The 121,896-nt window shown below is 35.3% G+C and overlaps 2 protein-coding genes across 3 annotated transcripts; one reads left to right on the top strand and one right to left on the bottom strand.

Annotated features, from left to right (window-relative positions):
* Positions 1-5,526: 5,526 nt before the first annotated feature.
* On the bottom strand, positions 5,527-119,140 carry LOC118276822 (irregular chiasm C-roughest protein). Of its 2 annotated transcripts, none has more exons than XM_035595389.2 (22): positions 118,909-119,140; positions 76,687-77,113; positions 74,100-74,250; positions 71,965-72,045; positions 53,602-53,753; positions 53,181-53,272; positions 52,625-52,733; positions 39,194-39,278; positions 38,010-38,098; positions 34,873-34,975; positions 28,715-28,848; positions 28,117-28,240; positions 26,511-26,656; positions 24,859-25,012; positions 23,339-23,574; positions 22,782-22,964; positions 19,902-20,091; positions 12,531-12,629; positions 11,792-11,878; positions 10,888-10,985; positions 9,304-9,397; positions 5,527-8,136 (listed from the first exon to the last, which is right to left on the bottom strand). In XM_035595389.2, the coding sequence occupies exons 2-22, from the start codon at positions 77,035-77,037 to the stop codon at positions 8,099-8,101; spliced, it is 2,796 nt and encodes a 931-aa protein (XP_035451282.2). In that variant the 5' UTR covers positions 77,038-77,113; positions 118,909-119,140; the 3' UTR covers positions 5,527-8,098. The 2 variants fall into 2 exon arrangements, with proteins under 2 accessions (XP_035451282.2, XP_035451281.2); XM_035595388.2 differs by having other exon boundaries at positions 11,780-11,878.
* LOC118276823 (uncharacterized) lies at positions 15,877-18,942 on the top strand. The gene is made up of 5 exons (XM_035595390.2): positions 15,877-15,995; positions 16,539-16,695; positions 17,131-17,264; positions 17,861-18,016; positions 18,670-18,942. The coding sequence occupies exons 1-5, from the start codon at positions 15,941-15,943 to the stop codon at positions 18,804-18,806; spliced, it is 639 nt and encodes a 212-aa protein (XP_035451283.2). The 5' UTR covers positions 15,877-15,940; the 3' UTR covers positions 18,807-18,942.
* Positions 119,141-121,896: the final 2,756 nt, after the last annotated feature.

Raw genomic sequence — 121,896 nt, forward strand, 5'->3', positions numbered from 1 at the left:
ATGAAAAAGGCTCCTTAGAACACGATGGAGTAACATCAATCAAACTGACTCCATATTGAATTCATTTGCAAACAAAACATTCGTTTCTTGACCTATTAATATTAAAAAGGATTCTACGCCATATATCAAAGTTTCAAACATTTTTTTTATCCTCCCACTACAAAGCACATCCGAATGACAGGAAGTGGTAGCAAACACAGCATTTCCGTATTCGGAATTGTGTTGTTAGCATCCGTTTCCGGTTGATAGTGTTGCCAGTTGCAAAACGGAATTCATAACCTAAATCTATGTTTTAGTTAGTTTTGTTGCACTGTTTTGTATATTATATTATTTTAATGGTAATTTTTGGCTGTAATTCAAGAGACTAGGAAGTGCATTTGAGTGTCGTATTGTATTTTGTGTGTAAGTTAGTATTTTATTAAATTAATGGCTTTGGTTGCAGTTTCGTGAGCGTTAATTTATATTAAGTGCAATTTATTATATACAATTTGAAATTGCTTCAACATAAACAGATTTTCAAAAAAAAGAACATTGCCTGGGCGGAGGATCCTTCTTTTCTAAGAGGTAACTTTACTCTAAAAACTCTCAATACATCCAACATTAGGATTAGGCATAGTGACAAAATGTAGTAAAACGGGGTGAACAGGGATCGAGAGGTGAATAGGGACAGAAGAGGGGTGAATAAGTATAGGGAAATTCTTCATACTATTTATTCACCCCCCTTCTGTCCCTATTCACCTCTCGATCCCTATTCACCCCGTTTTACTGTACTCTACCTGCACCATCTTTAGTGATACGCACACATTGATTTCAAGTGTAGGAGAGCCATGCTTCGGCACGAATGGGCCAGCTCGACCGGAGTGATACCACACCTAACGGAAAAACCGACGTGAAAATACGCTTGCGTTGTGTTTCGTTGTGTGAGTGAGGTCATCGGACGCCCAATTCTTCCCGACCCCTTCCCAAAAAGCCGGCGACACACCACATTTCAGATGTCCATGGGCGGCGGCGATTGCTTACCATCAGGTGATCATCCATCATTTCGTGACATCAATTTGTGCCAGTGTGAGCAATAAAACTAAAAAATAAATATTTAAACCATTTAACCCCATAGCATAAATCTCAGAACTATTCAGTATAACATTTATGGCAGCATACAATGGCGGTCATAATCCGAACCACATTGTTGCTTTATACGACATATTAAACGAATACGCCTATTTTAAAGCAGTACTTCGAAATGTCGGGGGAAAAGACAATTGTGGGATCAAATTTCTATTCTGCTGTAAAATATTGTATGAGTTGTATTTGGTTTAGTGGAATTTTGGTGTTTTTTATTCGAACTGTGTGATAATGCAGGTAGAGTACATTTTGTCACTATGACTTTAATACCCGAATACTCAAACGCTACTCAATTTTAAGACGCTCTCAAATGTAGTTCTGTCACTATCAATTCTTTATAAAATGACAGAGATAGCACGATATTTCAGTACAACTTAAAATTGTGTAGCGTTTGAGTATTCGGGCGTAAGTCTTATGTCCCCTAGATGGGGCGTCCACAGTGGTCCTCTATCTCGATCGGTCTTAGGCTTCCCGCTTCACTTGCTCCACGTCATTCTGATGCCCGCCGCTTCTGCTATCACTGTACGCCGTCAGGTTTGCCGAGAACGGCCACGCTTCCTTTTACCTTAGGGATTTGCTCGTTCTTCTCCATAGGAATCTACACTTTGGAACGAGCAAATAGCTTCACTAGAGGACTGACCGACAGACAGACGTTATTAATATTATTATATTTGCTTTGACGTTCAAAAGTGCCTTCCTGGTCTATTTGAAATAAATGATTTTGACTTTGACTTTGACTTTGATTTCAGTCTAAGGCATGCTTAGGAATGGTCGCGACCCTTTCGAAGCGTCTTGCCTATCCATCCATTTTGTCACTATGCCTAATCCTAATATTCGATGTTCGAGGTACATCGTAGGGATATCTTATGTATCTACTGAGATTAAAAAGATATAACATTATATTGTCATGTTAAGTATATTCAACAAAAGTATGAGATGATCATTTATAAGCAAAAACTAAGTTTCACTGTCTACCTAATATCATCTTCATTTACAACCCCGATTATACCATGAATATTTTCGGGATTTACCCCCTAACTTCCCCTGAATACGTGCACATATAGCCCTCCGCTCTCTCAGGGAACTTCCAACTCATTGGGCTCGGTTATTAGACAAATATCTATAACAGTAATTACTGTAAGTCAGAGACCCAAAAGTTTTCGAACTGGTAATTGGTTTGTGAAGGTCAAATGTTTCAATCCACGGTCCACAATTAAACTCCTGTTCAAGTTTAGTTCCCTTAATAATAGATGGATATTTTCTTTTTGCAAGTACTTATTGGAAGTCGTTGGGAGTTGGAATTGATTGTGGATTGTCGTTATAAGTGTTCCGATTAGAAAACATAGCTGTAGAACAGAGTTTAAAATGATTCTTCAATTTTTGGCCACCTTTAAAAAAGGCGGAGGTTTGCGGATTCTCAATCCGATCGTTACTTTGATTTTTAACGATATTTTTTTTTATTAGATACATTTTATGTACAGAATACATTGATGGACTTAATTTAGATAATTCAAGTGTATCAAAGAAATTGTAATACATACAATTATAAAAAAAATTGAAAATATTTTCAATTTTTCTTATTTAACCTTTAAGTACCGACGTGGGGCCTGTGAGGCCGTGGCGGATAGACAAGTTGTTAGTTTTACCCCTTCCTAGTGCAGGAGAGACCCGTGCTCATCAGTAGCTGCGAGTTTAGTTGCACCGACGTCGTCAAGTGTGGTAGAAGTACCGCCAAAAACTGTTTTGGTAAGTTATGTCGATTTAAAATAACGACGCGGCCTCTCAGGCCCAACGTCGGTACTAACGTTAGTTTTTTGTTTAAGCTATGATCAAAATATAGTGCTTAATTTCAGAAATCAAACTGCTAATAAGAATAATGGATGTACCAGTACCTGGGACATCGAGGGGTAAAAATAGTTTACCTATAGATATACAACACTATTCCAAAAGACATCGTTTTCATATAAATTCAAATAAATAGAATACTCGGTTCAGATATGCCAGATTTAGTTCAATATGAGGCGAACATACTTTTCTATTTCGATTTTTGAGATTTTTTTCGTTTAGGTGATGCATGTGCATCTTGTTCACCTAAACGAAATAAAAAATCCACATATCAATGTTACTCATGCAAGAAACATGTTTGTTTACAGTGCGCCAAACAAGTGCGTCCTGATTGTTTGACATTTTTTTTATTTCTGGAATACCAAATACTTTTTGTTTTTTTTTTATGTATCTAATAACCCATAAATTTAAGAAAAATATTATTTACGGTCCCTAAGAATTCATATATTGTTGTTTTAGATTTTTTTTGTAGGCGTGTAATTTTTTAGTTAAAAATGGCACCAAAGATTGAAAGTGTTATAATTTCAAAGTTTATTAAAAATGATTACTAAAAATGACATTTCTTTTATTTGTAAATCCCAAATTAACAGTTTGACCTATAATTTGATGTATTGTTATACATATTTTTTACAAAACTCAGTGTTATTTATGCGGTCTCTCAGGCCCTACGTCGGTACTAGTGTGACAAAAAAACAACGTCGGTAGTTAAAGGTTAAGAGTAACGATGCAGTTTCCTTGCTCGTTCTTCTCCTTTCGAAGCTAAGCTTTTGAACAAGCACTGAGTTTAACTAACGGATAGACTGACAGACAGACAGAGACAGAGATCTAAACAACAACAAATAAAGAAACAAAATAATATTTTTTATTTCTTGTTGTTTAGATATTTCAGAAGTACCTATTTATGGTTTAATTGAAATAAATGATTTGACTTTAAATTGTGTTTAGTTGAAACACTATCCAAATAGAATCTAGTATATCTACTAGTCTGTTCTCATTAAAATTACCAGCCCAACTTAACATTACAATTACTACCAAAATTAATTAATTACTCTCCATCTCTCAGACTGAAAATATGTAGGCTTACAAGAGACAAAGGCTGTATTGTGTAGATAATCCTATTTTCATAACTATTGCCTGAAGCACACGGAGTCTAGATTGAACGTAAACATGTACCAGATTGCCTGAGGCTCAACTCGCATGCTCTGCTGGTTTGACAAATTAGGTCAGCCCGTCTTTTGGTTTCAGTATTTATTGCTTATTTAGTTATTGTTTCGGAAACATGAAGGAAATGTTGATTGTAACTTCAAGGGAGTAAGAGAATTTGTGTTTTTGCTTTTATTTTGAACTAGTTTCTGCCAGCGGGTTTTTCCGCGTTTCCGTGAGATAAAAAATATCTTATCACCGAAGTCGGCTCATACTGTCTCAATACCAAACTTATCTAAATATGTGTAGTTTTATCGTGATTGACGATTAAAGTTTGTTTGAATATTTGTCATATTCAAACAAACTTTCATAATTAAACTTAATATTTTCATAGATTTTAAATAATGAGTCACATTTCACATTTTGAAAATTTTTATGAGTTCAAATGACACGGACGGATATTTTAGTTAGATAATTATCGTTAAATAGAAATTCGTTTAGCCAATTACCTGTTCGATTTTTTTTTTTTTAAATATGATGCCTTGAAATATTGCTGAGATGCTGTGCTAAAACTAAAATAAATTGTCCTGTATTTATTTCAAAAACAGTCAATATTATTCGTAAATATCAAAGTATTTATTAAAAATCTACTTACCAAATTGCATCTGATCCACTTCATAATCCAACCCTTTCTAACCAAAACACCTAGTACGAAACTCCTTAAAAATATCTACAACCAACATAGGCATCCCTAAACATTATTCCTTGCCCCTATTCTTTAACACAAAAGGCGTAAGAGGCACTTTACCCCAAGAAAGTGAACAAGCGCCCCGTTCACGTGGCTCCCATTGTTTCCCACTCTTAGATCTCCCCCTTTATAGATAAGGGCTTGGCTGCGAACTTCAGATCGTCTTTGATAGTCCAGGTATCGAGATTTTTATTTTATATTTTTAAATCTTTGTTGTTTTAGGGGTTGGAGTGTTGAGTGTAGGGGTGGTGATGACCTGGTTTTAGTTTGTTATTTTATTTATATTTTTATGGGTTGTTTGTGTGTAGTATATTGGTACTTATTGGTTGTAGCAATCAAAGTCAGAGTCAAAATTATAAAATTAATTATGTTATCGGCTTACTCATGTAACTGTTTGACGAGGAACTCGAATAGTTTCAAGCCATGCTAGACGCTCATATTCATGAGCAGCATTCGGCGATTCTTTATACTTGAATTTATTTATTTATTTATTTATCTTTGTTCTAGTTTAAAATTATAGTAAATGTGCATATTTACTTGTTAGTTAAGTTTTTATTTTAAGTAAGTAAGTTTTTATTTTATTCATTTTATCTGTGTCATTGCTAAAAAAACCTGTAAAGAGGTTAGCATACGAAAACAAAAATGTAACATGAATAAAAAGACGTGTATTTATTCAAAACTTTTATTTGCCCCATTTTTCATTCAGTTATCGACTCCAAAAACATTTTGATTAATACTAACAGTACAAATATTTCTAAATTATATAAGTACGTCAATTTCAGTAATCTAGGAAACGCCTTTGGACTATTAATAATGATTGAACCTACCTATAGAATAATAGAAACAAAACGTGCAAAAAATAAAATGACAATTATTTTTATTTTTATTACAAAACATAAAAATTTGACTGAATAAAGTGATAAAATTAACATACAAATGACACACAATGATAAGAATGCAAATGATTAACAAAATTTAAAAATGTTAACACATTAGTGGACAGTACTTTTTCACAGGATACATCTACTGAGTTACTACTACTTTTTTTATAGAGCACGCCAGTAAACGAGCTGACGTATCACCTGATGGTAAACAATTGCCGCTGCCTATAGACACTTGAAACACCAGAGGCGTTACAAGTGTGTTGCTGGCCTTTTGGGGTTAGGAATTTAAGAGTTGTTGGGAAATCGGGGATTTTTGGGCCTCCGGTAACCTCACTCACACAACGCAAGCGTTGTTTCACGTCGGTTTTCGGTGAGGCAAAGGTGGTTTCACTCCGCTCGAGCCGGCCCATTCGTGCCGAAGCATAGCTCTCCCACACTTAACGTCATTCGTTACTGCCCACGAACGTATTAATGTCGTATAAATAATTAAAATATGTAATTATAATTAGGTAGTATTTACATAGCCACTAACTCAAATTCTACACTAAAATTAATTTTTCAGTCTCAGTCAGAAAATTTTCTGATGATATTTTATTTACATAAAGCTATAATATACTTAATTTTATTTAACACAATATTTTTATCTGAAAAACACAGTTTTAGGCCCATAAATAAATTGAATTAAAATCGATACTTCGAGGTGGAAAAATTTAAAACTAAAACCTTATTTGCCGTATTCAGATACATTTAATGATTACTTAAACTATTCCTTAGTAACGATTTTGTTTCGAAAACTATTCCGAAAGCTAAGGACTGGGTTAAGTAACAATTAAATGACTCTAAGTACGGCGGTAAGACTTATTTTACAAATTAAACATTTAATACAATTTAAAATTAAACTTACATTTAATCAGTTTTTACTTAAAAAAGATCTCTATTTTCCAAGAACACGCCCTAGATTTTATCCTAACATTTTTATTTATTAAAAAAATTGTAATAGTAAATTTAAATTTCTAAGTAATTACAACGTAACTCAAACTTAGAACAAATAACTTAGAGATACTTAACTTAAAATATTTTTCTTTTCTTTGACATAAAACACTTAAAGCTTTTTAATTTTAGGCTCGTTTGTCAAAATTTTGACGTAATTAAAGTCGTGAGAAGTATACTTAATAACGAGACAGTTTTTTGCATCAAAGTTTTTTTTTAATTATCTTTGCACTAACGCTTAGTAAAACGATTTTTTTCTTCTTAATTAGTACGTGGTCTTATTAGTTTTTTTTTGTCTCAATTATTTGATTCTGTCTAGATATAATAACTTATTAGAAGAATTGAAGGCTTAATTTGTTGATGAAGCGCAAGAAGTATGTAAGATTCGTTGTAATTGATATTCTATTGTCTGCTTGCATGGGAGACATGAGTGAGGTTATGTATTATGTATGTATGTATGTATGCAAGGGAACCGTGTGCTGGTCACTCTGCGTCGATTTTTGGTATTGACGTTATGAAATAATATATCATAGGACATACGACTTAAAGTTCAAATTTAATTGACAATTTAAATGCTGGGTTGGAGCGGTGCAAGTTATGTCTTTTATATTAAATGTTGAAACTAAATATTACAAATAAATGTATAACAAAACTTCAAATATCTACTTTTTTTCATGTATTATGAACGTGGGAATATTTTTAAGTGGGAATATGTTCTTTAGCAATTCCAGTATCTTAAATATATTATTGTTTGATTCAGCAATTAATTTGATATATTATGTTTTTAACATTAGTGCAATTATAATTAAAAATGAACGACTTGCATCGCGTCTACGACACGGTAAAATATTTTATCTTTAAGATTACAATTAACCTTACAAAGAGTTTTTAGTTACATGGTAACTTAGAGTTGTATTTTTAATTTAGAAGAATAACATCTATAATTTTTTTATAATAACTATCGTGAGACATACTAAATGAACAAAAATCACACTTCACAAAAGGATTCTTTATCATGATGAAGTAAACAATACAATAATGGAGAAAAGTCTCGAAACTAGTTTGATTTTCGTCTTTCGTTATGTCGTGATTTTTTATTTTTGAATGAATAGTTTTTTTTTTTATTTCTAGTTGAGATCTTACTAAAATCAATCTATTCATTTAGTAATAAAAAACAGAACAACTCATTATATCATCTGCGTTATTACTATATTACGACGAAATTTAATTGCTTCACGTTTGGCTTCATCCCTAAATCAATTTGGAAATACAACTCTAAATTACCATGTCCCTTCCTCGTTTCAATTTAAAATCTTTTTAACATTTAAAAACATTTGATGTATTTTACCTAACTACTGATCATTAATTAAACATGCGTCCCCGATGTCAGCTGGGACCCATTACCTGGAAATGGAAAGCAATATTTATAAAATGCAATGTTATATTAATAAAATTACCAGACTGCCTCGTTGGTCGATTGATGGCTAGTGCGACTGCCCAGGTCGAGCAAAGTATTACAGGACTTTTTTCGGTTCTTCGATAATTTCTCAGTAGTAACACGGAGTCAGGAAATACGCACAATATATGGCAATAGGCTCACCCCCCATGTTTTTATCTACTGGCTTACAGGAGTTGCAGCGGTATGGGATGTTGTGGCAGGCTTGTCCAAAAAAAGGCTCACCCCCTATTACATGGGACTTATAACACAAATGGTGAAAACTGGGTGTACATTGTATAGCGTCATTGTGTGCCGTAATGTGCACCTCAGCCTACCCCTTCGGGAATAAAAAGGGGTGACATTAATAAAATTGAAAGCAATATTAATAAAATGCACCGGCAATCATCGTTTATTTTATCTCGCATAACCCTTAGGGGATAGGAGAAATAAATTCTGGCTTATGATGATTGTGATTGAAAAATAAATTTAAATTATCGTCATCTGTGTGTGATGAATGTAATTCGTTGAGGGGTTAAACTGAGGCAGGGATTAAAATATTAAATTTAATGATACACCCGTGCATAGGGCGCGTCGCGTCCCGCGCGTGCCTTAAAGAGTCATCAGACCACCACAGATGGGGCCCAGTACGGCTGATGCCTGATCCGAAGTTGCGGACAACATAACGGGTTTACTGAGGCTCCGTCTCGAAAAACAAGATAAGGAACGGAGTAGTTTAAGAGTCTAAAACTCCCTATAGCCTCGTCTAAGAAGAAAGAAATCATTGATTTATTTTCCCCCCTTAAAAAAAGACTCGATTTTCGATTTTGGAAAATTAGTTACGGATAAAATCCTACCGGAGAAACGAACCCAAAAGCTGTACGTCTCATTACTCAACCAGTGTAAACACTGTAATGATTTTAATTCTTCTAAAGGTTTCTGAGCATTTTATTTCAACAATTTTAAAATGTGACACCTACTTGTCACCAGTTACCATTTCCTGGTAAAAGATGAACTTAATGATGTAAAGGAATGTTAGAATTTGTACTTTATTTATATACAGTTAAGATACAAATTCCATCACCATTCCAACAATGATAAGGTTGAAAATCCTCCATCGTAATGCTACGACTTACCTTTGGTAGTGATCTGATTGGACTGCAAGTTTCCTTGACTGGACGGCGGAAGTATATACAAAGCTCCTGAAGACTGCGAAGATGATTTAGGCACCTGAACAAAATTGAAACTTGTATAGTCTAGATAAGGTTTAGTTTTGAATACTTATACATAGCACAGAAGGAAATGAAGAACTTTGTGATATTGGACTCATAAAATAATGGACTTGAAATTAACATACTCGTAAGTATGGTAAGTTTTTATCCTTCGATTTGATAATGGGCTACACATTTAGTCTATTTTAATACAGTAGTTTTGTACCTACTTTAATACAGTTTGCTTTAAGTTTAAAGTAATCAAAACGAGAGCGCATTCGGCGCTCTGATTGGTTGGTTTATTCGAGCCGGCCAATCAGAACGCCAAACGCGCTTTCATTTCGATTACTGTAAACGTAGAACAAACTCATACTAATGGTACTGATTACAATGAAACTCACTCCAAACAAACTGAAAGACAGAGCTTACCTATATTAATTGATTCTAAAGTCTATAATAAATATATCACAAATTAAAAAAATATTCTGCATTTTAGACCCTTCAAATACAAACTCGACACAACAAAAAATCATGACTCACATAGCAAAATGAACCTTAAACACAATAAGATATTATTCCCTAATTAAGTCGGGTAACCATAACACACATTAGACCTTTGGGTGTAATACGAAAAGTTAGTGAACACTAAACGATAGCCAACCTTTACTAAATAATATATTCCATAGTTTGCTAACGACTTTTGAAGCTTAAAGTTCAAAGTTACATCTAGTGGCCAAAGCGAATATTAAGTTACGAATTTGTGATAAAATTTTAAAGAGGTATGTTACTGAAATGTGTCTAGCATAGCTGTATGATATTATTATAGGAGTAGGTGTTTCATATTTTCTGTGCGAAAGGAACAAGTTTTTTGTTAGGGACAATTTTCGGGAAGTTTTTTCTGTTTTATAATGAAGTCCGCTTATTTATTAAGAATTAAATTATTGCTAATCTAAGTAATAAAAATTAAGTGACCATTGAGTTATCAAAAATTTATATAATATTTTGTAAATTATTAACATGAAGTTTCGATTAGACTAAGTAATTGCTTAAATGGTATTATGGGCGGAATAAAAAAAGCAAATAGAAGTGTGTGTGTGTGTGTGAGAGAGAGAAAGGTCAGATAACATAAAAAAAGAAAATCTTTGCCCGAGGAAGGTATAAAGTCTAAATAACTTAATCAAGGAGGAAGAAAAATTAAGGAAATGCGATTTTGAGGCATTTGTAATATAAAACTGAATAGAGATTTAAAACAAAGAAGCTAAACTTACTAAGTGATTGGCCAAATGGTGTTATGGGCAGAATAAAAAAGAGAAATAGAAGTGAGAGAGGGAGATAGAGAGAGAAGTCACAAAGCTTTGAAAAAGATGGTATCTTTTGCCTGAGGAACAAATACATAAAGCCTAAATAACTCAATCAACGAAGTATATCAAATAAAAAATCAATAGCGACATTTAAGACATTTGTGACATAAAACAAAGAAAGATTTTAAAACAAAGAAGCAGAACTTACTTGAGGCTGTGCACCACTGTTGGTTGATGACGATGACGCCATCGGACTGGTGACGGGCCTCGAAGACGATGATGATGAAGGCGAAGTTACTGATGGCACTGTTGAAGAAACAAAACGATGTAGTTGGTGTTTCTAAGTAACTATTTTATTTAACAATGTGATGTATCTTTATTTAGATTCAGTTACTTAATTACAGGAAAAAATATACAGCTTACTATAACTTAAAACTAAAATAAACATGAATAACAAAAATAAAATAAAAATATTTTAAAACTGGAATCTGTTAATGTTTGTGTGGCGACACATTGACAAGTGACAGATGACAGAAGTCGCACATAGACTATCGACGAGCAAATCAATGGATGACGTCACAAGTATCCTGCATCGCACATATTAAGTTTACATGCGAATTAACACGGATAGAAAATCCCAACGAACAACTGTTGGGCAGAAAGCCCGCCAGGCTGATCACCTCGCCTGGTCGGAGGATCCTCCTTTTCTTAGGGAACTTTACTCGCTGTTTCCCTTTCGTGGGTGACTAAACAAAAGACAATGATATTAAAATATCTAATTATTTGCTAAAACTTTACACGCATAACGACATGTGATGAGAGTGTGGATGTGAGACTGCAGTGAGTCACTGAACTTTTTAAAATGCTGTATCCAACCCGCTTATCAAGTGACGACATTGGGAAAACCCCTTTTATTTGAAGGAAATTCATAGAAGGAGGGCAGGGAGGTCTCAGCCCTGCAGAGGGACGATCATGGCTGAAATCTAAATCATAGTTCAGCATTGGACAGTTGCCAACTATTCATTAAAGTTTTATAAAACTTACCAACAAGTAGATCAACCACATCTTAAAAATAAAAGAATAAAAAAAGCAATAATTACCATATAAATTACCTGGTGGATGACTGGCATTCCTGACGGTGTAGTAGGGAGGGGGTGCGGGCTTCCCAACCGGGTTGGTGCTCATTTGTTGAACGTATGCTGCGGACAAACGTTCTCATTAGCTTGGAAAGAACAACTGTATCTCTAACAGTTGGAAGCAATATTATTTATCGATAGTCGCAAAAAGTTTAGTAAAAATGTACGTCGTTGCTAGCTATTATCGACAAATACTATTGCTTCCAACTCATGGTAGAGGTACTGAGTATAGATAACATGAAAGAAAGTTTACAAAGGCAGTCAATTTTGAACTCTGGAAAAAGAAGTTAGAATTACTTATACATTGTTGTCACAGATACTTTTGGCCCGATCTTAATCGATCGCAGACTTTAAAAAGATATTATAACGGTTTTAATAAATAATTTTGTTTAAATCTTTTCTAAACTATCAGTGGGCGGGTAAATTATCTGTCTCCGTAGTACGAATTTGCTTTACGTTAAAAGTAATCGAAACGAGAGCGCGTATGTTCGGCGCTCCGATTGGCCGGACCGAATAAACCAACCAAACAGAACGCCGGGTTACACGTAAAGCAAACTCATACTAAGGGTAAAATACGTGTGATTAATAAATAATAGTTATTTTTACTTTTTAGATATCGATCTTTTTTAAACGCGAATAAAACCAAATCCACTTGACACATAATTATATAAAACTAATTTTATTCAAAAGAGAATAGAGTTTAAAATCCACTTACCCACAGGAGCACCACCTCTCAGATATGGATTCCCGTAAGTAGCAGCATATCTTACGTCTTCTCCTGTCAGAACAACTCCTGGACCAGACATTGGAATCACTGTGAAAGAAATGCCTGGTTAGTATTTGTTGTTAGAGCTGTAGGATTTTTTGTTTAAAAGGTATAATCATCCTATGACTTCTACCGAAAAAATGGGATTAACATTTAAAATTGTTAATAAATGTGACATAATATATGTTATTGTCTTACTCACGTACCTGTTTGACGAGGATCTCGACTAGTTTCAAGCCATGCTAGAGGCTCATATTCATGAGCAGCATTCCGCGACAGACGACGCGGCGATTATCGCGCTGCTACTCTATCTCCGAATATGAGCCTTTAGCATGGCTTGAAACTAGTAGTTGAATCAAGCAGTTACCTGAGTAAGCCGATAACATAGTAATTAATGTAGTATGTCTCACGAAAGTTATAATAAAATTACATTTAACAATTGTTTATCCCAATTAGTACTCTATTATAAAATACATAGAATTTTAAATTATAAATAATTTTATCAACATACATAATATACACTTATTTAGACGTCATTGTCATCGAGTATTTTGTTTTTAAATTAGTTATTATTTTCTCAGCAATTAATCAGTATGTATTGTTTTATTAAAATTATTTAGTTTTTGTAGACATTGTTTCTATTCTTCAAACAGACATTTAGAAATGGGTAAGAATGTTGGTCTGTCCGTTTATTAAATATTTTTAGGGATTTCCTGATGTAATCTATAGGTAGTCTTGACTATCTTGTAAAAAGCAATACGTGAAATAGGATTGACAAACGTAACTATTTTAAAGGAGGTAAAAATCGACAAATCTAGGCTTCTATCCACAGTCTGCTTGCAAAGGATCGTGTGATACTTTGGCCATATTGCTCGCAGAGCACACACACACAACGTCACGCCTTTTTATCCCCAAAGGGGTAGGCAGAGGTGCACATTACGGCATGTAATGCCGCTATACAATGTACACCCACTTTTCACCATTTGTGTTATAAGTCCCATGTAATAGGGGGCGAACCTTATCACTATCACCCATATCCTGGACACAATTCCAGACTCCGTGTTACTACCGAGAAATTTTCGAAAATCCGAAAAAAGCCCAGTAATACTTTGCCCGACCCGGGAATCGAACCCGAGACCCCTTGTTCGGCAGTTGCACTTGCGACCATTCGACCAACGAGCCTCGTAGAAATGAGGTTATAAACGACCAGAAAATGATACATTAAAATGTGGACTAGTGGCAACGTTTTTGTAGTATGATAGTATATATAGTTTTTCTAGCGGTCTCATATGAGACCGCTAGATGGAAAATAGAGAGAGTTGTGGTTTGTAACGTCACGCGCTCCCGCGTGAAGTGTCAGGGCGCGTTCACATATAACGTCCGTTTTAACAGGATCCGTTTTAACGAATCCGTCGCTACTGGAGATAGTATTCACACAGCATTTAGAGGATCCTTTTTAACGGATCCGTTGCTACTGGAGGTGATGCAGGGCGAGTTCACATAGAACGTCTATTTTTACAGGATCCGTTACACCCCGTGCCAAGCCTGGCGCAGTTCGATCCGATAAACCGATCAGTATACTGGATCCGCTATACTGTATTATGTGTGTACTGGCTCATACAACTACATACGCTAATAACACATACGTTTTAACGGACCCGTAAAACTGATTGCTGTTATTTTGTCGAATCGGTATTTTTTACTGGATACGGAATACTGTATTATGTGTGTTGTTCGGAAACGTCTGAACGAACATAAAACCTTACGTTTAAATACTTTTTGTTTGCTGGCTGGCGACGGAAAAAGTGACGGCATCAAAGGGAAGATCGCGACTCGCCACTTTCGCCCGAGCAGCTGTACTAGCATCACATGTACGCATCGCGCGCATGCGCGCATAAAAATTATTCTTTTGTTTTCTCTTCCTCATATTTTTCTCATATATTTTTATAATCCGTTGTATAAATATACCAGTACCTATTATACAGCCCAAGTATTTCTTTTCTTAACATGTGTACTGGCTCATACAACTACATACGCTAATAACACACACGTTTAAACGGACCTGTAAAACGGACGTTATATGTGAACGCGCCCTCACGCATTATTTTAAAGGGAAATCCAGTTATGACATTGTCTCTTTGTATATTATATTACCTTCGTGACTTTACCAGTGTTTAGTAAAAAACCTACAATATTAATGTATTAAGTTTTTATTTTAGTTTATTAATCCTTTGTGTATAGAGTCATACGTAGGTAACATTATTACGTAATATCTTCGTAATATAAATAACATTAAAAACGTATGCAAATATGATCATCAGATTTAAGTTGAGATTAAAGTTTCTTAAATGATTTCTTCGTTCCTTGGTTAGTAAAAGGAGTTGGATGAACAGTTTCTATTCCAGAAGTGAGAATGGGTATCTACCCAGTCAATGTATTTTATTCTTACTGAATTCTATAGACCAGATAAGAACTTAGGTTAGAATTTCCTGGAATGAAACTAATTAGATTGGACGAGAACTGTTGTGTATACTGATAATTATATTTTAGACCATGATTATCGAGCTATGTATAATAATATGGCTAGCTACCACACACAGGAGCTATATACTACAATAATAATAATATTTTCAATATATTAAAAAATCTAGTTATATTTCGTAAATATCCAAATACTTTATTTCAGATAAACATTTATATCTGTTAGTAGTTGTAAAAAGCTTAATGTTAGAATTAATTTAAATTTAATTAAGTATATAATGTCTTTGACGTCACAGAAATATATGTATATTTGATAGCTGTGTGTAGTTACTCAAAAGTTTGTATTAAAAAGATGCTTTTCTATCCCTTATATAATAATATAATACCCGGAGATGCAGATTACCTAGCGGGTTTACCAGAGCTCCGGCTCGAAAAGCAGGAGAAGGAACGGGGTGGTTTTTAGTCAGTATGAGTCTGACACTCTCTCTTGCCTCGCCCAAGGCGGGAGAAGTCATTGGATAATTTTCCTCACTCAAAAAAAAAAAGCGGGTTACCGGGGCTCCGACTCGAAGAGTAGAGACGGAGTGGTCTTTAGACAGTAAAGGTCTAACACTCCCTTTCGCCTCGGCCAAGGCGGGGAAGGCGGTCATTGGATAATTTTACCCCTCAAAAAATCCTTACTATAATATGTATATTATAGCTAGTTCTATCAAGTTACTCGTTTACACTTTTTCTTCTCTATTTTTTATTAATTTCATACAACTTTATTCGTTATTGTTTTATTAAAAATATTAAAATTAATTTACATTTGACGTAATTTCATAGTATAAATTCGACTGCAGGATAATATTACATTATTCATACGTTTGTCCATCAAGATGTTCACTGCACTGTGTTTTGTTGTTTCTTTGTGTTGTGTTAGCTCTGTTCTATGTGAGTATTTTTCAGGCAGTTAGTTACGTTTTCTTAAATATTTGTTATTAGTTTGTTCTTATGATTTTTGAAGTGATATATAGCAGTGTCGAGGTTACTTTCTATGATAGGGTTAGTAGACAGACAGGGTATGAGAATTAAAAAACATATTAGACAGTCAGTTAGATAGTAAAAAAAAAATTAGACAAGTATATTTTATTTGTCATAATTATAAAGTTACCATACTTAGATAAAATGGAGTTAAGTTTAGGACTTAGAGGAGTTGCTACCTCACGATACCCTAAAAAATGTGGTAAATCGTGACGGCACTCGAATATTATGTTTCATCTTTTTAGTTGATAAATTTTACATATTTCAATTATAAATTTACTCAAAATTATGGTCTTCAATCCATAGTTTACTACTCGATTTCGTGTATAATTTAAAAGCTGTAGACGCCAATTTCGCAATAATTTTCCAAAAACTGGGAAAATCGATTACCTCCACACACGAATACGGTTTGAAAATTAATTATAAATTAATAATTTTCTCTTTCTATTCCAGGTGGAGATGCACCATTTCAAAAAGCCGTTGAGGATGCAGTGAAATCTTCTGACGTTATACATGTGGACGTAGTAAAGGCCAATCTGCCTAATTTCTCCTACCAAGCTAATGATATGAATTATATGGGACTTAAAGACTGCGCCATTAGTAATATGAAGTAAGTGAATATAATAATTTGATTGCCTACCAGAGATGTGCTATGCTACGGTGCGATGGATGCGTTTGCCTTCCACCAATCATATTCATTGGTACACATAGCTTAGCACTGGCGGAAACTATGAATTGGACAAACTGGGACTTGAGTGATAGGATACTTTTTATACCATGGGAATGCGGGCAAACCCACTGGCTGAAGCTAGTATTACAATAACTCTATTCACTCCTACACTATTCCAAAAATAAGGAAAAGCTTATTCCTGTTTCCATCAGGTATCGTTCCAAGATCAGTATTGTTAAAGAGCTCATTTCCAAAACGCCTAATTTCATTATTTCCAACCCAGGAACTAAACCTAACTACATACTTTTTACTAGGCATTTGTGTGTGAACCAACGTTCATAATACAACAATTTGTATTAATTAATTATTTTACAGAGTTGAAAAAGACAAATCAAAGTTCCAGTTCGACTTGGTATGTCCTAAGATTATTATAACTGGACATTACGAAGCGAAGGGAAGCTTGTTGGATCAAATGGTCAATGGGAACGGCAAAATGAAGATTACTGTTGGTAAGTTTTGTATAGTACCTACACAATAAGCGTGAGATTTAACTGAGGAAGAGTCATAATGCTTTGGCACAATGGGTCGGCTCGACCGGAGTGATACCACGGACTCACAGAAACGCGAATTTATGCGCAAATGTTTCGTGAGGTTACCGTGTCTCAATTCTGACCAATCACCCCAAACCCTGAATCCCCTAAAAATCCACAAATTCCTAACACCCAAAAGGTCGGCAATACACTTGTAAAACCTTAATGTTTTGGGTATCCATATGCAGTGCCGATTGCTTAGTATCAGTTGCTCTGTCTGCCCGTTTACCAACTTATCCCATAAAAAACGCCATGTCTTTTAATTCTCGATAAAGTGCGTAAATGTTACACAATCTAACACTCACATTTCCTCAGTTATGTTAAGAGTCTCTTGTAATAAGAAAAACTAAACTGGCAACAATTCGCCCTAACCAAATTCCCAAAATGCGAAATAACACCACTGACGCATTCCCCAATCCACGTATCGAATTCAAGAACCCATACTCGACAGTTATGCAGTGACCACTCAACCAATAGAGTAGTCATAGCAATTGATAACTGATTATTTGTTTCAGATGGTTATTTATACACAGTGATTTGTAATTATGAAGAAAAAAATGATGAAAATAATAAACCTTACATACACATCAAAGATTTCGAAGTAAAGAAGGAATCTAAAGGCTCCATAGTCTTTGGGTTAGCAAATTTGGCAGATGGGGATGCAGAAAAATGTAAGTTATTAAATTATCTACTAATTAGGAAAGTCATGTCTTAATGTACCACCAATAATCTGGAAATACCAATAGGTGTTTCCCAATGCTCCCAATAGCAGTGAATGTCATGTGGCTGATAAGATACTTAATGATAATGAAAATTGCCATTTTTATAACCATCAAGAGCCTATAAGTGGCCACCGCTGACCTCATACTTTAAACCAAAGATCTCTTCTCGCAAGGAAAAGGTTGGAGTATCAAACACCATGTTTGCTCAATGCCGGTTGGCAATTTTAAAGTTCAGATTGCCTCATAATGTTTTCCTTCACCTTCAGTGGTGTCTAAATAATCTTGGAAAGTACATGTAACTCGAAAATAGTCATTTTGGTTTTGAATTCTCACGCAGGAGAAGCGAGCGTTTTATACCGCCGGGACACAATTTTATAGTAATAGTTATAATTGACTTGTAAAAGGTACAAATTTGATCCCATCTGGCATATCATTTACTATATACATCAGTCCCAATTTTAAACCCCTTGATGAGAGAACAAAGAGAATTTGAAATATAAAACCCCGTAAAAAATAAAGTAAATAAATTGTAACTTTTTTAGACCTTTATAATGTTGGCCATATTGAAACCACATAACTTATAAGATGTTTTCTGTTTTCAGCTGAAGCTCTTTTCAAATATTTCAATGCGAATTGGAAAAAAATGGAAGAGGTCGTTCGCAACCCAGCCCTTGACGCAGTTTTTGCAGTTTTCGTCGAAAACCTGAACAAGAACTTGAAAGCTATGCCCGTTGATTGATACTTAAGAAATTAATGGTTTATAATAAGTATAGTATATTATTAAATAAGCATGATTATTTATTTATTATTATGAAAATCTTGATTGACAATGAAAAACCATAAAAGATGATTTGATTAAACTGCTTTAATTTTTCTTTACCGCCTCTATTTTTTTAAGTCAATATCCCTAAAACCTCCTAAGTCTAAAATTAGTAAGATGAAACCCGCACTAAAATCAGTTCATCCAAACGCGACATAATTGCGCAGAAACATACTTACATAATTACGTGCGCGATAACCTCTTTTTTTTTGAAGTCAGTTAAAAATGAAGGTTGTTAAAATATAATTATTTGATATCCAGCACCATTTATGTAATGTAAGATTTTCGAATCAAACTACAATCTAACAAGAAACTTGTTCTTCCGAAAATAGCACCTTTAGGCAGACAAACAAACTGTTCAACTTCCATTAGTTATTATTGTAACCTTTAAACTAAACGCTTTATATACATAACTGGAAGTAAATATGACCTACATATAATTAAACCATGTATAACATAATTATATTACACAGAAAGTACATACAGGCAGACAATGGAACGCCGATTGCTAAGAATCTTTTTTTTTTTTTTTTTGAAGGGGGAATATCATCCAATGACTTTTCTCGCCTTGGGCGAGGCGAGAGGGAGTGTCAGACTCTTACTGACTAAAAACCACCCCGTTCCTTCTCCTGCTTTTCGAGCCGGAGCCCCGGTAAACCCGCTAGGTAGTCCGCAGCTCCGGATTGCTAAGAATCTTACATACCTCTTTCACTTAATCAACAGACATCAACAAAGATAGGAACAGGTAGTGCTTATTAGCTTAAACTTTGAACAGAGAACAGAGAAAAGAAACGGAGACTTCCTTAGTACTATTTTTTGTCGGACATCTGCTTAAATAATGTATAGAAGAAATACGATACATAAATATTTGTTACAACAATATTCACTGCGTTTTTAGCTTGTTTAATAATGTTTGTTATTTATTAAGCGTGTGTGTGACGTGAACAATAGGTTTTGTCATTCTCGAAATTAGATCTTAAAATAAAATACATAGAGTCCATTTCATCAACTTACCATCAGGTCCAACGATGCCTCCAAGTCGGCCACAGCTCTGCTGCCGGTGTAAGGAACCACAGTGACTAGGGTATGTAGACCCATCAGTGCTTCTTGAGAGAGACCCTGATAGGGAATCTGATGGTACTGGTGGGGCGTAGTCTCGGGAGTAGTCCACGTATGGCACATAGCCGTTGCTTTGGCCGTGATGCTGTCGACAAAAATTGGAGATTAAAACTGGATTCAGTGTTTTTGGATGAATTACGTGACATTTAAGTGTGAGAGAGCCAGGATTCTCACGAATGGGCTGGCTCGACTGGAGTGATACCACGGCCTCACAGCAAACCGACAACGGTTCCGAAAACGTCACTGACATCACGTTTGCTTTGTGTTTAGTTATATATTTAGGGAACTTACTGGAGGCCCAATCACCCCTATCCCAGTCCCCAATTCTTCAACAACTCTTAAATTCCTATCCCACAAAAGACCGGCAAGGCACTTTTAACGCCTCTGGTGTTTCGGGTGTCGGCGGCGATCGCTTATTATCAGGTTATCCGTCTGCTCGTTCACCCGTTCAAACCATCAAAAAAGGACTGTTATTGTATAGTCTGAGTAATACTAGCTTAAACAATTTCAAATACAAAACCTAAATTCGGAAACGATTTTGACTATCACTTAATTTCATTTAACTTTTTATTACATATAATAAAAAATAAAATCAACGAACCCATCAGAATCTGACTTGATGCCCAAGAAAAAAAAGCAGCAAGCATAAGAAAAAATACAATTTGTATCTTAAATCAACGCTACAAAAGTACTCTTTGACTTGCAAACATTTCCCATCGTCGTTCATAATTTTTAATTTACTTCTTAAATTACAAAAACGAAAGTTATTATTAGATTTCAGTAAGCTAAAACAAGGTACCTTTGAACCTTTTTATCCTTGCAGAGTTGTGAGCGAGTTCGTTATAAAATAAAATATAAAGTCTCGTATAGACTGCCTCCTCGGTCAACTGGATGCAAGTGCGACTGCTGGGCAAGAGGTCTCGGGTTCGATGTTAGGGTCGGGCAAAGTATTACTGGGCTTTTTTCGGTTTTTCAAAAATTTCTTAGTAGTAACTCAGAGCCTGGAATTGTACCCCGTATATGGCAACAGGCTTACCCCCTATTACATGGGACTTATAACACAAATGGTGAAAAGTGGATGTACATTGTATAGCGGCATTATTTGCCGTAATATGCACCTCTGCCTACCCCTTCGGGGATAAAAAGCGTAACGATACGATACGTACAGACAAAGTGAAAAATGAGAACGAAATATCTGGAAGAATTTGACATCATGTATGTACTAGTGCATACTCGACTACCGATAAAACTATACACAACTAGTTTATCATGACCTCGCTTTGTTTTATCTTTTCGCATATTAGAGGGTCAGTTTATACTGGATATGTTCAGCTTGATGTCTTCTAGGCTTCTCGAATTATTTTCTCATAAATCGCTATTGTTATGCTTTACTAACTGAAATTCTATCCATGTATAAAATAACACTTTCACGAGAAACTGTAGGTTGCGTTTTTACTTGGAAAGCTTATTTAAAGCTTATTAGCTTGGTCTAATAAATTTCACAGTAAAGTGTGTTTTCAGAATTATATTAAAAACAAATGACATGATTTTTGCGCGGGAGGGGAAAGCGAGCGCGCGTCGGCGGCGCGGTGGCGGGCTTCGCGCGACTCGTATATACAGTGTAACGGTGCGGCGTCGGCGCGGCGACGGCGCGGAGACGGCATCGTGTGCACGAGCGCTAAAGCTGACGTGAGCTTGTTTCAGGCATTAAGTATTATTCGGTTGTTGAGAATTGGTATGTTTTCAATAAATCACATCACACTAATAATATATGATAAATGTGAAAGTATGTTTGTTTGGATGTTTATCCGTCAATCACGGTGAAACTACTGAACGTTTTTAATGAAATTTGGTATACAGAGTATGAGCTGACTTCGGTGATACGATACATCTTATCCTACGGGTGATGCCGCTGGCATAAGCTAATTGTCTGATAAAATAAGTATGGTGATAGTGTCCGTAATTACATAAACTGCATGTTTGCCAAACCAAATTCCATCACTCAACATTTCTTCAAAGACAGATACACAAAGTAATCAACTCAAGAATTAAATCTGGAAACTTCTCCTCAACCTACAAACTGCATCAACCATACCGAAACAAACTTCAAGCATAAAATGAAATTTAAAAATCCATCCAACACGATCTTCATCCCAAGAGTTTGCAGTCTAAATATTTAATTTCTAATTCCACACACCTTGCTCCGGTACATTCTAACAATAAATCTACTTCTTACTGCTGGCCTTCCAAACACATTGAGGTCGGTACCAAGTTTTAACCAGATTTGGCTAAATAAAGTAGGTATAGTAAACAGTATTTTGCTGCTCTTTAGGTATATGCTTTTAGATTCATGAAGAGCCATGCTTCAGCACGAATGGGCCGGCTTGACTGGAGTGATACCACGGCCTTACGGAAAACCGACGCTAAACAACGCTTACGTTGTATTTCGACGTGTGAGTGAAATATCAATCTCCGATTCCAAAACAAATCTTGTAACGCCTCTATTCCCTCTGTTTCGGGTATCCTTGGTCGGCGGCGATTGCTTACCATCAGGTGATCGGACCGTTCGTTTACCGGCTTATACCATAAAAAAATTGATTTGTCCGCCACGCCATATAAATTTTGGATGCAATCGCTTAATTCAAGCTATGATCAGAAATTTGGAAACTAGAAAATCTATCCAAGGTTTTATTCCTGGATAGATGTACTGGTTTGATCATTATGATTGAATAAATTACTATTCATCTTTTTGTGTTTCACATTATCATAACTTACCTTGAAATTCAAATTGTTGATAGGCTGGTTGAAGTCCCCACTGTATCTTTGGTATTGCTTCATCAGCTCGTTGTCGTACCCTGAGTCTGGAACTGGCACTGGACCAGCAAGAGGTAGACCCAGGTTGGACTTGAGGTGAAGAGTTGGATGGAGATCGGTTTCGGAACCCCCGTTTGAGTTGTCCTGTTTTGGATGAAATCAAAATTTCACTAGTTAGTAATACTAGAGACAGAGTTTGTGAAATGGTTTGACTCGTAATTTAAATATAACAAATAGTGAGTGAGGTTACCGGAGGCCCAATTCCCACCTTTCCAATCGCCGATTCCCCAACAACCCTTAAATTCCTGACCCCCAAAAGGCTGGCAACGCACTTGTAACCCTTCTAGTGTTTTAAGTGTCCATCGATCACTTACCATCAGGTGATATATCTGCAATTCTGCACGTTTACTGATTGAAACTAATAGAGCTTATCTCCATTAGTTTACATGAGTAGACCGTGATTTTTAGTCCAAACAAATACAGTATATTTCTCGAATAAAGTACAACATTATACTCACCAAATCACAGCTTCCTTCGACCTGCCTCAATTCCAACTTCAGATCGCTGATATTGGAACTTCTATCACAATCTTTGAACTGGTCGACGCAAGTCTTCCCCAGATCTGTTATATCTGGTTTCTTGACATCAGTCTTCTTTGTCTTTTTGTGGCATAGCATTATGATCAGCATGATTATCAACACGAAGACTATGAAGGCTGATCCTCCAGCTATTATGAAGATCATTGGGAATGTTTCTGAAAAAAAAAGAATTATTTTGGCACTTGGTCTTTGATGTAATTTTTAAAGGTGGATGTAGTACAGGCAATATTGGCAATACAAGCAAAGATTTTAATTCATAATTAACAAAAATGAGAATCACATCTACGGTCACTGGCTGCAATTGTAATTATTTTATATCTATAAGTGTAGGAGAGCCAAGCTTCGGTAGGAATGGGCCAGGTCGACCGGAGTGATACCACGGCCTCACAGAAAACCGACGTGAAACAACGCTTGCATTCGTTGTGTGAGTAAGGTTATGGGAGGGCCAATTAGAGGCCCCCCATTCCCAATCCCCAATTCCTCAACAACCCTTAAATTCCGAACACAGGCAACGCACTTTTAACGCCTCTGGTATTTCGGGTGTTCATGGGCGACGGCAATTGCTTACTATCAGGTGATCCATCTGTTCATTTACCGGCTTATACCATAAAAAATTTAAATATGAAGATCTTTGAAAAAAAAGCTTAATAATATTGCAAATCGGATCCAAGATGTCGTCCTCATCTCTGTCTCTTTCAACCATTACACTTAAGTGTGTATAATCGAGCTCTAAAAACCCAAGTTAAAATTTCTAAAGAGAATATTTTACAACATTAAAACAGAAAAATGTTCTTTGCAGGAAATTTTAAAATGTCTTTAAACCAGACTGCATCGTGAAATTTTAATAATCTCCTCTAGAAATAATTCCTAGTAATATTTTCTGGAGTAAAAATTAACGCGTTTCTGCTATGAAACAAAGATTATTCATTAAAATATGTATTAGCATACTTAAGTTTCATAATACTTCTTTGTTTAATTTAAATCAAACTTACCGTTTTGCAAGATCGTAAATTAACATACAAAGTAAAAAAAAAATCTAAGTAAGAAATCCCAAATCGTAGACACAACAGGACTACTATCACACTTTCACACCATAAATGTGAAAGTTTGTTCGTATGGACGTTTGTCCATCAATCAAGTTGAAATTACAGAACGGATTTTGATGAGATTTAGTATACAAACAGGGTATGAGGTGACTTAGGTGATAGAATACTTTTTATCCCGCAAGAATGCGAGCGAAGCTGCTGGCAGAAGCTATGTGACTATTGATGAAACAGTATATTTCTAGAGTACCCATATTTACCTAACAAATGAATATATGTTTTACATTTAGTTATCAAATAATAAAATTATGACAATCGTTGAAGTCTCCTATAAACTGTTGACATTGGATAACAAAATATTGTAACAAAGTAAAGATAGAACTCCTTAATACTCACTGGCTGGTACCAAGTTGATCTCAATGCTGTCCATGCCATAAATATTGACCACAGTACAGTTGTAGGGTCCAAAATGTTTCAATTCACTTCTTCGTATAATAAGGGTTGATTTCGTCAACCTATCCGTTAGACTTTCTTCCAAAAATGCGTATTCCTGAAAGAAAAGAATTAATCAACATATATGTACATAGTATTGCGTTCCTTGTGACTGATAGAACAACACTATCATCATCATCATCATCAGCCAAAAGAAGTCCACTGTTATGTGTGTGTCCAACATATAAGGCGTCAAATTCTGTGTTTTCCATGAGAACAAATCCATTAGAGGATTTTCCAATCCGCAACTGCGGACTGCCTAGCGAGTTACTGGGGCTCCGGCTCAAAAAGTAGGAGTTGGAACAGGGTGGTTTTTAATCAGTAAAAGTCTGATACTCCCGTTCGCCTCACTCAAGGCGGAAGAAGTCATTAAATCCTATGATCCTGGGGGAAAATCCCCCCATAGGAAATAGCGAGGGTTTTATAAAATCAGCAAACACTAAAAGGGCGATAATTGTATGTATGTATGTATGTAAAGCGTTACAGACAAAATTATACTACATACTACTACAACATAGAACAATAAAAAAACTACATAAAGAACAGGAAAACTTTGAAAAAACTAAAAAAGTTTAAAGTCGTGTTACGATAACGGAAGAAACATATTCATTTTGTATCTTGAAGACAGACTTTTTTTATAAAAGTTCTGTTTTCCGAATACATTTTAGTGGTAAAACTAAAGAATTGTTTTTATCTTCACAGTTTGAAAGTGCATTTTTTCTTAGTTTTCGTTTTTGAAAAATCTTTGTCTAACTTCTCTTCGGAAGTCGCCTATTTAAATAAGAAATGGATTCTTTGCTTGTTTTCTCGGCATTTTGCGAAATGTGCACTTAAATGCAAGTTTATGGCTCTTTTATTGTTGAGAGCTTGAGTTGAAAGATGCGGATGGGGTGGGTTGTTAAAGTGTTATGTAAAACTAGATGTAAATTAAGACCATTACATAATGTTAGGATATGGGGTTAGTGAGCTTAAGACTTTTTTGGCTTTGCCCAAATTCATCCAAGAAAGTTTTAAGTGTGGGAGAGCCATGCGTCATCACGAATGGGCCTGCTCGACCGGAGTGATACCACGGCCTCACCGAAAACCGACGTGAAACTACGCTTGCGTTGTGTTTCGTTGTATGAGTGAGGTTACCAGAGGCCCAATTCCCTTTCGCAATCCCTGATTCCCCAACAAACCTTAAATTTTTAACCCCGAAAGGGCCAGAAACGCACTATTAACGCCTCTGGTGTTTTAAGTGTCCATGGGCGGCGGCGATTGCTTACCATCTGGCGATAGGTCAGTTCGTTTTAAAAAAAGAAAAAGTTAACTTAAAATAACTGAAATTAACCTTCAAATAGCAAGATGACAGGAGAGGACATGACAGGATGACGAGCCTTCAAAGGGTTTATGAGAGAAATACGATGTTACGAAATGCTATCCTTCACTCTCAATACAAATTGCAAACATGTGTAAAGTATTCATACAATAACACTCTTGAAACAATACATTTAAAAGCAAAATAAGCAATATGTCCACACATTACCAGCTCTATAACATTCAAAAAGAAACCTTACCTGGTTTTCATAAGAGTTGATTTCGGTGCCCTCAAAAGTCCACACAATATAGTCGGGCTTGGGGACGGCGAACGAGACACATTCTATTCTCACACTGTCCCCTTCGACTCCATATTGTGTTTGATTTGACATTATCTTCGGAGGTCCTATAAAAACAACGACATTAAAGGAACCCATAAAATTTTTCGACATTTTTCCTTAACGCTTTGGAAGTGCCGAAATATTTTTGGTCGGGTGTGACGAAATTGGGTTTGCAATGACCTTTTTTTAAAATGGCAAATGTTATACACGTACATGTGAGTATACCTGTGCAAAAACAGGGATCGCTTGAAGCTATTTAAGCATTAGTGTGTTTAAGTGTGGGAGAGCCATGCGTAGGCACGAATGGGCCGGCTCGATCGGAGTGATAAAACCGACGTGAAACAACGCTTGCGTTGTGTTTCGTTGTGTGAGTGAGGTTACCAGAGACCCAATTACCACCCTTCCCAATCTTTTCAAGCCCCGATTTTCCAATAACCCTTCAATTTCTAAACCCCAAAATGCCAATAACACACATATGTATAACGCTTTTGGTGTTTCGGATGTCCATGGGCGGCGGCGATTGCTTACCATCAAAAGATCCCTCTGCTCGTTTACCGACTTATACAATAAAACACATTAGTAGGTATTAGGTACCAGAAATGCACACAATTACATCAGTTGAAATTTCTATCCACTCAATTTATCTTCTCATGGTAATAACAATCATTAAATTCCAATACCAATAATAATATACCACAGTCTGACACAAAGTCAACAGTAATTTAAACGCTAAGACCTTTCAACGCACTATAGAATTTGCATAAAACAAAAGTTGGTTGCAAAACTGAGTTGCCTATATGGGCGTAAAGTTTTGGTCTTGCCAAGTTACGAACTGCTAACTTGGCTAGTTCGCAAAGATGTTCAAATTGAAATGACCTCAGAAACGACGCAGCACTTGCTCCGTTCGTATGGGTCGACTTGCCTCGCCAGAGTTTGGAATCTACATCTTATAAGGCTTTTGTATATTTTAGAAGTTGTATGCTAGTTTTTAGTTCGAAATTGGATGTGTATTTTTTGCGATAAATATTATATAATATGTAGATTTGTGGAATGTTTTCTACTATGTTGCTGGTCATAAAACTAAACAGAAGATGTTTAGATTATAATTTTGAAGTGACAGTAAAAAATGGAATTAACAATGTAATCAGACAGAAGAAGTTTACAGTTCAGACTAGCGCTTTCTTCGGTATTGTGGTATTAAAAAACGTAACAGTAGAAAATATCGAAGGCTTCATACTATACGAACATGTCAAAATCAAAGTCAAAATCATTTATTGAAGGCACTTTCGAACGTAAAACAAAGAATAAATTAAACGTGTCAGTCTGTCGGTCAGTCCTCTAGTGAAGCCATTACTCATTTCAAAAGTGTAGATTCCTATGTAGAAGAGCGAGCAAGAAACTCCTTAGCTTACTCTTTTTCCATCAGGTTCACAATACTATCGTCATCACTCTAATCTTCATCTGAGAAGATAATAGAGGTAAATCCATGAAATTGTATCTCTAATTGTTAGAAATAACTTTTTACCTTTGATATACACCATGACAGGAGCTTGCACATCTTGGCGGTTTTCTATGCTTGCTTTACACCAGTACTGGCCAGCTGAATGTGGCGTCACTGTGATCGTCAGGTTTGGAGATTTTCCCACTCTCTGTCATAACAAAACATAGGTTATATAATTATACTAATCACACTATACCTAAATGGGAAAATTTGTTTGTTTGGATGTTTGCCCGTCAATCACGTTGAAACTACTCAACGGATTTTGATGAATTTTGGTATTAGACAGGGTAGAAGCTGACTTGGGCTATAAGATATTTTTAATCCATGGAAACGCAGGCGCTTTAGCAGAAGCTAGTTTATAAAATTTTAAATTGACAGCAACGCAGAATACTCACTCACTATCATCACGAGTGACAAAATTACTTTTTCCTGTATCGGCTATGTGAGCTAGTAATATCTATCAGTAGCTATTTTCAAGTATTTTTGTTTCCCAGTGTTTGTAATCTTACTATCTTACAAATATGTTATTATAAATGTGAAAATTTGTATCTGAAATAACACAAATAATACTTTTTATCCCACGGGAATGTAGGTGAAGCCACTGGCAGAAGCTAGAACTTACAATAAATCTCTCGTTCTCGTATCTCAGCCATTGGATCTTCGGAGGTGGATGACCATCAACGATGCAGGACATGGTGGCTGCAGATCCAGTCTCACCCTCCACGTTTTGAGGTTTCACTTTGATAGTTGGTCCGTCTGTAACAAATATTTTTTTTATTGTATCTGAATAAAATCTTTTTTAAGTTTTACGTTTTACAAATAAATAAATGACTGCATTGGCGCAGTGGATTGCCCGCACGGAGCAACTCTTTTATGTGATCCACGAATTGTTGTTTCAGGCCTGGGTGTGATGTGTATGTGAATTTGTATGTTTGTAAATTCGCCCAGGATAGAGAATAAAATCCCAGGGTGTGGGGCAACGTCTTTTTAAGAAAATAAATAAATAACATCACTTCAGATCGTGATAATAATGTATCTGTAATTTTAGTTCTGAAAAGAGTCTATGAAAAGTATAGTATATGTCTCGGTCCATTCCTTTTTGAAGTAACGTTGTTCAATTTTAAGACACTCTCAAATATAGTTCTGTCCCTACAAATTCTTTGTGAGATAGACCGTTTCAGTATTTGGGCTTGAGACACGTTTTTTTTTTTCGATTAGCTTTATCAACTTAGTTAAAACAAGGCTTCAAGTAAAAAATAATGAGTAAAATGAACTATATATTTTAACCTTCTAGTATGAAATAATATTATACTGCTAATTTAAACGTTAATCGGGGTTTAAAATAAACGCCAGCTTAACATTAACCTGATTTTCTTAAAATATACACGTATTTTGTTGTAAAATTTAAACTCACGCTGAACTATGTTTAATCATTACACGTAATTATTGTATAACATTTTATAGAATCACGTTGTTTAATTATGTAGACTACCAGATCTTACTTTTTTTTTTGATAAATGATATTTATTTCTGTAAATAGGTCATAAAATAACACTTTTACACGTCAATATTTCAAATAGCTAGATGAGGCCGGCATTTCCTATCCGACTACTCTGAGAAGAAATGCCGAAACAAACTCAGAGGTCATAGTCTCTTTTAAAGTCCAGACAATGAAATAGAGGATAATGTGAGAGAACCGTGCAAGTTGGTTCTGTAGTGATCTTTAGAGGAAAGAACCACAACAGTATGAGCGGACCTATTCAGATGGCAGTACGCATGTGTCAGTTTACAATCAGCTCAGCTAACGGCTGTTGCTGAATGATCCGACGAACAATATCAACCAAAAGAACATTTGGGTAGGTCTCGTAAATGCTCACACTGTCATAATATAATTAACTAAAAGTGAAATGACTAAGCAAACTCTCACACGGTCCTAAAACTAACAATTTTAAAAATAATATGTTAAGAAAATCATGTCAAATTGTATAAAAATGTAACTTGTGTTACAAACATGTCAACATGACCTGTGTGGACATTATAGCGGCTCACTCCCAAGCCTGACTATCATCTAATCTTCATCTTTTGTTGTACAATGGTCGCGTAATATATTTGTTTTAAGTCAGTGTTTGGTTTATCTAACCTAAGAGTAAGGAATGATGCATGGAATACGTCTACCTGCGTCATCATCATCGTCATATAACATCAGCCTCTCTAATGGCATGCCACTGAAAGACACCCCGGAAAAATCCGGAATAAGCCCTTAAAAAAATGTATGCATGTTTGTATGTTTGAGTGCGTTTGTCTCACGTTTGGCAGAATCGATTTTGATGCAGTTTTCAGCATAGTATTTTTTAAACGTAGAAGAATGCTTTACATATATTACTCGTCTTATTTTTTTTTTCTTTTCTTTTTAGTTACTTTAAAAAATAAAGTTTTAGGCAAATACTAGCAAGAACCACTGCTTGGTGTTTGTCAAACAACAACCACTGCTACTCAACTCTTTCAACACCAAGAAGAAGAATAAGAGTAGTATCAAAACCATACTCTGCAATCTTGAAAGCGTTCTGAATATTCTAGCGTAACCAATAAAGAAGGAACAAAGAGTAGAATGTTCCAGAATGCACTTTGATGGCCGACTGACATACCGTAATATAACACACGCTTCCTACTATAAAGATGAAAGAATGGAGATGTATAATATTTACACTTGCTAAACCTAGGTAAGCTAAAATCAGAGAGAGTTGAATGGAATATGATAGACAAGCTTCTGCCAGCGGTTTCACCCGCATTCCCGTGGGATAAATATATATACATACGACACATACACCAAACTAATATGTACCTTTTACAATTTTTGTCTGTCTAATTGTTCTAACTAATCTCAGAAATGGCTGAACCGATTTTGACGTGAGTTTTATTGGCAGGTAGTTGATGTACTAAGGAGTAACATAGACTACTTGTATTAATCACAAAGTCCGTAATCCACGCAAGCCAAACTGCTATCAGCTAGTTAACAATATAATTTAACTTTAAACACAATTGTATATTCATTACCATGTTATCAGCTTACTCAGGTAACTGTTTGATGAGGAACTCGACTAGTTTCAAGCCATGCTAGAGGCTCATTTTTATGTTATTTACATTCAGAGATTAGAGAATAGCAGCGAGACAATCGCTGCGTCATTTGTCACGGAATGTTGCTCATGAATATAAGCTTCTAGCATGGCTTGAAACTAGTCGAACTACTAGTTCCTCGTCAAACAGTTACGTGAGTCAGCCGATAACATAGTATGTCTCACGAAAGTTATAATAAAATTGTATATCAATGTTATTCCTCCATGTACTCCCTACTCCTTGCTACAACACTGCAACGGAGTATGAAAATGTTAAAACTTTATTAGTCCATTCTCTACCTGGAGTAAAAATATCTCTTCGAGCATTACCCTTTACATATAATTCTTTATTAAAAGCATATCCTGGTGCAACGCAATAAAACTGTAGAAATGTTTTTTCAAATAGAGGAAAATTCTTTCGTAGATTGTTGTTGTATTTATTTTTATGAGCTCCTTTGCAGTATTATTTTCATTGTTATACTGGTCTCAAATATAAATAATGAATATAGGTTTAATTATGAACATTTGAATGAGTTCCTTATTTAACTTTGCATTTTTAATTGGGTAGTCTTAGTAATTAGGTCTTAATATCATCGTAATAGTAATTTATTCTTAATTTAGTCTTAATTATCTGGAGTTTCGAAGCTGCGGACTACCTAGCGGGTTTAGCGAGGCTCCGGCTCGAAAAACAAGTTTAAGAACAGGGTGAAATTTAGTCAGTAAGAGTCTGACACCGTCTCTCGCCTCGCTCAAGGTAGGAGAGGCATAAGGACGATTTTCTCCCCTCTCAAAAAAAAGTTGAGTTGGATTTAAGTTCCCCGTGAAAATCTTAATACTGCAGCAGCATCCGCAAAATTTATTATCTAACTGCTATCTTCAAGTTGACTACCAAGCGTGAAGTTGCCTTTAAAGAATACCAGTTGCTGATGATGTATTCAAAGCTACAGACTACCTAGCGAGTTTACCGGGGCTTTCTGGCTCGGAAAGGAGTAGGAACGGCACGCCGTTCCTAGACCCCGTTCCTAGGCGAGAGAGTGTTTTAAGTCAGTAAGGGTGTGACACACTCTCGCCTCGCTCAAGGCGGAAGAAGATATTGGATGATTCCTCTCCCTCAAAAAAAAATGCTGATTATGTGAACATAATGGGTCTTAATCACATTCTATCAGATCCTATCCATAGTACTCCATTCATATTTCTTCAACGCAATCAAACCAAGAAGTTCTACAACTTTAACAACCTCAGTACCTACTCAAGCTAAACAGCACAAATAACACTTAACATACATAATATAAATCACGAGCTTCAAACTGACCTCGCTCATAAACCTCATTCATTTGTTTCGTACAAGCTCTTCAACGAACGAACAATACGTCCATAGAATGCAAATTAAATAATAGACCAATTATTTCACAATAAAGGGCACTTCATCCGACATCAAGAAATACCCCTGAATTCATATAATTGTGGGTAAATGACTATAATTCTGTATTGTGTTAAGTACTCTTCAAAGTTGAGTAAAACCGTTTTATTCGACCACTTTGTATTGACAGACTGTATTCGTGTAATATAGGTATAAGCTTCTCATTTTGTTTTAGATTTTATTAAGCATCTATTTGAGTGTAATTTTAATTTAATTGGGGTAAATATTGCAGATTTTGTTCTTGTTTTGTTAGAGGATAAAAAAAAATTGAGTATAAAGTTTACTTAAATGATTATTCTTACATATCGTCAAGCCTTTTGTCTCTGAAGAAGGCAGAGGTACACATTTTGGCACTTATGTCATTTTTCATCTTTCACGCCGAAAAGACAGGGACGAATCTCTTTAACCAACTTCAAAAAGGAGGTTCTCACTTTGACCTGTATGTAAGCGAATATCTCACTCCAGCTGAACCGATTTTGATTTGGATCTCTCTCAATTTTCCTTAAAAAATGCATGACATTCACACTTACTCATATGAACTAGGCCACCCGGATAATGACGAACCAAAAAACCCCCATCATTAAGTACACAAACAAAAGTATCTTCCAAACAACCCTATCCCAAAACAAAGACAAGCTCCTCTCCTTTCCAAAACACACAAAACATGGAAACAAACAAACAAACAAACACAAAAACAAATAAACACGGATTCGGAGTAAAACATTCGAATGTTTAATACGTGATTAGACAACAAAGAGAAATCATATTTCATTCTACATCCTTTGGGAAAAGGGAGGAAGTAAAAATACGGACAAGTGTCAGTCGGACTCGCGAACGAAGGGATCCGTACCAATATTTCATTTAATTTTATTTATCCGAGCAAAAAATGGCTTTAAAGTCAACTGAGATGAGATGACCGCCCCCCGTTAAGATCTAATTATAATAATATAAAGTTTGAAATCGCCAACCCGCTTTGAGTCAACCTGGTGATTAATGTTCAAATCTTCTCCGTGAGAATAGGCCTTTGGTCAAGAGTGGCCACTTATAGGCTGTTGATTTTTAAAGTGAATGAAGTTGACTAGCAGTTGATTTATAACACAAGACACCAGATACCATACAGCGCAAATAACTCTGGACTACTGTCCAAACTGATCGCGCCGCTAGATTGGTTGCGCAACCAGTCGTATCTGTCTATAGAGCTGCATACATTTGGTTGGTAGCGGTGACTGTGGTGGTTGCACCGCCATGGTGTCCCAGAGAAATATAGCCCTTACAGTCCCGCTTTCACATTTTGGGTACGAAACCCTAAAAAACAGCCATATTCAGCTTTCTGAACGCCAAATTTCATTGTCATCAAACAATTTTTGAAAGGAACAATAGACTCCAACAATGGATTTGGTCTGGTTTTTTTTTAATATTGAGTTTGACTTTGACCAGAATTCATAGATTGTCGTATAACCAATCGATGCAGTTTTTTGTGGACTCTTTTCGAAATATTGGTTTTGATTTTGATTGGCATGGAATAGCATTCAATATAATCGCGTTTCTGAAAAGTTTGGGTTTTAACTAAAACCGGTTTATTGATTTCTAAGTCCAATAGAGGATAAGGTTTTTTTGAAGAGGAAAATTATTAGTTTATTTGATATTTCAACGTATTGAATGATTAATCAAAGTTTATGGTTTAAGTTAGTCCGTATAAACAGAGTGCAATTCAAGCTATAAAGTATGGGAGAGCCATATTTCGGTACGAATGGATAGGCTCGATCGGAGTAATACCGCGGCACCACAGTAATCCGATGTGAACGCTTACGTTGGGTTTCGTTGTGTAAGTGAGGTTAAAGCCCAATTATCCCCCTTCCCAATCCCTGATTCCCCAAAACCCTTAAATTTCTAACCCCCAAAAGGCCGGCCAACGCACTTGTAATGCCTCTGGTGTTCGTCCGTCTGTTCGTTTACCGGCTTATTACATAAAAAGGACCATTGCACCATTATGTACATATAGAGATAACACAATTAAGTATTCATAAATCCATATATTGTACTTCAAACACAAATATAAAACTATTCAAACCCAAAAAAAAAACAAACAAAAACTTTGAAACCTCAACCAGGAAAAAATACCGCAACGATTTTACATGAATATAAAACACTGGATGCGACAAGTGTTCGCGACGATCCGAAGAATCGTGAGTTCGTCGAACCGGAGCCTAAGTGACGAGGTATTATAATTCTTGAGTTAGCACTTACAGGCCACTTCCAGGGTTTTCGTGTCAGCACTTTTTCCAACTTGGTTGTGAACTTCGCACTTGATCGTCGCTTCGTTGAATCTCCTTGATATATTTGATAGTATCTGTAACAAAGGTACGAGTTAAATTTACTGTGAAATCCTTAATGAGGTTGTAGAAAAATGTTGTAAAAGGGTAGATTTATTGGGATGCAATTTTATACCTTTTTGGAGTTATATTAGTGAGATTTTCAGATATATATAATACCGTATGTTGCTATCGTGTTTAATTTTTTAAACACGTTTTCAATACTTTTGGATTGTATATCATTTAACTTCACATGCATAATTATCAGTAAATATCTAATCCGTAGTATACAATTTAATGCGAAAATCGGTTGGTGCGGTATCTCGGTAACCGGCTACCGCGCAACGTGTAGCTGGTTCGATTACCGCACGGATCAACTCTTTATGTGATCCACACTTGTTTCTGGTCTGGGTGTCATGTGTATGTGAACTTGTATGTTTGTAAACGCACCCACGACACAGCAGAAAATCCTAGTATGGGAAAAGATTCTTTAAAAAAAAACTCAAGCCCCCAAACTTGCAGGTACGGGTAGGTACAAAGACCAGTACAGAACATCGATACTGACAATAGCACTAAAAAAATAACACTACCAGAAACATTTAGTAAACTCCCTAACTATGAGAATGGGGCTAACAACATAACTAGACAAAACTACAACAATAAGACTAACTAGCTAAAAATGAGTACGCCTTCAAGGTAACTACAAAACTCGTTAAAGCACACAACGTTGCTTGCAAAGCCAATTATAACACACCTCCCAACATCCCCGTAGAAAGAGCAGTTACACTTGTAAATAAAATATTTAATAAGCCAAAAAACACTCCAAACACACTCCCCAAGTATGAAACATCTGATGTAAAATGCATATTGCAGGTACATGGTGCGCCAAGAAGAAATTTGAAAATTCCCTCTTATATTTTCCGACGCTCGGGAACCATGTAAATAAGCTTGGTAAAATTTAATATAGTGTACAGAATTAATGGGGAAAAGACACTTGAGGTGATGTAAGACACAGGGCTATGTTACTTTGGATTTTTAATGGAGCCTCCGAAAATTGGAATATGGTACTCTCAGATTACTCTACTCGTTCGCGTAACAAAATTTCCATTTGTATGTTTACAAGAAGAATTTTTAAGTTGATGTTATGTTCTGTATTTCGTTGGAATCTGAATTTATTTTGACGTGTCTTTGAAGATATCTAGAGCGATATTCCCTTGGGATTTGTACGAAGGTTTCTGAGTAAAAAACAGGCTTTCTGTCGTTATGTATACGTGTTGAAATCACAAGGGAGGTCAAGGGCAATCTTGTGTAAACAGGTACTAGGTAAAGAATTCTTTTCACTAGGGAAAAAATGAGCATTGATTAGCAAGCTCCCTCAAGGTAGTCTAACGAATTTTGTAGTAAGTCCGACGCTTTTCTTTGTCGTACTTCAGTCGTGTCTAAATCAAAACACAAACTACATTAGAAAAGTAATATTTCCATAGGTCTCTCTTACAAAGCAGACGCATTAACCTCCTCGCACTAAACACCATGACCCGTTTTCCATTTCCATAAAATAAATTACCTTAATTGTTTACCCTATAGCAGTGTCAACAAAAGCAATTGACACGTGGATGCAGCGGCATTGACACCCGTTACAAGCCTCACCTACGAACACCATTTGCCTGATTAAAAAACCCGCTATTTAAAATCGATATTAGTTAAATGACTCGCGCGAATTCTCGAATGGTTTGGTCTTCGAAGGAATTCAAGCACGACCCAGTTTTACTAAAGCAATGACCTAGATAAATTAAATTCTACTGAATGAGGAGCTCTGTTACTGAAAAGCTAGTATTACAAACCTTTTCATAACGTCGCTTTGTGACTTTTGTTCGTTGACACTTCTAGAAATAAATGTCATGAAGTACCTACTACGTGTCGCTTCTAGTTGTTTTGAGTTTCATGTAATAAGGGGTGATTTTCTTTTTTATACAATTTGATGTGTCGACGTTTGGCCCCTATCGCCTGATAGTAAATGATGATGCGGCGCACAGTGGGGCACGTCTGCCCATAAGCAATCTATTCACTCGATGATCGCTTGAAGCAAAGCGCTTCTTGCAGGTGAGTGAAATATCTACCATTAAGAGGTGGCGCTTCGCCGATTGTCTTGCGGTTCGGCGATGGAAAAGGGAAAATTAAGGTGATTTACCATGAAAACCAGCGCATCAAATTTAGACTCTAGTTTTGAAATCGTGAAAACGGCATAGCTTCCTCAGTATTCAAGAACAAAAGCTAGATTTTCCTGCTCAGAAGATGCAGTTGCAGCAGTAGCTACTCCACAACACAGGCAAGTACATATCTACATATGTACCTATTATTTTAATACTCCACAGAAAGTCACAAAATATTACAAGACTTGCCTTGAATTTCACTATTTTCAACCTAATTAGGCTGTGTTTGTTTTAATAATGTTAGTCTAAACAATATAACTACGTGATATTTTGTAAACAGAATATAATAGGGATGGAAAACTAGACAACATTCAAATTCTTATAATGACTGCAGAAAGCAACTTCAGTCAGTTCCTTATTACCGTACTTTTTATCATCATTGTATTTAACAACACTGATTTCTTCACTTCACTTTACTTCTGATGTATACCTTACTCTTCTATCTACTTATAGAAATGAACTTGAAGTTGGTACAACATACAAACAACATAAACCATTCCAAAGGTGCTTAGAAACAAAATGGCGCATATTCACGTTATAGAGAGTAAAGATCCCTAAGAAGAGGAGGACCAGGCGATGTGATCGTGCCTAGCGGTCTTTCTGCCCAACTGTTTTTCATTGGGATTTTCTATGCTTATTCGCATGTAATCTTCATATATGCGAGATAGGATTTAAGACATCATCCGTTGATTTGTTCGTCAATCGTCTATGTGCGACTTCTGTCATCTGTCACTTGTCATGCGTCGCCACAAACACATCTAAATTATTCTCTCACTTTGTCACATCACTTTAATTCTAGCTAATGTTCTCATTACATGATTGGTAAATGGTCAGTTCTAGACCAGAACTGTAGTGTACTTACCAATTCATTACTGACGTCACCAGCGATATGTTCATTGTTGACGTACCATTTGTACGTGAGATTGTTGGGATTTGCACTGGCTTGGCAACCTGTGAAACAATAAGGGTTATTTAATGAAAAGGTTCTTTATCAACAGTCTATAAGAAGCCGGTGCTGACCAAAGGCCTCTTCCGCACAAGGAGCTTTAGCCACTAGTCACCACACTTGATCATTTGATTTGAAAGGACCCTACTAGATGTCGCTAGTGCAAACCTCTTGTTCTTCGTCCAATAGTTAATTAGCTAGTGTCACACCATTGGACGTTCAATATTTGACAGCTGCTGTGATTGGACAAATAAACAACCTCGTCCAACATTTGTGCCATATTTGGTGAGCAAAAAAAAACGATACCTCCCTTTCTGTGTAGCGGTTGTTAATACATTTTCCTTCTATCACAACAGAAGCCCTTAAAATTAAGTTGAATGTAATCAGTAATTAGTGTACCGATACCGATAAATATACCACATTATCTATAAATATATATATATTTTTAATTAGTTGAGTCGCAAGAAACACTTAAAAGGCTTGATTTTGTAAGACATTAAAGATAAGATCACATTCAAAAAATCCAACTCAAAAGGATGTTTATGAAAAGAATTAATTAATTTTCTATAACCTTGATGAAATGTTACCAAAATTTTTATTCACCTACGCAGTCTTTATGCGTAAGTATTCAATAAAATTAATAGGGGACCCAAAATCGACCCTTGGGGTATGCCTACGAATGGCAATGAACTTTTATGGGTTGATTAAAAAAGTAACGAAATTGATGGTCAGAAGTTAGTTGATTTTTGTGTTGAGGCCTAGACAAATGCTTTCATTATTTCGTACACTAATAAAATATACACATATTATGTATTGTAAGATTACCAAAAGTTTAAAAAATATCACGTGTTGTATAAGGAGATCACTCATATGACTTAAATGAAACTACAAGTAGTACTCAACCACAGAAGCATGATACAACTAAATATTTTAAAAAACCCGAAATTATTATTAATATTTTTCGTATTTTGTCGGTCAAGATGAAAATAAATATGTAGGTTAAATTGAGTCATAAGAGGTTCCTCCATACGGTATCGAAATAGAATCGATTTAGAGCAATTGCCACTTCTCTAGGGATCAAAGTTAAGTTGGAAACTAACCAATTACAACTGTATCTCCCTCTTGAATGTTTCCTTTCAATATTCCAGACTTCACGAACATTCGAACTTTGGGCGCGTATTGTACCTGAAACAAAAAGAAAAAAGTATTAGATTTTTGTCGAAAAATCTTTTAATTTTATACCGTCTAAGAATTATGTTGTTATGGAAACCAGACATATAACTTTTCTTGAAGACAGTTCTATAAAAATTATTCTACATCTTGACAACGACCTTAATACACGTGAAACATTTTCAGAACGTCGACACCACGAAATCGTATTTAGTGGTTTTACTAAAATTTAATAGTTTACAATAGTACTATGTGTGTAACTAAAATAAAATAAACTTGCTTTGTTAAATATCAATGCTAGAATACACAACACACAACGTCACACCTTTTTATCCCCGGAGGGGTAGGCAGAGGTGCACATTATGACATATAATGCCGCTATACATTGTACACCCACTTTTCACATGTAATAGGGGGTGAGCCTACTGCCATATACTGGGTACAATTCCAGACTCGGTGCTACTCCTGAGATATTTTTGAAAAACCGAAAAAAGCCCAGTAATACTTTGCCCGACCCGGGTATCGAATCCGAAACCACATGCCGGCAATCGCTCTTGCAACCACTCCACAGAATTAATGTAACAATATAGTTTACAAGTAAAATTGTTGTTAAACGTGTACCAAGTAAAAGTACTAAATACGAAGCAGTAAATGAGAAAAATATTTCAAAAAACACCGTCAATTTTGAAGAAACGAAACAATACCGGCTTGCCACAAGAACCAACCGTAACAAATCGAGTCGACCTAAAAATCCTCAACAATTTTTCACTGGAATCTTTAAAAAAGACTGTTTTAAAAATAAAAAGGTAAAGGCGAACCATTTTTCGTTGTGTCCAAATCAGAAACTGTTTTCTTGTAGTTCTAAGGTGGAGCAAAACACATGGAAGCAAAGAAAATAAAAATGGAACGTCTAGTGGGAACTTCGATAGTTGTGTTTGGGTTCGTTGTACATGGATCGCGTAAAGTAAGAGGAATTTTGTAGGAACGGAGATATCTTTTATTTTATTTTTGTTGTGAAAATTACCAGAAATATTACCTGTATTTGTACGTCTGCTATAACCAATACTACTGTAGTAGAGATGAGACTGATTGTAATGATATTTGCCGGCTTGAATAAATCAACTAGAGCGCCAAACGCGTTCTTGTTTCGATTACTTGAAACGTAAAGCAAACTTGTAGTGAGGGTTTTTTTTTTCAGGGGGGAAAATCGTTTTAGGTGACAAACTGAACTGTCAATTAAACGTATTCGGATCAACCTCTATTGTGTATACATCAACATCTTATAAGTGGCCACAGCTAACCAAAGGTCTCTTCTCGCACGGAGAAGGTTTGGCCATAAATCACCACGCTTGTTGTGCCCCGCATCAATGCGGGTTGGCAATTTCAGACATATAATCAAAAATTATAAGTCCAACAGTCGTACTTGCAACCCTAAACCAACGAAGTAGTAAATTACTTTAAATTATAACTTTATTAACCCTTGCAGATACTAGCACTAATATTTTACAGCTGATTGTTTAAGACTGGGTATGGCAGAGCATTTTAAAGGCGTATGATATTGGAAGCTAGCCAAACTGGTATGGCAGGCACCATATATAATTTGGAAAGGTTCTGCAAGTAAATTGAAAAGATGGTTCTAATTTGAAATGGAATTGAGCCATTGGAATCGATGGTAGATAGTGCACTTAAAGCTGAAATTGCTTTGATTGCCTTAGTCATATTATAGAGGAAATTAGACCATAATTTTTGAATAGCTGGTATCAAGTGCAGGCGATTAAAGCTTTTGATTCCTAACTTTGGTAGTGTTTTTGACATTATTATGTTTTATGTAGGGCGAAGAGTCCAATTTATCCAACAATCTATTATCGATAGTAAACAAAAAATGACTAATGAGCACAATTTTGTACTCCATGCAGTTATTGAGACTTTCAGTCTAGGAGAGCTCGACTAGAGTGACTGGAGTGATACCACGGTCTCACAGAAAACCGACGTGAAACAACGCTTAAAATGTGTTTTGTTTTGTGAGTGAGGTTGCTGGTGGCCCAATTACACCCCTTACCAATCCCTTATACCCCCACAACCCTTATATTCCTAATCCCCAAAAAGCCGGCTACGCACTTGTAACGCCTCTGGTGTTTCGGGTGGCCATAGGCGGCCTTACCATTAGGTGATCTGTCTGCTAGTATACCGGTTTTATAATAACTAATATCTTAAAGCTCAATAATACTTTAACCAACCCAGGAATCAGAGCACAGATATTGGAAAGTTTCACTTATAACTATCAGATTAAATAGGCATTCCATTATTCTAGCATCAAAATAATATTGGGGCAGTTTAGTTTACACGTAAACATCACGTGAATCAATTTTGTTTGAAACACAATCAATTCTAATTACATTAATTAGCTTCCATTAAATGAGCTCTGTTATATTCAAACTGCTGGTATTTTGCTAATAAGTACTTATTTAACTATTACAAGCGAATAACATAAAGGTATCAACTACATAAAATAAAATGAATAAGCTTTCTCTGTCCCTATGTCGCTTTGTATGCTTAAATCTCTAAAACTATGCAACGGATTTTCATGCGGTTTTTTTAATAGATATGTAGAGTGATTCGAGAGGTAGGTTTATACGTATAATACTAGCCGGCTTCATCTAGTTATTTCTAAGATTGACGTGTAAAAGTGTTATCTTATAACCAACTTGCGAAAATTAAATATCATTTGACTGCACGGTTGGTGCGGTGGCTGGGCAACTGGCTGCCGCGCAACGGGTAGCGGGTTCGATTCCCGCACGGAACAACTCTTTGTGTGATCCTCAAATTGTTGTTTCAGGTATGGGTTTCATGTATATGTGAACTTGTATGTTTGTAAACGCACCCACGACACAGGAGAAAATCCTAGTGTGGGGCAACGTTTTTATTAAAAAAAAAATATCTTTAAATAGGTACATGTATAATATATGGAGTGGAAGGAGGGTAGGGAGGCCTTTACCCTGCAGTGGGACGAAAATGGCTGAAAAAAAAAATGTATAATATATGACCATTGCACCCATGCGAAGCTGGGGCGGGTCGCTAGTACTACTATAATAACAAAACTTTTCATACCATCATGTGTAAGCAGAGAATAGTGAATTAATGTGTTCCTGTGGCTTTTTATAGGATGAAGGTAATCGCTCATTAGAGACACCTGGCACACGACCAGCACCGCATCGCCTTGAGCAGTTAGCATTTTTTATGTGAAATTCTAAGGATACGCGCACTTTACATCTACTGACGATCGCCTTGCTCGCTGCGTTGACCACGGGTGGACGGCGGGTGGCCCACTCGTTGATAACTCGCTGATCGCACGCCTAGTTATACATGTATTAAGCGCGCATTCCCGTGGGATAAAAGTATCCTATCACCCAAGTCAGCTCATACCCTGTCTGTATACCAAATTTCATTAAAATCCGTTCAGTAGTTTCAGCGTAATTGGCGGACAAACATCCAAATTTCACATTTATAATATGACTAGCGATCCGCCCAGCTTTGCATGGATGCAATAGTGAATTGGTGATATATTATGCTTGTAGTATACATATAAACCTTCCTCTTGAATCACTCTATCTATTGAAAAAACCGCGTCAAAATCCGTTGCGCAGTTTTAAAGATTTAAGCATACAAAGGGACATCGGGACAGAGAAAGTGACTTTGTTTTATACTAGGTATGTAGTGATATAGTGTTAAATATAAGTTTGTAAATTAACCTCACGATACCAAAGGACATAATACTAATTTGGAGCAATGACTTTTAAATAATATAGAAGAATATATATAATATGTATATAGTATACACATTTTAATTAATGTCAAAGTATTATAAACTATACTAAAATTACAATTATAATAAAATTAATACTGTCTTCTTCTGTCAATAAAATTGTTATTTTCAACTAACAAAGCCAACTAAAGTGGGTGTACCATGTGTAGTACCTCCCTGTCCTCCCACGTTTTATAATTTCTTGAACTTTACGCCAATTTACCGGCAGAGCGTAGGCAGAGACAGACACTATTCAAATAAATGAGATATTAGCAAAAATAATAATTATTACCGTGGGTGGTTGCTTCCATTTGAGAGGTAAGAATCCTCTCAATCTCAGCTTAGAGAATATTAATTTGTTTGAACTTTTATATCATAAAATAAATGTTTTCAGTCAATGACAGTATTTATTTATTTAACTAGCTTCGCTTCTGCCAGCGGCTTCGCCCGCATTCCCGTGGGATAAAAAGTATCCTATTACCCTAAGTCTGTATACCAAATTTCATCGAAATTCTGTCAGTAGTTTCAGTGTGATTGACACTTTCACATTTATAAAATTAGAGTGATGTGATACTACTGAACACATACTTTATTAAGCAAGAAGTAGTAAAATAACTGAAACTTCTAAAAGTATCTTTCTTAAGTCAACGTTGATATTGTATCTTAGTTTTAAAGTCTCAGATACGATGCCGAAGTTGAGCTTTTGCTTTGTCAGCCTCTGAAAACATCACAATTGAAAATTCCAAAACGACTCTGGAAAAGTCAAAGTCAAATCATTTATTTCAATAGTTCAATGACCCTTTGATTTAACATGGTCCTCACATAATACATACAATCAAAAGGAGTGCTTCTATACAAAAAAAAGGAAGAATCTCCTTGTTTCAATAATAATAAAATATTCCATGTTATAAGGAAAAAAATCCTATGATGTTTTAATCGCAAATTTGACCCAACGAATTAGATTCAGACCCTATAACTTACAAAAAAAAAACACCCATCAAAAACGCCAAATAAAACGACAACTCTTCTCACACATAATCCTAAAAACAAACTTAATGCATTCAATAAAACGATACAACGTTACAACAAGCTATATCCAGCCAAGTACCAAAGGACATAATCGTAAAGATGCCCCTTAATCCAGCTCAGCACATAGTTTATTTTGTAACCAATGAACCTTTCAGTCTAGACGAAGCCTTACAGTTGGGAATTAAAGTAACAAAGCCTTCTGAAGTGACGATAAACCTTTTGAAAGGCACTCGATGTTGTGCAAAGAATGCGATGTCACATCTCGTTCATCGTCTTTGCTTGAATTATGGATTTTGCGTGTAACAAAGCGTTTGTCGGCTGGAAATGAGGTCTTACCGCCGTACTCAGTCATTTAATGGTTACTTCACCCAGTCTTCAGCAATTGTTTTCGGAACAAAATCGTTACTAAGGAATAGTTTACGTATTCATTAAATGACTCTGAGTATGGCAGTTAGATTTTAAGTCAAGCTAGAGTTGAGTTGAGTTGTGTGATTTTAAACAGATATAAAAGAGCGGTGTATTCTGGCACAGGCATTCATATGCTTAAAAGAAGATGCTGCTATTAACCGTAAAACTATGTATGTATGATCGTGTAATAACGAAATAAAACCTTTTTTGGTTTTGATTGGTAGAAGTCATACTAAATTAATTATTATGATCATCAGCATTCTCACGTAACTATTTGACGGGGAACTTGAATAATTTCAAGACATGCTACAGCTGCATTCCGCAACATACCTCTAGCATGGCTTAAAATTTTGAGTTCTTCGTCAAACACGTGAGTAAGCTTGTTGCAGTTTGCTTAGAGGGAGTGTCAAACTTACTGACTAAAAATCACCCCGTTTCTGCTCCTGTCTTTCGAGCCGGAGCCTCTGTAAACTACCTGCTAGGTAGTCCGCAGCTCCGAAATAACACTGGTTAAGTATCCGTATCACGTTAAGACTAGAATAAGTATTTCTAGTATTTGTAATTATGACTGTGACGTCTGGCAAAAGTTGACCTATCATAATAAAAATAAATAAGAATCCTATAACCACACATCTGACCCATCTAAAGCTTTAGAAAGAATAACAAAAGTTTGTTATTACAATTTCAAAGAATTCCTCGAAAAATACGCCCGTAATGTTTTATTCCGTTTGTAACTCCGGATTATGTGTTTCAAATAAATACGATGCGACCCGTTTCCCAGTTTATGTGTGATAAAACGTTAGAAATATGTATGATAAAGTTTGACATCTTTTTTCACAAAAGCGTAAATAAATGTAAGAGTAAACAAAAAAAAACATGTACTTGTACAAGATTTTTTTTTCTTGAGAATAAGTGATTGGATGATTTTCATCCCTAAAAAAACTATATGTTTTAGCGTTATAAATTACATTGTAAATGAACTTCAAAATATAAGTGTTCAAACTGACATGCTCACTAACAATATCATTAGAACTTGAAACGGGATATTAATTTAGCATGTTTATAAATTTTTATGAGTTTCCAATATTTCATATTTCAGTTTATTCGTAATAATGGCGCTTGCAACAATGCCGGAATATCGGAAACTCATAGAAATTAATAAACATGGTAAATATCCCGTCACAACTTCAAAATAATCCATGCTTAAAATTTTGAAAATATCCAACATTCAAGATGGTATGAACTGGCAGTTAATAAACGTAAACACAATAATAACATAAAAAATATCGACTGCAAATAAACCTCAATATTCCTCTACGACATTGCAAGAAAACTTGGCAAGGCTACTCACAACTTGAACCGGGCCATAAGCCTAACAAACTAAAAAGAAGAAAAAAAAGTTCAAGGAAAAATGATATTTCTTCGAACACCGGTCACAAATTTAAAAGGATTTGTTCCATTAAAACCTGGCGAAATGCCTGGAAAACCAGCGAAGAAAAAAATCATTCCGCTCATGACATAGAAGATTTGCTGACACAGTAACAGCGCGTCGTCACAAAATTAGAGTCTTACACAACCCTCCTTATTTTCACTTTTCCAGTATAAAATCTCGTCCAAAAATATTAGAACTACCCCACTTAACGTGGTGTCAACGAACGAGACAATTTCGATAGGCCAAATGAGACTGGCTATACTCGTAAGCCGAATCGGCGAATTTTCCAAAAGGAAGATGTATAAAAATTGTGGAACGGTTTTTTTTTACCGACTGTCTGTTTCCTTATTTCGTTTCTCCCATTTCTTTATTTCCGTTTATTGGAAGCTTGGCTTAAGAAGTAATTTATGTGTGTACAAACTCAAATTAAGGTTTGTTTTACTTGTGTATTTCGGTTATTTTCTTTTGAACGCGAATTTAATCGAAGTTTCCACGGTAAGTTTGGATAAAGTTTTCGAGTAATTGGGGTGTAGCTAATAAAAGTCGTAGAGTTAGATTATTATTGACATTTAGTATCAAAGGCGATAGGTTAGTAATTAATGGATACGCCTACGGTTTAAAATTAATAAAAATCTCGATTTTTATTTTGATTATTAGAACTTTTTTAACTAAGCTTGGCTTTTTTTTATTCATGCTGTATACTTCATTATACTAGTGAATATTAAGCTTAAGTCTACCTCGTTGGATGAGTGGTCGTAAGTGAGTGCGGGCAACGAGTTTCAGGTTTCAAAAATTCTCAGCAATAGCACGGGTTTGAAATTATGCCCAGTAAATGGCAATAGGATCACCCTCTATTACATGGGATTTCTTTAGTATAATTTACAAAACTGATCAAGTAACGTATAATAAGTAACATCATTCTTAAGAAGATATCCTTAACAACATTAAGAGTATCATTTATACATACGACACATCCACAATCAAATACAAAGTAACAAATCCATACGAACAAAAACCACGTAAACATGAAGTATTTTCTTAACCAATTTATTATCTTATGGTAATACGGGAAAACATTTCGAAGGCGTGCGTCGCAAAAAGATGGGTACAAACGCTCTTTTTCCTTCTACACATTTTAATACAAAATTATACGAACAAGATAGGGGCCCAAGGGAATTTAAACCATAAAGTCTTAAAGGAAATGTGGGCTTAATCGTCCTATGAAATTATCTCATTTTTGTGGAAGCTAAAACGTTCATTTATGGTTACAAAGTGATCATTAGCATACTGCCTTTATGTCTGTTTTAGTTTCATTTTTATATTCTATTCTTTAGAGTTGAATTTGTTTAATCGTGAATTTGTAATTGAATTTGGTTTTATAGTGGATTTTTACGTTGATTTTAAATAGTCTTTGGTTATTTCTTTTTTAAGCCCAGATATAGGTGATCGACTGATGTCCACAGAAGACGTAACATGGGCCGATCTCCCACTAGCTGGCCTGAAGATATCGTCAAAGTCGCGGTGAACCAGTGGATGCAGGTGACGGCTTGTCGTTCTTCGTGGACGATTAAGAGCCTTTGTTCATTTGGTTGGTATTGTTCGTCGGATCATTCAGCAACAGCCGTCAGCTGAGCTAATTGTTATCTGACACATGCGTGCTGCCATCTGAACAGGTCCGCTCAAACTGCTGTGGTTCTTTCCTCAAAAGACCACTACAGAATAAACTTGGACGGTTCTCCGACATCTTTAATTGATTTTGTCTGGACTTTAAAAGAGACTATGACCACTGAGTTTGTTTCGGCATTTCTTCTCAGAGTAGTCCGATAGGAAATGCCGGCCTCATCTAGTTATTTAAGAGATTGACGTGTAAAAGTGTTATTTTATAACCTACTAGCTACTTCCGCGCGGTTTCACCCGCTCTGCTCGGCTCCTATTGGTCATAGCGTGATGTTATATAGCCTATAACCTTCCTCGATAAATGCACTATCCAACACAAAAATAATTATTCAATTCGGACCAGTAGTTTCAAAGATTAGCGCGTTCAAACAATCAAACAAACAAACTCTTCAGCTTTATAATATTAAGTATAGATTTGCAAAATAAATATCATTTATCATTTATCATTCAACAGTAGACGTCTTACAAAGACGATGATGGTAATGATAATGATTTATTTTTCGGTTTAATATTTCTAGCTTTCGAAGATAGGGAAAATGTTTAAGTATTAATAAGTCAGTGATTATTTTTTGTAAATATTTAATCAAGTATTGGAACAAAACGAAATGACGCTGAAATAATCCAAAGTTATCAGGTCCCATAAGTCGATTATTGGCATAAAGCTAAATAAGTAAGCTTACACTTATTAGAAGTAAAATTAGTTAATTAGTTTCTGTATATGCAATTTTGTTACCATTTTCTTTTCTAAACCAGATTAGTCTTGCAAAACAACCGGAATTAATATTTAGCTCGAGTTAATAAATGACCTGTTAAATTGGTTGGCCGTAAATCATGGCCGGGATGTTACTGAAGAAACAGTGTAAAGTAAAAAGTATAATTTATCAGGAAACTGAATGGAAATGTTTTGTTTTATTGCGGTTTTATTTGTTGCCGAGTTCCAAGTTGTTGACTTCTTGTAAAATTGTACGGAACTGAGTTTCTACTTCCCCCTTTAGGGACTTTTTAGACAGTGATTTTTTTAATAGGAATGATGAAGGGGTTATGAAAATTAAAAATCTATTTTGTCCATCAGTTAGGTAATGAAAAAATATTAGACACGTATTTTTATTTTTATTTTGTTATAATAAGATTACAATACTTAGATAAAACGTATCAAGTTTAGGAGTGGGAACAAATGCGTCATTTCTAGGTATAAAATGTTCTTAAAAGTGACATCACATGATATTTCAAATCAATATAATTATCTTCGAAAGCATTTGTTTTCGTGAGTAAATAAAAAATAAGCGTGTGATTGGCCGATTCTAATGAACCAACCAATCATATAGCCGAACGATTTCTATTTTGACAAACGTAAAACAAACTGATATCTAGACACACGGCAGTGTGTCCGCCAAGTTCGAGCAAAAAAACCGACACACCGGCCGTGGGTTATATTACACGAACCATTTCGGGCCAAGTTCGACCCACCTATAACTCAAAATCTATTTTATCTACGCATATGAAATTTCTAGTATCTGTCGAGATCTACTTACTTATCTAAAATACAAAATTTCATTAATGTACCTTTGTAGGTCTTGAGATATTGACTCAGAAAATCGCTATTTTTACTATACACTCACTGACTGACTGACTCACTCACTCATCAAAAACCTAGACCACTTCCAATGGTCGTATTGACTTGAAATTTGGCATGGAGGTAGGTCTTTAGGTCAAAGTAAAGGAAAAAATCTGAAAATGGCCAAGTGTGAGTCGGTTTTAAAAATAATGAAGGTGTAAATTCATACCCCTAAGGAAGTAAAACAAAAAAAATATCTATATCTTCCAATGGTCGTACCGACCTAAAATTCGTTACGAAGGTTTGTATTTAGTCAAAGTAAAGTAAAATAAGAAAAAAAGAAAATAAACCTTACAAAAATAAATGAAATCCCACCCAAAACATAAATGTGAAAGGCTGCCCGATAATATTGGAATGCTTCGCCTATAAAAGAAGTGAGATCTAAATAAGTACCAAGTTCATATCAGTTAAAAATGATATAACTTGGCAAGTTATATACTTGACTCATTGCGTTTAGTAGGTTTATAACAAAGTGATGAAAACTTGCCAACTTGTTATATCATTTTTAACTGAGGTCTGTGTATGGAACTTGGTACTTATTTAGATCTCACTTCTTTTATAGGCGAAGCATTCCAATATTATCGAACTTGGCAGCCTTTCACATTTATGTTTTGGGTGGGATTACATATTACACGCCAAGCCGAGTTTTAAAAACTCTATCAATTCAAGTCGAACAACGAACCACTGAGTCGACTAAAATCGTCTTACTATTATTATTCAACAAGAATAGAAATGGTCGAATCTTTTAAAATATTCAGTAAGTATTACGGAGTCACGAAAGCTTTCACATATTAATAGATACGAATAGATTTTAATTTAAATCGTTTTCACCTGTTACATTAAAATGTACCTTAAGACAATAGTACAGGTTACAAGGTCGTTTAAATGACGCGTCAAGGTAAGACGAGTAATTACATTAATTATTGTTATTAATTTACTGACAGGCCTTTAATACGGGTGATATTACACGATATTCTCAGTTTTAGCTTTATCCCATTTGCTGTAGAAGTGTACAAGTCTTTTTCTTCCTGCCCTTATGTTAAGCTATTGATCTATTTAACTGACTTAAAAATAGGCGGTTCTCAGTTTGACCTGTATGTATGAGTGTTTGTGAGCGATTATCTCGCGTTTGGCTATAGTGATTTTGATGCAGTTATAAATATAGTATTTGTCAGACTTAGGAGAAAGTTTCATTGATATTACCTAATTTTTATTTCTACTATCATACGTTGTCCTATAACCATACTCTTTTTGTTTTTAAATTCCAAATTATATTTAGTGTTAGATAGTACCATTTATCGGCAATGGTGGCCAATAAATATACAATGGCTAAAACACGTTATAACCAATAGGACCCGAGTATTGAGTGAAAAATTATATAAATACGAAAACACTCGTCTCTGTCTCTTCTTTACGCCTAAACCACGGTACCGATTTGAATAACTCTTCTTGTTTTGGATAGTCCATTTATTGAGGAAGATCTGTCTGTATAACACTACGCCACAATCAATAGGAGCCGAGCAGCTAGAGCTAGCTAGTAAAAAATACACGTGTAAGTAAAAATAACTCATTTTCTTCATTACTTTCGCAACACCGGTACGGGGAATCTAATATTCTCTACATGTTACATATTTTTTTATTAAGAAGAGAGTAAAATCTAAAAAATGTCTAGTTCACTTTGCTTAGAGTAAATTGAAGTAGGAATGTGAGATTTGCTTACGATGTCTCTCTGTTTTTTTTATGTTTCTAAATGTAATTTGGATATGTTTTGGGATACTAAGTATGCGAATGGATTTAGCAGTATTTCGAAATGGATATTCTTTTACACAATCTTTATATAAATGAAAATGATAAATCAAAAAATTATGAATGCTAAAGTAAAATCGCAGCGTGGCGTCCTATTAATTTTTATAGGTACTAATTCCCGTTTTTTAAGGAGGGAAAGTCATCTTTTCAAGGAAACAACAATACCACCACTAAACACATCGGCTAGAACTTTCCTCAATCTGCCATTATATTAACTCCGTCATTATAATATCAATCTCAACACATAATATTCTAAATATAGCAAACCGCAGACGATTGTCAAACCAATACACAACTTGAACACAAATTACATAACCAAGACACAATTTAATACAATCAAATCTATGAAATATAAATTCGTATATGAAATAAGGGCTCGTACAGATGATGCCGTGCCACCACCGTATCCGTTCGTCACCACCACATCGGGCCGTCACCATATCCATGTCGTTTGATTAAAAAAAAAGTTATGTCACGTTTATCCCCGACGGGGTAGGCAGAGGTGCCCATTACGGCACGTAATGCCACTATACAATATACACCCACTTTTCACCATTTATGTTAAGTCCCATGTGATCCCTATCACAGGTGAGCCTATTGCTATATAGTGGGCACAATTCTAGTCTCCGTACTAAGAAATTTTCGAAAAACCGAAAATGGCCCAGGAATTCTTTGCCCGACCCAGGAATCAAACTCCAGATCTCTTTTCCGGCAGTCGCACTTGCGACCACTTGATTCATATTCCTGGGACGCGCTAGATTTCAGTGTTCCGGTGTTTTCATAATTATATCTTTTATAGAACCTGGCTAACAAGAGTTGCAGCGGTTTTGGGAGGTTGTGGCAGGCTTAACTCATAATAAAGCTAGCATTGTGTAGTAAAATCAAGCATCGTAGTGGCTCGACGGTAAAAGCAGTGGATTTCGATTCGTTCGATTGTGGCGTCGGTCGTGTACTCGAGCCCTTATTATAATTGTTTCCAACTACCCATGACATTGTAACATGATTGTGATTCAAGACATTTCTAGTATCAATTAGCTGATTACGATTATTTAATTAAATTGAATCAAAGACATTTGTGACGTCGCAAGTTATTATTTTAATGGAATATGTGATTTTGTAAGGCTAAAATGTTATAGAATTAAAGCAATTAGGATACTTTAGTTAAAATTTGTTATTTCTGAAAGGTTAAAATGGCGGATTTTATTTAATATGCGCAGATAATACTTAATTTAAGACGTCGAAACCTACCAACGGAAAATACCATTGTGACTACATTAGGGAACAATAATCTTATACGTATATTACTATGATTTTTTACTGAAGAGTTTGTTTGTTAGAACACGCTTATCTCTGGAACTACTAGTTCGAATTGGATAATTCTTATTGTGTTGGATAGTCCATTTATTGAGGAAGGTTATAAAATCCCTCAAACCTCACGCTACGATCACTAGAAATCGCGTGAAAGAAGCTAGTTTTTTAATAATGACATTAATTGTAAAAATAATTATGGTATGACATTGACAAAGCCGTATTAGGCAAAAATATAGTACATAGGAAGTCGGTTAATGACATCTTATAAAATTAAACCTTACCTGCAGCTTAATAGTAACAGCTCTGTAAGCTCGGTCTGCGGTATTTTGAGCTTGACACGTGAGAGTCTGATTGTGGTGGTGTCTTCTTGGTCGCAGTCGAAGTACAGACCTGGTAAAAAAATTACTGATTATATGATTTTATTATAATAATTGACTGACATGTTAAAAGCAAACTATTTTTAGTTTCTTTTTGAAGAAAATCTAAGATTAGGAATCTCTTTTCCAGAAAAAAGAAAGAGAATGCCTATGTAATTTCTACCAAATTATTTGTCTTGGAAATTATTATCAATTTAATTTTAATACAAGTCAATCATTTTGGAGCTCGTTCACATTCAACAGCCTTAAACAAAATTAGCGCTGAGATTCTTGGCCAGAAAATGGCTAGTTACTGAGATATTCAACATTTTTTGGTTATGGTCAAAAAACCGCGTTGAATATCTCAGAAACTAGTCACTTTTGGACTAGACACCTCAGTTTGTAGGAAATTAGTTGTATTATTACCTCCCGAGAGGAATACGTCACTCTGTATGTATATGTATGTATATGCGAAACTTACCGAGCAGTGAATCTCCGGTTATCAGACATTGGCACTACTGTGTAATTGACTCCATGTGTTAACACTCCACCATCGTTATCCACCCAGGTAATCTGTAAAAGAAATGTGCTTGGTAAAAATTGCAGAGCCTTGCTATTCCTTATCAAGGAGACAGGATAAAAATCTAATTAGTTCGTCAATTTGATCACTTATATTATAAATGTAAAAGTTTGTTTGTTTGGATGTTTGTACGTCAATCACGCTGAAACTACTGAACGGATTTTGATGAAAATGAAGCTGAGTTCGGTGATAAGATACTTCTTATCCTACGGAAGCTAGTACAGTATAATTTCTATTTCTCATTTCATTCTGGTGAATATAATAAAACCCAATAATGCTTTGCTTAACTTAGACAGGTAGAAAAATCTACATAATTACGTACCTCAGCTGCAGGTTTGCCTCCAACAGAGATACACTCCAGATTGACTTCTCTATCCTCCACTGCTTGAAGAACTGGACCTTTGAGGATCTTCGGAGGCTCTGGTGGCACGAGGACTAGGAGACGCGCGTACCTGGAGCGGATCGGTGGTTCACCTAGGAAGAAGAGATATTGCAACGTTAGTTCTAGAATATGTACCTTTTAAGTTAAGTGTAGGTACTACTTGTTCATGCTTTATGCCTTATTTTCAATTCAAAATATGTGATGTTTGTTTTTTTATTTCTCTTGTATAAAAGTTTACAATAGTAAGGCCTTAAATGTGAAGTCGCCAAACTGTTACATTTGATATATTTTTTATAATAACTAGCGTGAGACACACTAAATTAACTAAAATTATCTGCGCACGCTGCTCATGATGAAATGTCCCTTTGTGACTCAAAACTTGTAGAGCTTTTCTCCATACATTTTCGTGAGTATACCGTGATTTTCAGTTGATTTGTTACGTTTGATATTATACGTACAGTACAGGTATAATTACTATCTTTTAGTTTTGACTAGATTGACTTGATCTTATACCAGCAAAACATATAAACGCAAATCAAGAATTTATCTTATTTCTAAGCATTTATCTTCCTTGAATTTACTAACAGACAAAACAAACATAATTTCAATAAAAAAAATGAGTCATCATTTTCTTTCTGCTAACAATTCTCGAATACCATTTGAGGGTTAAGAAAAAGAAGAAAAATAAACACAAAGAGAATTTTTACTCAACGAATAATAAAGTAATGTATAATCTGGTTCCAGAACATTGTTTAATATCTCGCCTCTCAGCATTGCCGTTCAATGTGGCAATGCTGCCAGTCTTTTGGGCACCATACCTAACGACTCTGATGAGGATTATTTTTTCAAAGCTTTAAGTTAGTTTTTATTTCTTTTTAATTTTTTAAGGTATTCATAATTAATTATTATGTTATCGGCTTACTCACGTAACTGTTTGACGAGGAACTCGACTAGTTTCAAGCGATGCTAGAGGCTCATATTCATAAGAAGCATTCCGCGACACACGACGCGGCGATTGTCGTCAAAAAGTTACGTGAGTAAGTCGATAACATATTAATTAGTATGTCTCAAGAAAGTTTTTTTGTTTTTGATGGGTCGGAGTTTGGCCCCTATCTCGCCTGGTGGTAAGTGATGATGCAGTCGACAATACGATGGAGCATGTCTGCCTATGAGCAACCTACTCACTTGGGCCTTGAAGACACCCAGGTTATACTCATCAAGAAACACAGACTCTGGCAAAGAATTCTAGTTCTTAGCAGTTCGCACAAGAAAGAAGGTGAATTATGGGTGTTTGTAAATATTTTAGTCATACTTATTAATATTATTATTTAGTTAATACGGTTTAATAATATACAAGGTGTAACAAAAAGGGGGTATACATATCAAATGCACGGTTTCTAGATAACATAACAAACGATACGGGTAGGATTTTTTAAACTCATGTTTTCATGGAACGAAGTTATGAAGTTTTTCAATACATAAATTCCAGAAACCGAACATTACAATTAGGTAGATACTGGTACTAGGAGATCAGATTTACAGAAGAAATGTTTCGTAATTAGCGAGTAACCCCTGTAGTGTTGTGATACGTTTGTATGATGATTTAAAATCAAGAACCATGCGACACCAAGTATTTGGTACCAATTTTTTTAAATCGTATTTTAAGCTGAAACTTTGTGTAGAGATTCTATTCAACCTGTATTCTTCAGTGCTTCTTGATGTATATGGGTATTTTGTTACACCCTGTTTATTTACTTAAGTACTTATAATAAAATACCGCGTCCGTTTTAGAATTCATCTCAACACGCAGCCAAATATAGCAAATTGTTAATACCCTTTCGAATCAACTTGAGGCCTCCGTATGAACCTAACCGAATTACCATAGTTTGTGCTGTTTTATTATAATCTAATAAACTGCTTTATTGCTGCGGTCCGAACCTGAGGGGAATATATTTTCTGGAGGGTTTTGGTTCCGTGGTTATAAGAGTTAATGCTGAGTTTGAGGTGTAGAGGTTGATAGCGTCAGGTTAAGAGTGATTAGGGTTTTGATATTGATGAGGGGATGGAGTTTAGAAGAAGGTTAGGCGTTTGACCTACTTGTATATACAGGTTTTTTTATGGCACAAGCCGGTAAACGAACAGACGTATCACCTGATCCACAATCACCGCCGCCCATGGATACCCGAAACACCAGAGGCGTTATAAGTGAATTGCTGTTTGGTTAAGAATTTAAGGGTTGTTAGAGAATCGGGGATTGGGAAGATGGAGAAGGGTAATTGGGCCTCCGGTAACCTCACTCATACAACGCAATCGTTGTTTCACGTCGATTTTCTGTGAGGCCGTGGTATCACTCCGGTTGAGCCGGCCCATGCGTGCAGAAGCGTGGCTTTTCCTTATGAGATTAAATAATATTATGACATGTAAAAAAGGGTGAAATTAAAGTTCTGGATTACAGACTATTCCTTAAATACCGCGTAGCAAAACAACAAACAAAATAACATCACGATCATATCGCATACGATAATACACATCAGTACACACCAGCTAATATGTTTAAGCAGAATAACAGAAAATGGTAAACCCTATAACATTAATTGACATGACAATCAAAACTAAGCAGCACTCCTAAAGCAGTAACCACACAAACTTCAAGACAATTAAAGCCCGCACTTCCAAGTGACCATAATATCTGTAGTCACTTTAACATCGCTATAAAACCGACTACATCCTGTAACCTCGCATTTACTACATTTGATTACCACCAACTAACTAACTAACTCACGATCTAAGCGAAATGCTAAAAGCTCGTCCGTTGTTATAAAGTTAAAATAATTGGTATTTAAACGCGTTACACAATGTTGTAGAAGTAGATGAATGGACTAGACAACTGTGTTTATTAAATCAGTTAGTGGATTTTGTACTCTAGTTCCAAGTGATTAAGTGTTATTATCGTGTAGTGTCTTTCCGTGAACTAATTTATTACTGTTTAAAGTCAATGCTTAAGGCAAATTAAAGACTACTTAGATGCTTTTCCACCTGAGATGTGCTATGTAGCTATGATACGAAGACTTAATAGCTAAGCTGTAAAACTATGTAACCGTCCCCACTGATACTAAGCTATGTAGCTGTGCGAGGAAGATGCGAAGCTCGAGTATACGATGTTTCTTGCTAGCTTGCTCAGTGCTAAAATTTGTACCAATGAATATGATTGGTGATAGCCAATCGTATGTACAACAAACTAGCATAGCACATCTTTGGTGAAAAAGCACCCTTACTATGGAGAGAGATCATGGTCATGTCACCGACCACCTAGCTTTTAAGTAAGAGTTACTTAGTGCGAGGGTGCTCCAAAACGAATCCCCCTACTCGTACAGTTAAGTGTCACTTACAGGTTGGTGAAAATTAAAATGTCGTTTGGTGTCACCTATATTTATTTATTTATTTAACTCTTCATGCACATGAATGTGTACATAGGGTTGGCTTAATGCCGTAGGCATTTTCTACCAGCCAAATCTCTGGGTGAGCAGCCAAACCTTTAGGTGATACTATATTATCTTAGACGTTCCTTAAAATTTGAAAGGGGTAGGTAAAAACAAACCTCAAGAGTGAATGAATCATTCAAGATCTAGAGAGATCACAAACTTCTGACAAGACTTTTAAGATTTGCTAAAATGAGAAAATACAAGTATTATAGGTATAAATCAAAACACCTCAAATCAAAAAGCAATGTATTTGCTTATAAAATATCTGCAGCGTATGACTTGACAGGTAGCCGAACTACTGCCAAGACACACTCCGTGCGCAGCGTGGCAACTAGACTGCGATTCTCTCTTATATTTACAGCTCGGAATTATGTGACAGCTTCATAGATAGAAGTTACAATTGTACGAAGGTGTGGTGTTACAGCATATGGCGCTATTTCTAGAAATAATTTAACGTGTAATGGGATTTTTGCACATGTATTTCAGTTTTATTAATCGTTTATTCTTTCTTGAAATTGATATGGCTAGAAATGTAAGATTTTCTGTTGGTGTGTGGCAGCTTATGAGCATTTTTGGTGTCTGATATTAATAGAAGTTCTTCATATTCTACAATGTTGATTTTGGGCAGAATAAGTAACCAAATTTAGTCTTTTTCATTCCTCCCACTTTCTGGTTTGCTGCATCGTCAATAAATTATCTTCCAAATTGTAGGTTAGTTAGTCACATAGGTATACAACATCATAACCAGAACCCAGTTCATAGTCCAAATAAAGAATTTCACCCATTGTTTGAAGAAGAATGAAAGTAGGTATACAGGATCCTTGACAAAGAGTGAAAAATTCACCTCTAGGTTTTAACGCAAAAGGACTTTGCCAAAAAAGGAAAATCTGGGACCACCATTCCATACGAACAACAGAACAAACTATAGCTTCCAAATATCTTTAACTTAGTCAAACATTCGCCAAACTTATTTAGCAAATTACTGAACAAAGTGAGCCCCTATGTCTGCAAACGTGTCTATTTGAGTGCACTTCAAATAAGATGTACCTTTTTAACGACAAAGGGTTGGGCAAACACAATAGTTGTGTCAGTGCTGTGAAATTGTCCAACTTTACAACGTTTAATTCACCGACGCCTGTTTAAATTCGGCTGGGTTCGTTTTGGGTGTAAGGTAGAGGCGGATCGCGGTTTTAAAATGACTATTTTTGGTGGTATACTAATTTAGAAGGACTATGTTGTAAGGGGACAATCTTGATTTCTAATAGATTAAGTGGTAAATGAAGATTAATTTAATGTAACTATTTTAATTTTATCCTGTAAAAGGTTTTATACCCATCATGATACCATCGTGTATTTTTAAATGCGGTTGCGTTTTACACGTCACTACATTATACACTACATTTTAGTAGATTAGAAACACTGTTTGTTGTCATGTTGAATGAAGATCTTTCTTCTTGAGTTGGATTGTAAAATATTAAAATAATAATGTAATTATTATGTTATCGGCTTACTTACTCAAGGCTCATATTTATGAGCAGCATTTAGCGACACATATCGCGGTAACAGTTGCGCTGCTACAAATATAAGCCTCTAGCAAAGCTTGAAACTAGTCAAGTACTTAAACTCAAACAGTTACGTGAGTAACTCGATAACATAATAATTAATTCAGTATGTCTTACGAAAATTATTAGTTATTTTACTATCTTGTCAACATATTAATGAATGTCACTCCTCAATCTCCTACGCCTTGTACCACAACCTAACCTCGAACAAAGCCGTTGCGGTTGAACAATTTGCGGGTGTGTTTGCCTTTGACCGTGCAAAAGTGGCTTTTTCTTTACCAGGCCGTGTTTGACGAACGTCTAGTTGGACACAATTAACTTGTACTACTCCAAACTTGCTGTACTGTGGTATTGTCCTACTGTTTTGTCCTGTGCTACCACAGTTTTTGCGATGAATGAATAATTTGGTTTCATGTGCTCCAGAGGCGTAGCGTATCTTTGCCCCTTGGGCCTTGGGGCCCTGTATGAAAATTGTTTTGGGGTCCCATTTTTCTATTGGGAGGGGGGGATCATCGAATCAGGGAACACATGTTTGGAGGCTGACGTTATGATGACGTTTACTTTCCTAAAGTTGCTGCCAACTTTTGAACGCATGCTTTACGCGAAAAAGAAAGTTATTCATCATTATTTGGACTTTTGTAATTTCTGAAATGAAATAAAAAATTGGGATGGTTTTATTTTTTGCTCACGTACTTTGGGGGCCCCCCGTAACTTGGGGGCCCCGTATAATTGATACGGCAGATATGGGGGCCCCGTATAACTGATACGGCGCTAGCTACACCCCTGCTGTGCTCACAATGTAGGTCTGTACTGTTTGGCTTATTTCGGTTAAAACGTAGGTACATTTTGGGTACATTGTATTTTAATGGAGAAGTTATAAATTTCGGTTATTATAGCCGTAGTCGTGAGTTAAACTGTATCTAGTTGTCACAGCCTTCAAATGTAGTGTTTGCTATAAAATTTGTGATTACTCTGGAAATTTAATGTTTGATACTTGGGACGTTTAACGAGGGAAGAGCGAAAAAGATTAACTACGACTTACTTGACTATGTTAGACTACTATGTCATTATTTAATTGAGTGTAAATATGTTTACAGTTGGAATGTCGTGGTGGAGCAGAGGTTTAAGACGTTTTTAATGTATGAGGATGCGGGTGACGAAACCTACCAATGTGACAAATGTGACTTTCTAAGATTATTAAAACACTGACTAACGGTGAAGGAAAACATCGCGAGGAAACCTAGGCTTATCATTTTTTATTTATCAGTTTGAAATCGTCAACCCGTATTGAGCAAGCGTTGTGTTTAATGCTCAAACCTTGTCTATGCGAGAAGAGTCTTGTGGTCAACAGTGGCCACTTATCGGCTAAATTATTGTGACGTATACCGTCGGTTGACTAAGTTCTTTGTTCTTACTGTTGCTTTTAACAAGGTTAAAGAAAGTTAGATAAAGAATTGTAATTATCATCATGACTTTATTACTAGCCAGCCAGCTTTATTGGGAGATATGTTCAGCATTTGATGATGGAACTGCTATGGTGATGATGATAAAGTTCATGGTTTTATAATAACTATCGTGAAACATACTAAATTAACTATAAATCACTAGTAAGTAATAGTGATTTTTAGTTAATAAAGTTCATGGTTACATTAGGTAAACAGTCTGACAGAAATAATCTTTGGAATAGTGAAACTCCTCAGGTTAAGTATTAACAAGGACGAAGTAAATGGCTCGCTTCAGAATAATCTAATTAACTAAGGTAACGAGATATTTTAATTGAGAAGGGATGAGGAAATAAATTCTAGTTTATTTCGCATTTTCAGCCTGTAAAGTTGTTTTGTTGTAAGTAAGATAACAATTTCAGTAATTTAGGCACGTGTACCTAATAATTGAATATAGTTGTAGCTTTTGTAATAGATAATTATGTAAAATTTCTGAATTAAGAGTCCAAAATTTAATGTATATAGCCAGTGTACAGCAAAATGATCATTCTCTATTACACGGGAATCATTATGCGGACTGCCTGGCGGGTTACGGGGGTTTCAACTCGAATAGCACGTGTAGAAACGGAGTGGGTTTTCGTCAGTAAGAGTCTGACACTCCCTCGCGCCTCGCCCAAGGTGAGAAATGTCATTAGATGATTTAATTTCTTTAATTATTTTTGTGTTGGAAAATGTATATATCGAGTAAGTTTATAGGCTGGAAAACATCAAACTATGACGTCATGTTTATATAAACTAAGACTAAAGACTAAAATAAAAGAAAACTAAGTTATAAGAGTTGAGTAGAGCACGCAAAACCATGCAGGAATAGCTAGTTTAGTAAAATAAGCCATCAGTAGAATTCACATCATTATAATAACCGTATCACCTTCCTCGAGATGAGATCAACAATGAACGTATCGACACGATAAATCAAACTGATTTTTCGCATCAAAACACCCTTTTTATATATAAGTATAAACCAGTCGAGTTTCGCGACACCCACCAACATTTCTATCTAACATTCGCCTAAAACCGTAACCATATAAGATTACAAACTCATTTAGAATTTCCATTCGGAACTCCCCATTCTATTAGTCATTTCCCCACTTGAGAGGGGCAGAGAAACCATAAAAAATCCCATGCAATATTCCTATGAAGTCTTACAAATGTTGCCGAAATGACATAGAGGGAGGGTTGTTTACGGGGAACAGGGTGGAATCTCGGTGTCCCGTGGTTATACACCAAGGGTGTCGTTTCTTATCATTTTGAATTATTCAGGAGATGTAAGATATATCTAGTGTACTGGATATGGTTTGCTGTGACTTAATTTTACTTATAACCATAAGTATAGAAATTATGGGTTTTATTTCCTGTCACACTTTTTTCTGCTAGTTGTATTTATTTATTTTACTTACTGAAATAGTCTACAATACAAGAAAAGATAATTATAAATGCATGCCCGGCTTAAAAATTATAAAATAATAAGTATGTAGTATGTAAAAATAGATCGATTTGGTAACTTTCTGCACTTTAATATTGAAAACCACGTACGTAGCGTACATTGCCTGCAGGAACAAGTCCATAGCGCATTACTGACTGTCGTATACCTAATTCTTCACAAACCCAAAACCTATGTATATTATCAGCTACTAGCTAGTCACCTAGCTAGATGTATCAAGATATAAATGTATAAGACAAAACATAATATCCTTAAATATAAACCCAGTCACATCCATTAAAACAAACATCCTTGTTAGAAAGTCTACGTATTTCCCCACAGGATGTTTTTCACCTGACTCCTCCAAATTGGCTCGATAAGAAGTAACTTCAAGTCGCTAACTTTATTTCTAACTTTAATCTTGAGTGGTGTCTTTTTCCTTTATATTAAATTATTAAATGTTGAATCAATTTTTGTCTTCAAACTTCGGCGTGACAATCGGACTTTGCAAGTTTGGCCTATAATGGCCGAATACTCTGACGCATTTCAACTTTTGAATGATCTGGGGTTTTCTGTTTCTATATTTGTCATTGAATAGAGTGAGACAGGTTTTTGTTTATTCCAACATATTTTTGTTGGGGTTTTTATCCTTACTTGGATATGACAACCCCATTGTGTCCATCATTAGAATACAGACTATCATAAGGGTTAGGAGGACATCAAGAAGAAAGTTACTGTGAAAGCACTGAAAATAATCTACAAAACATCCTCGCTCTATCAGATGTTGGGGATGATAAAATAGTTTGCACGATTCCTACATCATATTTGTTTAATTTAAGCGCCTCCATCAGCGACTCTCGTTCCTGGTTGTTCTTGACACATTCCATCAAAACATGTTGCACATCTTCCTCAACTCCGCACAAATCGCAATAGTGAGACAGGTTACTTTTAAGTGTTGTATTGTCTAATCACCCAAATTTCTTTACATAAAACAGCCTTGTCGTTCTAGTTGTTGCAAGTACGGCTGCTGGGTCAGGGGTCTCAGGTTCGATTCCTGAGTCGCGCAAAGCATTAGGTACTTGGCATTTTTCGGATTTTCAAAAATTTCTCAGTACTTGCGTAGAGTCTGCAATTGTGTCCAGTACATGACAATAGCCTCACGTCCTAATTACATGGGACTTATAACACAAATAGTCAAAAGTAGATATACATTGTACATCGGCATTACATGCCGTAATGTGCGCTGCCTACCTCTTCGAGTATAAAATGTATATGTGAACTTGTATGTTTGTAAACGCACCCACGACACAGGAGAAAATCCTAGTGTGGGGCAACGTTTCTTTTAAAAAAAAAAAAAATGCGTGACGATACAGTACAGTTCTTCATATAGGTATAGACGTTTTAATATGAATGCAAAAGTGAGTTTATTTTTATCTCTTTTAGCCTTGCTTGCTCAAAAAACTGCTCTCTAAACAGTAGCAAAGCCACAACTAAGAACTAGACTAGTATTAGCATCTATAGACTTAACGATATTCTTATTAATATAACTAAGTAATCGTTAGGAAACGTTCAGTTACACCAAATATACGTAGGAACAGAAGTTGGTTCTCCCAGGATAATATGTTTGAGGATATATTTTTCTAAATTATCCGTGACAGTCCGCCGCTTTTAGTTACCCTCCCCCTAATTAAGAGAAAGTGAACGTAGGGTTGCCACTTCGGATGTAAGGGGGATTATTAAATGGGATCATTACTTTTTTTTTACTTATACAAGGTGTTTCTTTATTCATGAAATTGGTACACGAGTTTTTGTTGTTAGTATTCGATGTTACGATGTAGCTTGTTAACAAGGAATTAGCTGGTTCGATTTGTAAGTTAAAGAAGCAATGTATTTATTTATTTTATTAAAGATATTTATTCATTTTACTATCTTATGCCTGATTATAATAATATCAGTACCCTTAGTATGAGTTTGCTTTACGTTTAAACTAATCGAAACGAGAACGCGTTAGGCGTTCTAATTGGTCGACTTGAATGATACGACCAATCAGAGCGCTGAACGTTTGTATGAACGGGCTATTCTTCGGATTTACTAGTTCGTTTTCGATTCTATTTTTATGTTAGATAGTCCATTTATTGAGGAAGGTAACAGGCTGTGATTAAAAGTTAAGCAGAGCCGATGAAACCGCGGAAAAGAAACTAGTGTTAAAATTAAATGTTAAATACGGGGAATTTAGAAATAGATAAGCAATAAGTATAATACTATTGTTCAACTCAAAGAAGAACTCCAAACTGTCAATTCACAATATATGTACATACTTCTATTCAATCGACTGCACAAACATAAAACTATACTTGGCCCCAAATAAAAAAGAACCTAACCAATACATATTCATAAAGTTCAAAATACAACAAATAATATAATATTAGCTTTACAAATTCATATATACATATATCCATTTGCTAAAGTACTTTAGCATGTTTTGTCGTCTACGTACAAACGAAACTAGACATTTTATTCATGCTAAAATATTTTAGACATAAAATATCTGACAAACGACAGCCAGATCTCAAGAAACTTGGGAAAACTAGAAATATGTATAATATTAGGTCTAGATTTCTTTTAGGTATTACTAGAATTATGTAAATAATAATAAGAACATGACATGTTCTTTGTGTATAGACATTGTCTATACTACTATATTTTTAGTGTCGACATCTCTCAGTTCCTTCTCCTGCCTTAGGTGAAATGAAAGGGAGTGTCAGACTCTTACTGACTAAAAATCACCCCGTTCCTACTCCTGTGTTTTGAGCTGGAGCTCCGGTAACCCGCTAGGCAGTCCGCAGATCAAATGCCTATAAGAGGCCACCGTTGACCGAATGACTCATCTCACATGAAGAAGGTTTGAGCATTATAAATACCGCACTTGCTCAATGCTTGTTTACATTGAGTGAAAAGTGGGTGTTACATTAGAAAATATTCTCTTCTAGTCTATTTACCCCGTTTTTCTAAAACTTTTGTTATCCAACAAATATAGACGATATTTCACAATGAAAAGTTTAAAATAGAAATAATTTGACAAATGGATTTCAGCAATAAAAACTTTAATCTCAAGGGCAGACGGTTCATATTTATTTAACTCTAAACCCTGTCTAAATTTACTGAAGATCAAAAACAATAGATTAAACTTGTCACCTTAACAAGAGTTTATTTTAATTTAATTTTAATTAAATATATTACAGGGGTGTAATAGTAATATTACACTATTAAGTATTATAAACTAGCTTTCATCCCGGGGCTTTGCATGCGTCTTTTTGTGCGATTGGGTGAGAAAATTATCCACGATTTTTATACGACATTGTGTAACATTAATAACAGCATGTAACATACTCTACAACCACTGTTATAATTTGTTTAAACACAAATGTTATTGTTACACATTGTTGTATAACGTTATATAACCGCTGTGTGGGAGCACCATTAGTCACAAATAGTCCATCTACCATTTTTTAGCTTTTTATCTTGATAATTACGTAATATTTCAAACAATCTACCCCCCCCCCCATTTCAGAATACTGACAAAAAGTAGTTTGGAGCGGTGCCGTAGTTTGATATATCCTAACATATATACCTGCATACATACATACATAACCTCACGCATGTCTCCCATAGGGGTAGATAGGCGTGAGGTTATGTAAGACTACATTTATATTTTTTCTATCCAATCTCCATTAAAATACAATATACATCCTCAGCCTTCTTTTTGAGGCGTCCTTTAACAACCCTACCATCCAATTAACATACTACAACACGATACAAACACACAAACCATACAAAAACAATCTCATTACATAACCGACTTACATAATATTTGTCACCGACAGTGGTTAATGAACCTCGAATGTCATGACCCTTAGTATACACAGTTACACATCAATCTATACAAAACCAGTATAAGCTGGCCGTTGAATGTGTGAAAGGATTATAGATAGAGGGATCATGATAAACTGGTTATGTATAGCTTAGTGTGTACATGATCCTTTTGAAAGTTATACGTCATCGTGTTTAAGACATGACGCTGTATTGGAAAATGTTGTCATGCCCGTTGTTCACCGATTAATATTTACTGTAAGATACTAGTTCTATAATAAAAAAATGGTGTAGGTTAAACTCAAATTCGCCACATAAGCCTCTTCTCACAAGGAGAAGCTTAAGCTTTTAAGCATTAATCACCACTCTTGCTCAATGTTTTTTTTTGACGGGGAAAATCATCCAATGATTTCTCCCGCCTTCCTACTCCTGCTTTGAGCCGGAGCCCCGGTAACCTTTTACGTTGTCCGCAACTCCGGAACGCTTGCTCAATGTGGGTTAACGATTTCAAACATATAATTAGAAATTGTACGTCCAACTTTCCTCACGATGTTTTCCTTGACCTTCTATGGTGTCTAAATAATCTTGGAAAAAGCCACATTAGTTGCCGTTGGTAAGTTCCGAACCCGCACCCTCATGAATAAGAATCAGGTGGCTTAAACGTCCGGACCATTATGATATCAACATAAACAGGAACGTCTCAATATAAAAACGAGTATACCAAATCAGACCACCTCAACTGATTATTCAATGACGATTGTCAATTACAAATCGACCAGTTTTTATCATGGAGGATTTCTTTGGGATCTGATTACATACATATTATTAGGGCTTCGTATGGGCAGACGCTATGGGCGGTCCGAAGCATTACCATATAAAAATTGTGATAGAAGCAATTTGCACTGCCTAGCTTGTTTGTAATAATATTTGTTATGTGCATTTTGATTTGTTTATAAATATATTTTATTTTTTATGGTATAAGCCAGTAAAGGAGCAGACGTATCGGCTAATAGTAAGCAAGTCACCGTCGCTAGTTGGCACCTGAAACACCAGAGGCTTTACAAGTACGTTGCCGGTATTTTGTGGTTAGGAATTTAAGTGTTATTGGGGAATCGGGGATTGAGAAGTGCAGTAAAAGGGCCTCCGGTAACCTCACTGTTGTTATAATACATTGACTAAGTGATTATTAAACTATCATGTATAAATACATCAAAATCAAATAATTTATTTCTAATTGAAATCCTTAATCAGGCACTTTTGGAACATACAATTGAATTGTCCGTCAGTACCTTACCTTCTCTACTACAATAACAAGAAATAAAACATTATAACCATAATAAATCAAAACCAATTCCCGTAGAAACATCCATAATAATTATACTCGTAACTTTACTTTCTCAAGACAAACTTGGCAGAACTACAAGATAAATAATAGTTCTCCCATCAAAAATCATCCGTGTACAAACATAGGGTCGCATTCTTCAATCAACAGGACGATCTCTCGATACATCTCCGACAGACGGCTAAATAAAGAGAATTGGCATTTATGGCTACACGAACTAGAGAATTGTGGATATGACATGTGTGAAAGTATTTCATCTATTTACTCCGTCAGTTCGGTAATGAAAAAGTATTGGACACGTATTTTTTTATTTTGTCATATAAGATGACAATCTTTATATATATAATTCTTTTATGAGTGTGTATGTCACTGAACTTCTCTTAAACGACTGGACCGATTTTGATGTTTTTTTTGTGTGTGTTCAAGGGGATCCGAGAATGGTTTAGATTCACAATTTTGCCCGCTGGACAATGTTTTTTTAATTAATTTTTAATTTTGACAGGACAACGTCTGTCGGGTCCGCTAGTTCTTAGATAAATCGAATCAAAGTTTAAGAGTGGGAGCAAATACGTAATTTCTATGTTTAAAACGTCGTAGAAGTGACATCACGCGACATTTCATATCAATACATCGTCGAAAATATTGGTTCCCGTAAGAAAATAAAAAATACGTGTCTATTATTTTACGTGTCAGGTATTAAAATAAATTAGTCATCTACCCTATTAAATAACTGATTAATTTATGTTTGTTTAAATAAGTGATCGTATATTTTTCATAGTAAGAGGTATCAATTTATTTCGCCCTTAGATTCAAAATTTTCTGCTACATTCTTGCTTGCTACATGTATTCCATTCACCTGTGTATAATTATAATTTATCTCAGAAAAATAAAACGGGAAATGTCCAATCTTGAGAACGGCCAAGAGACCTTGTAAAAATATCCTTTCATATAATATTTAAACAACCTTCTCGTAAAAATCTAGACTAATAAATATAATTGGAGCGTCTGTTTATAATATTAAAATAATGGCAAGTATACACACATATCTTTTAAAAAAATTGTATGTTAGTTCCGGCTAATCTCTGAAATGGTTTAACCGATTTTGACAGGACTTTTATCGGTATGCAGCTAATTTAATATGGAGTAACTTAAGCCTCCAACTGCTATCAGAAAACTGTTGAAGGCAAATCCTCCACTAACGTATGTCACCGGTGACCTACGTGGCAGTTAACGTGGTAAGCAACTTTAATTTTAGGAAAAAAAAACTTATATTCCACGTGTACGAAGTTGCGGCACACCTCGTATTGTTTACACAATAGGAGCCGAATAACAGGAAAAACTACGTGGAAATAACTAGTTTATAATAAGAATAAGACCTACGCATTCAAGTAAACCTATAAATAATGAATTCATTTCCAATCCCAACAATAAAATTAAGAAGAAAATTAACAAGATTACTACGAATTTTCTATCCTTTTATCTAAATATATTCACAATCTTATATTGGCTTACACGAACCGCCTACATGTTTGAAGGTACCTATATTTTCGTGTAGGCGTAAAATTCCTACCAAAATGCTTTCATGAAACCAGTATTTGCGTAAATATCATTAAGGTAGTACGTTTATGAAACAGGGTTATAATGTACCTAATTTATTTTGTAAACATTCACTTTGATATTGATGTTACTAAGAATGTGTGTTTGTGTGTGAGAGAGAAAGAGAGAAAGCCATGCTTCGGCACGAATGGGCCGGCTCGACCGGAGTGATACCGCGGCCTCACAGAAAACCGACGTGAAACAACTTGCGTTGTGTCAGTAAGGTTACTGGCAACGTATTTGTAACGCTTCTGGTGGTTCGGGTGTCCGTGGGCGGCAGCGATTGCTTACCATCAGGTGATCCGTCTGCTCGTATACCGGTTCATAACATAAAAAAGTACATGATTTGGTTATTTTCAAGAATGCATAAACATGAGAAAAATAGAAAAAAAACTGAAACATACTTCAATTTTCACAATATAACACTTAATAACGAATATAATAGCTATTCTTTTACAATGCACAGACTTAACAAAAACATCACATTTCCAAAAGAAAAGCCATATCCAAAAACAACACCATAAAAATATACTTACAAAAAATACCAGTAGAGGAAAAGGGACTAGCTTAAAATCACTTCATGAGATGCCGCATCTACTTTTGACGAACATCTCAGCTTCCCCTGGGGCTACATCCATCCGTTGTCTTCCTACAAAGCCGCCAGGCGGTTGACTCAAAGGAATTACCCTTACTATTGCAGTATAAACTCTATATTCTCTGTTTTGTGGTGCAAAATTGTTTGTCAGGTTATATTTTGTAATTATACAATATTTTTTTGGGAACATTTTTTGCAACTCGGAAAAATTATTTGTTATTTTTTGTGTGGAGTGACTATTGAACTACGTACTCTCGGTCTGAACCACACTGTGAGGAAATCAAAGAAGTATGGTGTAACATTCCAACGTAACGAAATTCTACTTAAGCAGCAAGCAGTATAAGGATTTTTCGTAAGGTTTAACCCAAAACAGGGGTATTACTTTACTATTAAATCTTTCCTGATGCGGAGCTGCGGACAACCTAGCGTGTTTACCGGGGCTTCCGCTCAAAGCAGGAGGGAAGGAACGGGATGGTTTTTAGTCAGTAAGAGTCTGACACTTAGGGAGAAGTCATATAGATGATTGTCTCGAGCCCCCAAAAACTGTTACAGACCAAACTTTAACCAAGACTTTCCTGAGCCGTCCGTGTATGTCGCTCACTATTAAGTTACATTTAGATATAGACCAAATTTCAACTAAACTTTCTTGAAACTACTAACTTATATTTAAATCAAATCATCAGAAGCAGTGGGACGATTATGGCTAAAATCAAAAGCTAATTATAAACACAAAACATCCTTTACATCCACGTGCCATACTCAAACAAGGAAACACAACACACGAGTAACTATAATTAACCTAATCAACAAATCCCATACTTCATGGAACACGAGCTGACGTATCGCCTGATGGTAAGCAATCGCCGCCGCCCATGGACACTTGAAACACCAGAAGCGTTACAAGTGCGTTGCCGGCCTTTTGGGGGTTAGATTTAAGGGTTGTTGGGGAATCGGCGATTGAGAAGATTGGGAAGAGGGGAATTGGGCCTCCGGTAACCTCACTCACACAACGAAATACAACGCAAGCGTTGTTTCACGTCGGTTTTCACTGAGGCTGTGGTATCACTCCGGTCGAACCGGCCCGTTCGTACCGAAGCATGGCTCTCCCACACTCGTAAGGTTTTACCCAACGCTGAGATATTACTTTACTCCAATAATACATTTTTTACAGACCAAATTTTAACCAAGACTTTCATGAAACTACTAAGCTATATTTGGATCAAATCCTCATAAACACGAAACGTCCTTTCCCTGCACGTGCCATACTCAAACAAGGAAACACAACACGAGTATACAACTATAATTAACCTAATCAACAAATCCCATACTTCAAAATTATAGGGCACCATCAAAATTATAATAATTAAAACTTTCCAAAACCCTTGTACTTCCTTATAGTTTTGTTTTATAGCCTTATTACAGTAGAATAGACAAAATGCTGACTTTGACGGCTGACTTTCATTGCTGCCGTAAAATAGTCTAAAGTTGCACCCCCTGTGTAGTCTTCTCCGTAAACAAGTTACGCATTAAACTTTTTAAGGAGTTTGCTAATGTCTATTTCGAGTTACAAAGTAGTGATGTGTGCGTAAGAATTCTCTGTAACTGTATCCGAAACTATTCCGGATAACCTAAAAGTTTGTTTTTCTAATCAAGTTTACTATAAAAATTCGGATAGTACATAACCATTAACCAAGTACAGTCCTGTATATTTATTTTTATCACATAATATCTACTACCAACTAACAAAATTATTGACGTGGTTTGAAATAAATGATTATTCTAATAAAATTATAAACAAAGTTTTAATCTAATTTCAGATTTAACAGCAAAGTATACGATCATGTTTGTTACTCGTATGCCCCGAAAAGGTTACGTTACATGTTACACCCACTTTACGAATAATAAATTAATAATAAGTCTTACCTGGAGATCAAGATTTTATAATTTAAGAACTTAGTATACTTATATCAGTACTATTGATAAACAGTCACAATAGCCCTAGTACGCCTTAAAATCAAAGGGATCATGTACAAAATAAACGCCTCTATAGTCTACACTACTACAACTACAACCAACCAAAATTCCACAACAATACCGGATCCCTCACGTTATTTTAGTCCTATCCACATCTATATCTAGATCCGAAACTCCGAATCCGTAACAACCCTTTACAAAGTCCAAGTGAACCGTGACGGGTCGAAGTTTTGTCTAATTTGGGACATAAACCACTGATAGGATGGATTACCTAGAACTGCTTGAGGTTTTACTGTTGGTAATAGTAACGTTACTGGACTTTAAAAGAGACCTTGAGAGCTGTGAGTCTGTTTTGGTGTTGTTTTGTTAGGAGGTTTGATAGGAAGGTCTATTTTAAATTGTGGGTCAAAATGTTTGCATCAAGTTAGTCTCGTGTTCGATTCTCGGTTGAGAAAAAGTATTACTGGGTTTGTTTCGGTTTTTCGAACAATTTTCAGTAGTAACATGGAGTCTAGATTATTGTATCCAGTATATAGCCATCGGCTCACCCCCTATTGCATGGGATTTATAACACAAATGATGTAAAGTCGGTGTGGAATTAGGTGCCGTAATGTGCAAGTACCTTTGCTTACCCCTTTGTGGATAAATCGTATGATGTTAAAAAAAAATGCTTTAAAGTTCTATTAGTGACAATATGATTTATTTGATTATTTGATTCTGACTGGATTGTCCTTTGAATTGTAACCACCGTACTCAGTCATTTAATAGTTCCTTTACCCAGTCATTATCAATTTATTTTCGGAACAAAATCGTTACTATATAACAAAGGAATAGTTTAAGAGTAATTAATAAAAAGTTTCCAAGAATGCCAGTTAAGTTTTTAAGTTAAAGTGACGTCATCTACTTCAGTGAATTCGCAGGGAACGCAGATAGGTATGTTTCTATTTTATTATGACTTACCTTTTGGTCCAGAACTGACTTGGCACTGATACAACGCATCGTCATCCAACGTAACTTCTCTGATGTCCAACGAGTAGTCACCTGCAAAGGAATATAGAATTAAATATTTTTAACAAAGTCTATTTTACTTCTAAATTTTGTTAATGCTTGTGGCTTCATTCTCGCTTAGTTTTTAACATACCTAAATATTTCTGTATGTACGATACCTTCTAAGGCTTTGCCAAACATATTAAGTATATCGATGAACAGGTTAGGGTGTAAAAATACCCGGGTATTTTCCGGGTTTACCGGGGCTCCGGCTCGAAAAACAGCAGTAGGAACGAAGTGCGGGTGGTTTTTAGTCACTAAGAGTCTGACGTCTGACATTGCCACTCGCCTCGCTAAAGGTGAGAAAAGTCATTGGATGATTTTTCTTTAAAAAAGTATTAAAATCATGATCAAAAAATATAAAGACTTTCCTTACACACTTTTGTAGATAGAAACATTAAACAAAAACAACATGATCAGCAAAAAATTCAAAAACCCGTATCTGGCAGATATCCAAATAAACTCAACGAAATGTAATATACACTATATGTAATTGGAGGTCTGAATTCTCCAGGCCAACTGCCAATACTCGCACTGAATTCTCCAGGCTCGATTTAAACAAACTTAACACATCACATCATCAGTCTATAAATGGCCACTGCTGACCAAAGGCCTGTTCATGTTCACACACGGAGAAGAATTGAGTATTAATCACCACGCTTTCTCTATGCGTATTGGCGATTTAAGTGATAAGTTCAGGTTTTTACGGTGTTTTCCTTCACCGTATGCAACTGGTGTCTTAATAATATGACTAGGAAAAGTCGGGTTTTTTTCGAAAATTCTCAGTAGTAGCACGGAGTCTGGAATTGCGCCCAGTATATGGCAATAGGCTAACTCTCTATTACATGCGACTTATAATACAAATGTTGAAAAGTGGGTGTACATTTCATAGCGGCATCACGTGCTGCAATGTGCACCTTTGTCTACCCCTTCGGAGATAAAAGGTGTAACGTTGCACGATGCACGATAAAGTCACATTGATACTCAAATTTCAAACCCTCATGCATGAGAAGCGGGTGTCTTAAACCAGGCCACCACGACAATTTAAACAAGCTTAACCGTATTGATGCACTAAGCTGAAATATCTTCAGTAAAGCGCTACACATTCTCCTCTAGAAATGCAAAGAATTTCTACTACATGAACATTCTCGTCTGCCATCCAAGTTTGTTCTTTGAGCTCGTTGCTAGTTCAAAGGATTTACGCCTAAATACTTCTTTATTATCGAGGCGTGATAGAGGCGTTGCTTGGCTAGAGTATTTTTATCTGAACTACTATGGATAAATGGAGCGAGAGCATGTAGAATGTTATTTAGGGATCTAGTTGAAAATCAAATTTACAGATATGATAATGTTAGGATTGGAAATTCAGTCAATCAAATCTTTTACTTCTTTATTTTCAAAAAATAAATATGCGGTTGATAATCTCCTGCAATATCTGATAGTAAACTATTACAACATAATTTGACTGCACGGTAGATGCGGTGGCTGGGCAACCGGCTGCCGTGAAACGGGTAGACTCCCGAACTTTTTGTGTGATCCACAAATTGTTGTTTCGGGTCTGGATGTCAAGTGTATGTGAACTCGTGTGTTTGTAAACACACCCATGACACAGGAGAAAATCCTAAAGTGGGGCATCGTTTAAAAAATGTAACAAAAATACGGTCAAATTGAAAACCAGCTCCTTCTTTCGTAAAAATATGTTTGAAACAACCCGCTTTTTTATTTTATTTTATATTCTTTACAAATTGGTTTTATTGTCCCATAGTTTTGACGTCGTATTGTCGTTACATTGTTCCTACATATATATACAATAGGTAAATGATCAAATAATGTATCAGAGATATTGTAAAAAACATTTTTTGAAAAGAGTAACGATGGAGTTTCTTGCTCGTTCTTCTCCATTCGAAGCAACACTTTGGAACGAGCGCCTAGCTTCACTGACAGACAGACTGGCGGACAATTCAATTTGACGTTTCAAAAGTGCCTAATTTAGGATTAATTGAAATAAATGCTTTGACTTTGACTTTAAAATAAATAAAAGGACCCACCTTCCTCATCACTCCCAATCATCTTGTATCGTTCATAGCCAGTGAGATGTCGATGTGTTCCCAATCCGAAGTCATCCTTCGTCCATTGCAGCTGTCCAGCCTTGTTCTCCACGCGACAGGGTAACGTTACCCTAGATCCTACTACAGCACTCTGTGAAGAAAAGATAAGTAATATTATAAATTAGCAATATGCATGTAATATCTTTTAATAAATGGTGTAATAGTTTTAATCACACTTATGACACTTAAAGAGTGTCTATTTTTATTTGTTACACATTTTTCACCTGCTGACTGGATCATCTCTGTAGTTTGGTGCCATTTAGTTTGATATAGGTGGTGGTAGGTTACATTAGGATTTTCTCGTATGTCATGGGTGCGTTTACAAGTTCACATACACGTGACACCCGAAAAAACAATTTATGGATCACATAAAAGGATTCTCCGTATGAGAATCGAACCTGCTACACGTTACGCAGCAGCCGGTTGCCCAGCCACTGCGCCAACCGTACAAGCCGTAAATCAAAATATATTAAGATCGTGTTGGAATTGATACCAATAAAACAGCTTGCAAAAAGAACACCCACACCCATATACACGTAACAAATTCCCACCCCCTAATAAAGCAATTCTATTCCCACAAAATATCACTTCCACCAATAATACTAATATTCAATTCACAAGCGAAAAAAATGACGCACCTAATTTTACGTTTCCAAATACACCCGATCCGCTTTCAAAGACCACACCAAATTCCATTTTCCGACACATTCATACCAATTTCTTGACACCAGACAAAGAAAAATTCGTTACTTCTCAAAATTACTTCACATCTCATAACATTAATTGAGGTCTTGTTCCGTAAATCAAATATTCCCTGCGGTGTCCTTGGTACCACGATGTTGGCCCAATATTATTCTTTTCGTAAGCAAGCACTCAGTTGACATAGGAAAGGCTTGTATCGAATATCTGGTGATATTAAAAATTCCTACCCTCCATCCCGTTGGGACGCAACGGATGTTTTCATAGATGACAAACCTTTTCGAATTAATTCTGTTCCTATTTTATGGACCAGTTAGTTTTGTTGTCCCTAATTTATAATGTGAATGTTTTGCCTACCCATAATGTAATATCAATTCCTATTTTCCGTAACAAGCATTTTGTTTTAATAACACTAAAAGCAAATAACAATGGTAATTAGATGCAGAACATTTGTGTATACGCAACGCTGCATCTGAAATTGTAAATATTTAAATAAATTTAACATTTCCCGACCAACAATACAATTGTTCCGATCTATTCAGAACGGTTTTAACTAAAATTGACAGAAACGCAGATTTATGCAACAATACCGATTAAAACGAAGCTATAGTAAAACGCAATGGCATTTTAAATGAAGCTACTATTGATAAATTTGTCGTTAATGAAATAACTTAGTTCCCGAATGCGTTTAATTCCCGTGATAATATTCATTTGTTGAACAGAAATGGTCAATAATGAGTACTGAATTAATTTGTACATTCAGAACAGTGTTCGGTTGATCCAAAAATAAATTGTTATTGAATCAACAATCGTTAAAACAATATTAAGTGTATGTTTTGGATGTTGGTCGAACGAATTGATGATTTTAATTGATGCCTGACAATATTGTAGAGATTTAAGCGTAAATATTTACATGACGGTAGTATAAATTCAAGATACATTATTTATATTAAACATGGTGATTTATCCAGAGTATTTTATGGTAATTGTGTTTTTGTACACAAACTGAATCACTCGAATATTAAAGGAACAAGGAATTACGATGAAACGGAGCTGAAATTAGATATTTTGTTTCGTCAACAATATTAACATTTGTTTCTTTGGAATCTTTAAGTCCGTTTTAATCAAAATAGATTACTTTTGCTTTAGAGAGAAGTCTGCAAATAATTGTGTTAATTGTATTTTGTGTCAGCAATTTTCTTTATGACTGAAAATTAGGGTAGGCATTTAATATTCTCGTTTTGTTGATCATTTGACTCCCATTTCCTAGTTTTATTTAAGACGGATAGTAAGTCTTTGAAATATAAATAAACTAATTGTACTATATCAAAATGTATACCCATTACTTATACCTTTACTAAACGGTTTGCACGGTAACCGGTCCGATTCCCGGTTAGAACAACTCATTGTGTGATCCACAAATTGTTGTTTCGGTTCTGGGTGTGATGTGTATGTAAAATTGTATGTTTGTAAACGCATCCACGACACAGGAGACAATCCTAGTGTGGGACAACGTTCTATTTTAATTATACCTAGCACAATACTCGTAGACCAAGTAACTGTCCACTCCACTGATTTTGAAATCATTACTCATTAACATTTTTATCTTACTTTATACATAATTGACCAAATAAGTTATGCATTCCTAATATTCCTTTACAAGTAATTAAATAACACCATCCATAACATATTCATCATATATGGTGTTACGGGTGTATATGGGCGGCGCTCATAACTTACCATCAGGCGACCCCAAAAAAATACTGTGTACATAAAAATTAGATGTGCAAAAAGAAATACTTGCCAAATGAATTTAAACACCACTCACCTGATCTTGTGGTTCAATCGCAAACCTCTGTTCTCTATACGCACTCACTGAACTAAGCAACACCAAAAACGACATACATTGCCACACTAGCACGTTCAACCGTTTCGTTATCCTTAACAAAAGGAACAATGTATTGGCACTTCTACTCGTCACTCGCGACCTATGTTTCACATAAGAAGCCTCACTAAAATCACTAAAAACTTCATCAGTGACATCCATAGCTTCGTTTTTATAATATTTTATATCAGATTTGTTATTTTCATCTGTTATTCTGATATCATTGTTAATACTTATATTTTGTTCTTTATCAATAATTTTTGACTTATCAAAATCATGATTATTAGTCCCCATCTTGCAGTCACATGTTAGTTTAATTTTGAGTGGTGAGTTTACGTCGCGTTTCTGGTAAACGTTTCATTGTTTCAATCTGTAACAAAAGAAATGTTGAAATTAGTATTTTTATTTAGTGGAAATCAATTCGATATTATGAATATGCACATCATCTTCATTATTATCATCTTAAGCTTGATTTTAAATTTCTTCCAGCATCACGCCTTTCATCTCCCGAAGAGGTAAGCAGAGTTCCACATTACGCCACGTAATACCACTATACAATATACAATATACACCCACTTTTCACCATTTGTGTTAGATATAAGTGCCATGTAATAGGGGGTGAGCCTATTGCCATATACTTCAGAAATTTTCGAATAGCCGAAAATAGCTGACCCGGAATTCGAACCCGACTGCCGAACAAGGGGTCTTCGGTAGTCGCACTTGCAACCACTCGATTAACGACTCAGTGATTTAAATTTTTTCTACACTATTATTAATAAAATTTTTATTTCTAGTTAATACCTAATCGGTAAAAAAATGCTACGTTTATACAATACATATGCGATGTTGTGTTTAGTACTGGCACAATATGTCCTGTCCTGCTTACAACAACAGGTACATTAATTTTGCATCCAACAAAACATTATAATTACCTCCAATGATATTTCCCATTTGTTTAAAATCCCTAAACCCCACCACTTTGTAGATCCTACAGCACTCTCGGCATTTAAATTAACTCGGTACCATTTGATGAAACTCGGTCGCATTTCGGTCACCATCAAAAGAGATGCAATCAAACTGGATCCAAACATTTCCATTTTAAAAAAGCAAACTTCGTCCGAAAAATTTGTACGAATAAAAATAAATGAAAATAGCTATGGGCATATTAATAACTACTCATTTCCACGTACAAAATGTACCTAGAAGTGATGTCACGCGATATTTCAAATCAATATATCTTCGAAAGTATTTGTTTCCCTAAGAAAATAAAAAAAAACGTGTCTAATATTTAAAAACAATCTACAAGACAGACATTAAAGTCAATATTTGCCCTAAACATCTAGCTTATTACAGAATCTGTGTTTCTATGTGAAAATTACAATAAGATAGAAAACGAGTCACCTGATGGTAAACGATCAGCGCCGCCCATGGACACCCGTAATACCAGAGAAGTCACAGGTGCGTTGCCGGCCTTTTAAATAGGAGTATGTTCTTTTCTTGAAGGTTGGAAAAATCTCTAAAACCTTTATTTACCAGTAGCTCACAAAAATCCATAGTCAGCAGGTAACTGTAGCTCACAATCAACAAGAACACAAAAGTAATAGAAAATTATACCGACTAAAGAAGGCAAACTTACACGTTGTTTAAAGTAAAACTTTGGCTCATAAATACAAATAAATAGAAGTTTGTTCAAAATTCTATTCAACATACGACATAAATATATCTTAACCATACAGTATTATAGAAGTGGATGTTATGAATAAATCATTCTTGAGCATTGCAAAAGACGGCAATTTCTAGTGCACCGGTTTATAGTCCTTGGAAGGGGAATAGATATGTCTAACGGTTTTACCATTTAAAACTCGATTGGAAGTCGATTCATAGCACTTGTAGAAGAAAATTAACTAGAGTCGTTTTGGGAAGAATTGGACTTAAAGGTTTTCCGCCCACGGTGACTTTTTGTAGTGATGCAGTCGCCCTTTCTTCAAACACCCTATAAGAAACCTTTTATGCCTAAAGCGAACACAACATGGGCTTATGTATGTATGTATGTATGTCGAATCTCAAGCTATACTTTGTTGGTACACTGTTCCCTAAAACGAGTGTACTGTTAATCATTTGACTATTAAGATCAGGGTGTTAATAAGATTTCCGGATCAGATGAAGCATTGTGGGTTTTTTTAATCTCGAAACCATTAACAGTTGTATGAAAGAAACAATATCAATCTTGTTTTCTGTAATAAGATACATTTTTGATGCGATTCTCTGGATGTGATTAACAAAACAACAAAATTACTTTCAACTACTTCTTAATCTTCTGTCTTTCAATTCCCAGCTACTTTTTCTACACTCTACATATAGTTTTCGCACACAACTCGAACCCAAGCATATAGTACTAGTCCCTGTAAGACTAACGCTTGTTTGACAGAATCGCATTTCCTATCTCTTTTCATCTTAAACCAATTTAAACTGTAAGAAAGAGATAAAACGTATAATATAACACAGCTCTTTTGTAGAACTTTCTTCAAAGGAATCTCAAAATAGGTCTTATTTTTAACTATCGAGGGCTTCCCATTACAAAGTAATATTGCTTTGTTTGAAGATGGACTTTTGCAGGCAATGTACTGGTTATTTTGTTATTAAATAATACGTATTACCTTATTTGTTTATAGCGGCTTATAATGCTATGCGGAGTATGTATGTATACTCTCTCTCTCTCTCTCTCTCATTCATCGCATTATATTAGAAACGTACTCAGAAGAAACCCAATCAAACTAGGTATGCCATCCTCGCAATCGTCAAATAAGAGGTGAAATAATAGTGTTCCAATCTAATATAATAACGGGATATTTATATGTTTAAATTTCTATGAGTTTCCGATATTTCGGCACTTGCAAGCGCCATGGTAACGGATAAACTGGAGTATAATATGCGGATGGATTTATAAGGAGACAAAATTAATAAACAATGCAACTATTAGTGACCATGTCAGTTTGAAAACTACTAATTTAGTTGTATATAAAAGAAAAATATAATGATTTCTTATCTCATCATGAAAGAAAAAACAGTAAAAAAAAACGCTGATGGACCTAATATGCTACCCTGTGGAACGCCGAATAAAAATAAATTCCCAAACACTCATTAAACAAGTCATATAGTACCGTACAAGAAGACGTTAAGAAACTATCCGGTGCTATTACGCTAAATATAGTACGTGTATTGGACTTTGAACCATAAAAGTATACTACTAAGGTTATTGTTGAGATAAAATCTGATATGGACAATGAAGCTGTAGATGACGGTGCTAAAGATAGGAATGGTAGATCTGTTAATAAGGAGTACCGGACGAACGATTCAGCAAAATGTTGAAACTGCTGAATTTAAGTGAGGCATGAAACTTAAATAAGAGAATTATAGCTTTAGAGTTTTATAGGAAACTAGACTTTAGTCTGAGTAAAATAAGTGGTTAATTTCAGTATATATTTTTACTTTTGTGCTCGATAAAAGTAATTTGTGTCTAGTTTTATTTTAAACTAGCTGATGCGCGGCTTGGCTCGCGTGGTGTGACTAATAAAAGTTGCCTAAGTTATTCCTCAGTATATAAGCTGTCTGTCAATAAAAAATCTCTCAAAATCGGTCCAACTATTTCAGAGATTAGCTAAAACAAACAGACAGAGAGCCAAAAAATGTAAAATAATATTTTCGTGTATGTATCGTATGTATATATTCATATGGTTATTTCAGTATTACAAACTCAAACTACACTCCAATTTTATTTATTAGTCTAGATTCACCATCCATGCTGTAATATTAAGCCATACAACAATTGAAAAATGATTTCTAGTAATTTGCATTTGGATATAAAATATTAAAATAATAATCTCATCAACATTATGAATCCAAAAATCGTATGTATAATAATAAATTGACAACTAATTTTAACAAAAGCGAATTACGAAGTCTGACGACCAACAGCGACGAACGTTTTACTAGGAGCGCATCTCAGAAACTACAGACAAGATCTATTCAAAAAGATAATTCAAGTAAAATACAAAGACAGGACCCACTGTCTTAAGTTTTGCATAGTGTGAGATACGGGAGCTAAGTTGGATCTCAATGTTCTTAATTCCTTCTTAGATGTTCAATATTAAGTTAGTGGAAGTTAAGATTTTGTTTGAATTACATTGAAAATTTTGGGAGCAGCTATAATATGTATGTATGTAGGAAGTTTGGGAACATTTCTCTCGTCTCCTCTCCCTTGAAAATCTTAATTCAATACTTATCTTGATACTTACTAATTTTGGTAATTTTAGAATCGTGTTTTATTAAGTTTGTTTGAAGTAATAAAATTTTCGTTTTAATATTTTCATTCTTGTTACTCCCTGAAGAGAAGTGTACATACTTGCAGTTATTCTATTATTGCTATGATTTTAAAATTCTGAGCTATCCACCAACTTTGAAATTGCTAATCCACAACTCAAAACACTGCTACTTTTATGGCAAAATAACAAACATCAGATTAACCTAATAATATATTTGAAAAAATTGTATGTTTATTACTCATTCACATCAAAATAGCTGAAGGGATCGAGATATACCTGGACTAATAATACATGGACCACTTCTCACTATACGAAAACGCAAGTGAAGCTGCTAATCTACTACTGTTTCATCCTAATTCTTACAGCCGTTTTGAAGTGATTGAATAATAAACAGACACACCAACTTTCGCATTTACAATGTTAGTAAGATCCTTTAAAAAAATACCTCTAGTCAAATTAGGCTTCAATCTACCTAACAGTATGTCAGCACCGAGCTGAATCATAATCTTTTCAACCTATCCAACCATAGTCCGCAGATTCTTTGAATAGTTTTAGCTAATTTAAGCCGTCGTAGGAAGAGCTCAATTTAATTATACAGGGGTGCTACCATTTGCATGGGTTATATTCATGACTAAAGTATAAATGAATATTCATATTGTAGTTGGTAGGTGAAATAAGTTTTTGCATAAGGATACGGTTGCTTGTTTATGTATAATCCTGAGCTGTGTTAATTTATTACTGTATTCTAGTTTATTACATGAATAGAAGAACGGGTTGTATTATGTTTATCGTTTGGGTCATTGAATTTGTTTAGTGAAATGTGTTCTAGAAATTTTAGTGCTTTGTTTTATGTGGTTATAGCAAGTGCTGTTGTTGTAATGAAGATTTAGGTTTTGGTATTTGAAATGAATAATGGGTTGTGGATTTCTAAAACGTCCGTTGTTTAGGCAGCCTTATTTGGTGAATGATCGAGAGAATGACTACCAAACAAGCAAGAGATTATAGGTTTGATCAAAAGTCGGGGATATACCTAGGCTCTTAGCCGCTATCTCGCCTGATGGTAAGCAACGATGCAGTCTACGATGGAGCACATGAGATTTGAAGAAACCCAGATTGCACCCTTCAGGAAACAAAGACTCTGGCAAAGCGTACTACTCCTTGATATTCGCACAAGAAAACTAGAATTGTTAGGGTTATTTATTTTTTTGTAAAATCTCAAACGAAGCTCAATACGTACTGTCTAATATACATATGATAGGCTGGCTTCCAAAATAAGCCGTCATTACACACTTAAATCTAAAAATATCGAGGTAATTACAGCACATTTCTATAAAAACGATTCAATTACCCAATCGAAGTATACCTCAAACAAAACCATACAAAAATTTCTAAAAAAGTAAGTCTTTTTGTCCTTTGCTTGTAGTGACGCAGTTAACCAAATATAGCACCTTTGTATACTGTTTATAAAGTACTAATTTGTATGGTTTCTTTCGTTTGTTGTATTTATTTCTATTATTAGGCTTTAGGGTAATATTTGTGTCGCTAACAACTTTGTAGCCAAGGATTGTATTACATAAATCCCTTCATAACCTCTATCGGATTAATGTACTGGCATAGGTTCCTCCAAGGTTAAGTTAAGAAATATTGTATTTTTAATCAATGAATGATTAGTTTAATTATAACTTTCTTGAGTCATACCTACTAAATTAATTATTACGTTATCGGCTTACTCACGTTTGTAACTGTTAGACGAGGAATTCAACTACTTTCAAACCATGCTAAAGACTTATATTCTGTTATACTGGCAGTAGTGACAGTCGCCGCGTCGTGGGTCGCGGAATGCTGATCATGAATCTCTCCTCTAGAATGGCTTAAAATTAGTCGAGTCTCAATCTTCCTAATCCCCGATTTTCTAACAACCCTTAAATTCCTAACCCCCAAAAAGCCAGAAGCACTTGTAACACCTCTGGTGTTCTGAGTGTTATCAGGTGATCCGTCTGCTCGTTTACCGGCTTATACCACCATAAAAAAAACCTAATCCAAAGATCAATATCAAAACGTCTATCATACTTAATCAAGTATTTATCATCACTATAATGATTTAAACCCCCAACCATTTCTCAATCAGCGTTCAAAGTCAGTCTATCTGCAAAAAACATGGCTTCCCCATACCAGATCCATTTTTAAACTGGTTGCTTTATAACCTCTCTCCGTGCAGTTGTGTGCTCATTTCCTCTGCTACTAGACAAACCAGTTGCCGTTTCAATCAAGACTTCTATCTAATTATGGTACAACTAGAAGCTTAGGTTTCAATGGGTATCAATTTGATTTAAGATCTTGTATACTTGATAAGATGGTATAGGTTTTTTATCATCAGTCCTACTCTTTTTACGAGGTTAGTCGTAAGAGCGAAGATAACTTAGCTCTTACGACTAGGAGGCTACTTATAATGTTACATCTACATATAACAAAGCTTCTTAGGTCTGGCAGTAGACTGTCCACTTGCAATGCAGATTCATTTTTACACAAATTTTATTCATTAGTGGAAACGGACTCAGCCCTAATCGTACCTTAAACTTATATATCTATGGAAAACATTTTAAATTAACGAAAGATACATGCTACGGATGTGTGCTATGGATGGCTTTCCTACTATCGATGCATTGCATACTCAAGCTACGCATCTTCCTCGCACAGCTACTTTGCGGCGGCGCATCTTCATAGCACATCTTACTTGCACAGCTATATAGTTTAGTATCAGTAGAAACGGTTGCATAGTTTCACAGCTTACCTATTACATCTTTGTTGCATAGTTACATAGCAAATCTTGAACTGCTACATTCATGATAACAAAGCTTCTTAAATAGAGAAGGTCCAGCAGTAGACTGTTACTTGCTGCAGATATCATCAGATAATACTCAGAAGGCAAAAACAGTTGCAGTATTGGTCGATAACTATTCTTCAGACTAGAAAACTAAAACACGTATCTGGAGCTTAAATTTTGAAGTATTATTTGCAATTTCCCATAAAAGGATCTTTATCATCAAAAATTAAATACACATTCACTTCCTACCCAAGCTTCGAATCCAAAATCCCACGATAATAGCGCCAAGTCTACCGTTCTAATATTTCCTAAACATGCATCGCAGAATTTAATTATTATCGTCCGCCCATAAAATTGTTATGGCAGGAAACTATGGTATTATTATTTTGTTCCCAAAAATAGAACCGCTTATAAGGAAAAAGTAGATAAACGTGACAATACGCGTATTTGTTGGAAAGAGTCAGAAGAGACATTCAGCTTTTGTCAGTAAACTGACTCTGTAGGCAAACGCTAATATCCAGAGCTGCGGTCAACGTTACAGTGGCTCCAGCTCAAAGCAGGAGAAGGAACGGGGTGGTTTTTAGTCAGTAAGAGTCTGACACTCACTCTCGCCTCACCCTAGATGGGAAAAGTCATTGGATGATTTTCCCCCCTTAAAAATGTCTATGGCTCACTCTAGTTAGTTACTAAAATTAGTCAATTAATCTATAATCTAGTTTCATATAGAGAAGAACGATCACAAAAAAAGAAAGACAGGGTCGATAATCTTTTAAAAAAATCAACCTCTATCATATTTTTGGTCTATCTTAACATCAAAACAAACACAAAATACAGACTAGTAATACACATATAAACATTTAACAAATAAAACTAAAAGTAGAAATAACAATAAAAAGCATAATAAAATAATTATTTTATACCCGTTCTATGGCGTCTGTCAACACGAGCTTTTAATTCCATAAAGAATAAAATTGTCTTCAGACGGACTGAGATAAATCGCGCGTTGCTCCATTGAACTCGATCTTTAATATTTTATTTTTATTATTATGGAAATACTAGAGCAGAGATATTTTAATGATTTTAATTCTGCGTATTCTTTGCTACTGTATTTCTTTTAATATGAGATTTTCTTAGGTTTGTGCGTTTGTATTGAAGTTTTTTATTTTTTATATTCCTTACTTTTACTTGTGGTCTTTAATGATACTTTCATTTTAAAAACAAAGATCTAATATATTTTTTTACATTGTCCCACACTAGATTATTTTCCTGTTTCGTTGGTGCGTTTACAAACACACTAATATTATAAATGTTTGTTTGTTTTTATATGTTTCTCCGTCAATCACACTCAAATTACTGCACAGATTTTGATGAAATTTGGCATACAGACAGGGTATGAGTTGACTTAAATTGTTTTTACCTCACGGGAACGTGGGTGAAGCCGCTGGCAGAAGCTAGTTTCGTGATAAAAAGGTTACAAAAAAGTAACGTCTCATAGGTACATTAATTTTACCAATAACCTGTTAACAACAATAACAACTTTACGAAAATGAATTATTAAAACCTTTGTTATATTCACGCTGCTATAAATGATTTAAAATTTCCAGCGAAATTATAACGGACGCCACAAACCGCACTGACTGTTTCGTGTGAAAGGTATTTATAAATTTAATATTATAATTAATTGTTTAACACTCATATTTGTAATTTCATCTAGGTTAGGACACTGTATTTGTATGATCTTTATGTATAGGACGATAGAGTTCAAATTGTCTGATCTTTTTCGTGTAGTTGATATTGAAGAAATATTGAAAGAAATTGTTAATCGTTGTCGTAGGGGCATTTACAAACATAAATTCACATACACAGTAATTATCATATCCGAATTATCAATTTAAGGATAACACTTTATCACACAAAGAGTTGTTTCATACGGAAATAGAAGTCGAGAAGTCTCAACACGTTGAGAAGCAGGTAATTGCGGAACCATTGCATCAAAAGTGCAGTCAAAGATTGCAGTTATTTGAAAAGTTAATAATTATTCAACGTTTAAATTGAGCATGTGCATTAATCCAGAACCGCCGAACATCAGTTTGAGTTTGAAAAATTAGTCATAATTTGTGCCTGAATTCTTTTGAACTACATTCATTGTTACAAAACTAAGAAGTTGAAACAGACAAGTAGTATTAATAGCCACTTTGCTTATCACGACTATTACAATTTTCCACTTCTCTCCATTCGAAAAGCTGTGCCTATCAAAATTAAGCTCAAGTAAATTGCATTAACTTCGCTGCAAATTACATCTTTTATTTTCTGGATCCATACTTCCTGTCCATTCCTTTTTTTTGTTCGTAATTGCAACTAAACTTTTATAACAAAATCTGATCTTATAAAGCAGGCTATTAAGTTGAAATTGGATTGTCCGAAATGGCGAACTAAAAGCACAATGAAAATTGGACTTTACGGCTTTTGTATTGAAAATTAATATCGTTTGAAGGGCTTTAGGGTTTGGTCGTACCGTTTGGACTTTTGGCGTAGTTCCAAGCTATTCATTCGTGTGCTATAATTCTATCAGTGGCTGAATTAGAGATTATCTCTTGAAATTATTTCACGCGAGTAAATGCAAGCTCACTGCCACGTTGAGGTGCTCATAAACATTTTAGTTGTGTGGTAAAATGGCTACATTCTGATTGTTTGTCGGAAATATAACATCGTTATCAAGTTACGTGAAATTTAAGGTCTTTTTCAAATAGTTCTTTGCAGAACTGGAATCTAATATCGATCGCCTTAATAATGTTAAAGAGACATCTACTTCATTCCTTAAAGTAAACTTATTGCCACATGCCGTGTAGTTTTTCTTTATAGGATAGATAATAGTCACTTAACAAGGAGTCTGGAATTGTACCCACTGCGGCGTTATACCAGGGCGTCTGGTACCTATGGTAATTACTTACCGTAGGTGAATGTTTGTCTAGTTTCATATAAAAAAGTCATCACAACACAACATTAATTCAGAAATATTCGGTAAAACCGAAAAAGGACCAGTAATACTTTGCCCGACTCGGAAATTGAACCTGAGACCCCTTGTCCAGCAGTCGCACTTGCGACCACTCGACCAACGAAGCAATAACTAACAATAATTTTAATACATTACATTACTCAAAATCTAGTTCACATACGATTCACTTTTCCACACCTAGATTTGCTTCACAATAATTTAGAGCAATCATCGTGTCAGAATGTATTAACTGTTATCTCCACAATCTGCACAGTGAACGCGAAGTAGTTCAAACAATATGCTAGGCGTTAGACCTATCGTTGTTATAACTAGCCCGAGTTGTAAACTACGCCGTAACATTCGTGAGAGTTATGCGTGTGGTACAAGGTGGGGGAGATGGCGATTTCGTTTTTTGCACGTAAAATAATGGTAGCTGTAGGGAGCTGGATACAGGTTGCTTCCCATTGGGTGACGTAAACATTGATCTTCTGTTAAGCAGTAGTTGCTAATAAAATAAAAATATCCTGGCTAAATATCAATTTTTTTCTCAAAAAACTAAGTTACGTGGTTTTAAATACACCCGATTCATATACTTATATATGTACGGTATTGAAAACTATCTGATAGATCATCAAAATTTACCTGATATTAATTATCGATTTAAACTAACATACCACTTTACATCACCTCTAGCAATATCCCGAACACTATGTTAAAACCTTAAGCCAAAGTTAAAGTCAAAATCATTTATTCCAAATAGGCCGGGAATACACTTTTGAAAGTCAAAGTAAATTTTACAATATAAAAAAATCTATCTATCAGTCAGTCCTCCTGTGAAACTATTTGCTCACATTAACTTTAGCTTTTAATAATAGGTAAACACTCAAATTAGCATAATTACCTAAATTATTCAAACTCATAAACCATCATTACAAGAAACCACAACAGAATTAACTCCTAAAAATTAACTCCCATACTTTTCATCACGAACTCTTGTTAAGTCGCTAGTCGGTCCATGATCTCAATATTACGTTATTAGGAGCAGGTGGGTGCATAATCCTCTTGTAGAGGCCATGCTTTGAAGAACTGTACTGTTCACGGTAACAATTGTTGTGTGGTACAAGTCGTGAGAGATAGCGAGAAGATATTTTTAATGTGTGATATGTTTTTTAGCAAAATCACTGAAGATGAAGATAGTTTTATAAGCAGACAAAATATTGTTATTAGAATGTTGTTATATTCCTAAAATATTTTTTTAGGGGTTTTGTTCCAATAAGAATATGTCAGTCCCATCATCCAAAAGTATGTAGTTAAAATTAAGATAAAGAAATAATTAAATATCAGATTGAGCATATAATATAACCACGACATCAAAATCGAGATAGGATAATAGGCAAACAAATCATCTCATAAAGTAATCATAAAAACATTATATAAATACTAAGTAAACACGAGAACATTCAGCAAATATTTAATTTGAACTGATATTAATAAAAACTTCGCTCACTTCCAAGTGCATAACTATCTCGTAATTAACAAATATTTAATTTAAATAATTCACTTTAATCGTTGTCGTCCGGTTGAAATGACGACGCCGGCGCCTGTCAATTACTGCGTTCTTGCAATTCATTTTATTGCAATCTTAAAGAAAAACCATCAAAATGACATTTTATTTGCTCATGCTATCACCACATTTAATTTTATTGACTTTAAATACACCTATCACTGTACGTTTAAATGTCCATATAACCACTAAAAATACAGGAAATAATTCTATAAATCTATTTTATTAAGAGTTTTAAATTATACTTTTATATATAAACTATCGTGAGACATATTAAATTAACTAAAGTCTAAGAACAAGGTAGTCCGCAGCTTCGGGTTAATCAGGTTTTGGAAGGTTTAATTTGGGTCTAGGTTAATTATAGTAAGAAAAACTGAGTGGTAACTTAATAGTAAGAAGAACTTAGTGTTAACTAATAATAACGGTTTACACGCGTAAACATACTAAGAAAAATTCTACTAGTTTCGAGTCATAGAGAGACTCTTTATCATGAGCAGCGTGCACAGACGCGGCAAAGACGTCGCCCAACTTGAAATCAAACTTCAAATTTGAAGTTGTTTATTTATTTATCTTACTTGTAAATTACATTTTTAAATATTTAATTAGAAAAAAAGGAAATATAATGCACTTTAAAATTAATATCAAAAACTCCAAAGCATCTCAACAAATAGCATACGTACGTAATAATCGCTATAAGTCTATAAATTGGACCACACGCTAAGTCAGTGGGTGCATTCCTTTGCGCCAGGTGCAAGATGTGTTCGACCAATTTATGCTTTATACAGATCGCGAAGGAAGAATCTGTGGGAACAACGATTTTATTAATAGCCCAAACGTTGTGAGTATTTGATTACAATGATAACTGATTACTACTGGTTATATCCAACGTTATAGATCGGACCCGATTTTGAGATAAGGTAAATGTTTCAATTTCTAAGAAGTGATCTGGAATTGTAATTGGGCGGAGGTATTTTTGTATTACTGTAATGGTATGGGAATTTAAAGTGTTGGTCACTGGGTTTATAACGTTGGTTTTTAAGTAGGTTAGGGATTATGAGTGAGATGATAAGATGAGAGTGAGGTTGGTTTAGTCTTCACAAATAATGTTTTTAAGGATAGTATCACGGCCTCACCGGCTCGATCGGAGTGATACCAGGGCTTGAAACGACGCTTGCATTGTGTGAAAGAAGTTACTGGAGGCCCGATTACCCCCTTCTTTATCTTCCCAATTCCCGCTTTCCCCAACCACCATAAGCCGGTAAATAAGCAGATGGATCAACTGATGGTAAGCAAATCGGAATTTAATGGTTGTTGGGGAATTAGGGATGGCGTTCGCTAACCTCGCTCACACAACGCAAGTGTTGTTCCACGTCGGTTTTCTGTGAATTGAAGTATATGCAATGACTTCAAGTTGTATATTTGCCCATCCTTATCGATAAGAGAGTATACTCTAGGTACATCATAAAACCTACATTTTAAAGCCTATTTACCTAGGTAACAAAGGCCTATAAATCATTGTTCGAATAAATTGTTTCCTTACTTCCCTGTTTATGCTTCCATAAAGATAAAACAATGTCTTGCTTATTTTCCCGCTTGCTGCTATGCAATTGTCGGGAAATCGTATAGGGTTAGATTCCTAACTCCCTATGGTCCTACATTTACCTTTCACGTGCATATTACTATCAGACACTACATTAAAATATTGCTTTTGGAAGCGCCTTTATCTAGCAGTGAAACTGCTGGAGTTGCGGACTACCTAGCAGGTTCCCGGGGCTCCGGCTCAAAAAGCAGGAGTAGGAACAGGATGGTTTTAGTCAGTTTGAGTCTGACACCCCCTCTGCACAAGGCGGGAGAAGTCATTGGATGAATTTCCCTCCTCAAAAAAAGCAATGAAACTACGTGGTAATGACAATGATGATAACATAATACAAAAAAAAAAAAATTAATACAGGGCAGTCACTTAATGTAAAACTAGCTTCTGCCAGCGGCTTCGCCCGCGTTTTGAAATAAAAATTATCCTAGACAAGTCGTTTGCTTCGTAGACAAATGACATACATTTTTTATTTATTCCATTAGATTAAAGTCTATCCCATATGGTTCCTAGCATTGGACGATCTCAAAACAAGTGGAGGATAAGACTATGAGAAAAGTAAGTAAGAGAGTGAGAGAAACTGCCAGTGCTGGGCAAGTGGGCAAGCTATTGGTGGAGAGCGGCAGGTGGCAAGCGCGGATGTGGACCGCTCAGCGTATACTTGATGCTGGGTGTTGTAGTAAGTTGTGTAGAATTGGGAAGATTGGGACATGTCTATGTTTAGTGAGTTAATAGATTTAGAGTTGAGAGGGATAATATTCCAAATGAAACGTATATTTTTTTAACAATCTGATGGTTGTTAAAAAAGTCAATTGAACACATGAAATGGAATTAAACAGGGTCTACTGAAACTCGTATCTAAAGACACAATAAATTATGTTTCTTTGTTTCTCATAATAGTTGTAGACTAGAGGTTAAAATAATTTGAAAAAATAAACATAATAAAACCATGAGAAACACGAAACAATAATATTTTTAATTATTATAACAGAATGCTCTACATAATTATTTCCATTAGTCTCCATATTACATAAAGCATTTCAAAAATAAAATCCCAACCAAATTACCCTTCCCACACGCACTATAAAACCACAACCTCACATATCAACCAGCAATAACTATTATACCAATAAGTCATTAAACATAACCTCAAAACCTCATAACGCCTAAACACATCACAATTTGCTAGCACGTCATATAAATTGCTCAACTTGGCGGGGACACTGCCATCCCCCCAGAATCTAGATTCTTAGTCCCGCTACTGTACAGCGTGAGAACTCGATCTCGATAGTTATTATGTAATTACTAGACAGGTAACGACATTCACGACCTCATTGATACCGTTGGTAGCCGGTACAACCAGTAAGGGGGGTTAGATTCGATTACCTGTTCAGTAAAAATATGATGGTTGATGACTGGTCTGGAATGATTGTTTCGTTGGTCTGATGGTCTGATGCATGATGGTCTGATGATCGAATGTGCAACTGCTAGACAAGGTGTCTCGGGTCGAATCTCGAGTCGGTATAATGTGCAGATGTAATTCTGCCTACCCGTTCAGGGGAGATAAAACGCGTAACGTAGTTAAAAATGTAACAGGTAACTGATCATCATAACATCTTTATATCTCTATTATAGCTATGTCCTATGTACCCTAGTTGGGGCCGAGGGCTACCATAGACGCCCTCCATCAAAAACGCACACTAAGAACATAATATATCATTAAATGATCCCTTCAAAAAACCCAGGAACTTCATCAAAATCTCACTTTCCGAACGTCCAACCACACGCCTATCCAGCCCTACCTACATGGTGTATACAAAAATCAATTGAGTGCGTCGTAAAAATAGTGCTCGCACAAATATCACTACACGGCTCGAAAAACAAACACCTGTATGTATTGTAGTGATTTTCATAGAAATAAAGCGAAAAGGCAATTTATTTCGGATTCCCCTTATCTTAGGGAACCGATTCGCTGATAAAAATTGTGGATTTATTCGGATTTCTCTGCCTTATTTCGGAATTTATCCTGTATTGCGACGTTGTAGGCAGATTCGATGGTATCAGTATGTGCTGTTTACGTTACTGCCAGTTTTGTATGATTCTTTATTCTTATGTTAGTGTTGAAGTCAACTCTCAAACATTGCCTCTCAAAGATTGTTCGTGTGTTGTAGTCGCTTAGTGGTTTAAGACATCAACTTCTCATGCATTAGGATGCGTTTCGAAACCTATCAACGGCAAAACGTACAGATGTGACTTTTCCAAGCTATATGTACTTTCTAATGGTATTTAGACACCAGTAATAAACGATGACAGCAAACATAATATGGAAACCTGGGCTTATAATTTCAAATTTTATGTTTGAAATCGCCAATCGTGTGTGTAAGCGCACGCGTGTGTCTGTGTATGTGTGCGTGTGTGTTTAATAAAGATATTGTGCCACCTCTAAGTTGTTCCTGATTTTTTCTTTATCTAAGATTCGAATGTATGATTGTTTGTCTGCTAGCATATTTTCTTTTAACCTTTAGTTCAAAAACTCCTCAATATTTTAAAACTCCATCTTATTTTTTACAATATAAATAATAACAGCACTTCTTGAACTACAGTTAAATAATTTAATAGATATTGTCTTACTTTTTATTAAGCTCTTGGGCTTTTATTTACAATATTTTGACAACAGTCGTAAAACGGACTCTAGAGGGTAATGATTTACATGGTATCTTGAAGAAAGGAGGATATTATAAAGAGTTTCGGTTTAAAGACCTCATTGTTAATAAAAAAGTTGATGTCTTATTCATAAATCGTCAATAAACGTGATTTTTTTAGGAAGGTAAACTTTTCTAAGTTGACTTTACTACAATCCCCAAACCACTTGCCAAGCGTGGGGATTATTTGGAGCTGCGGATTGCCAAGCGGGTTACCAGGGCACCGGCTCGAAAACAGGAGTAGGAACCGCGTGGTTTTTAGTCAATAAGAGTCTGAGACTCCTTCTCGTCTCCCCTTGCCCAAGGCAAGATAAGTTATAGGATAAATTTCCCCCTTAAAAAAAAACCTATTCAGCAATGCACATCTCAGATCAAGATGGTGATGACTTAATAATTAGAAAAAAACACTTTAAAAAAAATTTAACATTTGTCTTGACACGATAATCGAACTCACAATCACATTATTAGTAGACGCACTAAACAACACTGCACCAATACAGACAAAACAAAATAAATCGTAGAATGCAATATTAAATAGCAACACGCTGTACATGCCTAACACCGCAACCTATCGATAATTGAAAAGGTCGTCTCGCTCGCACTTAAGTTTATTGACCCTAAGAAAAAAAATCCCCACATGAACCTATCCAACATAACCTGACCTCTCCTTCCTTACTAACCACACAAAACGGCAGCTCTTTGTAAAATGGCTGTTAAAAATCCAATATAACTTGATCTTTAGCTAAGAACATTACGTTGAGTTACGGAGGTCATATATTTTTAGCGGATGGTAGAACCACTTTTTACTCGGTTGCATCTAGTAGTATTATGGTTTCAGTTAGAAATAGCTTAGAAAATGTCTTCGCTACGTGACCATTTAAGGAATGATGTTATTTTCTGAAGCGTAAGCCGTTTTATTTATTTTATTTTCTTTATTGAATAATACTATGTGCATTGAACTTGGTGGTTTTATGTTCAAAATAATAGATAGTGAATTTGAATATGACTCGTGTTGAATCATTAAAGGATTAATGTTACCGTACCAATTTTATTGTGACTGACATGGTTAGTGTGGTGGCTGGGCGACAGGCTGCAGCGCAAAGTGTAGTTTCGATTTCCGCACGGAGCAACTATTTAGGTGATCCACAAATTGTTGTTTCGGGTCTGGGTGTCATGTATATGTGAAATTATATGTTTGTAAACGTACCCACGACACAGGAGAAAATCTAAGTGTTGCTTTATTATAACCGTCTCATTGTTATACCTTAATTCCTACTCCAGGGCGGTTTCACCATTTCTGTTCGGCTCCTATTTGGTCGCAGCATGATGTTTTATACTCTATGAGCCTTCATCAATATAGATATTGCAACCCTATTGTTACCCAACACAAAAGGAGATATTTTAAATGGACCAGTAGTTCTGGAGATTCAAACAAACGAACAAACTAACTCTTCAACTTGCTGTATTAGTAAATTAAAATACGAGTAGACAGAACTTTATACGCTCATTTACTTTTCACTCATCACACTATAGACAGTAGATGAATGGCAGAATATATTATCCATGACCATCTGTCGATGTACTAGCACCGGAATCGAACGGTAAACTCAACCTAGTACCTAGGCAGGATTGTAGTCATTTACGTCATAAGCACCTGGTTTTTATTAAAGGAAGATAACGGTGTTGGAACTTGTCATAGGAATATAATTAGTAATGGGAAGTTGTATGTTTGTCAATTTGTTCAAGTCAACAACCTGTAAAATTGTCGGTTATCGTTATGCAGAAGTTTTAATCGGACCGTTTTGCTAATCCTGGATTCGATCCGGTTAAATTGTTGCATTAATATCTCTTTCTTTTTTATACAACGTGTAACAAAAAGGGGGTATACATATCAATTGCACGGTTTCTAGATAACATAACAAACGATACGGGAAGGGTTTTTTAAACTCATGTTTTCATGGTACCAAGTTATAATTTTTTCAAATCGCGCCGCCGCGTGATTCAAAATTAGGTAGACAGGTACTAGGCGATCAGATTGACAGAAGAAATGTTTCGTAATACTCGCGAGTGATCCCTGTAGTGTTGTGACATGTTTATATGATTTAAAATGAAGAAACATGGGATACCAAGTATTTGATACAAAAATTTTTTTAATCGTATTTTCAGCTGAAACTTCGTGTAGAGACTCTATTCAACCTGTATGCATCAGATCTTCTTGATGTATATGGGTATTTTGTTACACGTTGTATATAGTATGGAGATCACTCATATGATTTAAATGAAACTACAATTAGTACTCGTCCACAGAAGCATAATACAAATAAATATTTCAACGAAAACCGAAATTTAAAAAATTTAAATTTTCAAATTAATGAAGTATAAAATTCTGTGGGACCAGCTTCATATTTTTTGCCCACAGAAGAGCTGTAATGTTGTAGGTTGTCTAGGAATGTTACGGACATGCGGCGCGGCCGATATAATGCCGTATTTGTAAAAAGTGTTCTAATTAGCTCAAAGAGAATAGCGCAGTTTTTTGATTATCTACTGGGCCTACTTCGCTCATTTTTCAAATATTGTCAGCCAAGATTTTGACTTATAACACGAATGGTGAAAAGTGGTGTACATTGTATAGCGGCATTACGTGCCGTTAATGTGCACCTCCACCTACCCCTTCGGGGATAAAAGGCGTGACGATACGTAACTTTTGGCTACGAAAACAATAAATATTCAATTCAATTTACAGCAGTTTCGAAGCAAAACAAATATAAAACATTTGCGATTATATTTTATGAATACGTATTTGTACATAAATAAAAATTTCTAGCTTCATTTTCCTCTCAAAAACTACTCAACAGACACCACTATCCCACTTGATAAACACATACCATATTCAAAGATTTTAGTCAAACGCCGCACCAACTAACATTACCTTAAACTCTGCTTACCACCTATAAAGCCGGTGTTAAACTAAAGCAAGTTTATCGGGTGCTTATCGCGAAACAAGTCATAAAATTGTGTTGATGGAAATGAGTGCATTAACAGTGTTATATGCACTGCATTGCGCTTGTGTTTTATTTTATAGGTAGTTTGGTTTGTATAGGTTTATCAGTATATACTAGCTTCTGCCGAAGGCTTTGTCTGCGTTCTCGTGGGAGGGAAAGTAGCCTATGTGCTATTTCAGATTATAGTCTACTCTTGTTTCAAATTTTATCCCGATTTCTCCAGCCATTTTTGAGGGATTGTCTAACAAACTGACATATAAATTCACAAACTTTTGCATTTTTCTAATATTGTAAATGCGAAACTTTGTGAGTTTGGGTGTTTGTGTGTTACCTATAGTGAACGATCACATTATGGCATCTCTGTTTCCTTGCTTCATGGTCACGTCATAGAACAAGTACAAGCAGAGTAGAAGAGATGGCAAATGCATTCTACTTTACAATTATAAATATATTATCTATACGTTTTATAGCTTAAAGCTAAGTAAAAAAGCTGTATGTATTGTTATTTTTACAATCAAACAATTTTATAATTGCTATCCTTTATTGCAATTCGATACACAGATACGATTACAGTTTCGTTGTGGAAGGTTTTTATAACAAATGGCACGGGTATTGTGTACTCAGTATTTTATGGGAATTAACCGTTAAAACACCGTTCGATTCTATGTTAGTTAAACTTAACGCGTATTCTTTAAAGGTTAGACAGATGTCCTACTGAGTTAATACGTCTAATTAGCGATAGATAAAAGGGGTAGTACTTTCCAGGTATTCGAACTCAATACTTTTTTGTGCTTTTTTTAGTGTAAAAAGGCTTATAGTTTTCTATGAAATTTGTGTAAGGTTGCAAGTTAAGACTTTGAGAACAGCGTTTTTTTACTTTGAATGGGTCGACGTTTGTCCGCTATCTCACCTAATGGTAAGTGATGATGCAGCCTAAGATAGAACACGTCTGTTCATAAGCAAATTAATGGAACTATTAATTTTTGAAAATGCAGAAACCAAATCCAAAATTTGGCTTGATCTTTACACTTATGACCACTCGATCAACGAGATACTAATGCCAAAATATTACTGACAATTGAAAGTACCCTAAAAATTTACAAACAGCAACTTAATACATTTTCAACCTAATCTTTAAGTAATAAAGTCGAATATGCTTTATATTCTACACCAAAGCTCTACCGGGTCACAAGTAGCTACTAGTCAAACACGTCTAGCGGCGTGGAGAACCAATAATCATCATTATTTATGAGTCCCATTGAAACCAATATTTGCTTAATCCGGTTCACACTCATGACCACTCGATCAACGAGATAATAATGCCAAAATATTACAGGCAAATGAAACTTCCCTAAAAATTCAACAACAGCAACTCAATTAATGTTGAACCTAATCTTCAAGTAATAAAGTCGAATATGCTTTATATTCTACACCAAAGCTCTACCGGGTCACAAGTAGCTACTAGTCAAACACGTCTAGCGGCGTGGAGAACCAATAATCATCATTATTTATGAGTCCCATGACGTGGTCTTGCTAAATACTGGTTGGAACTGACATTATCAGTAATGAGTTCAAACCTGCATAATGTATTACGTTGGTCCACTAACATCCACTAATTATAGGGAACGGGGACTGCAGATTTTACCAATTTTGTTACAAGTTGAACTTGATTAAAATAACGTCTGAATGATCGCAATCGCAATTGATGAGTAATCAATCAGTTATTGGTGCGGTGGCTGGTCAACCGACTGCCGCGTTATGTGTAGCAAGTTCCATTCTGGTACGGAGCAACTCTTTGTGTGAACCACAAATTGTTCAGTTCAATTGTTTCAGGTCTAGGTGTCATGTGCATGTGAACTTGTATGTTTGTAAACGCGGCCACGACACAAGAGAAAATCCTAGTATGGGGAATAGTTAAAAAAAGAATATCAATTCTAAAGTAATATTGGAATAAATATAACAGTTTTTTTTAATAACCCACCATTTTAATGTTACCTACCTATTAAAGTAATGTTATGTAAAAATACAAGTCGAGCAGCCTCTTAACATACCAACCCCTTCAGAAAAAAACGACAAAAACACTTTAAATGTCAGTAAAATTATCGCAGAGCTTCTCTTACAAATAATTACACATTTTTTCCCTTTAAAATGTGCTAAAAGACATGCATTTATAATAATTACATTATTAGTAGCATGTTATTGTATGACGTGTTGTCCGTACGTCCGTCATAATGTAATGTTGCACTTATCGAAATTACACAGTTCACGCCATTTTGTGTTTTATAAAAAAAATAGGTTTTTTTTTAAGTAGTTGACAAATGCGGAATTGTTTCTGTCGCATAGCGTTTTTTAAAAGGTTGTTGAAATTATTTATTTTTGATAAAATAATTACGTGACATTGCTGTTGCTTTAGCTATTCAGAGGGTTTAGTACGAGTTTGTTTTACGTTTAACGAAATCGAAACGTGAGCGCGTTAGGCGCTCTGATTGGTTGATTCATTCGCACTGGCCAATCAGTACCTTTAGTACGAATTTACTTTAAAGAAACTTCAGAGTAGTCTGTTAGGAAATGTCAACCTTATCTCGTTCGTAATTTTAACGTGTAGAAGTACTTTTTTGTAGCCAATTTACAAAAATAAAATCATTGTTTAATTGTTCTCAAAAGCTATTTGAAAAAATATTAAAATTAAAAAATACTTTAGTGCAAAATTCAATGAAATAAACTTAAAAAACGTCAAATTATTATCATAAAGTCATGTATAAAATTGGCGGAACTCAAACAAAGCTAGTATTAATAAGTTCACGCTATCACGGGCCGTCGTATTTTAATAATCCTCTGGACTTCGCTTTGGACTCGCCAATTTGGATGCAAACCAATATAAATAATTGCCGCTACAAATCGAACGCGTCGACGCAATTTTTGTTATTATTTATTTTATTTCGGCTTTTTTCGTAGAATCGATTCGGTGATTTTTTTATTTACTTGCCTTATATTATGAATATTTACAACATTTGATTACTTTTTTACAAAAAAAAGGAACCGACTTTAATTTTCTTTACCGCCTCCATTTTTTTAAATAAGATAAAACCTCCTAATTCTGAAATACACTGCTGAGAACTACATCAAAATCAATTCAACCAAATGCAAGATAATCGCGCATAAACGTATATACATACAAACATGCAGGTCAAACTGAGAACCTCCTTTTTTTGATGTCGGGTAAAAAAGGAAACCGCCTTCAATTTTTTTACCGACTCCTTTATTTTTTATCAAGTAATATCCCTAAAACCAGATGGTTTTATGGCACTAGTAGATACTAGTTCTGAAAAATACTATACTGAAAACCGTATCAAAATCGATTCAACCAAAAGCCAGATAATTGCGCAAAAACACACATAATATAAACATACAGGTCAAACTGAAACCTCCTTTTTTGAAGTCAGTTAAAAAAGAATTACGGAGTACCTATCTATAATTATGTTGCAATATTAAATGCGATAAGGAAGTTTAAATAAGCCCTGTCTATCTAGCCTTAGATTTGCAATCAGATTGAAGATAAAGTAACATTGATGGTTAGCAGTAATAAAATTCATATTTTATGTTTGTAAGACTAAACAAGTTACCGCTTACTTCCTTTTCTAATAAAAAAGGATGTAGTATTTAATACGCTCAATTGGTAGGTACTAGTTGCGGTTGTAAGTTATGACTGTACGGTTGGCGCGGTGACTGGGCAACCGGCTGCCGAGTCTAGGTGTCATGTATATGTATTATGTAGACTGGTATGTTTATAAACGCTCTCACGACACAGGAGAAAATCCTAGTGTGGGTCAAGGTATATTTTAAAGATAGACAAAAAGTCATGACTATTGAAAGGGAGAGAGATATAGACAGAGAGAAGTGTTAAATATTAGAATATTTCTTGGTATTTTTTATTTTTCAGTAATACTCTTACTTTTTTTTATGGAATAGGAGGCAAACGAGCAAACGAGTCACCTGATGGTAAGCGATCAGCGCCGCCCATGGACACCCACAACACCAGAGGAGTCACAGGTGCGTTGCCGGCCTTTTAAAAAGGAGTATGCTCTTTTCTTGAAGGTTTGAAAGTTCTTACTGCTAGTATTCTGTGAAAAAATTACGTAGCATAACATAGCTGGTGAAAACTGGTTGATACATTGTATTATGTGCAATGTACACCTCAGGCGATGATTGTGTCCGGAGCTGCGGACAACGTAAAAGGTTACCAACCACACAAACCGGGGCTCCGGCTCAAAGCAGGAGAAGAAACGGGGTGGTTTTTAGTCAGTAGGAGTCTGCCACTCCCTCCCGCCTCACCTAAGGCGGGAGAAGTCACTGGATAATTTACCGCCGTCAAAAAAAACAAAAAAGCGATGATTGTGTGCAATGACGTGACTTTATACCTCGAGTTAGATACCCATGACGTCCGAAACACCTGCTTTTATAAGTTTTTTCTCCGGAATTGTCAGCACTACATTATCAAACACATTGATTCTCTCTCATGACCCTAGGTACAAAATAAACACTTATAAGTAACCACACATACAAAAATATATCATATTTTAAACTCGTGGTTAAAGTAATCCGTCTTCCAGTAAGCTGGTTAAATCTACAGTTAGTTATTAACCGCACGGCTCCGGTTCCAGTAAACACGGAACTATTGCAGTTAACCAAGATTACATAAATACTAAGATATGTTATTATAACTGCTCTTTGAAAAACTAGTTTAATTAAAATTTTATTTTGCTAACAGAAATTGAGAATTTAATATTACACTTTATGGAACGGAGTAAACTTCCCTAGGATTGAAAAAGGAGGATCCACCAGGCGAGGTGATCACACACAGGACTCACAGTAAACCGACCTGAAACAACGCTTGCGTTGTGTGAGTGAGGTTACCGGAGACCAAATTACCCCCCTTACCAACTTAACCAATCTCCGATTCCCTTAAATTCCTAACCCCCAAAAGGCCGGCAATACATTTGTAACGCCTCTGGTGTTTCGGGTGTCCATGGGTGACGGCGATTGCTTACCATCAGGTGATCCGTCTGCTCGTTTACCGGGTTATACCATAAAAAAATAATAAATATAGACTCATATTACAATATACCTGGATTAGAACCTAGAAACATTCATTGCAATTAAAGGGACACCACGGAAATGCCCGGTCGCTTCAGCATTCTAGGTAAAAATAGAAAACTGGTCTGAAACCAGCTAAGTCCCATAAGTAATGAAGGTATTAAGTAAAATGTATCGTCGGAAATTTTCTCTACTATAACCAACATGTTTTAAAAAATAGTGCCAAGGATTTTGTGCTGTTATTGGGTATATTTTTTAAAAAAATGTGGTTATAAAGGGTTATCTTGGCGTTGATACTTAAGTTGTAACGAAGCGAGATTAACTAATTATTAATGCATGTTTTATCTATTGTAATTTACGATTCTCAATATTTTTTTAATTGTCTCAGTCAGTGTCGTATTGTCATGCCTTTCATCACCAAAGGGGTGAGTAGAGGTAACGCAATGCCATTGTACAATATACACCTACTTGTTGTCAGTTACTAGATACAATTTCAGACTTCGTACTACTATTGAGAAATTTTCGCAAAACTATATTTTGCATGACCCGGGAATCGAATCTGAGATCCCTGCCCAGCAGTCACACATGCAACAAAGTGATCAACGAGGAAGGCAGTTTTAAAATTTTGTGAAATAAAGCTTATACATATAAAATATAAATATTTTTTGGTTAAAGTATTGTGTGATCGGTAATAGATTGCTCATAATTAGTTTCAATTGGTATTAGATATTTATTTACCTTAGCTCAGACCACTTCAAATTCTTTCCCAAGCTCAAACAAAACCATTTATCTATTAATTGACAGCAGGAACACTTCAATCAATGTTTAAAAATAAACTGAAAGCAACCTCACGTAGATAGGTCTAATCAATACATTCCGTAATTAACTAAGATTCTAGCCTGGACTAGGCAATCTAGGCATGCTAGGCGCTTAGCATCATCCGCCGGCGTCTATGTACTAAGTTCACCTGGTGAAACAAAATTATGACTGCAGAAGGTCCATTTTCATAGCAGATATGTGATCGGATACCCAGATAAGCGAACCTAGCGGGTTACATGGGGTTGCATATCTCGAAAAACAGCTTAGTAAGACCGGGGTGGGCTCAAATCAAGAGTAGGAACGGGGTGATTTTTCGTGAGTAAAAGTCTGAGACTGCCTCTCCCCTCACCTAAAGTGGGAGAAGTAATTGGATGATTTTCCATGGAAAAAAGCAAAACTTTTGTCCAAAAAATAATCTGAAACAGTTCAAAGTAAAATCAAAACGTATTTTTTTAAATATTCAATTGAAATCAGCATTTATGTAATAGACCTATGATAATTTATCCTGAGCTGCGGACTACCTAACGGGTTAACCGGGGCTTCGGCTTGCTTTTTCTTTTGAGGGGGAAAATCATCCAACGACTTCTCCCGAACTTGGGCGAGTCCTAAGACGGAGTAAGTCTAGACTTTACTAATTAGAACCACTCCGTTCCTACTCCTGCTTTTCGAACCGGAACTAAACCCCGATAAAACTATTTAAGACAACGAAATTCAACCATGTTTCTTAACAAGTGGTATTTCTGCATTGTTCAATATACTGTCTTCAATATGGCTCACCCCTAATGGATACGAATGGACAGTGTGGGAAAACGTAATGGTGTTTGATGGTGTAATGGTGACTGCTTTAAATTGCTCAGCTGTATATATTGTTCTCTATTTATTTACACGTAATTACCTTTGACTTGCGACTTGGGAGTTGAAGATTGAGGTAACGTTTCGTGTTTCATTCTTAAGTTGTTTTAGTGAGAAGATTAGAAGGTTGAGTTTTTTATGGTAAAGATCGGTAAACGAGAAGGTAGATTATCTGATGGTAAGCAATCGGCACTTCCTATACACCGAATACCTAAAGAGTTACAAGTGTATTGTCGGTCTTTGGGGATAAGGGATCTAGTAGAATTAGGTCTCCGACAACCTAACTCACGGGCGAAGTCCAATTCAAGCATTGTTACACTTTGCCCGACCCGAGAATCGAACGCGAGACCCCTTGTCTGGCAGTCGCACTTGCAACTACTCAACCAACGAGGCAGTCAGGGTTAAAGCTAAATACATTAATAATACACTTAATAATAAAAAACAAAATCCAAACTCGTTAGACAAAGTTTGAGAAACTGAAAATAAAATTCTTGGAACACTAGTCACCAATTATACTTGTACGAAATAAATTCCGTTTGAAAAGGTTAAGAAAACCAACCAAAAGTTTACTCGTATTAACTAACTTTAAACTAGTATTTCTACGAAAGAGAGGCTTTAAACGTTTAGACAAGCAGTTTATCTTTTCAAACGGAAAGTTTTTTAGCTGAAATTAATTTTTCAGTAGAACAATATTGGTTGGTAAACAATTATTTTAGTTTAAAGACTTTTTGTTCAATTTTAGTGGGTAACTTTGAGTTGAATGTTAGTAAGTTTCATTATCTAAGTAAATTCAATCTAGTTCGTTAGATGATGAGCTCATTACAGCTTTTTTTATGGGATGGTAGCAAATATGCAGATAGATTAATCGTAAGCATTTAGCACCACCGATATCTATCAGTATAGCTATTATTCATATCAATAATTTCTAACTCCAACCTTTATCGTTTGTGCGGGTCTGCGGACATCGATCAGAACCAGACCCGTGCATACGGCGCGCTAGACCATCACAAATAGGACCTAGTAAGACCAATGCCCAATCCGGAACTGCGGACAACGTGCGCGGGCTACGACTAAAATTAGAAGGAAGGGGGAAAATCGTCCACGGACCTCTCCCGGCTTGGGCGATGGAGAGGGAGTGTCAGAACTGTCAAATTCTTACTGACTAAAACTACCCCGTTCCTACTGTTTTTCAAGCCCGAGTCCCGGTAACCCGCTAGGCAGTCCGCAGCTCCGGAACTGATAGCTGCGATAATAATACAACCAGACTTGCATGATCTTTTCAAAATACTTAGGCACATCGACTTAGGTGGCCATACAAAGACAATATCTTAATCAACAAAACATCTTCGTTCCTACTAACCATGTAAGGTAATATCCCTTTACTTAGATAGATAAGACACAACTGCCGGGCATCGAATTCTGATACATCAGCAACAGACCAGGTGTTTTAAACCGATGCACCTAAGTCTCAAGTTACTTGGAAAGATAACATAGGTATGTTTTGGAATATAACGACTGTTTATTTTTAGGGAAGTAAGCACAGATGTGTATAAAACTATTTTATAAACCCTTTGTCCCACACAAGTATTTATCCTGTGTCGTGGATGCATTAACAAACACACAAGTTCACATACACTAGACACCCAGACCCGGAACAACAATTTGCGGATCGCACAAAGAGTTGGTCCTTATGGGGATCTTTGGAATCGAACCCGAGACCTCTTGCCCGGCAATTGCACTGGTTACCACTTGACTAACGAGGCAATCAAAACATTATTTAAACATAATAATATTTACAAGAACATAACACTCGTTAGATAACCAAACCACTAACCACTTTCCTAATATTCAAATACTCAAACGCCACTCAATTTTAAGACGTTCTCAAAAATATACCTGTCACTACAAATACCTTACAAAATGACAGAGATAGCACGATATTTAAGTACAACTTAAAATTGAGTAGCGTTTCAGTATTCTGGCGTAATTCATATAATACAAACACCAAATAAACAAGATTAACAAATACATAATACAAACATATTTAATTAAAATACAATTGGTAATAATTGCCGCGTTAATAATAAAACACTAACGTAACACAAAGCCCTTATCTCAACGACATAAAGTTTAACTATCTACCCTTTAAACTGACAATAACGAAACGTTTAGTTATAGTTAAACGTTATTCATAATAACGTTATCGGTTATAACGGTTATCAGTTTATCTATCTGTAAAGTAGGCGTAGGGCTTTGTTTATGAATTGAGAAAGGTTAATCGTATTATAATCTTACTAATATTATAAATGTGAAAGTTTGCATGTTTCTCTATTTCTTTGATTGTTTGTTAATCGATTACGACAAAACAGCTGAAGGGATCGTGATGAATTTCGGGGCAAAGGTAGATTATGGTCACTGGAACACTGGTAGAAGCTAGTCGTAATCAATAAATTAAACCACTCTACTGTAACGGCTGTGACTCTGATTGGCCGACTCGAATGAACCAACCAATCAGAGCGCCGAACGCACTCGTTTCGATCTTGTTGAACGTTAAACAAACTCGTACTAAGGCCCCTGATATCCTCATTTGCTAAGCTGGTCACAAGATTACAGAGCAAGCTTGGCTTAAATGCCTAGCTTGAACAAAATCGATATTTAACTTTTTTTTTTTTTATTTTACCACGAATTTAACACGAAGTCTAACATCACAACTGTTGAAAAATGTTGGTTTCATTAATTAATGATTGTGTCTTGCTCAACTCATAGATCGTGTTTGCCCCAACTTGATTATGACGAATTAAAGCTAATTTCCTTCACACTCTAATTTCACAAAACGTACGTACGAGTATGTATACAGAAAATACGCAAGCACAAGTAGCGGGTGGCTTAACACCCGAACACGTAAGACGCACCAACCAGGCTAAAGTTAAAAGATTTGTAATTTACGACCGTTTCGCCTTCGAACAGCGGACATGGAAACTTGCATACGTGCCCCATGACGATAATAGCCTGAACATAGAACTTTCATGAGTTTCACGAGAAACTTTGTTTTTGTGTAACCCAAGCAGTGTGTTTATTTGAATTTATGGTACACACCCTTGTATCTCGGAACTTGGGTGTGTATAATCTTTTGTTTTTCTTTCGTGATTTTTTTTATATGACAAATTTGTCTTTGGTTTTTTTTTTAAGTATGTTTATGTTTAGTATCATGAACTTTAGTGCTTTTCCTCCAGAGATGTGCTATGCTACATTGCTGTGGAAAGGTTTGTTCCACCAATCATATTCATTGGTACACATAGCTTAGCACTGGTGGAAACGGACTCAGTTAAGCTATGTTTTAATACGGCATCGTTCTCGCATAGTTACATAGCTTAGTATCAATGGAAACGGTCACATAGTTTCACAGCTTAGCTATTGCCTCTTCGTAGCATAACTAGATAGCACATCTCTTGTAGAAAAGCATTCTAAAAGTCAGTAAAGTGTAAACTAAAGCATTTCTTAGTAACAAATGTAAACAATTCTCAACTATACAAATTGTTTACAGAATTATCGACGCTATAACGATAACTGTAAAACCTAATTTATATTGACACTAATTCGCTTACAAACTGAACAATAAGTATCATCTAATTACGAAACAGAAATCGATGTCTATTGCCTAAACCTAATAGCATTCTAGAAAGGTAGTCTTTATTACAAAGAAATAAATATTTCCTGAGCCTAGTCCATAAAAATCACTATTCAAAGGGAGTTTCGAACAATTTGTATTCAAAACAATGTGTAAAGGCGTTTAATAAACAAAGAAACACCTTTAAATTGAATAAAATTAGAATTAGGGGGGAGGCCTTTGAATGCTAATTTGTATAGGCTATTGCTATTGGCTTCACTCGTTTAAAATGATAGCTGTTTAAAATGATTACCATGATATAACGGCACGTCTTTTATAGGTTTTTGTTTTATAAAACATTGCACCACATAAGGTTTTTTTTCCTGAGTCGTGACGGCGTTTAAAAACATACAATTTCATATACACATGACACCCAGACCCGAAGCAACAAACTGTGGGTCACACAAAGAATTGCTCCATGCGGGAATCGAACCCGCTACCTGTTGCACGGCAGCCTGTTGCCCAGCCACCGCGTCATCAATCGTCGTCAATCATGCAGTCAGAGGTATGTTTAAACCAATTATGTTATGAAACTACTAGCTTCTGCAGCGTCTTTGCCCGCGTTCCTATGTAATAAAAATACCAGCCAAGTGCGAGTCGAACTCGCCCATGAAGGGTTCCGTAACAGCAAGTATGACATAATATAAAAGTTATAAAATAACTTGGTTTTACATAGTGTTTGTATGAACGACAAAGTTATATTTGCGGTTTTTGAAAATGTTTTATTTCTTAAAAACTAATAATGATATCTCGTTCAAACCAATTTTCGTTGTTAGTTTCTATTGAAATCTACAGCATGTATATTTTTTTTTAGTTTTCTCACTCTCTTATTTTAAAAGTTAGAGGGGACACTAATTTTTCCACTTTGGAAGCGTCTAACTTTCAAACAGTTGATTTTGACGAAAAATGGTTTTTGAAACCTTAATGTCTTTTTTAAAGACCTATCCATAGACATCAATCACGGATATGTTTGCTGAAAAAAATTTTTTTTCATTCAGTACCATGTACCCTTTAATTTTTAAATTTATTAATTTTTATTCAAAATTCGAATAGCGGTTACCGAAATACACCAACCTACAAAGTTTCAACTATGTAGGCCTAACAGTTTCGGAAATAAATGGCTGTGACATACGGACGGACGGACAGACAGACATGACGAATCTATAAGGGTTCCGTTTTTTGCCATTTGGCTACGGAACCCTAAAAATGCGGCATTTGGGTCGGTTACCCATGGAAACCTGTGGAGTTTGTCTAGTTCCACATTCCTAGTTAGTTATTACGAACAAAGTCGCGGGCAAAAGCTAGTCACTAAATATAACGTTGGCATATAAAATGTTACACTTACTGTTTATCAGTTAAGTCCATTTTTTGTAAAAGGATTAGCATAGACTCATCCGTGAGAACTATGCTAATACAAAATTGTCGAAAAAGCTGGACTAACTTTAAATATTACTTCCAAAAAAGTAAAACACGTATCCCTTTAAATACAAATAAGGGACTTCCGAAATACCCCATCAGATTATTAACAAAAAACTAAAGTTTCATTCAAAAAAATATTATAATCACAACAAAAAAGTACTAAAACAAGAATAGTTTTGTTTTCGAAACGTATATTTAAAGCAAAACTATGAGTTTCGAAGAAATCAGGTCGGAGTCACGACAGCATAATGACTTGTAAACGTAACTACAAAAACAACCGCAGGTAATCATCGCGGGTTCGATTCCCGGGTTGAATATTTTAGTCGTTTATTTTTTTCCCTTGTTCCGCTCCATTGAACTACTGGTTTTTGTTTTTTGTTAAAAAATGAGCTTTGAATAGATGACAGGATATCGTAGATTTGGATAGTTCGATTAGTAAAGTATTGGATTTCTATTTTTTTTATACCTTATAATAATTTGCGTTGAACTGTTTGACATGATGATAGTTTTTTTAATATAGTTAAAAATGACATGAATGATTTTAAAATGGTTTCCTATTAATATTGGCCTTTACGTAGTTTTTCGTGTAAATATTGGGCTTAAAATTATTATTCGATTCACAGATCAATAACATTAGTTCTATTAGGTATCTTGAAAAAAATACCAAATCATCGCTCCCGCCCTGAGTGAGGTGAGAGGCAGTCTCAGACTCTTACTGACTAAAAACCACGCCGTTCCTACTCCTGCTTCAAACCAAAGTCCCGGTAACTCTTACAGTTGTCTGTAGCTCTTATGGTTGGGCGATGCGAGAGGAAGTGTCAGACTGTTACTGACTAAAAACCACCCCATTCCTACTCCTGCTTTTCGAGCCGGAGCCCTAGTAAACCAGCTACATGCCTACATACTAATCTTAAACCTACTGGATACTAACAATAACTATCCAAAGATTTACCTCTATCTCCTTACAATAACAAACACAACATTAATCCACACAGTATTGTTCCAAACGCTGTTAAAACAATGTAAAATCACCCTTCTTCAACTCCCTGTAGACAAAATTAGAACGTCTATTTTTAGGACACCATATGTGTGGACAAATACGGGGAACAGTACATGTAACATCGTTAAATATATTGATTGATTTCTACAAAGAAATACTGGGAAAAGTTTAAGTAAACTTAGTGAAGAAATTGTGTGTAATGTAGGTGTGTTTATATGAGGTGTTTCTGGTAGAGGTTGGGGGATTTTTTTGTTGCATTGACTTTTGGAACAGAATCCAGATGACAGATTATAGTCTGAATTAACACATGGGACAATTGTTATTTCCAAAATGTCTGTGAAGCAACTGGCAAAAGCAAGCAAATTACATTGTACGTTATAATATAAATTTTAATATCAACACTTAGATACAGAATTTCAAATTTTAGGGTCTACCTTTTAAGGAGGTAAAATCATCCAATAACTTCTCCGGCGAGAGGGAGTATCAGACTCTTACTGACTAAAAACCACACCGATCCTACCCCTGCTCATCAAGCCTAAGCCCCGGCAACCCGTCATCTTTGGGCCATTAATCTACCAGGCAATAAAAGTATAGTTTAAAATGGTCTTATATGTCTTTGAACACTGCATTTCCTGACGATATTTTCTGCTTAATTCACCTAATAAATTAATTACCTGCGTTGAATAAAGCACCTAATCCTGGTCATAGAAGATAAAGCTTTTCCCAGAAAATAGTATAATTTTCTAAAATCTCATTCCCCGAAAATCATATTATTATTTTCGTTGAACCAAGTTATATACTGGAACAGTATCTAGTTATAATGAGGCTATTTAGGTAGGATTAATGTTGCTTTTCCGAAAATTAGAAATGTTCACTAGGTAATTCAATATAGGGTGCATTTTAGCTCAGCAAATGGATTCAGTATAAGTAGCTTTGTTGAATAATCAACTCTATTTGTACTATATAATATCCTTAACATAATTCTTCAAAAATAATATCTACATACACTCTTTTTTTATGATATAAGGTAAACGAACAAACGGATCACCTGATGTTAAGCAATCGCCGCCGCTCATGGACACCCGAAACAAAAGAGGCGTTACAAGTGCGTTGCCGGTCTTTTAGGGGTTACGTAATTAAGGGTTGTTGGGGAATCGGGGTTGGAAAGATTGGGAAGGGAGGTAATTGGGCCTACGGTAACCTCACTTACACAACGACACTCGGTTTTCTGTGAGGCCGTGGTATCATTCCTGTTTTTTACAACCACATTTAAAATGTGGTCAAGTTTGCTTACTAAAGTAAGCAAACTTTAGTAAGCAAACTTGACTACGGGTCCGCCAAATAACTTTTTCTTTTTAAATGCTATATAAAAAAAACTACTGAATATTTTCTCAAATTTCTTTTTTTATTTGAAAGTACAATCCTTCCGGTTAATAATAAAAAAATAATTTCATTCAAATAGCTGCCTCGACTGGCCATGCAGTAGCCTACACGTTCAGTCCAATTTTCGAAGAAAAATGGTTATTATAACAGTGACTCGTTTTGGGCGCATCGGCTTTTCAATGTACGCGTGCGGGTTTTCTGTGTCCCAAATGCTACAATTTTGCTTGTTGGCCAAGATCAAAATGAGCTTCATCTGAAAATATGTTTTACATGCAAAATCGGTATCTTCTGTAAGTCGGTCGTAGGCCCACTTAGTAAAGCGAAAACGCGCTGGATGGTCAGTTGGCTTCAACTCCTAAGGTCTTTATGCAAAATTCGTCTCAATGATGTCTCCAAAATGTTCAATTGTTGAGAACGACGGTGAATTGATGTTGATGGCGCTTCACGCACACTTTCTGCTACAGTAGCAATATTCTCGGGTGTACGCATTGTTTTTGGCTCTTCACACATTGGTTTGTCGATGAGGATGCCAGTTTCTTTCACTTTTTTCACAAGATAACGAACATATGGGTGCTACTCTTCTTCCAAAATCCGTACGTTATTTGTTGACGGATTAATTTTACGGATTTGACTTTGCCTTTTTATATGTGAACTTGTATGTTTGTAAACGCACACACGACATAGAAGAACATCCTAAAATTAGTATTGTCTTTTTAAATAACATTTAAAAAACGCAAGCAACTTATTTTATTACCTATTGTAATGTTAATGCCTTCTCCGTATAAGAAGAAGCCTTTACAAGCTGATGGAGACACATAATTACCTATATCAAACAAATCAATTTCTTTCAACTAATTTAAAACCCATTTCAAATAGAGCTTTAATGTACCATTGACTAAAGTATACCAATGGACTATAATTTCATTAATCGTAGGTACTTCGGTGATCAGTAAATTAAAGGACTCGCGATACTCATAGGACAAACTGATAGACGCATGATTATTTAGTACGACAACCTATCTTTATATGAAGAGACCAGTATTTATAGTTCATATCGTCGTATTTGCTTGTGATTCTAAGCATACTTGTTTGATTTTTGCATTGGTATAAATATCAGGTATGATTGCAAGCCGGCCTCATCTAGTTATTTTAGAGATTGACATGGAAAAGTGTTATCTTGTAACCTATTTGTAAAAATAAATATCAATTATCACTTATCAAGAGAAAAGAAGGATAGTTGTAACTTAAAAGTGTGCTTAATCTAGACTTATAAATAAAATTTGAGTGTCTGTTTGTTATATTGAAATTACTTTTACTAGATGCATATGAATACACATTGCACATATACATACTTTCATAATACGAGTATATTTTTCAATTTTTGTGTGTCTCTCTGTTTGTTATCGCTAATCTCTGAAATGGCTAGACCGAATGGCTTTTGACGGGAATTTAGTAGCAGCTGATGTACGAGGGAGTAATTTAGGGTATTTTTACATGTCACAAAGTCTGTAATCCACGCGAGCGAAGCTATAGCCGTCAACTAGTCTTAACATAAGATTGATGTGAATTTTATTTGAATATAGGTAAGAGCAAAATTAAACAAATGTTTGTCGTGATGATTACTTTCATCGAGTAAGTAGTCAACTCGGACCACATACCTATGGCCCATTTGGGACGAGTTAGGGAAATTAAAAATAAATTAAGTTTTTAGTGGTCAACTCGTCCCACTATTTTTTTGTATGGGTCTTTAAACTTTATCAATGTTTGGTACAGTTAGCAACACAAGATTAAAAATATTTTTTTTATACATTTTTTCTTTACTTTCGTTTTGTTCATAGATTATTTCATATTAAAAAATCCTGACGAAGAAAGAAGCTCCTTTTTTAGGGTCGTTTAATTATTGTATTACCTATTTTTTTTTTTAGCAATCGCACAAATTCATTGTTAACCAAAATTACTAAGAATAGTAAACATGTGTGGCTTAAACAATGGTCATGGCGGTCACTTATGAAGTAAATGATAACATAGGTAGAATGAAGTTCCTAGATTTTTTTTATGTATTCAACAAAGTAATAGAACTTTATTATTTCCACACTAACCCTTTTGCTACTGACTGTACCTTATCTCATAGTAGTGGTAGTGACATGGGACGAGTTGACCACTAAAAATATTATTTTATTTAATTTTCTGCAACTCGTCCCAAATGGGCCCTAGGTATGTGGTCCGAGTTGACTACTTATTCCGTTCATCAAGTTGGAAATATTTATTAATAACATTTACATTACAGACCAATCATTATAAAAAACAATTCAAACATCAATTACTAAGCCTTGTCATAACCTGATGCACCACAAATAAACATTGCACCCACAATGCAGTGAGCAGCCTTGAAACAAATATAGAACAAAACTCCATCACGCGACCACACGTTTCGAATTCATTACACATGCGTTTAATTTTAAATCGTCAACCCAAACAGTTACGGTACTAGTTTTAATTACAAGACGACACTTCATTCTTTTACCATAAAAATCGCCATGACACTCAAAAAAGCCCAAAGCACCTGCATTCAATAAAAATAAGAAACAAAATAATCATTCGTCGTATCCCTTGAGAGGCCGCCATCTTAGTTTTTTCGAACAATATTTTTTATCTGTGGAAACTGGTTTCGTCTGGGAACCGAGTACAGACAACAGGTGTTACACTACTGAACGATTTTATTCTTTTTTTTTTTGTTCGTTTTTCGAATTTATTTGTTGAAGAAAGTTGATTTAAGATTGTGTGTGACGAAATGTGAGCGTGTGTGACAAATTATGGAGATCTGTGGCTTCGAATATGTTTTTTTTTTTGGTAAAGGGTGGATGATGTTGCAATATTCTAGAGATTTTGTGTCAGTTGTTATTTATACTGTGAAATTGAGAGTCTAACAAGGCTTTGTATAGAAATGGTGTGTGTAATTACGGTAGCTTTGGAGTTTATTTTTGTTTTGATTGCTACCTTTTTTGGTGGTGAGCGTAGATTGATGGATTTTGGGTCATACATTTAGAGTTATAGCCCTTTTTTGAGAGGGAAAGTCATCCAAAGACTCCTTCCGCCTATGGCGAGGCAAGATGGAGTGTAAGACTCTCACTGACTAAAAACCATCCCGTTCCTATTTCTGTTTTTCGAGTCAGTGCCCCGGTAAAACCGCTAGGTAGTCCGCAGCTAATTTTTATATAGTTATACAACACAAAATAAAAACGGCGTTAGACCTTGTTGGATTCTGATCTACAGTTTTGGATACCTAATAAACACTTAGAAGAGAGAGAGCTTGTAAGAGATAGACAAAATATAGAAAACTAAACCTAACAGTTACGTATTTACTTATAGGTACATAATTCTCATTATGAATATTAATTTAGTGTTATTTTAGATTATGTTGAAGTAAAAAGTCAACATTAAGCCCTAACTAATAAAATACGTATCTATGTGTAATTATACCGAATACCAACTTAATATTGACATAGCTAAAGAGTTTAATTTCCTTTGTACGTCTGACTGAACGCGTTAATGTCTGAATTTGGTGACACATGAGTGAGCAATTATTGGGTAAGGCTATTTAATTCGTTCACAAATTCGCGAATCATATCTCTATTACTTAATTTAATAAAGGCTTTGTATCATGGAAATGAAATAGGCTAAATTATGCCTTTCAAGGCAAATTACATAACTGTTCTTTTATATTCTGATATATTATGAACTAGCTTTTGCCCGCGACTTCGTTCGCGTGGAATAGTGACTTCCGGCAAATTTTTGGTTTTAACCACATAGTTCCCGATCTCGCGGGATCTCTTCAAAAATGAGATGTGGAAGATATTCCAGGGAACTCTTCAAAAATCAACATAATGAGCTCTGCGTTTGAATTTAATAGATGTATACTCACTTAGGGCATTGAAAAAATAGTTTAAAAACGGACTTAAACTAACTTAAAACTAAAGAAAGCTACGAATTACGAATTTATAACAATTAAAAAAGAAACTATATTACAACCTATCCTCTATGCTATAATAACCAAGCTTAAACTAAATAATTTAAAAGAAACGACTTAAATCTAATCTAATTAATTTATAAATTAGACTTACAATTTTATTAAAAAAACTAACTACAGTAACTACTAATAATCGATATCAAACTAAACCTACGTTAAATAGTTTAACCAAAAAACCAGGAAAACCCAACAAATAAACTTATTAATTGACAAATACAACGAAACCAATTTAGAATATACGAAACAGCAGGACCACTACAGACAAATAATCATACGACTGATAATACACTTTTTCTACGATAGTACCGAAGCGCTCGGCCGATACCCAACCAAATGAATGTAACGAAACCATAGCGCGATCTATTTCGATCCCAACGCCATCTATCGAGGATAAAGACAACTTGGATTATTTATTTATACTCCGTTCGGGCATTTTCTTTGTACTAAAAGTTTAATTATATTGATATTATTTTTTTCATACCTTTTTACTATTTATTTACTTTTTTTCGATGAATTAAAACAATAACATGAACCGAAGTCGTGTAACGATCGACATAGAATTATCTATACTCCGTTAGAGCATTTTCTTTGTACTAAATGTTTTATTATATTGATATTATTTTTTTCATACCTTTTTACTATTTATTTACTTTTTTTCGATGAATTAAAACAATAACATGAACCGAAGTCGTGTAACGATCGACATAGAATTATTTATAAATAATTTATTTCTTATTTTTATTTTTTGATTTTTGAAATAAAAATATATCTATGTCCTTTCTAAGGTTCTAAACTATATCTGTACCAAATTTCAACCAAATCCGTCAAATAGTTGCGGAGATTAATGGTATAAGCATAGAATGTTCGACGTGATTCTTTAATTTGACATAACTTTTTTATTTATGAACCGATTGACATGAAACAAACACTAAATGTAAATTTAAGCATCCCACAATATATTCGTGAAAACCGCATCCAACTCGGATCAGCCGTTTCTGAGATTAGCGCGCACAGACGAACAGACAAACAGACAAACAGACAAACAGACAAACAGAAAAAAAAGTTAATTACATTTTTGGGTTCGACATCGACATAACAATAACCCCTGCTATTTTTTTTATTTTTATTTTCAATGTACAGACAGCACTTTTCTACGATTTTATTATATGTATAGATCTTATAAGAACAAAGGTAAGTAATGAATTTAAATGTTTATTTATTTCTATAATTATTTATTTTTCAAGTACACACATACGACGTAAAGGACAAAACATTTATTTTTTAAAGTCGATAAATGAGCAGACTGATCAGCTGATGATAAGCAATCGCCGCCGCTTCTGGACACCCGCATAATTATATCCACTTACCAGAGGCCTTACAAGTACTTTGTCAACCTTTTGGGGGTTAAAAATTTAATGGTTGTTGAGGAATCGGGGATCGGAAAGATTATTAAGGGTGGGCGACGGGGTAATTTGGGCCTTTGGTAACCTCACTCAAGGTAGGCAACGTACTTGTAACGCTTCTGGTATTTCGGGTGTACATGGGCAACGGTATTTGCTTACCATCAGGTGATCCGTCTGCTTGTTTACCAGCAACCATAAAGAAAACTACTGAATTAAATTTAATTTCTTTCGTTTTATTGTTTATTGTAACAATTGTTATATCACAACAAGATTTAAAGAAAAACAGACGATAAAGAAAATTTAATTAAGACTGCCAAAGAACCTATAGATAATACTCGTACAAACCAAGGGCGGGATCCCTAGTATTATCTAAAAGCAATTAAGCCACAACAGAAAACAATCAAATTACCTACCTACACTTGAAACTTTGGACAATGTTGTACGGTAATTGGCCACAGGGGCGCTTAATGACGCCACCCTAGGTCAGTAATATCATTTGACCTATCGAGGTCACTTTGTCCACATAGATATCAGTTTACTAATAAACTATATTTTATCTTTATAATAACTATCTTGAGACATACTAAATTAACTAAAAAATCACGGTTTACTCACTAAAATTAAAGTCAAAGTCAAAGCATTTATTTCAATTAATTCTAAATTAGGCATTTTTGAAACATCACACTGAATTGTCTACTAGACGCTTCGTTGGCAAATTTAGCATTCGTATGTTACAACTGCCTTCTTACACTGACTGCCTAGTTGATCGAGTGGTTGCAAATGCGAGTGCCGAGCATGGCCTGATGGGCCCAGTAGGGCTGATGTCTGATCCGGAGCTGCGGACTAACAGATTTACCGTGGCTACGGCTCAAAAATCAGGAGGAAACTGGGTACTTTTTAGTCAGTAAAAGTCTAACACTCCCTCTCGCCTCGCCCAAGGCGGGAATAGTCATTGGATGATTTTCCCCATTTAAAAAAAATGGTTCCCGATGTATGGTACTATAATTTTTTCTTAAAATAAAATCACCGTACGACTTATATAATGAATCTAACACCTCGTTTAACGGTTGTCAAGCCACGTACCACAGTATCACTACACAAAATTATAGGCGACACGGTTATTAAAACCTATAATTATTTAGCTTTTTGACCTTCTTTGTGATACCAATAATTATATCAAACTTAGTATTAAAGTTTTGATAAAATCGATACCTTACCTATAATCAAGTTTTTGAATCGATTGACAAGCCGATTCATGATTCACGTATTTGTCTTACCGAAATTAGAATTAAGAAAATATAAGGGTGATTTTCCACAAGTAAAGTGCTATGCTACGTTGCTGTTGATGCGTTTGGCTTCCACTAATCATATTCATTCGTACTCGGACTCAGCTAAGCTATGTTTTTTTTTTTATATGGAAAGATGGGTATTATATTCTATTATAACTTTGAAATCGTCAACCTGCATTGATCAAACGTGGTGATTAATGTTCAAACCTTCTCCGTGAGAAGAAGCATTTGGTCAGCAGTAACCAATTACAAGTTGTTCATGTATGTACCTATATGTAATTATGATGTATATTGTATTCTATGATCCAGATAATTTATACATAATAACCACTATTCAACCCTATTCTTAAATAAATTGCTATTAGGTATAACTAAATACTATACGAAACAAAAACTTAATGAGTTCAATCGTATACAACCATCAAAGCGTCTACTAACGCCCTCTCTTATCCTACCCGTGAACTAAACTTATTTCAATGAGTCTGTTAAAAATACATTAATATAATCTAAAATCCTCTTTATAATTAAGGTAATGATATTCTGGTTACATATTTATTTATTTTCTGTACCGAATAAAAATTACTTTTATTTATTTATTTATCAAACCAAAGCTTCGCAATGACCCAGCGACACAATCGAAGACTTTATAATCTAACTCATGGTCATGACATAATATACATAATACAATAAATATAAAACAAATAAAAAAAATATAATATTATACTTTCGTGACACATACTAATTAAATTAATGATTACGTAATTCGGCTTACTAACGTAGTCATTTCACAAAGAACTCGACTAGTTTCAAGCCATGCTAGAAGCTCATATTCATGAGCAGCATTCCGCGACACACGACGTCATATAATTAAGGTGAGTAAGCCGAAAAACATAATAACAAATTATATGTATGTTTGTCACACTTTCACGCAAAAACTACTGAGTAGAACTGTGTGAAATTTATCACCACGATAGATAATAGTTACATTAGCTTCTATGACAGATTACACCCTACAATACTTACAAACTACATCACGTCTCTTTAAAACATCCTATGTACTATTTTTATATATATTTTTCAGTCAGATTTTTATAAGTCACCTTTAACCGACGAGCATACACGAAAAGACTGATGACTGTTGATGAAGCAAAAGAGGTACGTAAGAGTCGTAGCAATTGGCGTTTCATTGTCTCTGCCTACCCCCACGGTAGACTGGCGTGAGGTTGTGTATGTATGTATGTTTTTTTTTCTTCTACATACTTAGTTTCTACACATATCTTGAGGCCCGGAAACCCAAGTAAAACCTGTATCAAAGCTAGTTATTTTGAAAACTAAAACACTCTTGTTTATTCATCCTATTTGAATATCAGAAATACTGCCTTAATATAATAATTAACAGGGGTAGGACTATTTGCAAACGGAATATTTCAAACCTAGCCTCCCCTTGGATCCTTTATAATTAGTTTAAAGGATATTAATTATTAGGAATAATATTTAGTTTGTTACCATCTTTAGTATTGAGATAGAATGCTCCAGATTTAGAATTTTTGAGGTATTCCATGCAAATTTACATTTCTATTTTCGTGATTGACTGTCGCGCTCAGAGAAATTTAATGATTACTTAAACTATTCCTTAGTAACGATTTTGTATCGAAAACTATTGCTAAGGACTGGGTTAAGTAACCATGAAACGTCTATGAGTATAACAGTTAGTCATTTTAAATTGGTGTTATTTTTTATTAATAGCTATCGTGAGACATACAAAATTAACAAAAAATCAGTTTACTCACGTTTAGTAGTAGATCTTTTTTCTATTAATATTTACGTGAGTAAACCGTGATTTTTTTAGTTAATTGATGATAATTAATTTTGACAATGTTCTATTGTATTTTTGATCTATTTTATACGTGAAGTCTATAAAAGCTACCAATTGTTCAACCTTGTAACTCGCGCGAAGACTCTGACGAACGCTTGTAATAATATACCTAAGACAGTAATTAATTTCTGTCAACTCAATTAACTAAAATAGTATGTCATTCTTCTTTATTTTTGCGAAATTAAACAGTCATTAAAATCACCAAGGCTTTAATGTGACAACGATAAGTTAATATCTCAAAATGTCGCCATGATTTACTCTCGTAGCACACCCAGACATAAAGACATAATTTGTGTTACAATACACTAATATGACCATAATAAAACACGCACTTACCATTAATATTAGCCATAAAATCCAATTTCACTAATGTCCACACATATTTAACAAAATCCCAGAACAAATTAATAAAAAAACAGTATTATTTTAATCTATCAACTTTTGTTTCAAAGAAACCAGAGAAAAAAAATATAACGTATTTTTTTTTATTCAAAAACACGAAATGTCATTCACGACGTTCGAATTTCGAAAGTATAAGAACGCGTACCGACGTCCGCAAGGCGCGAAGCCTGGCAGGGCACTGGCTGAAAATATTTTCCCGCCCTGCGCCCACAGAGTAAACAATAGACCAACAGATGCGACAATTTTAAGGCTTTTTTTCCGAATCGCTTAATGACGCATGCTAATTAAATGTTTTGGAAGAAGCCATGGCGACTAATGGTGCTTGAAGGTGGCATTAATTTGGTGTTTAGAGTCAAAATGTAATGGCTAGTGTAATGCAGAATTATGACAACATTAGAAAATTAATATATCGCCGTCCATTCTCGTTTTGGAGTGACATAGAGAAGTGAAATATAAGGCTACATCAATCTTGTTACGTGAACATATTTTAGAGGTTATATTTTGCGTTGTAAATATTAGGCTTCTCTGATGCTTTCATATTATTGTTTCTTTGTGAACTGAGCCGTTCATTGTGTAGAAACACAATATCTTTGACCGTATAAAAGAAATAAACTTTTAGTATCAACAATGAAACAAAAAGCTTTTGAAATACATGTTTTTTTTTTATTACAATTTTAACATAGAAATCGGTGGTATAGTAGCAATCAGAGCTAGCGATCACAATTAAAATATTTGCCTACACTATTTATAAGATTACTCTGTGACATGTGCATACATGCTATCTCTTGTACTCTTTGGCGTTAAATGTATTTTTGTCTCTTTCTTACGCCTCTGCAGGACTCTGTTTGTATTGGGTAGCGTTAGTAAACCCAGTAAATTATAATTAAAGCTGTTTATGGAATGGCGTGTCTGCAACTATTTAGGCATGATATTATTATTTAAAAGCTGAACTCCGAGCTAATGAGCTTACGGCGAAAATATTTCTTTAATAGTTGGAATTATAATAAGTCTGAGTATATGAAAATGGGAACTGGGAAATATTATTTATTAGTAGCGGTGTTAATCTGAGCTTGTAAAATTTTCATTACATTACGTAAATAGTTTAGTAAGTCTTAATAAGCGACTGTAGTACGAAACGTATTTTATTCGGCATTCATTATAAATCAGATGTTAGGTATAACGTTCTTAATTTTATTAAATCTATAAATAATTCCCTTCAAAGGCACGTAGTTATTAAAAGGAGGAATTATCGTGACCTTTTACGCTGACATTTTACAATCTTTTGTAAAATATATTTCTGATATTTTCCACCGAGCAACACCGCCGACCGCCACTGCAAACGCTACGAGCATAATGACGTCACAACGGTCTTAATTTAAAATTATTCCACAATGTTGCCACCCGACAAACACTTATAATTTTTAATTTAAAACTTCACGGAAAAAATTAATACAAATGAAATGTCAGTTACTAAAACATTATTCTAAAAACTTCCTTATTTTGTCAACAAAAAAAAACAAAATAATCCTTTTGAATATCATTAGAGAGATGATTCATTAAGGCTTCAAAAAAAAAATACAAGACCGGGGCCTAAAACGAATCCTTTCCTTGAATTTGTCGGGATTTTTTGGGAGAAATAAAAGTAGAAACATTCCCGTATAAGTAAGTATGTGGGTTAATTAATTTCGTGGATTTAATTAAAATTTCTGAAATAGCAATGTTAGTTCACATGAGCTAATGAAAATGTCGGTTAGACTGCGTAATTACAATGGCGTACTTTACTTGGGACTTGCGTGCCCTGTGTATTGCGGTTTCATTTAAAGTTTAAAAGAAACTACGTTTCGAATTTGTATACTGTAGTATCAGGAAAACTTTCAAACCTTCTAAGTGTAGGAGAGATGCTTCGGCACCAATGGGCCGGCTCGACAGGAGTGATACCACGGCCTCACAGAAAACCCATGTGTAACAACGCTTGCGTTGTGTTTCGTTGTGTATATGAGGGCCCAATTAGCCCCCAATCTTCCCATGGATAAATGACTACACGATGTCCCTGATAGTAAGCGATCAATGAATCTCTTCGAATTGGTTATTGCTAGCCACTGCAGATTTTGACACAGTATATAACTGAACACTGACTTCTCCCGCCTTAGGCGAGGCGAGACGGAGTATCAGACTTACTTTCTAAAAACCACTCCGTTCCTACTTCTGTCCTTCGAGCCAGAGTCCCGGTAAATCCGCTTAGTAATCGAAAACCTACTAAACAAATCTTCCACAACCATATTTGTACATGAACTATAAAAACGTAGGAATGTTCTTCATCTTTACCATTCAGTGCAAACAACTTCACAATATTGCAGCCAATATATCAACGCTTAAGGTTAGTGACTAAAAACTTAAGCTTCCTAGACGTGCAAATTGTTGAAGAAAATATTGCTTTGGATTGTGCATTTTCTTATAACACATAAGGTTATTATTTTTAAGAAAGAAAGAAAGAGATAGCTTATAGTTCACTTACCTATGTAACTATACAATATAGTAACTGCCTAGTTGGTCGAGTGGTCGCTAGTGCGACTGTCGGTCTTGGGTTTGATTCCCGAGTTAGGCAAAGTATTACTGGGTTTTTGCGGTTTTTAGAAATAGTACAGAGGAAGTAGGCAGAACAACGAAGCAATATTGAGTTTGCATGAACAAGCATTCGTGACCACTTGACCAAAGAGTCATCTTTTCTTAAAAAAAAAAAAAAACTTATTCCCTAATAAAAAACTGCAACCAAACATCACCACACGCAGTCACACGAGCATTAATTTGCTACCACCATAACCTGTACCATCAAATCACCATATCGACGCTGGAAAGGCAAAATGTATTAAGCGCCACTTTGGTCGAAAATGAGTTATATATACCGTTGGAATCGCCTGATTT

This window comes from Spodoptera frugiperda, chromosome 17 (assembly GCF_023101765.2).
Source record: "Spodoptera frugiperda isolate SF20-4 chromosome 17, AGI-APGP_CSIRO_Sfru_2.0, whole genome shotgun sequence".
Classification (NCBI taxonomy): Eukaryota; Metazoa; Arthropoda; class Insecta; order Lepidoptera; family Noctuidae; genus Spodoptera; species Spodoptera frugiperda.

What these genes read in the sequence shown, in the direction of transcription:
- LOC118276823 (XM_035595390.2), top strand. Translation starts at nt 15,941, where the DNA reads ATGTTCACTGCACTGTGTTTTGTTGTTTCTTTGTGTTGTGTTAGCTCT. An exon ending in CAAAATGAAGATTACTGTTG is followed by an intron (nt 17,265 to 17,860) that starts GTAAGTTTTGTA and finishes TATTTGTTTCAG; the next exon opens with ATGGTTATTTATACACAGTG. An exon ending in AGATGGGGATGCAGAAAAAT is followed by an intron (nt 18,017 to 18,669) that starts GTAAGTTATTAA and finishes TTCTGTTTTCAG; the next exon opens with CTGAAGCTCTTTTCAAATAT.
- LOC118276822 (XM_035595388.2), bottom strand. Translation starts at nt 77,037, where the DNA reads ATGGGGACTAATAATCATGATTTTGATAAGTCAAAAATTATTGATAAA. An exon ending in CGATTGAACCACAAGATCAG is followed by an intron (nt 74,251 to 76,686) that starts GTGAGTGGTGTT and finishes TTTTCTTCACAG; the next exon opens with AGTGCTGTAGTAGGATCTAG. An exon ending in GAGGCAAACCTGCAGCTGAG is followed by an intron (nt 53,273 to 53,601) that starts GTACGTAATTAT and finishes TTTCTTTTACAG; the next exon opens with ATTACCTGGGTGGATAACGA.